The sequence below is a fragment of the Panicum virgatum genome, chromosome 9N, assembly GCF_016808335.1.
Source record: "Panicum virgatum strain AP13 chromosome 9N, P.virgatum_v5, whole genome shotgun sequence".
In the NCBI taxonomy this organism is placed as follows: domain Eukaryota; kingdom Viridiplantae; phylum Streptophyta; class Magnoliopsida; order Poales; family Poaceae; genus Panicum; species Panicum virgatum.
Window position 1 is genome coordinate 53,510,554 of NC_053153.1, and position 116,082 is coordinate 53,626,635.

Genomic DNA, 116,082 nt, shown 5'->3' on the forward strand with positions numbered 1-116,082 from the left:
ACAACTGCGAAGAATTTTTCAGAAAATTTCAGAAACACCTATTCAACTCCCCTCTAGGCATCACAGAGATCCTTTCATACGGGCTAAACTTTTGTAGTGTGTTGTACCGTTATATAGACATGTAGGCCATGGCCCAGTTCAAGTGAAACTCAATTTGCTTGACTACAACTTTTTGTGATCAATTATGGATTTTTTTAGAAAAAATGATTCTCCTCCAATTCCTCCATAGTCATAGGTTCATTTATTACAACAAGAAGTTATACCTTTGGTTCCTCAAAAATCATCCTTTCTATAATAAGCAAACCAACATGAAAAGGGTAGGTGAAAATCTTTCAATTCAAGTCAAAACCCTGCATTTAGCTTGGCAGCGTAATTAATCATAACAAAAGGTTTTGAGATTCTATAGTTAGCATCTATCATGATTGAAACCTAAAAATGTGTTAATAATCTAACAAGTTTCATAGCTATTTAACCATATGGTTCAATATAAATAGATTAGATTGAGAGCTATATATGAGGTAGAAATCAATTAATTGGGAAATAAATTATATTGTAATAATCCAAATTAACACACCTGTCCTACTGTTCCCGCCAATTTATCATAAAAACTAGGTGAATCCCCACACGTTAGGGAATTGAGAAACCAATTTTAGATGAATGTGTGTCGTGGGAAATTGATAGAGAATTTAGTGAATAACAATAATAACTATGCATGCAGTTCCTAATGAAAAGAAAACCCTGCAATATATGACTGCTATGGCAGATATACTATGTTGAAAAGTGAAAAGGGTGTGCAAAGTAATAATGAAGATCTTCTTGCATTTATGCGAAGTAAGTGGCAAGTTTATTACACATGTTATAAACAAAAAAGATGAGTTGGATGAAAGCAAAACATATATCTCATTATTCAAGTACAGAAACATATGTATAGAACGCTTTGTACTTTTTAACAACGTAAGGTTTTGATAAATGATGATAAAACTCAACATTTATCCTTAGTGAATGATTTATGGAATGAAAAGCTAAATCTTAAAGCAAGCTCTTATTCAACCGGGACCTAGATTATTACTCGGGACCTAGATTATTACTGTATGTCTTGCATATCCCTTGTTCAACACAATAATGTTGCACTGGAGCATATCCTTTGTTCAACAAAATAATTTTGCACTGGAACATATCTATTAGTTCTGTGCAATATGCTAGTTGTTGTGGTTTGTCGAACCTGCCTAGCTTTGAATCCTTGGATCAATTTTCGTGCCTTCTTTATCTCTAAAATGGATCATCCATAAGAGGCACAAATTTAATAGTATATATAAGTAATAATTCATAAAAAAGAGGGTTGCCTGCATAGATCATATATACTTGCACTTATACCTCATCCCCTATTTGGTGTTCTCCAAATACAAAACAGCAAGCCATAGCATGAATGCTCTGTACACATTACAGTAGAAAAGAGGAGAGGGAAAATGAATACTACAGTACGTGGTAATTTAGTAGATGCTGGCAAAGTATTTATAATTTAAAGGGGGCATAAAAAGCAACATCCAACTTTTTCCTTTTTTTTTCTTTTTTCAAATCGAGGCCTTACCCCATTTCTATTTCATAACGGGAATACACGAGTTCGGTACAGCCTAGTAGAGCACAGAAAAGGACGAGAGAAGAAAAAGAGGGGGAAAACCTCGACAAACCCCAGCCTAACATGCTTCAAGCTAGACTAAAGGGGGCTGAGCAAGGTCCCCAGAATTCCCAAGAATTAGCCCAGACAGAGTGCAAACACGGACTTGCGTACAGAGTACGAACCAAACACCAACATCTAGATTGTTCATCCTATAGAAGAAAGCCATATCCAACGCTGCAGTAGATGCAATTCACTGCTCAATGCCCTCTTGATCGCTTGGATCTTCCTCATTCGACGGTAGCTGGTGAAGTTGAGCAGGGCATGTCTGTTGTGCCTATACTCCGAACCCACAATCACTTGATTCAGCCACCGACGGTTGAAGCTGACGTAGAGGGGCGGGGCGCACCTGGTGTGCCAGGACACGATGGGCACACGACAGAATGACCTTCACACTGTCGATTAGCGCGCTTTGGAGCTCTGAGGTGTATAGACCTGCCCAAAATTCCATTTCAGCACAAGCATGAATTACAATTTCTGCTAGGTTCTTGATTGGTTTTTTTTTGTAGAAACACGCCTTATTCCGGCTTTTCCAAATTGCCCAGCAAATTGCAGCAAACCCCAAGGTGTGCACAGGAGCACCACCAGGGAGCCACAAACCAATCCAAGTTCTATACTGCTCCAAATTTCTCGGGGTGTTATTATCTCCAAGACAGATGATGATAATGCCCCAAACAACCTTGGCTATATGGCACTGGAAAAAAGTTGATCGATAGTTTCAGGCTATGAACAGAAATATCACAAAGGGTCACCATTCCAGCACCTCTTAATCATGTTATCTTTAGTAAGATGGCTTTTTGTTCCAAAAGCTAGCAGAAGATTTTGACTTTATAAGGAATCTTAGCCTCCCATTTGTGTCTAAAACAATAGCTCTCGCTCATCAGTCAATCTGTCATAAACAGATTTTGATATGAAACCTTTTTTGTCCCATTTCCAATGGATTTCGTCTTGTTTATTTGCAAATGGAAAGGACTAAATAAGATCAATCACCCCCATGAAATGATGTTTGGATGTCGCCTAGAGGGGGGTGAATAGGAGTACTAAAATTTCTGCAAAATACAACACTTAAAACAGAAGCTAGTACACTAACCGGTCAGACAGACCGGTCAGACCGGTCCAAGACTTAGCTGCAAAAGGAAAACAGGCAACCGGTCAGACCGGTTGGATAGACCGGTCCTATGCGGAACCTGCCCAATATTAGAGTTTCTCCCTACTTTGACTCTAGCACAAATACAACTTGGTGTAGCGCCTCTGTAGGTGATACTTAATATATTTGAAGTCCCTGCACGCACAGAAACAACACAACCAAGTGGATCAAAGCAGAAGTACAAAGTAATAGCTAGAGAAATGAGTTGTGAGGCAAACCACAAAGAGACACAAGGATTTGTTTCCGAAGTTCAAATTCACCAAAGTAAATCCTACGTCTCCATTGAGGAACTCGTTGGGCTTGAGTCTCTTGCAACTCGATCCCTTGAGTTGAGTCTTTTTCAACCACTCCTCCTTTCCACTATCTTGATACTTTCCACCAAGGGGGCAAGATCACGCCCGCACAGACTTGCCGCTGCACACCACACCATCGGGAGCTAGCCGGTGACGCCTAGCCGTCTAGGAGGCTCACCTCCAAGAGTAACAAATGCAAATTTGAATCTTTGACAGTACCAAAGAGTGCTCAAGCTATGGTTGCTCTCAGCTACTCGAAATACAGCTCTCACAATGGTCACTTTACTCACACACACTCAATCTCTCAACCCAATCCAAGGATATGCAATGTATTTAGCACAACTCACAAAGAGTGTTGGGGGAGAGCTAGCTGGTCAAGAATTTGCCTCAAGAAGCTCAGAAATAGCCAAGGAACCAGCAACCCTCGCAAGAGAGGGCCAAAGGGTATAAATACCCACCTTTCAAAAACTAGCCGTTAGAGCTGTCAGTGCAGACCGGTCTGGTCTTGAACTAGCCGTTACTCCCCCTGACCGGTCAGACCGGTCTGGTCTTGAACTAGCTGTTACCCCCCCGACCGGTCAGACCGGTCCCCCAAACCGGTCAAACTGGTCAGGGCCAGAGAACCCCAAACCCTTGTTTATTTTCCCTACTTGATCCATCAAGTCAAGACTTTATCATTCAAGTATTTCTAAGTTAGTTCTCAGAGGTTTTCTCTCAGGATCCTCACTTGGGTGATCTATGAGCACCTTTTACCATGTCAAATAATCAATGTTGCATCCCTCTTGATAGTATGGCATATCTATACTCAAGATTAAATATAAACCACAATTCAAACACAAGTCTTGAATCACTTCAGTCTTGCCATACTTTGACTTGTCAATCTTAGGATTTCAACATTGCATACTCTTTTCATGAGCAAATCCATACTTGAGCTAGTGACTTAGGAATTCCAACTCTTAGAAAAATATGTCCATGAATCCAAGTCACTCCATAATATACTTGATGCATTGCATTGCTTCCCCCAACATAGCTTAGGTAAGATACTTCGAAAACCCCACGGATACTAGCAACTTCACCCTAGCAATTCGCACATGGTAAGCCGTCGCTTCACCAAAGCTTGCTTAGTCCCTCGCACTAGTTATCTCGGTTGGCTTTTTCATCACTTACTCTTGCCACATTAAGTTAAGCTTTGCACATCAACAATGAATTCCACTTGAACTTTCTATTTGTTTGCTTGAGCTTGATCTCATATATAATACTCCATATCTCAAGCTTCCTCCAAACATCGATGACTTGAATAAGAAATAATCTCATACATGTGTCTTGCTTTGCAATCATTCTTTCAATCAAATACTTTTCAATTTATGCCAAGCCATATAAAGAAACCACTTAATCTCATTTCATGAACACTTGTTTCTTGTTTCTCTTTACAACATGCTTGTCTTTCAATAATATTTGCCTTTTGTTTGATTTTATATTACATGAGCTAATGTCCATAATTTATTTGCAAATAAATCTCTACTCACGACAACTTCAATAATATCGTTAGTCCTTTAATCATGTTGTCAATCAATTCACCAAAACCCATTAGAGCCTAGATGCACTTAAACCCCAGCCGCTACTCAAATATGAGGGGGGGGGGGGGGGGTAGCCACCTAGAGAAGCGAAGTTGCCCATTCTTAGTCAAGAACTAAAAAATAGTGCATTTTTTCTCTTCACACAAATAAAAAGAACAGGGTAGAGGACACACAGAGGCTGCTGTGTAAGCCAAGTATCTTGCTAAAGTAGAGTTTTATCTCCTTTCAAAGTTCTAACATTCCTCCCCCTCAAATACACATGTCTTACTTGTAAAAGGTCCTTCCAAATGGGAGAATCATCCATCCTCCCCTTAACATTGAAGGGCAAGTCATTGGAAAGATATTTTCTTTGGATTATTTGTTGTCAAAGGCCTTCTTCATTTTCTAGCTTCCACCACCATTTACACAATAGGCTAATGTTCATTTTCTAAATATCTTTAACACCCAGACCTCCCTTTTCTTTTTACTTATGCAAATAGTGCTCCACCTAACCAGGTGATATTTTTTTTCTTCTGACTCCCACCTTGCCGAAAGAAAGATCTCCTTTGGCCATCCAACTTCTTAGTTATTGTTTTAGGTAACATGTATAACAGCATGTGATAAATGAAGGTACTAGAGAGGTTAGCGGTGATCAGGGTTGTTCTACCAGCAATAGACATGGACCCACCCTTCCAAGCTGCCAGTTTTTTACCATTTCTCTCCACCAGAGGATGCCAATCCTTCACATGCAATCTGCGCGGGCTAACTAGAACCCCAAGATATTTGATAGGGAATTTCCCTATTTGACAATTGAAGAGCTCAGCAAATTGCAAATCTAAAATGTCATAACCATGTATAGTGATGATCTCACATTTAGAGAAATTGATCTTCAAGCCAGACATTAACTCATAAAGGTAGAGAGAGTTTCATGTTCCTGGCACTCTCCATATCATTCTTTAAACACACAATAGTGTCATCAACAAATTGTAATAAAATCACACCATTGGGAATCAAATTACTTGCCAAACTAGTTATCATGCCAAAGTCTTGTGCTTTCCTCACCATTCCAGCCATACAGTCTGCCACAAAACTAAAGAGAATCGGGGACAGGGAGTCCCCTGCCTCACTCCTTTGTGGCTAACAAAATAAGGCCCATCTTATCATTCAACTTCACACTGATAGTACCATGGTGACAACATTTTTTTACCCAACCACACCACTTCTCAGAGAAGCCCCAAAGCTTAAGTGCATTGAATAAGAAGTTACAGTTAACCTTATCATATGCCTTTTCAATGTCTAATTTCAGAATCACCCCAACTTCATTCTTTCTCTTAGTTTCATGAAGAAATTCATGCAAGGCCATAATTCCATTCATTATATTACGCCCCTTCATGAAAGTGGGCTAAGAACTCAAGATCAGCTTATTAGCCACTTTTTCCAGTCTCAAAGTAAGAAATTTAGTAATCAGCTTATAAATACAGCTCAACAAATAAATATGTCTGAATTGTTGTATTTTTCAGCCTCTTGCACCTTTGGGAGAAGTGTTATGATCCTGTAATTTTGCCTACTCACGTTTAAAAGATCTTGGTGACATTCAAAGAATAGGTCCATAATATCCCCTTTATTGGCATTCGAGCAGTACTGATAAAATTCAATAGGAATTCGGTCAGGTCCTGTAGCTTTATTCTTTTCCATTTGGAATAAGGCAACTTTCACTTCTTGTTTGGTTAAAGGTTTGGTGAGTTCATCATTCTCCTCCTCACTTAATTTCTCATTGTCATGCCAAAGATCAGGATCAAGAGGGAAAGCATTCCAAGGGGTAGGCCCAAAGAGCATCTTGTAGTAGTCAGTAGCATGTTGTAAAAGGGCATCATCACCTTCAACAATTTCATCAACATTTTTGAGAGATAGAATGGTATCCTTCCTCTTTCTCCATTGGCAATTCTTTGGAAGAATTTTGTATTACTATCACCCTCGTGTAACCATCTCTCATGAGATCTTTTGAACCAATAAAGCTCCTCTTCCTCAAGCATTATGAGCATTTCTCTCTGTAATTGCATTTTTCTTTTGCATCAAATGAGGAGGAAGCAAACCAACCTCTTCCATTTGTTCAATTGAAAGCCATTCCTCATGAATTCCAGTCCTTTTCCTTCTCAAATCCCCTTTTCCATTAAAGTTTCATCCTTTGAAATATTGTTTAAATCTTTTCAACTTGGCCTGGATCCGATCCATGCTGAGGTAGCAAAGCAAGGTTTCTCCCACAACATCTGTACTGTGGATAGAAAATCTGGTTGTTTCCACCAAAAAAGTTCAGACTAGAAAGAGAGGTTATTCAAAGGCTGGTTAGAACCAGTTGTCAAAATCAAGGGATTATGATCAGAAATGTCTCTGGGGTGCTTATAGACCATAACTCTAGGAAAAATATCTTCCAATCCTTGCTCATCCAACTTTTTCATGAAAAAAAAGAGAAAAGAGCGAAGCAGATCGATCGAACTTGCGAAGTTAACACTGACAGATGCTAAGCGGTAGTCACAGACGTAAATATAGTTACAAATTTTTCTCATGTCCTCCGGACTGGAGCGCAGGGTCGACGTGCGCACGGCTGCGAGTCTGCAACACGCTAGTGCTCATTTCACTTGGGGGAACGGGTGTGGACGTGCGGTGAAGGGGGAGAGCTCGAGAGCAGAGAGGCTTGTTTTTTTTTTGATGAACTGAGAGCAGAGAGGCATGGTGTTGACACAGAATTGGTCAACACACAAGCGCTAGAACGCGTGGATCGCAACGATCAGAATCAGACGAAGCACACTGGCGACCAGTCAGACCGGTCGGGCGCAGAGAACTTCGCGAAGACCTAAAACCTCAAGCTCGGGAGGGACCCCATCGGAGCTCGAAGATCTAGGGTTGTCTTGAGGTCGGCAGGCCACCCAAGACGCCCTTGAACGCCATCGAGATGAGCAAAGAACAGCACGAGATTGGAAAAGCTAGGGTTTGGAGAAAAATAGGAAAATTGTAAATTGATTGATTCGATTGGGTAGAAGGACCTCAATCGGTCATGGCCTTTATATTTATAGGCCGGGGAAGACGTAACCCTTCCAAATCGAGTTAAAAAAGGACTCTACAACTCAAATCTAACCTGATTCGGATTGCACAGGACCAGACCGGTCTGACCGGTCGGCCTTCGGCAGTGCCAATTTTGGCTGCCAACATATGCCCCCCTGCTTTTTAGTGAGCTTTGCAAACTAAAAAGCAAGTACCAGAAGCTAGCCTAGTTATATAAATTTGCATAGAAAGTACAAGGCTAAGAATAATGCTAAGGGCGATACTCTATACCGGCCGTCTTCGTCTTCAAGCGTCTTGCCACACGCTGGGATAGTATTTCTTCAAGTATCTTCCATTAAGAGCCCTTGGAAGATGCTCTCTCTGCATCGTCTCCACCATATAAGAATTTCCGAAGATAACCTTGACAATCTTGTATGGCCCTTCCCAACTTGGCGACCACTTGCCGAACTTATTGCTCTTTGTCCCAAGAGGCAATATTGTCTTCCATACCAGCTCACCAACCTAAAAAGATTTGGCTCTTACCTTCTTATTGTAAGCTTTAGCAACCCGAAGCTTGTCCTTCTCAATTTCCTTCAAAGCTTGCAACCGCTTGTCGCTTACTTCCTCAATATTGTCCATCATCAAGTGATAGTAATCAACAGCAGTATGGTCATTTTGTTTAGCCAATCTATAAGCGTCCAGATTCACCTCAACGGGTAAAACGGCCTCTTGACCATACACAAGCTCAAAATGAGTAACTTTAGTAGCACCATGCCTAGATATACGATGAGTCCATAATGCTTCAGATAATACCTCATGCCACCTTCTGGAATTTTCTTCTATCTTCTTCTTGATGAGCTTTATCAAGATCTTATTACTAGACTCGGCCTGACCATAGTATGGAGATGAATTGAGTATTTTAATCTTGTAAGATTCGGCAAAATCACGTATCTCCATTGAAATAAAAGATGAACCTTGATCCGTTGTCAAAGTCTGAGAATACTGTATCTATGAATAATATGCTCTTTAATAAACTCAATTACCTCCCGATGTATCATATTCTTTAAATGCACTGCTTCGGTCCACTTAGTGAAGTAATCCGTAGCAACCAACACGAAACGATGTCCCTTTGAAGAAGGGGGATTAATCTAACCAATGAAATCCAAAACCCACTCTCTGAACGGCCATGGCTTGATAATAGGATGTAACAGTGCAGCAGGCACCAACTGAACATTACCAAATCACTGACATTCTTCACACCCTTTATAATATTTGAAAAAATCTGCTATCATAGTTGGCCAATAGAAACCGGTTCTCCTAAGTAGCCACTTCATTTTAGGAGCCGATTGATGTGTACCACAGATGCCTTCATGAACTTCTCCCATAGCAACACGAGCCTGATCAGAATCTGAGCTCTTGAGAAGTACATCTTCGGCGGTTCGACAATAAAGCTCATCGCCAATCAAAATATATTTAAATGCCAAATGCCGAATATTCCTCTCCGCACCATGACCAAGATCCTTTAAATATATCATAATAGGCACCCTCCAATCAGCAACCTCGACCTTTCCTTTGATCTTGGGAGAATCGGCCGAATTGCTGTTTTCAGCAGTCTGACCGGTCAGACCGGTCTCTGGACCTGTCAGACCGGTCTGGGCGGTCACACCGGTCGAGGCATCTGGTCTGACCGGTTCGTCCAGAACCAGTAACTCGGCTGTTGCTCGCATCGGCTTTCTCATGTTAAAATATTTCTTAGTAACATTGTAGCCAGATGCTTGCTGAGCCAGAGTATTTGCCTTCTTATTACTATCTCTTCAAATATGTCGGATTACAAATTCATCAAAGCAAGAGATAATATCAAGGCATCTATCAAGATATGCATTTAAAGAACCGTTATAACATTGGCATACCTTGGATACTTGCTGCACCACCAGAAGCGAATCACCATAAGCTTCCACATGTTTAATGTCCATTGATTCCAAGAATTCCAAGCCAAATAGAAGTGCTTCATATTCAACTTGATTATTCATGCGCTCTTCTTCCAACCGGTTTGAGAATTCAAAAATAGTACCACTTGGAGAGATTAGAACGGCACCAATTCCTTGACCATCATCACAAGCCGATCCATCAAAGAACAACTTCCATGGTGTGCAAGTAACATAGCCGACTTCCAAATCATGCTTATCATTAATCCGATGTTCAACAATAAAATCCGCTACAATTTGGTCTCTAATAGCTCTTAAAGACTCATAGGCCAAATCATATTCAACAAGTGCATAAGCCCACTTTCCGATTCTACCACTCAAAATCGACTTTTGTAGCATATGCTTAATAACATCGGCTTGACAAGTAACTATGCAATTACTTGATAAAAGATAATGCCTCAACTTGGTACAAGCTTAATATAATGATAAGCACAATTTTTTAATAAATGTATACCTCGTTTCCGTATCAATAAGCCGCCGGCCAACATATGCGATAATATACTCCTTCCCTTCGGTCTCTTGAGTTAAAACAGCACCAATCACCTTTTCTTCTACAGCCACATAAAGCCTAAAAGGAATACCTCTCTTAGGCGCCTTAAGAACTGGTAGTGAAGATAAATACTTCTTGATCTTCTCAAAAGCTTCTTGCAGTTATGCCCCCAAGTAAAATTAGCTTCATCTTTTAACCGAAAAATAGGAGTAAAAGCATCTATCTTTCCGGACAAATTGAATATAAATCTTCTCAAGAAATTCACTTTACCCAAAAACTTTTGCAAGTCCTTCTTGCAAGCAGGAGCCTCCACTTTCTTCATGGCTTCAATTCTCTTTGGATCAATCTCTATGCCTTTCTCATGAATAATGAACCCAAGAACTTTCCAGCCGATACACCAAAAGCACACTTGAGTGGGTTCATCTTCAAACCATAATGACGCATCCTCTCAAGAGCAAGTCTTAAATCAGTCAAATGATGACTCAAGCCGGCCGATTTAATTATAATATCATTAATATAAACTTCCAATATAATGCCAAGTAAATCATGGAAGATCAAATTCATAGCCCTTTGATAAGTAGCACCAGCATTCTTCAATCCAAAAGTCATAACAACCCACTCAAATAAACCAACGAAACCAGGACATCGAAAGGTCATTTTAGACGTATCCTCTTCGGCCATGAATATTTGATTGTAATCCGCGTTACCATCAACAAAACTAATCACACGATGTCCGGAAGCCTCATTGATCAACATATCGGCTATAGGCAAAGGATATTCATCTTTAGGAGTAGCTTTATTAAGATCTCTAAAATCAATGCAAACTCTAATCTTGCCCGAATCTTTCTTCTCAACGGGCACAATATTAGGGATCCACTCCGCATAACGACAAGACCGAATAAATCCAACATCTAATAAATGATTGATCTCTTCTTTTATTCGGTCATACATAACGGGATTAAAACACCAAGAAGGTTGTTTATAAGGTCTAAAACCAGCCTTAATCGGCAGCCGATGCTCAACCAAATCACGACTCAAACCAGGCATCTCAGAATATTCCCATACAAAACAATCAACATATTCTTTTAATAACTTTATTAAATCAGTTTTACAATCATCCGATAAGTTTGCATTTACAAAAGTTGGCCTAGAAATAGAACCATCTCCAATATCTACCTTTTCTAAAGGATCAGCCGATGTAAAACTTTGGCCTTACTTATCTAAGTCACCAAAGTCTTCAATAGCTTCGCACATATCGTTTGCCCTGTCTCGATAGTGCTCAATGCATTGCTACAGCCACTCTACGCTGGATCGGTCTGACCGGTCGGCCGGTCTAACCGGTCAGAAGTAGCGGTCTCACCGGTCGGCTCTGTACTATTGCCCTGCTGCATCACAAAAGTAAATGTAACCAATTCTCCATCAGCGTCAAGATAGCAGACACAAAACCCTCCTTGGTGCAACAGATCAAGTCATAATCGGTTAAGTCCAGGCCCGATAAGCACTTGATGTGATCATGTGCACCAATGAGCTCGGAATCAGCGGCACCAATGAAAGAAGAGGTATCACCATACACGACCTCAACTTCATCGCCGATCCACTGAATAAGAAACTGGTGCAAGGAAGATGGTACCAATTGATTGGCATGAATCCAATCACGTCCAAGTATGAGGTTGAAGTTACCTTGAACCTCGGAGACGAAGAACGCCGTAGCAACCGTCTTGCTCCCAACGGTCAACTCCATCGAAGCAACCCCCTTGGCACCAATGGGATCACCTCCTCCAAAGCCACTGACCGTCATGTTCGTCTTGATTAACTCTTCGTCTGTCCCGCCAAGCTTTTTGTAAAGTGAATAGGGCATCAAGTTCACAATTGCCCCACTGTCCACAAGCATACGAGAAACTGGCTTCCCGTTGATATGCCCCCTTAAGTAAAGAGCCTTCAATTGATTATATGAATCTTTGGGCTTCTGAAAAATAGCTTCGTGTGGCCCAAAGTCCAGATGACTAGCCTCCTCCTCCAGAATCGCCCAGTAATCATCAGAAAAATGCACAACATTGATCTCCATGTTCGTGTGTTCCGGAGAAGCTTCGTAATCCACCAACTCCTCGTCCTCTGCTGTAGAAGAAGCTGTTGGAACCTCTGGTGTGCTAGGAGCCGAAGTAGGAACCATTTCCTCGGCCTTCTGCTCGGGCTCAGGGACGACCGGCCTGACCGGTTGCTCTGAGCGATCAGACAGGTCCGGGACACCAGTCAGACCGGTCGGCTGGAGCGTTCCGACCGGTCCTGTGGGCTGGTTAGCTATCTTGACCTGCCACACCTTGCCTTGAGGGATTCTTGGTCTGTACTTGTCGAACTGCTCATCTCTCAACTTCTCCACCTCTTTTTCCTTCCGTACTTGGCATCGAAGACGCTGCAACCTCCTCTTCTGAGTATGTGTCAATCCCGGTGGGCACCACCTAGGCTGAAAGTACTTCTCCTTGTCTTGGTCCTTGAGGTTGCTGCTGCTGGCCTCATGATCATTGGCCAAGACAAGCTTCTGAGAAACATTGACCGGTTTCTCAATAATCACCGGTCCTTTTGTGCATCTTGAGTCTTGCTCTTGCCATCTTCAATTTGCACAATCTTACCTGGGGCCTTCTCAGAATCAACTTGTATTGGCACTGGTTCGTCCTTCTTCTCTTTAATGCGATATTCTTGGCGCACTGTTCAAACTTGGGCCGGCCTCTGCTGAGACCGGTCTCACTGGTCGGAGTAGACCGATCTGACCGGTCCGGGGTTCTGCCCCTGACCAGATTGGTGCTGTCCCAATAGGTCGTGGACCGGCTGCTTCAACCTATCGAATACAGGTCCTCTGGAGCTTCCTTCCTCTAGAAGTGTGGTGGATACGGCATCGGATAGCATTGCATCCAAAATCCCCCATTCTCCCATGCGGGAAACTGAGAATCCGACGCCGGTGGAGCCCATGGCATTGTCGCATACATCGGCTACATCTGCTGAGGAGGGAACAAGGTAACCACATCACCCCTGCGCTTGCTTGATTCTTCCCTAGGAGATAAAGGCACGCCTTGACGCGGAGGTGACCTCGGTCTCTTTTTTAGAGACCGATCATTTCGAACGGCCTTTGAGTACTTATTCAACAGTTGGCGAAAGGTAGGCTTCTGATTTGCAAGCTTGTCCTGCACCTTTGGCTAATTGGTCTTCCATGTACCCACTTCCGGACATTTAGGCTTGAACGTCCGGGGCTGACCACTAGGGCGGTCGGACCGGCCAACATGACCGGTCTGACCGGTCGGAGAAACCGGTCTGACCGGCCTCGGCTGAGCAGCAGACCGGTCACCTGAAGAAGAATCTCCTTGCCCCCCTGAGTGTGCGAGGTTTAAGTATGATCCTCATATTCTTCTTCCCATCAGGAGTCTTCTCCTGAATCACCTCCCTGGCCAGAATCTTGTTATCAACAGTCAACGGCCTATCATCACCAATGATCACGTTCTTGCCCTTTGCTCCTTCGGCTTGATCCGGCCGAATTAGCACCTTTGCATTGTTGAGATGAATGGTGTGGACTGGGAATGGAGCTTTATCTATCTTCATCTCCGGAAAGGCCAATCGTCCTTCATTTATGGCCGATTGTAGCTGTCGACGAAACACATTACAATCATTAGTAGCGTGAGATGAAGAATTATGAAATTTCCAATAAGCGCGCCGCTTTAGCTCCTCAAGCGGTGGTATAACATGAGTAATCTTTGAATGCCCAAGTCGTAATAATTCATCAAAAATACGATCGCACTTGGACACATCGAAAGTAAATTTCAACTCCTCTTGCCGATTCCTTTGAGTCGGCTTGAGAGATGTACAAGTCGATGGTTTGGCCGAGGCGGGCCAAACAAACTCAGCAGCATATACCTCTTTGTCCCCATCGTCCGATGAATCAGAATCATATTCAACAATATGCGTATTTAAACGATGGGACTTGTAGGTATCATTTTCTTTTCTTAACTTTATTTATTGGCTTAAAGTCCTTGCCTGAAGCTGATTTATAGAATAAAACTCGAACCATCAAGCTTTTCTCTATAGCTAGAACATAAACCCGCAAGATCCAAATCGACCAAATCTTTTTCAAAAAGCGACAAATTAAAGCATCGGTTTTTAATATCTTTAAATCTTTTAAAGTACTCATGGATAGATTCATCTCTACCCTGTCTAACCGATATCAAATCCGTCAACTTAGTTTCGTTATCCCCACTATAAAAGTGATCGTGAAACTTTTACTCTAATTCGTCCCAAGAACGAATCGAGTTAGGGGCTAACGACGAAAACCAAGAGAAAGCCATTCCAGTCAAAGACAAAGAAAACATGCGAACGCGCAAAGACTTGCTAGAACCAACTTCCCCAAGTTGAGCAATATATTGACTAATATGCTCCCAAGTGGATCGGTTATCATCACCGCTAAACTTGACAAAATCAGAAACACGCCAACCAGTGGAGTAATGAATTAAATCGAAAGCATCAACGTACGACCTACGATATAGCCGACTCCTACCCGCAACAAAACCAAGTTTTACTTTAAACTTATCAACCAAATCTTCCTTCATCCTAGCAAGATCGGCCTCATAGTTACCAGTAGATGTTTGGCCGAAACGATGTGTTGCAGGATCAATAGTGGACATCGTTTGTGCGGCATATTGCGGATGGGCCTTAAGCCAATCATCCCAAACATCTTTGGGCAACGGAGGAGGAAAAAGAGGTTCACCGTATGACTTTGTCGTATACGGCGGCACAAAATCCGCCAATTCTTGCTCCATGCTATAATCAGCCGAAGTAGGAAGAGGCATGACTTGTGGCTGTGACGTAGAATCGAGCACCATGGCATCGGTCTAACCGGTATGGGGGACCAGTCTGACCGGTCCGCCCGCCGAGGCACTGGTCTAACCGGTCGGTGTGATCGATCTGACTGGTTCGGCCCTAGTCGGCCTAACTGAGCCTGGCGGGGGTGTCTGTCCCGCGAAGAAATTCGACAGCATACCATACTGATAATTCGCTGTTGGTGCGGCCGAAAGACTGGGATTAGGGGGAAAATTAGAATAATCGTTAACAGTTTTTTTTATCCTTATTTTGTATACTCAAGTCCAGAAGTATATCTTGTGTAAGCTTTTGGGACTGTTCGAATCTACTCAAAAAGACGTCGGCAAACTGCTTAATGGAATCGAAGGTAAAACTTATCTCACTTGGAGTGGAAGCAGATGAAGCAACAGCTGTAGCCGTAATAGATGTGTTCGGCGGTGGCGGCGCGAATGTGGGCATGACGAACCTCTCCTTCTCGAACACGCCTTGCCAAGTCTTCCCAAAACATGCAAGCAGACTCTTCTTGGCCTCCTCTTGTTCCTTCTAGAACGCGGCCTCGAATTGCTTGCGGCTCTCCTCAAGTATGTCTTCATACTTGATGTCGATGGGAGTTGAGTCTACCTTGGGGTCAATCTTCTCACCGGCCATTGCGTCCGATGAACTCAGATCTGTCCCCAGCGGAGTCGCCAAAAAGTATGTTGACGCAGAATTGGTCAACACACAAGCGCTAGAACGCGCGGATCGCAATGATCAGAACCAGACGAAGCACACCGGCGACCGGTCAGACCGGTGGGGCGCAGAGAACTTCGCGAAGACCTAGAACCTCAAGCTCTGGAGGGACCCCGTCGGAGCTCGAAGATCTAGGGTTGTCTTGAGGTCGGTAGGCCACCCAAGACGCCCTTGAACGCCGTTGAAACGAGCAAAGAACAGCACGAGATTGGAAAAGCTTGTGTTTGGAGAAAAATAGAAAAATTGTAAATTGATTGATTCGATTGGGTAGAAGGACCTCAATCGGCCATGGACTTTATATTTATAGGCCGAGGAAGACGTACCCCTTCCAAATCGAGTTATAAACAGACTTTACAACTCAGATCTAACCTGATTCGGATTGCACAGGACCAGACCGGTCCGACCTGTCGGCCCGACCGGTCAGACCGGTCGGCCTTCGGCAGTGCCAATTTTGGCTGCCAACACATGGTTCGCGTGCATGAAGGTAGAGCGCAGGCGGAGACACGAAGACATTGTGCCGTTTGGTGAACTTTGACAAAAGGGGACAACGATTAGTGAGTAATGACAAGTTGGACGTCTAATACAATAGAACGATGCTCCAATTAGAGGTAAAAAATTTAAAAACAAAATAAGTCTCTCTCTCTCTCCACCTCTTACGTTTATTACCTCCGTTCATAAATGAGAGAGGTTTAAGTTTTGCCTTAAGTCAAACATCTTTAACTTCAACTAAAATTTAGAAAAATGCATCAACATATATTATATAAATTTAATCTATTAAAATCTACCATAAACATGCGTGCATTTATTATCTCGTTTTACCAATATAAGTTTTGTATAAACTTAGTCCAAGTAAGAGAAATTTGACTTAAAATAAAAATAAAACCTTTTAAGAAGGTAAGATACAACCACTACACACACGAGTGCCTTCTTAGGGCATTTTCATTAGATGGACTCACGCGCTCAAGAAGAACTGAAAAAGGACTCATATGCTCTACATACAAAGATTTCTTCATTCACATTGGCACGTGTAAGTTGCAACTACCGAACCACTTTAAGACGTATAGACATTCTAAAACAAGCAATGATTTCTTGGTCCGTTAATTGTAATTCTAATTGAAATATAGATAAATCAATTGGAATCCTAATCCGAACCCGAACAAATCAATCGGAATCCTAATAACACCCTAGATGATGAATGTCTCCCACGATCACGGCACGGCTTGTACACGGAGTGAAAGAGTATAAAGTTAGTGGTCTTATATAGTTATATACCCGTAACAACGCACAATCACTATGCTAGTATAGACACATATATAAAACCAACAATAATAATTTTTTTATGAAAAATCTTTTTTCCTATCAAGTAAAACGAATTTATACCGTTACATAGAGTTTTTTTTTGATATCATACCGTTACATAGAGTTGAACCAGTAGAACAATGGATCGATGGATATGATGCATGATTGTGCTTCCATTGATACGGGGATTAGTAGTTAGAGGTAGCTTGATCCACCTGCGCGCGCGCGCGCTCGGTTTTCAGTTGCTTGTGCCCGGCACTTCAGATGTCAATCTAATCGACTGATCTACAGGTGGATCGGAAAGATTTCTGTTAGTTTGCCATACTTAATTTGCAGCCCGATGCGTGCTATAGTCAGGGTCAACTCTGATCCCAGGCAGCACAGCATAGCTACGAGTAGCCGTGTAGGGCCCCCACCCTCACCAACTCGTGGTCCCGTCCACCGTTGGATCCCGGCCCAACGGTTCAGATTCTTCCTGAGAGGAAGTTGGTGCCCCGCGGATTGCTGCGCGAGATCAGTTGGGACTCCCATCGGCAGAATGGCGGGCACCGCACACCGGCGTACGGTAGGAACGCCGAGCGTACGATCCCCCTAAGAGCAAGAGCTATGGATGCGCCGGCATCTGGGCGAAAAGGAAACCAGCTTGGCGTCCATTTAATGCTCCAGCAGCAGCTGCCGCGTGAGGTGCAGCGCAACGGCGAATGGGCAGCCAGCGGCGCAGCGCAGCAGCGAATGAGAGCCTCCTGCTTCTGCATCCGCCCGCTTCCGCCGGCGTCTCACGAAACGTCCGATTCCTTCTTTCTCTTGCTTTATCTCTCATCCAGCTCGGACTCCGCCGACGCCCCGTGGTCCATAATACTGGCTCTAACATGCATCCCGCATGTGGGTAACTGCCAAGAAGCAATTTTATTTGTATATAATGGCAGACTGGCTCGCGGACCAAGCACTCCATTTCCACCATGATTAGCTCGATCGGTACGGTGGCCATGTGACCCTGCACCGCCAAACACGGCACGTCCGATGTGGCGGCGACTACCGGCGCCCAGCTAGCTGCTCCAACTCCTTGCTTTTGCGCAGCCCAGCTGATTAACTGCCCGCCTATAAGAACACCGGCAGCAGCCTCGTTCCTTCCCATCACCGGAGCACAGCACATCCAACAAGTACGTAGTACGGAGTAGTAGCTTAGTTGCAAAGCTGAGATCGATGGCAGCTGCGCTCGTTGTTGGGCTCCTCCTCGCCGTGCTTGTCGCGCATGGCGCCCGCGCGCAGCCGGCGAACCGCACCTCCTCCTCCGCCGTCCGGCAACTCCGCGGCTCCGGCGGCGGCTGGCTCCCGGCCAAGGCCACCTGGTACGGCGCGCCCAACGGCGCCGGCCCCGACGACAACGGTATGTACGCGTTGCTCTCTGTTTCTGTCGTGTTCCGAGCAGCAATGCCGTGCCTGACATTGTCGAGCTTGTGCATCCGGTTCTGCTTCGGCAGGTGGCGCGTGCGGGTTCAAGGGCACCAACCAGTACCCGTTCATGTCCATGACGTCGTGCGGCAACCAGCCCCTGTTCAGGGACGGCCAGGGCTGCGGCGCATGCTACGAGGTAATAATTACGGTTAAATTACCCGTCCACTTGTCCTGATCATTTAATCCTGATCGGTCAAATGTAATAGCATAAACCTACTAGGAGTAGTTAACGACATTGTTGAGTCCTCCCCACTAGGATCGGAGTTGGTGAATTCGTGAGGTCAAACTCAACATGCCTAACGCATCTTTTCACGTTCCGCTGCTTGAACCTCAGATAAAGTGCACCGGGAAGAACAACCCCGCCTGCTCCGGCCAGCCCAAGAGGGTGATGATCACGGACATGAACTACTACCCGGTGGCCAGGTACCACTTCGACCTCAGCGGCACGGCGTTCGGCGCCCTGGCGAGGCCGGGCCTCAACGACAAGCTCCGCCACGCCGGCATCATCGACATCCAGTTCCGGAGGGTGCCCTGCGACAACCGGGGGCTCACCGTCAACTTCCACGTGGAGCAGGGCTCCAACCCCGTCTACCTCGCGGTGCTGGTCGAGTACGCCAACAAGGCGGGCACCGTGCTGCAGATGGACCTCCGCGAGTCCGGCTCGCGCCTCTGGACGCCGATGCGCCGCTCCTGGGGCTCCGTCTGGCGCCTCGACTCCAACCACCCGCTCAGGGCGCCCTTCTCGCTGCGCATCCGCGGCGAGTCCCGCAAGCCGCTGGTGGCCTACAACGTCATCCCGGCCAACTGGAGGCCCAACACCGACTACCGCTCCTATGTCCAGTTCAACTGAGCGCATGAGAATCATCATTCTGCAGGTGTGGTGTTCATTTATTTGGTACCGTGCGCGATTAACTGCAGATTGTTGTGCAATGGGCCTAGTGATTTTCAGTTAATTGTTGTCTTTAATTTGTGTCTGCACTTGGGAAGCGTGGGAAATGGAGGAGGCAAAGTGTTTTATACATATGTGCTCTCCCGCCCGCCGGCCAAAGTGTGTACAAGTAGTAGTGTGTGTGTGTTGGATGAGTAGTGATACGTGTGTAACAAAATCATGAGGTTATGCCTCGTCAATGGATTTATTAATAACTGCTTTGTGGGTCACATGTTTCTGATTATTCTACCGGATGCGGATCCACTTCACAGTTGCAATAATATATGAGCTTTTCAGATCACCGTAGAAACTGCATTGCAGTGTTTATGTTATTAGATGTACCGTGACACATGCTGGTTAGTGGTGTGGGGCATATATTCAAGTATTTGGAATAAACAAAAAGCTGCAATCCTGAAACATAAAATAAAATCAATTGATAAAAAATAAACGATAATTACTTGAGAGTGATGGTTAGAAATTACGTTATCAAATTGATAAGTGATCTTCAGCAGGAGGCTGGGTTAGGTACAAGGCACAATGGTACCCCCTTCATGTCCATCAATGTAACTCATACGTTTCTAAATAAGGTTTGAAATTTATTTTAATTTGCAATGCGTTGTTATTTTCGAGAAGATCGAAATCATCTTAAGATCCTTTGAATATGAATCCAAGTTCTTTCTCAAATCAAAATACACTGCGGAGTTCTATAAAACAAGAGGACAGCTAGAGTGGGCTGAAATCGGCAGCCCAGAAAAATGGGTGGTAACCTTCAGCTTTGTTTTTAGGTTGAGTTGGGCTGTACTTTGGCATGGGCTAAATTTTTTTTACTGTGTTGTACCATTATCAGGGTCGTGCCCTGGTTTATGAATTTGCAATAAGGGGTAGCCACCTATCATTCTAGCTTAGTTTACTTGATCGACACCATTTTGGTGATCGATTATGGATTTTGAAAATTAAAAATTCACGATCCATTTCCTCTATATTCATAGAAGCGTTTATTCAATAAAGAGTTCTCTCTTCGGTTCCTAGAATCATTTATTCCTTTCCAAGCAAATAAACGTGAAGAAAGATAGCTGAAAAGTTTTCAGTTAAAATAAAAAAACTTGTATTTAGATAGATAGAGTAATGTATCATAAGCACATACTATTACTATGAGATTCTACGATTCGCAGAGCTCATTAACTAATACTAGTAGTGCCCATGTGTGGCACGCACATGTTTTAAAATCAAGAGATTTCTAGCATAGGTCCACATGCGACATGTACATATTTTAAAAAATTTAGGAAATAATTACTTTATATTTAAAGCCAAATAAATCTTCAATGCAAAGGAGCACACAATGTCATACATGATTTGCATTTTTCCAGTGAAATCTGTGTTGTGCAACAGATCCCATTAGATCAATTTGTAAGTCCAAGTTTCCTGATGAGACAAATATACAAATCTCTAACACAGATATTTTTTTTTCATTACATAAGTCAAATTCAGACAAAAACCTTCATCTCTGAACCCACATCTTCCTTTAAAAACCAATTCTCTATCACATCTCGACCTGAGGTCTGATCCCACCATGTGCTAGTCTAACCATCAGTGTATCCCATTTGCCATCTTCCAATGTCATCGTCCTCCTTTCGCATGCCTCCTCTCAACATCACATTTCAAACACGAAGATGATGGTTTAGAGCTCCCACTTATACAGACAAAGGAAAATTATAATAGACCGACACTTGGATATATTGGAAAAAGAAGACGAATTATGAGGGACCAACACAGACTACCCCATTTGAAAAGCGAAATCAATGAAACAATGAAACTGAAATAGTGCTGCACAATGTTAAATATGAGACTTAATAATCTCCATCGAAGTTCCTTATATTAGCAATCTGTCATAAAAATTTAACTTATAAATTTTATATCAAAAACTTTTAACTCCTCTAATTTGTTCTAATTAGCAAATCATCATCACAATAAGGAGGAAACAAAATAATACTTGGTACTCCACCAACTCTTTAGCTTGCTCCGTCTACTTATCACTCGATCCCCAGACAGGCTTTCCACCACTGACAAACTCTCGAAGTGCAGGAAACTGCATAGCAGATGGAAGTGAGTTTTGCAAGCTACAAGCAAATATGCAGGTATTTAATATACAATCTCAGGCATGAAGAAGATCAGGAAGTGCAAATGCAATCAAGGAGTGGCACCCTCCAGTAAAACTATTTACTGGGAAATTATCTCACGGGAACATGAAGTGGCCACCGGCGCATGAAACTATCTGCTGACTGAGAAGCCAATAGCAGAAAAGAATTCCATAATAGGAGGCAACCAGCATTGCCCATTATGCTACAACCCCTGCTCCTCACACAGAAGGTGGGTGAAAAAGGATACCCACACTTTCTATTTAGGAAATTTTAAAGTAAATCAGAAAGATAATGAAAAAAATAAAGTGGACACTTTCTATTTTAAAGGATACTTCAAGAGGAACTGGTGTGAAGTGGGCCAAGGCAAAGAAAACAAACCTTGTTCTAAGCAAGAGCAATGGACACGACCCCTCTCATCAGTCCAGCCCACCATATTACGATCTGTTAAAAAACTCAATTAAGATTATCCTATTGAAAAAGTAATTTCAACAGAAAAATATTCTAAATAATTACTCACCTGTTGTCTCCAGGTTATTTTTTTTCCAAAGGAGTCTTTTTTCATTAAGTTGGACAAGAAGGACAGTGGGAAAAAAGCAGCTCTTCCCACCAGAACTAATCCTAGCAAAATTGAGCTTATGCAAATGGATTTCCCAGGGCTGCAAATCGGAAACAACAAAGCTGAGTATTCATAAATAGAAAAGGTATTTATAAGTAAGACGCGCATTTAAATGACCTGTCACTGGCAAACTCCCACTTTCCGATATCAAGCGCATCCATACCAACATACAGGAAAAGAAAAGTCTCCGCAATGAAGGACCAAGTTGCAAAGGCATGCCTAAGTAGAGTGTTAGGAAGGGATGCTTTCCTGCAGCTTGAGTGGTAATGGTATTGCAGGTGCTAAAAAAAGGATTTCTGAGTAAAGTGACCTTCTCCCTAGGCTGCTTGATGCTGATGCCGGCAGTTGAAATTATAAGCTGCATAACTTTAGTGACACCTTAAGCAAGCTGACTTCACAATAAGAAGATGATGCATAAGGTCAGTCACTTACTTTGCCATAGCGTATAGTACCATGGTAACCACAAATTAATCAGTAAATAGCTCTTTGACCAGTGCACAACGCGCCAAACCAACAATGGTCTTGCAGGAATTTATTTATGATATTATTTTTATCATTCACATTGACACTACTTTTAATATGATAATGGCATTGTGGAAGTAAAGCACCAAGCATGATAAATGCGAAGATTACAGTGGCTATAACAAACCTAACAGTTTGATTAAATTTTTTGCTGATATGTGCAAAATGAAAAGGCATACCTAGGTTATAACTCTACACATACAAATACAGACTAACTTTTGAAAATCACACCATAGTGAGTGAGCGACAATATGCACAAATAACATTTGTTCTTGCCTGTAGATTGTCTGAGCCCTCCTCAATGTCCACTGAAGCTGTGATACTGTCGCTAGTCAAAATAATCTTCAAACCAGCCCTTTCCAAAAAAAAACACCCCAAAAGTTGTGATACTGAACATTTGTTTTTTGAAAGACTTTACTAGAACTTATCATCTAGTCCCTAAAATGATATTTTAATCCAAATAAGAATATCTCGTAAGTGGATTGATATCCTCTTGCAAAACTCTCTCCAACCATGGAAATTATAGCCTCTTTTCACCACATAAAATAGACTTATCTTGTCATTTATCTTAGTGAAAATATTTAATTAACATTGTCACCAACCCACCTTGCAGTGTTATTACGAATTCAAGAATTCGATTTTCTCTTAAATGACAACATGCAAAAATCAAACATGTTACTACTCCTTTATGAACCCCATTACGTAAGTAGAGTATGAAAACCAAAAAGTGTACTATTGTTTAAGTGTTTGTAGATTTCCACCAAACTGTGTTAGCAATGATTTGATCAAGCACAGTTCTTTCAATCCGTCTTTTTATCAAGCATATATCACGCATGAATGCATTTGTGAGAGTTGATGAGAGGCGTACCTAATTGCACATCACCATGTCGATCAATAGGAGATTGATTTCACAAAATCGCGTCAGTAGGAGATTGGTTTTAATAACAAAATGAACATTGAAGCAACATCCTTATGTAAAAACATATGTAAAGAAAAAAGAAAATTATGGGAGTTTACAATTTCCTTACCAACACGATATAAAAATTGGCCTAATGCTTCAATGAAAGGCATTGATTCAATGTCTCATGCATCAAGAATGCCACAGTTGTTATGAGGTGAAAATATTTTATCTCCTGCACCGGAATGCTTGCATCTATGGGAACTATTGAGCAAAATAATATGCTACTTTGCAATTGGCTGCAATGATGCAGAATGGCTTTTTACCTATTGTGCCACCAAGTTCTATGACACAGACATCGATCTTCTGTGCCATCAATTGGATTCATTGCGACACATTCAATCCACTCTTGTATTTCATATGTGATGTGTGGCACAACCTGATAAAGAGAATATCAACTTAAAAAATGGCACCTTTCCGTTATTACAGAATGCATTGAATCATATATTCTAATAACCAGATCTCACCTGAACAGTTTTTCCTAGGTAATCTCCTCTTCATTCTTTGTCAATGACATACTGCAGTATACTAAGAAGTTATTACCAGTTATACTAAGAAACCAACAAGTATAGAAGTTATTTTGTATTCTAGGAAAACTATGTTGAATTAGAAGGAAACCAGGACATCTCATACAAAGGTGTATATATATATATAAGCTTATATGCTCCAGTAAACCATCAAGGCGTTTCTACAGGTCATGTACTCATGCTCTCTTGGGCATACTGTGAAATCAAACAAGGCGTAGACCTTCCCTTCAACCAGCTGTCTTTGAGCCGCTTCATGTTGCTGCCAAAATGCACGCGCTTGCATAGTTGCACCCTGAAACCAGTAAAAGAAAAAATAACTTAAAATCAGTGTGCTGAGACTCAAGAAAAAAATGTTAATCAAGCACGAGAAGTGGGCTAGCATGGTTATCATCAGTCAATTGGTATGGAGTATGGACAGTGGAACTACAGTTTGGGGGATGGATTGAATAACCTCTTCGTCGATCAGGAGGCCACCCAAATCCTGGAGATGCGCACCCGGACTCTGATCCCTCCATGATTTCCGAGGGTTAGCCGACACAAAGGGGTAAGCCCACCTTGTGATGAACCGGTTTTGGCATGGGGGCTCAAGCTTGCTTGTCCTCATCCCTAACCCTAACCTTAATTGGGATCTTCGAACCAGGCAAGCACGAACAAGAGCCGATCCACTCCTTTACTCGGATCGAAGTGATGAGACGCCATGGAAGCGGTGAGCTCGCGCACCTGTGTTCCGGAGCGTGGCTTAGCCTCTCCGAGGAGAGCCAGGAGCTGATGAACCCGGCGCCTCCGAGGGGCCGGCGAGCGCGACGAGGCCGAAGATCTCGCCGGCGGTGAGGTACGTGGACACCGAGCCCTTGCACCACTACGCCGGCGGTGGGGGGATTGGGAAGGGAGAGGTGTGGCCGGCCCGAGCTGCTCCTCTTCCCGCAGCCGCCATGGGTGCGGCAGTCTCCTCCGCTACCACCGGCCGGCCCCACTGCCCCGCACCGCAGCTGAACGGGGGCGGCCCCACCACCGTCGCTCCCACGTGCCGGGCCGCGCGCGGGTGCCCACCTGGGCAGGGACAGGTGCAGCGAGCTCCATGGAGAGGCGAGCCGCCAGGGAGGAGGGGCACTCGATCGTGGCCGTGGGGTGGGGGAGGCGGGTGTGACATCTCAGAGTTTTAAAATGCTAATCAAGAAAACTTAAACGTGATTTCATGCTTAATAAACAAGAGAATTTCAAATTATGCATTTCTTTTTGGAAAATAACTTATGTGTGTGCATATGTATGTGTGTATATGTGCATAGGTCAGGAACCTCAAATAACTTTCACACCAAGGCAAATATGCATATGAAAATTGATAGACATGTTCACCATGAAAAGAATGGTAAATGTCCAGTTGAACTCTAGGGGTACAAATGTTGAAAATCACATGAAATGATAAGTTGTTTGATTTGTAGTTTTCGAAAATTTAAAATAACTTTTAAACCTTTGCTCGTTTAAACTTGTTCCTGAAATAAAAGTTGTAGGTTTTTAAGTTCTCTACAACTTTCGTATTCGAAGTTTTCTATGTTTCAAAAGGAAGTTTTGAGAAAATTTTGAATTTTGAATCAATTAAATCTCTCTCTTTTCCTCTCTCTCCCTCCCCTGTCTACGCTGGACGCCGAGGCCGATGGCCACGAGCCGCGCCCTCGCCGTGCCACCAGCCACTCCGTCCCGGTCCCTCCTGAAGCTTCTCATCGCCACGCGGCGCCATCTCATTGCACGCACGCCGAGGACTGCCGTCGGCGTGCCACGGCGACGAACGAGCCGACCAGTGCCGTGCACCATTTTTCCCCAGCCCGCTCGCGCTCTAGCCTGGCTCTCCTCCCTCCCCTTGCTGCGCAAACGGGTCTCCTCCCTCCCCCTCTGCTCCCCTCCCTGCTCCACGCGCCGAGCCGAGCCCTCCGCGGCGTCCAGAGCCGCCGCCGCCTGCCATTTGCGCCGCCCATCCCTAGGCTCCCGCGGAGCTCCCTCCTCCGGCCTTCCTCGCGCCCATCCAACCCCGCAGCTAGCACCCCCACCCTCCGTTGGTGCTCCCCGACCCACTCGCCGACGCCCAAGCCCGCCGGAACGCCGCCGCCGCAAGCCCAGTCCACCACCGGCCGCCCCTCTCCGCGGAGCCGCCGCCTCGGACCTCCTCCCCGCGAACCAAGGACACCCAGAGGTGCGGCTCAGTCCCCTCTCCCTTTTCCCCAACTTTTCCCCCACCGCCGGAGCCTCTCCTCGCCGGAAAACGGCCGCCCGACCCTCCTCTGTTCTCCAATGTCCGCCAGGGACCCACGCTGAGAAGAAACAAACTTCCAGGGGCCTAGATGCAAGTTTGCGTTTTCTTTTTCTTTTGTTTTCAAAACCAGCAAACTTGTAAATTCGAAATAAAATCGTAGAAAAATCAGAAAAATACAAATCCAAATGTTTTGGAATCCTTGCAACAATATCTACAACTTTTGTTACATGCACATATTTATTTTCTGTCTGTATTTTAATCTATGAAAAAGATTAGGTTATATAGGCTATAATTATTCTAGGAGTTCTACTCAATGTCTATAGATGATTTTTGGCTAGTAGATACTTCATGCCATGTTTAGATGTTTGTAAAAATTTGAACACCAGTTGACATTTGTAACTAGATGAAACCATAGTCTTGGCTAAATCTAGTAGAATAATCTACTTTTTATTTCTGGATGTTATTTTATAGATATGTGTATGAAACTTTTTCTGTATACTTACAATACTAAATGAACACCACTGTCCAAGTTTCATTATTTTTAGATTTGTGTAGCTAACTCGGTGAATTAATCCTTAAAAATGGTGCTATTTTTGTGATAAATAGATGTTGCTGCTGGAAAAATCTGAAAATTTTACTGTGGCTTAGTATTCAGAAGATAAGCTAGAATACAAATTTTGAGAGCAAAAAACACTTTGCAACTATCTGTACTAATTAGTCTTGTTATATGTGAGTAGGATTTGTCATTTTTATTACTCCTGATTTACGTCTAGAAAAATTCCGATAAATTTAAAGTGTGTTGAGTATCGTATGTAGACTCCTCTGCAAAAATTTGAGACTTAGAAACTATGTGTAACTGTAGTTTTGGACAAAGCATGATATCGTTATTTTTGTTAAAGAAGGCCACTTTTGTACGTTTTGGTATATAACGAAAACTCCACTTGGAGCTTATGCACTAACTAATATTATTTTCTACTCTATAAAAGATTGCCCAATGGAAGAAAAATGACAGTGTTTATTGCTGTTTTGAGTCTTGTTGGTTTACGCTTTTATGATTCAATAATTCATTAATTACTGCCATCACAACAACTCACCCATGTGCATTTCATATAGATACTACTACTCTCGCTGACGGAACATACGAGCTGGTGCCCGAGTCCGAGAGTGAGCAGCGTGAAGCTCAAGTGAATCTAACTGAAGCTACTAAAGACCCGAACCTGATTTCGGAAGAGCCCAGATCTAGTTGCGCCCAGGAAGGCAAGCCCCGGAGCATGTCCTTCTATTTTAAATTATGCAACTTATTGTTGTTCATATCTACTTGTGCATTTAAGTTACAGGATTTGACTGAAACCTTAGTTGCATGATCCTAGGTACCGATGCTTGAACACTAGTATGTGTAGGTCGCTAGTTAGCTATGCTAATGGTTCGGTAGAAGTCGAGTGATTTCCGGTCACTCGCGAGAAATTATAGGAATTGGTTGTTTACTACTTGCTACCACTATAAGGTCTACGGGCGGGGTCGTGATACTCTGGATGCCCCGTCTGTTTAGTGAAAAGTGATAAGGCCGCAGTGTGTGGTAGTGGTGGTTAAGAGTTTGAACGTACTAATCACATGCCGAGAATATGGTAATCGGTAAGCTTAAGTACTGGATTGAACCGCAGCCGGAATATACTCCCCACCGTCTTGAACTCATTCACATCTAGCTAATGGCGAGTACAGAGTCGTCGTACTGCTGTACTTGAGGGCGGTGGGCCTGTTCCGTGAAGCGGGAATTGAAGGGAAAAGTTGCACGTGTGACTCTGTGAGTATCCACGTGACGTGTGTTTAGGTCTGCCTGGCCAGGTTAACAAATCCGATTCGAATCGTCCGTTTCTCACCGGTTATTGAGACTGCTTAACCCTTCTGCTACATAGAGTAAGAAGTGAAAGATGATGATGATGAATATGGTTGATTGATGAAAAATAATTGTTCCCACCATGTATGCTATTGGATAGATGCTCACCTAGAGTGGTTAATTGAACTAGAACCAGAAAGCTAAAACCTAAGATTAAGGATCTACTCTGTACTGCTTTTCGGCAAAACAAACCCCTCAAGCCAAAAGCCTTGCATGTCTAGTTAAAGGGCTAAGTATACCCTCAGTCGGGTAAGCCTTGCTGAGTATTAGAATACTCAGCCTTGCTTGTGGCTCATTTTGTTTCAGGAAATACTTTTGAGGACATGATTGCCAGCTTGACCTGGCCTTGCACCCTTCCGCCTGGTTGGTCCGTGGAGTGGGATCCGTCCCCGACCAACGATGACAAGAGCGAGTGATGTCATGAATCGGGCTTCATCGTGACACCCCTTTCGTCGTTAGTTCTCGTGTGTACTTTCCGTTAAAATAAAGGACTCTGTTGAACTTCTTATGTGTTGGCTTTGAAAAGTACTTCGTTAAATCTGGAACTTGGTTTGTAATCCTGAAGTCATGTTAAACTCTATGTGTTGTAATATATTGTGAGGTGTTGTATTCTCTGGACTCGCCTTCGTGTGAGTTATGCTGCTTTGTTCGATCCAGGTTTAAGTGGTTTTATCGGGATTTTACCCGACAGCACTGCCGGATTGCTCCGTTTTAAGTGCGTGTTAACCCTGATTGTCGTGTTGATGATGGTTAGCGCACTTAAGCCGGTTTATGTCGGGCGGGGCTGCCACAGCCGGTATCAGAGCCGAACAAAGCGTGCACCAGAGTTAGTGACGAGTTTTTGAAGAATTTTATTAAAGTTTTGATCATAACAATTGCGTTTGCAAAATACGTTGGTTCGTTAAGGATGGTGCCTAGTTCATAAAGCCTAGGGAAATTATGGGAAGTTACTAGGTGGCTATCTAACTTATGTCTTTATATACCTGGCTTCCAGCACTTACTTTCCGTCAGACCTTATTTTTGTGCACAATCAACCCTTAAATTCTGTAACGACGCACCTACGCTATGGTAAGAGGGTAAGGATCCTCAGTCAGCTGAGGGAGTCTGACCTTCCCGTTGGTGATGCGAGCCGAACATTGTCCTCAAGCAATGGCTTACTTGAGGTGCTGCCAATATATCAACTATCAGTTGACTATATTGGGAGTAAAGTATACTCAGTCAGCTGAGGGAGACTGACCTTCCCGTCGGTGATGCGAACCGAACGCTGTGCTCAAGCAGTGGCCTACTTGAGCTGCTACCAATATACCGACCTCGGTCGATTATATTGGGAGTAAAGGAACTTGTGAATACGCCACTGAGTAGCGTATGTTAACGTTGGCCATACGGCGGAAATTGTATGGCTGTCGTTTCTATAGTGAACGGTAATGTATGGGTGAATATGTGGGCAACTGCATATGCGTTACCCATGTGGCGTAGGACACATGGGGGCCGTTCGTGAGTGCTGGCACGAAGGGTCCAGACGTGAATATTTATATATATGTTGTCAATTTCCTGCAGGTATGCTAACCCCGATTGCGATAGGCTAAGAACGAATAGCATTCGGCTAGTTATATATAGTGAGAGACGTAATTGTGCTATGCTACCGGCGCTAACCCCGTAAGTCCAAAGCTATTTGCAGTTGTTTGTTTTGTGAGGACGAATAGGTCGTGCATGCATCATGATCTTAATCTGGAAATCAATAAAAGTACATGTGGTAATAGGGAAATATTGAGGTTTGCACCTGAGCACATGTTATTTTTGTTCACGATTAAGGTCTATCTAGACTCTGTTCTGTCTGCTGTGTCTGGATATAGGAAGTTACCGAACTCAGCAAAGGACTTTATTTGCCGAAGTGCTTGAGTAGAATGTTAAAATACCCCTCTGCTGTCAAGAGTTGATCTTGAAACGAACAACCTTTTGTCCACGATGTTATATAATTCATGCAAGTTTCATTTATCTGCATTACTCTTTTGTATTTTGGGGCATTGTATATTACTTGCTCACAAAAGAGTTTTTGCATGTTCCAGATGGTGGGATCCACGCGTGGCAATCCGGAGGGTTTCGTGAACGCGAGTGGTAGCGGATCGCAGCAGCCGCCACCCCCCACCACCAGGCATTGCGGAAGTCCTGGCCGCCCAGACGGAGTTGCTTCGCCAACTTGTCCAAGGGCAGCAGCGAGGTGGACACCACGCCCATCAACCTCAAGCTGCTGGTTATCAGGATTTCTTTGCAACCCAGCCTCCTCTGTTCAACAGGACAGAAGAACCACTGGACGCAGATGCTTGGATTCGCACAATCGAGTCCAAGTTTGCACTACTTCTGGTGCCATGTTCGGAGGAAAATAAAGTTTGTTTTGCCGCACAACAGCTTCACGGTTCTGCGCGTCTTTGGTGGGACAACTACCATGGCATGCTTCCGGCCGATCACATGGTCACTTGGAATGAATTCAAGGATGCATTTAGGGGTCACCATATTCCAGAGGGTCTTATGGAAAGGAAACTGAATGAGTTCCTGGCTCTTACTCAAGGGACTCGTACGGTTATCCAATATGCCCAAGCTTTTAATGGTCTTTGTCAGTACGCGGGCTATCATGCTGACACAGATGCTAAGAAGCGTGACCGCTTCCGCAGAGGACTCAATACCAAACTCAAAGAACGTCTGAACCCCATTAAAGTCGATACATACAATGAGTTGGTTAATCTGGCAATTACCCAAGAGGATTGCATTGTGGCTCATCGTGCTGAGAAGAAGCGGAAGGCCCCACTTGGACCCTCGAGTGCTCAGTCACCGAGGTATCGTTTCATGCAGAATGTTTCTCCTACAATTCCTCAGAAGGCCCCTCAGCCAGGGCGTTGGGTTTTTAGGCCGCCGCAGCAACAGGGTGTGATGCGACCTCCTGTTCCTCAGCTAACTGGTCCCAGACCATTCACCCCACCACCAGCCCGTTTAGGCGACAAAAATCGTTGCTTCAACTGTGGGAGTTCAACTCATTTTGCCCGAGAGTGTCCGCAGCCTAAGAAACAAAACCAGGGTCAAGGGTCTACTCAAGGCAACCAGAACAAGGGAAGAAGGCAGGCTATTCAGGTCAAGCAAGGTCGGGTCAACTTCACCACTCTTGCAGAACTGCCGGAAGGAGCCCCAGTAATGACGGGTACATTTTCTATCCATCACAAGCCTGCAGTGATATTATTTGATACCGGTGCATCACATAGTTTCATTAGTGCAAAATTTGGTGCAAAAATGGGATTTGATTTCTGTCATACGAAGGGATCATACATGATATCAACACCCGGTGGTAAAGTTGCATCTAATCAAATGATACGCCTTGTGCCAATCAAGCTGGGTAGTAAAATCATCAACAACGATCTTGTCATCTTAGGACTGGAAGGCCTGGATGTTATTTTGGGAATGGATTGGATGACTCGACATGGAGTAACCCTAGACATTCCTTCCCGAGCCGTTGAAATAAACTCTCCAACCCAAGGAGCCACTACTCTTTATTTACCCTCCTCAGAGTGCACCAATTCTTGTGCATATGCCATGAGCGGATCCAGATTAGAAGAAATCCCAGTGGTATGCGAGTTTGCCGATGTTTTTCCGGATGACTTGCCAGGAATGCCACCAGATAGGGACATAGAGTTTGTTATTGAATTGCAGCCAGGCACTGCACCTATTTCAAAGAGGTCCTATAGAATGCCACCTAAGGAATTGGCTGAATTAAAAATTCAACTTCAAGAACTTCTTGACAAAGGTTTCATTCGCCCTAGTGCATCACCTTGGGGTTGTCCGGCCTTATTTGTGAAGAAAAAGGATGATAGTTTGAGGTTATGTGTGGACTACCGGCCTCTCAATGCGGTGACAATCAAAAATAAATATCCCCTTCCCCGCATTGATGTTTTATTTGATCAGTTGGCTGGAGCTAGGGTGTTTTCCAAGTTGGATCTTCGTTCTGGATATCATCAGATCAAAATCCGACCCTGTGATATTCCTAAAACAGCCTTCTCTACAAGATATGGACTATATGAATATTTAGTCATGTCCTTTGGCCTCACAAATGCACCTGCCTATTTCATGTACCTTATGAATTCGGTGTTCATGCCTGATCTTGACAAGTTTGTCGTGGTTTTCATTGACGACATCCTTGCTTATTCCAAGAATGAGGAGGACCATGCCAAACACTTGCGCATCGTTCTTCAACGTCTTAGAGATCATCAGTTATATGCTAAGTTTTCCAAATGTGAATTTTGGTTAGACAGGGTGAAATTTTTGGGTCATACTATATCCAGTGAAGGCATAGCCGTTGATCCTAGTAAGGTGCAAGAAGTGATGGACTGGAAATCTCCTACTTCTGTTCATCAAATTCGCAGTTTTCTTGGTCTAGCTGGATATTATCGTCGATTCATTCCGGACTTCTCAAAAATTGCTAAGCCTATGACCGAACTGTTGAAGAAAGGAATCAAATTTGTCTGGAATGAAAGTTGTGAGAAAGCTTTCCACACTTTAAGGGAATTGCTGACTAAGGCCCCCGTCTTAGCTCAACCTGATAATGCCAAGCCATTTGACGTGTATTGTGACGCGTCGGGTACGGGTCTTGGTTGTGTGCTCATGCAAGACAATAGAGTCATTGCCTATGCTTCACGATCTCTTCATCCACATGAGCAGAACTATCCTACTCATGACCTCGAGTTAGCAGCCGTCATTCATGCTCTAAAGATTTGGAGACACTATCTTATGGGCACTCATTGCAATATCTACACAGATCATAAGAGTCTCAAATATATCTTCACTCAAGCTGATCTAAATATGAGACAAAGAAGATGGTTGGAATTAATCAAAGACTATGATCTTGAGGTGCACTACCATCCGGGCAAGGCCAATGTAGTCGCGGATGCACTAAGCCGCAAAACTCATTGTAATTGCCTAGCTGTGGAATCTTATGACCAGACACTGTGCTCTGAAATGAGAAGACTAAATTTGGAAATGATTCCCCAAGGCACTTTAAACCACATTTCCATTGAACCAACCCTCCACGATCAAATTATCATGGCGCAACTACATGATGAAGGTATTAACATCATCAAGCAGAAGCTCTCCCAAGGGGAAGAAAAATATAAGTGTTTCCGCCAAGATCACCATGGAATTCTATGGTTCGAAAGCCGCATAGTCGTTCCAAAGAATCATGAGCTCCGAAAGCAAATCCTTGATGAGGCACACCTTTCCAAGTTCTCCATTCATCCAGGCAGTAACAAAATGTATCAAGATCTTAAACAAAACTTCTGGTGGACTAGGATGAAAAAGGAAATTGCTAAGTATGTTTCCGAATGTGATACCTGTCGGCGAGTAAAAGCCAGCCATTTGAAAGTAGCCGGCCCTCTTCAACCTTTGTCTATCCCATCATGGAAATGGGAAGACATAAGTATGGATTTCATTGTGGGATTGCCAAACACATCCCAGAAGCACGACTCTATTTGGGTTATCGTGGATAGACTTACAAAGACGGCCCATTTCATCCCAGTGCACACCACCTATAATGCCAAGAGATATGCCGAGATTTATCTCGATCGCATTGTTTGCCTACATGGCGTATCTAAAACGATCATTTCTGATCATGGTACTCAATTCACAGCACGCTTTTGGGAACAATTGCAAGCTTCTCTTGGTACCAAACTAATTCGAAGCTCAGCTTACCATCCACAAACCGATGGACAAACAGAGAGAATAAACCAAATCCTAGAAGACATGTTGAGGGCTTGTGTCATTCACTTTGACAAGAGTTGGGATAAGTGCTTATCGATAGCAGAATTCTCATACAACAATAGCTATCAAGAAAGTCTGAAAATGGCACCCTTTGAGGCCTTGTATGATCGAAGGTGTCGTACTCCTTCGAGCTGGTCGCAAGTCAGAGAACGAGTAGTATTTGGACCTGATCTTGTAACTGAGGCAGAAGAAAAAGTGAGGGTAATCCAAGCAAATCTTAAAGCGGCACAATCTAGGCAAAAGAGCTATTTCGACAAAAGAAGAGATCCCTTGCAATTCGAAGTTGGAAATCATGTATACCTTCGGGTTTCCCCAACCAGGGGTGTACAAAGATTTGGAGTGAAAGGAAAACTAGCTCCCCGGTATGTTGGTCCCTATGAAATCATCGAAGCTTGTGGACCCGTGGCCTACAGATTGAGACTTCCTCCGCAACTATCCGCCATACATGACATCTTCCATGTTTCTCAGCTTAAGAAATGTGTCCGAGTTCCCACGGAGATTGTCGAACAAGAGGATATACGAGTGGAACCGGACCTTTCCTATGTGGAATATCCTATCAAAGTTCTTGATCGAAAAGAAAGGGTAACAAGAAGAAAAGTAGTTAAAATGTACAAAATCCAGTGGAGTCATCACACTGAAGAAGAAGCCACTTGGGAGACCGAAACCTATCTAAATGAACATTACCGTGGTTTTCTAGCTTCTCTCCAAGGTACACACACCTTCCACACTTAGCCTAGTTACTCGAATCTCGGGACGAGATTCTTTTTAAGGGGGGTAGGCTGTGACATCTCAGAGTTTTAAAATGCTAATTAAGAAAACTTAAACGTGATTTCATGCTTAATAAACAAGAGAATTTCAAATTATGCATTTCTTTTTGGAAAATAACTTATGTGTGTGCATATGTATGTGTGTATATGTGCATAAGTCAGGAACCTCAAATAACTTTCACACCAAGGCAAATATGCATATGAAAATTGATAGACATGTTCACCATGAAAAGAATGGTAAATGTCCAGTTGAACTCTAGGGGTACAAGTGTTGAAAATCACATGAAATGATAAGTTGTTTGATTTGTAGTTTTCGAAAATTTAAAATAACTTTTAAACCTTTGCTCGTTTAAACTTGTTCCTGAAATAAAAGTTGTAGGTTTTTAAGTTCTCTACAACTTTCGTATTCGAAGTTTTCTATGTTTCAAAAGGAAATTTTGAGAAAATTTTGAATTTTGAATCAATTAAATCTCTCTCTTTTCCTCTCTCTCCCTCCCCTGTCTGCGCTGGACGCCGAGGCCGATGGCCACGGGCCGCGCCCTCGCCGTGCCACCAGCCACTCCGTCCCGGTCCCTCCTGAAGCTTCTCATCGCCACGCGGCGCCATCTCATTGCACGCACGCCGAGGACTGCCGTCGGCGTGCCACGGCGACGAACGAGCCGACCAGTGCCGTGCACCAATTTTCCCCAGCCCGCTCGCGCTCTAGCCTGGCTCTCCTCCCTCCCCTTGCTGCAGCAAACGGGTCTCCTCCCTCCCCCTCTGCTCCCCTCCCTGCTCCACGCGCCGAGCCGAGCCCTCCGCGGCATCCAGAGCCGCCGCCGCCTGCCATTTGCGCCGCCCATCCCTAGGCTCCCGCGGAGCTCCCTCCTCCGGCCTTCCTCGCGCCCATCCAACCCCACAGCTAGCACCCCCACCCTCCGTTGGTGCTCCCCGACCCACTCACCGACGCCCAAGCCCGCCGGAACGCCGCCGCCGCAAGCCCAGTCCACCACCGGCCGCCCCTCTCCGCGGAGCCGCCGCCTCGGACCTCCTCCCCGCGAACCAAGGACACCCAGAGGTGCGGCTCAGTCCCCTCTCCCTTTTCCCCAACTTTTCCCCCACCGCCGGAGCCTCTCCTCGCCGGAAAACGGCCGCCCGACCCTCCTCTGTTCTCCAATGTCCGCCAGGGACCCACGCTGAGAAGAAACAAACTTCCAGGGGCCTAGATGCAAGTTTGCGTTTTCTTTTTCTTTTGTTTTCAAAACCAGCAAATTTGTAAATTCAAAATAAAATCGTAGAAAAATCAGAAAAATACAAATCTAAATGTTTTGGAATCCTTGCAACAATATCTACAACTTTTGTTACATGCACATATTTATTTTCTGTCTGTATTTTAATCTACGAAAAAGATTAGGTTATATAGGCTATAATTATTCTAGGAGTTCTACTCAATGTCTATAGATGATTTTTGGCTAGTAGATACTTCATGCCATGTTTGGATGTTTGTAAAAATTTGAACACCAGTTGACACTTGTAACTAGATGAAACCATAGTCTTGGCTAAATCTAGTAGAATAATCTACTTTTTATTTCTGGATGTTATTTTATAGATATGTGTATGAAACTTTTTCTTTATACTTACAATACTAAATGAACACCACTGTCCAAGTTCCATTATTTGTAGATTTGTGTAGCTAACTCGGTGAATTAATCCTTAAAAATGGTGCTATTTTGTGATAAATAGATGTTGCTGCTGGAAAAATCTGAAAATTTTACTGTGGCTTAGTATTCAGAAGATAAGCTAGAATACAAATTTTGAGAGCCAAAAACACTTTGCAACTATCTGTACTAATTAGTCTTGTTATATGTGAGTAGGATTTGTCATTTTTATTACTCCTGATTTACGTCTAGAAAAATTCCGATAAATTTAAAGTGTGTTGAGGATCGTATGTAGACTCCTCTGCAAAAATTTGAGACTTAGAAACTATGTGTAACTATAGTTTTGGACAAAGCATGATATCGTTATTTTTGTTAAAGAAGGCCACTTTTGTACGTTTTGGTATATAACGAAAACTCCACTTGGAGCTTATGCACTAACTAATATTATTTTCTACTCTATACACGATTGCCCAATGGAAGAAAAATGACAGTGTTTATTGCTGTTTTGAGTCTTGTTGGTTTACGCTTTTATGATGAAATAATTCATTAATTACTGCCATCACAACAACTCACCCATGTGCATTTCATATAGATACTACTACTCTCGCTGACGGAACATACGAGCTGGTGCCCGAGTCCGAGAGTGGGCAGCGTGAAGCTCAAGTGAATCTAACTGAAGCTACTAAAGACCCGAACCTGATTTCTGAAGAGCCCAGATCTAGTTGCGCCCAGGAAGGCAAGCCCCGGAGCATGTCCTTCTATTTTAAATTATGCAACTTATTATTGTTCCTATCTACTTGTGCATTTAAGTTACAGGATTTGACTGAAACCTTAGTTGCATGATCCTAGGTACCGATGCTTGAACACTAGTATGTGTAGGTCGCTAGTTAGCTATGCTAATGGTTCGGTAGAAGTCGAGTGATTTCCGGTCACTCGCGAGAAATTATAGGAATTGGTTGTTTACTACTTGCTACCACTATAAGGTCTACGGGCGGGGTCGTGATACTCTGGATGCCCCGTCTGTTTAGTGAAAAGTGATAAGGCCGCAGTGTGTGGTAGTGGTGGTTAAGAGTTTGAACGTACTAATCACATGCCGAGAATATGGTAATCGGTAAGCTTAAGTACTGGATTGAACCGCAGCCGGAATATACTCCCCACCGTCTTGAACTCGTTCACATCTAGCTAATGGCGAGTACAGAGTCGTCGTACTGCTGTACTTGAGGGCGGTGGGCCTGTTCCGTGAAGCGGGAATTGAAGGGAAAAGTTGCACGTGTGACTCTGTGAGTATCCACGTGACGTGTGTTTAGGTCTGCCTGGCCAGGTTAACAAATCCGATTCGAATCGTCCGTTTCTCACCGGTTATTGAGACTGCTTAACCCTTCTGCTACATAGAGTAAGAAGTGAAAGATGATGATGATGAATATGGTTGATTGATGAAAAATAATTGTTCCCACCATGTATGCTATTGGATAGATGCTCACCTAGAGTGGTTAATTGAACTAGAACCAGAAAGCTAAAACCTAAGATTAAGGATCTACTCTGTACTGCTTTTCGGCAAAACAAACCCCTCAAGCCAAAAGCCTTGCATGTCTAGTTAAAGGGCTAAGTATACCCTCAGTCGGGTAAGCCTTGCTGAGTATTAGAATACTCAGCCTTGCTTGTGGCTCATTTTGTTTCAGGAAATACTTTTGAGGACATGATTGCCAGCTTGACCTGGCCTTGCACCCTTCCGCCTGGTTGGTCCGTGGAGTGGGATCCGTCCCCGGCCAACGATGACAAGAGCGAGTGATGTCATGAATCGGGCTTCATCGTGACACCCCTTTCGTCGTTAGTTCTCGTGTGTACTTTCCGTTAAAATAAAGGACTCTGTTGAACTTCTTATGTGTTGGCTTTGAAAAGTACTTCGTTAAATCTGGAACTTGGTTTGTAATCCTGAAGTCATGTTAAACTCTATGTGTTGTAATATATTGTGAGGTGTTGTATTCTCTGGACTCGCCTTCGTGTGAGTTATGCTGCTTTGTTCGATCCAGGTTTAAGTGGTTTTATCGGGATTTTACCCGACAGCACTGCCGGATTGCTCCGTTTTAAGTGCGTGTTAACCCTGATTGTCGTTTTGATGATGGTTAGCGCACTTAAGCCGGTTTATGTCGGGCGGGGCTGCCATAGCGGGTGGCGTGCAGGGCTAGGCGCAGGCGGCCGGGGTCGGGTCTCGAGGGGGGGAGGCTCAGCGGGGATGGCCGCGAGTTGGGGCGAAGGGCATTGGGGGGACGAGGTGTCGTGAGGGAGAAGAGGGGGCGTCGGGGGCAGGCGGCGTCGGGGGGCAGGGGCAGGCGGCGTGATTGACGGGCCGATTAGTCCGGGCGGGTCACGATACCGGCCAATAGGATCGCGGGTACCGGGGGTGGGTAGATAATGCCGTGGTGAAAAAAAAATGACGATGGGGGGCGCACCCTCGCGAATGAACGGGAGGACGCTTGGTTTTCGGCTTGCCATCCCCCTGTCAAACATTTGGTGCTTTCAAGTGGGCCAAAAAGTGGGGTTTGTGAGGTGGGTATGGGGACTAAATTTGGTGAGAAATATTTCAATTGTGATGGATCCTTATAGTATAGATTTAAAATGTGGCAATCCAACAATTCTCCTATTATTTCACACTATGCTAAATACAATAATATATTACCTTGAGATGCTATGAGGCTAAAATTAATTTCTAATCCAAATCAAATGAATTAGAAAAAGTCCAATTTACAACCTTCAACTATCACAAAAGTTAGATTTTCAACTTTCAACTACAAAATTGGATAGCGGATGCTATCCAACACATAGAATAAATTAGGCCCATTGGGTGGTTTCAAAGCTGGTTTTTCCATTTTGTGTAAAATAAAAAAACAAATTTAATAGAAATTATGGACAATTCATTTTAAATTATAAAAATATGAAACTAGTACAAACATATTTCTAAAAATGAAGCCTATATATTGGTCCTCTACTTGTCAATTATTTTGATCCAATTTATTCTATTTTAGTTATACCTATTATTTCTAATAAATAATAACCAAATAGAGCACCATAGACAGGTTAACATTATAAAACTTTTGGTACCAATTTTATATTTTTCAAATTATAATGAATTAGTTTCAAATTCTTGAAACAAATCAAAATTTTTATTTTTAAAAAATGAAAATACCTTTGAAACCACCCAAAGAGCTAAATTTTCCTTAATTTAATTAACAGTTAGATGTTCTCTATTATCTAATTTTATAGTTGAGGTTTGAAAACAGGACTATTATGAATTGGATTTTTTTTCCAACAAATTAGTGCACATGTCTTACAGTTGCTACTAGTTTATCATGAAAAAAGCGAGTTGCTAGCTCCTCAACGAGTATTTTTTTCATACGGTAAATCAAGACCTTCAATTCTTGATCTAACGATTTCCGCGTCTTTCCTCCTCCTGTCGGCAAGTCTTCTCCATCCGACTCACTCCTATCCTCCTACTAACTTGATCCTGTTCCCTGCCATAAGCTCGCATTGTCCCTCTTTATCCATTTCATTTTGCTACTCTACCCTCGATGCCTTAATCACACCCACACGTGATACCCCCCCCTTTGTGAAGTACACTAGGTTCAAAGCCCCTCTACTCTGACGGCGTTCATATGGCTGATAGTGAGATTCATTATTTTTTAAAGGAAAATTTGGATCTGTACAGATCCAATTTTTCCTTTTTTAAATTCTTGGAGCACATAAGGTCTGTAAATCAGTACAATATTGATTCACACAACAACAATGTAGAACAACAAACCTGCAACCCTCAAATTCAAGTTACGAAATAGAAAAAACCTAGCTACGCGAGGTTGTCAGTATGAAGAGTCCAACCCTGAGGATCAAACAAAACAACCATCTAGAAAAATGTCATCTAGCGCTAAGACACATATGTTAGTTCTCTTTTTTCATTAAGCTAATGCTAGAGCTTTTGATGAAATTTAGATGGCATTTTCTTTTGCCACTATTCCATCTAAATCCATACACGCCCCTCCATTGGTTAGTTCAATATGACTCCTCCTCGTATTTTATCTAACTACTATTTATTTAGCGATAGAAGAAGTGCACGTCAACTATAAGGTGCTTCCTATCTCATAACACTACCGCGCTTGTGCAGACGTTCGTAGGAGCTGAAATAGTCCGCATGATGTGAGCATCTTCTAAATTGAAAAAAAGAAGTTAGAATCAGCTTATGTTATAAACACTCCGTGATTGTTTTAATCTAATTTACAAAAAGATAGGTGAAATAATGATGAAAAGTCTTTTTTGAGGGCATATAAAAGATGAAAAAGTTGTTCACCAAACAAAAACCCACCCAGAACCCCCTTTTTAATCGAAAAGAAAATTGGGGAAAAAAGAAATCAAAACAGCCCAAACGACTGAGGCCCTGTTTAGTTCCAAAATTTTTCAAGATTCCCCGTCATATCATATTTTTAGACACATGTATAAAACATTAAATGTAGTTTAAAAATAACTAATTGTATAGTTTAGCTGAAAAATGATAAGATGAATCTTTTGAGCCTAATTATTATATAATTAAATATTAATTATCAAATAAAAAATGAAAGTAGTATAGTAGCCAAATTCAAAAAAATTCGCGAAATAAACACGCCGTGACTAGGGGTGTGTTTAGTTCATTTTGCAAAAACTTGTAAAGATGTAAATAGGGCATTTGAAGTATTAAATGAAGTCTATTTGCAAAACTTTTTGCATAGATGGGTTGTAAATCGCGAGACGAATCTAATGATGCTAATTAATCCATGTTTAATTAATAATTAGCGGATGGTTACTGTAGCATCACTGTTGCAAAACATGGATTAAGTAGGCTTATTAGATTCGTCTCGCGATTTACAGTCCATCTATGTAAAAAGTTTTGTAAATAGACTTCATTTAGTAATTCAAATTAGCAAAATTCCGTTTCACTTTAATGCGTTTACGGTTTTTTTGCGTTTATGTAAAGATAAGAGGGCTAGGAGTTCTTCCAGATCGAGCCCTTGGCTCGCCGTACTCCGAACCAGACCAGATCTCAACGTACTCCCTCTCAGATCCCAATTCCCAAATGCCCTCGCAGTCGTAGCTACACCCCGACCGGCCGACCCCGCGCGCTTGCTCGGATCCATGGGCGGGCTCAGAGCAGCGTCGCCGTCGGGCGCGGGTGCCGGAGCCGACGCGGGAGCGGGATCGGGCCCCGGGGCGCCACGCCTGGCGATGGCGTGCGTGCTGGCGTCCGAGGTCGCCACGGTGCTCGCCGTCATGCGCCGCAACGTCCGCTGGGCGGGCGTCCGCTACGGCGGCGGCGGCGGCGGCGCGGGCGACGACGAGCACCTCGACCACCCGCTTGTCGCGGGGCTCAAGGCCCTCCGCCGCCGCGCCGCCGCGTGGGCCCACGGCCGCTGGGCGGGCGTCGAGCCGCTCCTCTACCTCCGCCCCTTCCTCGACGTCGTCCGCTCCGACGAGACCGGAGCGCCTATCACGGGCGCTGCGCTCTCGTCCCTGCACAAGATCCTTACCCTCGACCTCGTCGAGCCCGGCGCGCCCGGCGTCGCCGAGGCCATGGGCGCCGTCGTCGACGCCGTCACGGCCTGCCGCTTCGAGGTCACCGACCCGGCGTCCGAGGAGGCCGTCCTGGCGCGAGTCCTGCAGGTGCTTCTCGCCTGCGTGCGCGGCCGCGCGGCGCCGGCGCTGGCCAACCGCCACGTCTGCGCGATCGTCAGTACCTGCTTCCGCGTTGTGCAGCAGGCTGGAACCAAGGGGGAGCTTCTGCAGCGTGTCTCCCGCCAGACAATGCAGGAGGTTATCCGCTGTGTTTTTGCCCGTCTTCAGGACATTGATGTCACCGTGTTTCCCGACGAGCAGGTATGATTCGAGCATTGTTATATCCATTACTATGTTTGCTATGCCATGAGCATGGAAAAATTTTCAATACCATTCCTCCCTCCGCTTGACAACTTTACTTGATATGCTTATGTGCACTGGTCCTAACTCGGATGTATAAACAAGTGAAATGGTTCTAGGATTATTCTATTTTCATAGTTTAACTAATTGTTTTCATCCTAGCAATATGACCACCTTGCACATACTGACAGTGTGACACAAAGATCCACTCTTACTTGCCTTTGCTAATCACCAGTAACTGTAAGGTATGCGGCATGTTAGTTTGGAAACAAGCTTTGTTAGTATAAACTTGCAAGGCTCATATGTTCCTATACCACATGAAATGTATTAATGTACTGTTAGCATTTCCTCTGCAGGCAAGTGGTTGCAATAACCGAGGTTTGGGAGCTGATGAGACGGAGAATGGGAAGAGTGATTTTGTGTGCTTGAACAGCTCTGGTGACGAGGTGGGGGATGGATCTGGAGTTGTGCAAGACAAAGCCATGATGGAGCCATTTGGAGTTCCTTGTATGGTGGAGATATTGCAATTCTTGTGCTCCCTCTTGAACATAGCAGAAGATATTGATGTGAACCCAAAGATGAATCCAATTGACTTTGATGAGGATGTACCACTCTTTGCTCTGGGGTTGATTAATTCAGCTATTGAGTTGTCGGCTTCGTCTATACACAGACACAAAAATCTGATGGCTTTTGTACAGGATGAATTGTTCCGCAATCTAATGCATTTTGGCTTGTCAATGAGCCCCTTGATCCTGTCGACAGTGTGCAGCATTGTTTTCACTCTCTTTTACCATCTGCGCCATGAACTTAAGTTGCAAATAGAGGCTTTCTTCTCATGTGTGATCCTAAGATTAGCACAGAGTAGATATGGTGCAAGTTATCAGCAGCAAGAAGTTGCCCTGGAGGCTCTAGTGGATTTTTGCCAGCAGAAAGAGTTTATGGCTGAGATGTATGCGAACATGGACTGTGATTTACAGTGCTCAAATATTTTTGAAGAGATAGCTAACCTTCTGTCTAAGAGTGCATTTCCTGTGAACAGTCCTTTGTCGGCCTTAAATGTGCTTGCTTTGGATGGTTTGGTTGCTGTCATTCGGGCAATGGCCGAGCGGAGTGTTAGTGCACCTCAACATCATGAGCAAACAGTGCCAGAAATAAGTGAATATTTTCCTTTCTGGCAGTTGAAGTGTGAGAGCGGTAATTATCCGGATCAGTGGGTTAAATTTGTTCACCAGCAAAAAAGCATCAAGAGAAAGCTAATGGTTGGTGTTGAACATTTCAATAGGGATAAAAAGAAGGGTTTTGAATACCTGCAAGGTGTTCATCTTTTGCCCGAAAAACTTGATCCGCACAATGTTGCTCTATTCTTCCGGTACACGCCTGGGTTGGACAAGAATCTTCTTGGGGACTACCTGGGTAATCATGATGAGTTCTCTATTAGGGTTCTTCATGAATTTGCTAGAACCTTTGACTTCAAGGAGATGAATTTGGATGCTGCCCTAAGGCTATTCTTGGAAACTTTCCGGCTGCCTGGTGAGTCGCAGAAAATACAGAGAATTCTTGAGGCCTTTTCTGAACGATACTATGAACAGTCACCCCAAATGTTTGTCAATAGAGATGCAGCTCTTGTGTTATCATATTCTGTAATCATGCTCAATACCGATCAACATAATGTGAGGGTTAAGAAGAAGATGACGGAGGAAGACTTTATTAGAAACAATCGCCGCATAAATGGAGGGAATGATCTTCCGAGGGAGTTCTTGAAAGAGCTTTATTATTCTATTTGCCGTAATGAAATCAGAACCATTCCTGAGCAAGGAGCTGGTTGTTCTGAGATGTCTTTCAGCCGTTGGGTTGATCTGATGTGGAGGTCTAAGAGAACATCAATGTATATTGCCTGTGATTCCTACCCCTTTCTTGATCATGAAATGTTCTCTGTCATGGCTGGACCGACAGTTGCTGCTATTTCTGTGGTCTTTGACAATGTTGATCATGTGGAAGTTCTTACAGGATGCATTGATGGTTTTCTGTCGGTGGCAAAACTGGCTTCATTCTATCACCATGATGATGTGCTGAATGATCTTGTTGTGGCACTGTGTAAGTTCACCACTTTGTTGAGCAGTTCCTACATTGACGATCCTGTAACAGCTTTTGGGGAGGATACCAAGGCTAGAATGGCAACAGAGGCTGTTTTCACTATAGCAACTACTTATGGTGATCACGTATGCAGTGGGTGGAGGAACATAGTAGATTGCATTTTAAGATTGCATAAGATAGGCCTTCTTCCTGGTCGCCTCACTGGTGATACATCTGATGATCAGGAATCCACTTCAGATTCGTTGCCCAGCAAGCTTGCTTCTTCATCTCCTCCTCAAGTTTTGCCAATTAGCACTCCTCGGAAAAGTTATGGGCTGATGGGGAGGTTCAGCCAACTACTGTACTTAGATGCTGAAGAACCAAGGTCCCAGCCAACTGAGGAGCAACTAGCCGCACAGAGGAATGCTTCAGAGACTGTGAAGAAGTGCCAAATAGGTACCATCTTCACTGAGAGCAAATTCTTGCAAGCTGATTCGCTCTCAAATCTGGCAAGAGCCCTCATTCAGGCTGCAGGCCGACCTCAGAAGATTACCAGCGCACTTGATGATGAAGGTGTAGCTGTTTTCTGCTTAGAGCTTCTAATTACTGTCACATTAAACAACAGAGACAGGATTGTTCTTTTGTGGCAGGATGTTTATGAGCACATAACCCATATCGTCCAGTCCACGGTGATGCCCTGCAATCTAGTAGAGAAGGCTGTTTTTGGTCTCTTGCACATCTGTCAGAGGTTGCTTCCTTATAAGGCAAACCTGGTAGATGATTTACTAAGGTCATTGCAGCTGATTTTGAAACTCGATGCCCGTGTAGCTGATGCCTACTGTGAGAACATTACCTTGGAAGTAACACGTCTTGTCAAGGCAAATGCGACCCATATTAAATCCCAGATGGGCTGGAGAACTATTATTTCCTTGCTCTGCATCACTGCGCGCCATCCTGACGCTTCTGATGCAGGGTTTGAAGCTCTGGTTTTTGTCATGTCAGAGGGAGCACATCTGTCACCTGCCAACTTCATCCTCTCTGTGGAGGCCTCAAGGCAGTTTGCAGAATCTCGGCTCGGATCTGCTGAAAGATCTAACCATGCTTTAAACCTAATGGCAGATTCTGTGAACTGCCTTACGCGGTGGTCACGAGAGGTTAGAGAAGCTGGTGGAGACGCAGACAGGATATTGGAAGGAATTGCAGAGATGTGGCTGCGGCTAGTGCAGGCTCTACGAAAGGTGTGCACGGATCAAAGGGAAGAAGTGAGGAACCATGCGTTGTTATCATTGCACAGATGCTTAGTAGTTGATGGAATATTAGTTTCATCTTCAACATGGTTGATTGCATTTGATATTATTTTCCAGTTGCTTGATGAATTGTTGGAAATTGCTCAGAGTTACTCACCAAAGGATTTCAGAAACATGGAGGTGTCTCTCTTGCATGCTGTAAAACTGTTATGCAAGGTGTTTTTGCAGTCACTTAAAGACCTCTCAGCGCAGGTCAGTTTTGGTAAGCTGTGGTTGGAAGTCCTTGACATGATAGAGAAGTTCATGAAAGTCAAAGTGAGAGGGAGGAGGACTGAGAAGTTACAAGAGGCTATCCCAGAGCTACTCAAGAACATACTGATGGTGATGAAAGCGAGTGGGGTCCTGTCAAAGGCAAGCACAGGTGAAAACAGTTTGTGGGAAGCAACATGGCTGCAAGTTAACAAGATTGCCCCCTCACTACAATCAGAAATTTTTCCTGATAATGAGGTTGACAGCACAACTGGTGAAGAAAACAAATTGGATACTCCAGCGCAATCTGACCAAAGCGCTGATCAATAGGTTATTACACATTCTCCCATACAGTCAAGTTAGTTGAGCTGCAGCTGGATCTTTCAAGGGAGGATTACCTTTCAATTTTTTTGTTCCAAAGTTATACACAAATGCGTGGCAGTGCTGTCAGGGAACATTAGGGAGAGTAAGCTGGTATATTGTAATATTCTTAGTTATATATTATTTTGTTACTGACAAGGTTGTTGGTTTTGGGCTTTATTGTTGCAACTCTGAAGTTGTATGATATGTATATCGTTGCACGATGATATGCGTTAGCCTTGGGGAATCGATGATTTTGGCTGTTCATTGTTATGATCACTCTGCACCTGTGTACTGTGAAAGATTGTTTATAGCAGTAGATCCGAGGGTTTTCCCTTGCTATCATCTGATCTTCTAAAACTTTCAATTGATATGCTTTTTAGCTATTTCATACAAGTAACTATGCTGGTCTATATGAATCTATTCACCTGTGAATGTGAAAAGGTTCCATGGAGATGCCCTTGTTTTCCTTTAGAGGCCAAGTAGGAAGAACAAGCAGCTGAGGGCATGCAAGGCTTCGTTACCCCTACTTTATTCTTTGTTTTTTTATGCGTACCTCCTGCATTCCTTGTTTCATTTCTAATCGTACTCATGTATAATATGCTCAATATAGGCATACTGCATTGTTGTTGAAATATGAAAGCATGCTATTATTTTTTGCCCTTACTGAAATTCTACTTATTTGCAGATTAAAATTTCAGAGTGGTTATTCAGAACAAACAGATCCAGTTTGCAAACTGAAGGATATATCAGACCTTTTTGGATTCAATTACCAGAAACTAGAATAGCCTGTATTGAATTTGTAGAAAGTTTTGCAGATCGGAAATGTGGTTTAATTTATTTAGGATGCAAAAATTCATCCTTTCTTAAGTGAATTAGAAGTATTTTGTTTTGTTTCCTTATGGTTCAGCAGATTCAAGCTTGTTTACATTCTTCGGAATATTAGAATCCTGCCTTGACCCTGGAACATGAAAAGAGAAATGTGTATGATCTAATCGCAAAGCTTTCTTTACATGCTCATCCAAAGGTAACATCTGGCCCAGTTTCATTAAAGCCTGCAGATATATGCATGACACAGCTAACTCCTTTCCTCAAAAAACGAAGAGGAACCAAAGCAGTTCTCTTAAAAAAAGAGAGGAACTACTGTGCTAAATCATTTTGGATTACTTATTTTTTGCAATCTGCTGATATGTGTTATGAATGCATTCTTAGCACTCTGAAGAAATAAGAACTTGAATGACATGTTGGTTTCGACAACCCTATGCCTACAGTTTTTACTATTGATCCTAGAAATGCAGGTGATGGTAAAGTTTTTATTAGTTAAGTATTTGAAGAGTGAAAGTTGTTCTTTGGTTCACTGTGGTTCAGTTGTGGGTGCAATTTTCCATGTCTATGAATTGAATGGCTAGATACCTATTTGTTGCAATCTGATTCATGTCAATCCTTAGGAAAGCGAAGTAAGAAACTTCTGTTGGCCAAGGATGCATCAAGGTACGTATGTTACACAAACATGCAATTGAATTTGACATTCAAGACACATCCAATCATGCCTGCTTTCCTGTCAGGAAACTGAAAGATGCACACACCTCTTTATTCACAAAAGTTATCCAGTGATGAATTAGCTGACAGTGATGCTAATTTTTCAGTTGGGCTAGCATGTCATGCGCCCAGAGATTCTGAAAATGAAATATCAGAACCTGTGGTTAAAATTCATCTTGTCAACCAGATCCTTGCACCATTATATTGATATTTCATTTCACGTGCAAATGTACAAAGGTACATTCCAATTATGAAAATGCAATCATATAGAGACAAGCGCATTAAGTTCAGCCTGACTCTGTAATCTACATCCATGCAATTCTACAAAATTGCCTTGCTTTCTTGATTGCCATTTTAGTTCTTTGTAAGCTGGCTTATTACTAATATTTCTGTAAATCTAGTTTCATGGATTGATGGTCAATTAGGTGTTCCCTTTTAGGTAAAGACAGTCACCAGTCAGTTTATACTTGCATCTATATTATACTGCGCCCATGCTCGAATCAGTATATTAGTTGCTGCCTCAACAGAGACTACAACCGTGTTCCTAACTGCATACTCTTTCTGGTTTGAAGCAGGTGGCTAGCGTTTGTGCTCTACAGGCGCAAGCGACTGGTGCTTGCGTCGACCCTTTGGTTGGGTCACACGCTGAGCTCCCACTCCCTAGTCCCTACAGGTAGGCATGCACCTGGATTTTGTTTGCGTGTTCTGGTTCTACTCCATGTTGGCCCTGTTCTGTTTGCTGGTACCAGGTCTGTCTTATTGGTACCAGGGCAGCAGAGTTTTTTTTTTTTTTGCTGGCGGAGTTGCATGCCGGGCAGTATAGGAGCCTGTGAGGCTGTGATTCTCCCATAGTCGCATTTGTGATTTACCCGCGTGTTCCAACTTCTCAGAACATGATGAGGTAAGAAAGCATCTCTACATTTCCAGAGTTGGCAGCAGCGATTATATCTCAGAAGGTGACACTGCAGAGCCCTACAAGTACAAGGAAATATGTATCCCACAAGGGGAACTGAATCAACGCATTCTCTGTGTAGCACCAATCTGGCATTCGTTCGATCTACATCAAATTTGTCGCTCTCCCTCCCTACCCCGCTGGCAGATTGAAAACCCAGACCAGCTAGGGATGCATTCTGGGTCAGCGACTTTAGTTCATTTCTCCCCCTTAATTATGTGACATGCCGTTTTAGTTCATTTTAGCTATTTTTTTTGAATAAATATTTTAGCTAGTTATATGGGTCGATCCAAGGACCCAAAACAAGTGGAACTTGCACCTCCCTGCTCCCAGCAGAGCAGACATGATGCAACAGAAGTGAAGAGGTGGGTGTGTCTTGGAGTGGAGCACGGCATATGCCCTGTCCTGTTTGGGAATAACTTGGGATGCGGCGCTCAACTTAGGCAATTCAATTCAGACTCGACTTGTACTCCCTCTGTTCTAAATTATAAGTCATCCCAAAAATCTTGGAGAGTCAAAAATTTTCAAGTTTAACTAAATTTATATAACAAGATAATAACATTTACGATACCGATTAAGTATCATTAGATTCTTTGTTAGTTATATTTTCATAGTATATTTATTTGATGTCATAAATTTTTGTGTTTCTCTCTATAATTTTGGTCAAATTTTGAGATGATTTGACTTTCCAAGATTCTTGGAATGACTTACTCTCTCCGTTTCAAATTATAGATCATTTGACTTTTTTGACATCAAGTTTGATCATTCGTCTTATTCAAAAAATTTGTGCAAACATAGTCAAAATTAAGTCACTCTTAAAAAACTTGTATTGATAAAGCAATTCACAACAAAAAAAGTGATATTTTGCATAAATTTTTGAATAAGATGAGTAGTCAAATTTAGGGTTGAAAAAGTCAAACGACCTATAATTTGGAACAGATGGAGTATATTTGTACATATAAAAAGTGCGTGGTGAACTCATGAACCTATGCCCGTGCAGTAAAACTAAGCGCATGTGCTTGAGCTGCTAACACAAAATTGGTGCTGTGCTTACACTAGCTTCCATTCCGGCTTGTCTTGAAGGCGGATGCACTTGGTTATTTCCTTGAATTCCTTCCCCTGAAGCTATTTGCAGTATCAGATACGGAGGTAATATACTCATGTACTACTTCTAAAATATAAGCTCAGAAAGGGAAGGTTAGGAGCCATGTGAGGTTTGCGTAATCACGAGGCTAGTGCCTCATCATTGGATTGACTTTGGGTACGTCCTGCACGGTTGCGCCCAGCCACCCTCCCAACTCTCCGTTGACTCTGGCTGCGTTTGCAGCCGTGCCGGCGTTCCCCGGCCCGGCCTCGCGGTCGCGTGCGGCCGGGTGACTTGGGGGACGTCCCTTCCGTTTCGCTTGCGCACGCACGCGGCGGCACGGGCCGCACGCTTGCTGCGTTACGCTAGCCGCCGCCGCCGCCGCGTACGCCACACGTGAGCGACGCCGGCCGCGCCGCGCCTGCGGACAACGGTGATCCTCCTCCGCGCCGCGGCGCTGGCTGCACGCGACATCATAAGCGGAACAGTTGTCGTTGCCACGGTGTAGGATTGTGTGGGGGTCCGTTTTAGCCGCACATATATACTCCTATAGTATTTGCAAGTAGCCTGGAACATTTTCGTACAATTTGAAAAGTCCGAACAAATGATAAATATGCTACATGCAAATATTTTGCTGAATACATACTGTGGGCACCATTGCACATTATTTTTCTTTTTTTTTCGGCGGGTAAACCATTGCACATTCTTCTTTTATTTATCAGACAAAAAACCATTGCGCATTCTCAATGGCCCCTAGCTTAAGAGAGTCAGGGTCAGATGTCCAAGACGTCGAGGAGAAGCCTAGCCTGGCGCGCGGTCTTGTTTTCCGCGTCTGCAGTTTCACGGCGTCCTCTCTGTAGGAAACGGGTAGGCTACGCTAGCATCACTACCGCATATACCTAAGATACTTGCGAGTAGAAGATCAAAGATCGTTACCACTAGACGCACAGCGCAGCGGAAGAAGTCGCGCGTCGATGTAGAGGAAGTAGTCGATCACGTCCCACGAACCGAGCTCCTCGTACTTGATCCCAGCAGCCGATCAGCGCAGCAGTCGTAGCAGCGCCTCCACGGAGTCCACACGTACGGGGATGAAACGCCGGGCGTCGGTGTGCTAGCACCACACGCACGGCAAGGGCGGCGGCCGAGAGAGAGAGGGAGGGGCGGCGGCTAGGGAGGTGGCGCAGCTCTCAGGGTTTCGCCACCTAGCCCCTCCCTCGTATATATAGGGCGTACTAATGGGCTTCTATCTCATAGGCCCATTAGTAACCCTAATTCCTCTTGGATCAATATCCTTTTGGGCCTTTAAACCGTATTGTGATGATGGGCTCTTGGGCATATCACCAACACTCTCCTCGTTTCACACTACGTACTGCACGCCTCTGTAAGTTAGTCGCACATAACTACCGCATAGTTCGCGTTGTGTGGCTAGCACAACCGTAAAGGAACAAATAATACGGCTATTGTGACACATCCGCCGAGTTAAAACGCTTAATTAAGCGTAACCGTCATCATCCGAACGCATCAGGTGCATTAGCTTAATTAAGTGTAACTTGACAGGCTGCTTTCAACCCACAGGCCGACCGAAACACACCAGAAGTTTCGCACGAAGGCGAGCGCAGAAGGTACCAGCACGATACAATCTTATAAAAATAGCAAAATATATTAAGATTTTTACAAACAGCTTTAAATTTAAAATTTACAAAAGATATGACAGCACGGAAGATAATCTAACTTACAGAGCATTTTTACTAGAGAATAAATAAAACAAACTAAATAAGCCGAGGACTACCGAGACGTGAAGACAAGGCGCCACATCGAGCCCACCGATGGGAAACCTAGTTAGCTCCTATACCTGAAACAGGGTTTAGGGCCAAGGGGAAATGGAGAGCTCGTGAGGTAGAGAGGAAAGGAGAGAAAACGGTGTAATAACATTTGGGAACAGTCACATGACCCAAAACACGTGATATAAAATTTTAGGTCCGGACTATCCGGGTGAAAATCCGGAGTATCCGGATACATCCGGAGTTTCCGGGTCTATACCCGAAGTTGTCCCCGAAATGTTAAAAATCCGGAGTATCCATACCCGGAGTTTTTCCCGGAGTGTCCCAAATTCGGAGTATCCGGGCTTATACCCGGAGTCTCCGGGTCCGACAGCATTTTTTTCTACCAAGAACAGAAATCCTCATGATGGAAAAACTAGCCCACCAAAATTGAAACCCTTTTGAATCCTAGTTCAAGGATGCATAAGGAGATGATTGACCAAAGGAAATCACTTAGAACCTCCTAGAAAGATAGATCGGGCCGGCACAAGTTGGAGTACCTTGAACGAGCTTTTCCCCGCGCAAAGAACTTGAAACCCAGGACTTCCCGGGGAGGAACATGTGGAGAAGAAGGTGATCCTCGCCATCTTGAAGCCTTCTTGGCCTTGAGCTCAAGTTGGAGTGGAGGATTTGGGGTTTAGGGCTCTAGGGAGAGGGAGAGCACTTGAGGGAGAGAGTGAGGGAGGGAGTGGACATGAGAGAGGGAGAGAGTGACGTGAGAGAGTGAGGGTGAGCGTGAGGGAGTGAGGAATAGAGAAGAGCTGATGTTTTAACATTTGGAAACAGTGCAAGAGCTAAGACACGTGATATAGAAACTCCAGGTCCGAACTATCCGGAAACAAATCCGGAGTATCCGGGTAATTCCGGAATATCTGGGTGCAAACCCGGAGTATCCGGGTTTCCCCGGCTCCAGAAAATTGTACTGAACTTGAGTCGATTTTTGGTGACTCGATTTGTACCCGAAAGATTAGGTTTCTAATTAACTAATTAAGCCCGTGATTAGTCTTGATTATAGGTGATTAACACGTGAGGTTTTACAGCTACGATGATTGCTTCCCATGACCCAAAGGTCGGATATAACGTCCAGGTCGTGGCGTCGACCTGCCGCCCGTCCGGTTTTCCCTTGCTTCTGTCCGTTTTGTCCCTTTTCCTAGGCTTCGCAAGAATGGGGTATGTCAGAGAAATGTCGAATTCAGATGCAACAATAATACAGATTTGTCCCTTTTCTGAGAGAAACTGACACTACTGCTAATATATATACAATCGTAGTTCCTTTATTAGATAATAATAAAGAAACGTTCCAAATTGAGCACCATAAAAAAAATTTATCGAATACACAAGAAAGTCATATACCTTTTGATTAAGATAGAAGAAGTTCTACACAACGCGCAAGTCCCCCTCGGCGATGATCAAATTCAAGATTTACATATGTAGCCTTGAGATAGATAGTCAAAACAAAAGATGAAAACCCCCCAAGCAGATTCCTGCTCTGCCGATCATCGGCAGGCCATGGTGGGTGTACGGTCCGAGCGTACTACACATCCGTAGCAAGCCACATAACCGCCAGGGCGTGATCGCATTTTGTAACGGCGAGGTCGCTAGCCGCGCACTCCATTTCGCCCGGTGGCCATGTGACCTTGCACCTCCCACACGGCACGCCCCCGTCGTGCTCGACGAGGCCGCCGGCCGGCGACTGATCGGTCTGCTCACCCAGCCCCCGGCTTTCGGCCCCTCCGCCTATAAATGCACCGGCGATGTCGTCCCTCTCCGATCCATCAACGTAACCGAACACACACACACACACACAACATATATACGATCAAGCTGGGATGATGGCTGACGCTGTGATCGTCTCCTCCTCCAAGGTTGCTGCTGCGGCACTCGCCGTCGCGCTGTACGCCGTGCTTGCCTCGTACGGCGCCGAGGCCGCGAAGCCCGGCGGCGGCTGGCTCCCGGCCAAGGCCACCTGGTACGGCGCGCCCAACGGCGCCGGCCCCGACGACAACGGTATGCACGACACTTGCTTGTTGCTTTTTCGCCGTCCCATTGTGTGAGTGTCCGACGTGTCGTGTCTGCAGGCGGCGCGTGCGGGTTCAAGAACACCAACCAGTACCCCTACATGTCCATGACGTCGTGCGGGAACGAGCCCCTGTTCAAGGACGGCAAGGGCTGCGGCGCTTGCTACCAGGTACTCTCTCCATTTCAAGTATGATAAATATATTTTCATATGCCACAATGATCAAGGAAATCATGTTTGCTTATCAATCTCATAAATGCAATATAGATTTTTTGTTGGTCATCCAATATTTTAACTAGGAACTTCTCGTTTCTAGTGTTATTTATTACCACAATCCATACCAATAGCAAATATATCATTTTTGAACATTTGAAATTTTGAAATATAGCTATCAAAAATGGATGGAGGGAGTACTACTGTCGTCTGTACTCCAGCTAGCGATCCAGAACCATTCAGTCTAACCTGCACAGCAATCATTAACCATTCGATCAATTTGAAACCCAGATACGGTGCCTGAACAGCACCCACGACGCGTGCTCCGGCCGGGCGAAGCGCGTGATCATCACCGACATGAACTACTACCCGGTGGCCAAGTACCACTTCGACCTCAGCGGCACGGCGTTCGGCGCCATGGCCAAGGCGGGGCTCAACGACAAGCTCCGCCATGCCGGCATCATCGACATCCAGTTCCGGCGGGTGCCCTGCAACTACAAGGGCCTGACCGTCAACTTCCGCGTCCAGGTGGGGTCCAACCCCAACTACTTCGCCGTGCTGGTGCAGTACGCCGGCAAGGACGGCGCCGTGGTGCAGGTCGACCTCATGGAGACGGACGGCGCCACGGGGCGGCCGACGGGGGCGTGGACGCCGATGCGCGTGTCGTGGGGCGCCGTGTGGCGGCTGGACACCAACCGCCCCCTGCGGGCGCCCTTCTCGCTGCGCATCCGCAGCGACTCCGGCAAGACGCTGGTGGCCGACAACGTTATCCCGGCCGACTGGAAGCCCATGACCGACTACCCATCCTCCGTCCAGTTCCCCTGAAACCGCAAGCGATCGTCCCAAATTGAAGCATTCATTGTTCGCCCGATACCCGAGCATTGTTTAGTTTTGTTATTGTATTTGTACGTGCGTGCGTGCGTTCGTGCCTTGAGATGCGTGGGAGATTTGGAGGAGGCAACGTGAGTGATCTCCCCGCCCACGATCGCTAGTTTGAACGAAATATACCATGCTGTGTAGTGTATGTAACCATATATATATATGTATATATATATATGTATATACTCCGTACATGTCAAGTAGGGAGTTGAAGAAAATACTACAAAATCAAGTTGGCAAACATGCACGCAAGATCTCTTGTTCACACGTACATCTTTCCTCGTGCATTCTCTGCACCAGGAAAGTGGCCACATCACTCCTAATTTCTCAACCGTCGGATCGGCCAATCCAATGGCTAGGAACAGATTGTGGCGGAACCACCCAAAATAAATTGGGCCCGAGTGCGCTAATCATTGTTGCTAGGTAACTCTGATCTAACTCAAACTTTGACCGTGGTTCCTCGAGTAAAGTCTCGATTAAAGCCACACAATCCGGGATTGAACAAACAACAACTCACATGAAAGCGAGCCCAGAGAGTACAACACAGAACATTTCTTACAACTCAGAGTCGCAGCGGAATTAAATTTATTACAAACCAGTTCAGAATTGTAAAGTACTACAGAGTTTTTAAACTACTACCGTTCATCAGAGTTTCATTATTCAGTGGAAGATTAAAGTACGACAACTAGCGATAGATAAGATGCCACGATGAAGCCCGTACGTAACATCACTCAGCAGGAGGGGTATCAGCGCTCGCTGAGGGACCGTCCCACTCAACTGACCGACCCGGCGGCACAGTAAAGGGCCAAGTCGAACCCGCAATCATTTCTCAAAGTTAGTACCTGAAAAATAGTGTCACAAGTAAGGCTGAGCAACTAATACTTAGCAAGGCTTACCCGTCACCGGATATACATAGTCCGTTATCTAGACATGCAAGGCTTTGTAAAGCTCTAGGTTTATTTTGCTGAAAAACAACAAAGAGTAGGTCCTTAATTTCAAATTTTATCTTTCAGATTCTATGTTGATTAACCATTCTAGATAATCACTTATCTCTAAACATGTATGGTAGTAAAGCATTAATCATACAATAGAATTAATCATCAACATGTTCCACTTGTTACTCTATGTGACCCACTTGTTACTCTATGTGACCGAAATTGTTAAGCAGTCTCAAACCGTGAGAGGCGAACGATTCGAATCGAATTTGTTAACCTAGCCATGTGAACCTAACACACACGTATGAGAAACTATGCCACCCACACGACTTTTCCCCTTTCTTTCCGGTCCGTGGACCCGGGTCATTCCCTCGACTACAGAGTCCGACCACTCTGCAGCCGCATGTCGCGACCATCCTGAACCAACATTCAGAAGAGGATGAATGATCATTCCACTCGCCGGTCCAATCAGATACTTAAGCTTACCGATTACCATATTTCTGGGCATGTGGCTAGTACATTCAAAAACTTAACGAAATGTACCATACACCGCGACCTTAACATCCTTTCACTACACAGACGGGGTTTCACAAGTACCACAACCCCGTCCGTCATCCTTACATTATTGCAGAATGTAAAAGCACGCAACTCCTATAATCTCGCGAGTAGCAAAAAACTACTCAACTTTTATCGGTCCTAATTATAGCCAATCATCTAGTCGAGATAACCCGGATAAACATTGCATAGGAACCTAGAAACATGCATCTAAGGTTACAAACAACGCTTGAAAACTTAAATGCGCAAATAAAATTATTAAAACAATATATATTGAATAAATAGGCTAAAATATTAGAATTAAATGCATCAGGGCTTGCCTTCTTGGGCACTTGTTGACACAAAAATTAACACACTGGAATTCTAGGGCAAGTGTTTGCCAAGCACGGAAAAGTCAACCAAGCGTGCCAGTCAATTTGACCTGAAATTGATAAGGGAGAAAACAAAGTCAAATTCGAGAGCGTATCGGCTGGGATTCCAAATATCTCTCAGATGGGCGTATCGGCAAGTTTTGCCGATACTATAGACGATAAAAGAATATTAAATACAAGCGCGTAGTAAAGAGCGCATCGGCAGAATCAGCCGATACACTAAATGACAAAATTGGCTTCGAATAGCCGATCGTGCATGTATGACAAGATCTAAGCTACGAATGTGTAACTTAGATGATGTGAAGCTAAAAACAGATCTAAACCGGCTCTTGAGATAACAAAAGTGTCACTCCAAAACCTAAAGCCGATCTAGTATGTTTTTAGATGTGATAATGGCCAAAAAGCGTAGGAAACCTACAAATCTAGCCGATATCGATATTTGGTGAATAAATCTAGATGAGACGACAATGATGCGCTCGGAAGTTAAAGCATAGATAAACTCGATAACTTTTGAATAGATTTGAACGAAGCCACAGCGATGCGCCCGGTAGCTAAAGCTCAAATATACTCGGTAAAACAAAAACTCACCAGCAAATCAAGTCGCTCGAATGTGGGGCGTCCTTGATCAACTTGAAAGAACTCGTCGAAAAAAGAAGAGAAAAGACGAAGTCGCCGAATAAGTGCAAAAGAATTGTAAAGTTTGTTGTATTGGATGTGTATCAAGTTTTTCCGGTCCCTTACAACTGATATATATAGCCTAGCGCTATCAAGTCCTAGCCGATTACGGCAAACATTACTTGACTTAAAAGAAAAGACTATCTAAAGATAAACTACTTTAAATACTACAACCGAATCATCAAGATTCTCGTAGAGTCCGGATCCTCTCCTCCTCTCTTGACTTCATCGGCAACTCTCCATCGGACGGATACTAGAGCTAGTGGATCAGCATCTTCAAAGCATATTCTTCTGGCCCATCGGACGGACTCCATCGGCCGATTGCAAAACTGTGCAACTTTTGGTTTCTTCTAAATCGGCCACCTCCTCTTCACAAAAATCACCTTCCTTAACACGTGTCAAAAAACGGTGTCAACAACACTGCTAGCCTTTGGCTCTTCTGGACTTTGGCCCATGTCTTGATTCAAGTCAGTTAAATTCAAAGAGGCACTCTCTGGAGTGGATTTGTTGGCATGAATCAATTCGTAATCTCCGTCGGACAAATGTATGCACTCTATATGCATGCAGAGATGACATTTGTTACAACACGCTATAAATTAATTCTTTCCTTCACTATAAAATTGTAATCAAACAAAATATGTAATTTCAGTGGTAAACTTGTTTATTCAATTTACAGGGCAATAGTTCATGGAATAGTTACTTTGTTTACTTTACTTCATAAAATGCGTTGGGTGGAAGTTATTAATTTTCAGATTAGAAACAAAAGTTGTAGACATAATTTGATGCTGAAAATTTTACACATGACAGAATATATACTTTAAAATTTACAGTAAACATTTCAGGTAATAAGAGCAAGATATCTAATCATGAAAAATTCTTAAATCAAAATATGCTAGAATCAAACTAATTTTGTAAAGAATGATGTGCATGGATTCTGGACCTCAAAATTTTACATGAACATACATGATATTACATGTATTGTAATTTGTCCAGTATTAATCTAAGCATATATCAGGAGATATAAATTCGACAATTTAATAATTAAGCTATCAAGTTTTATTTCTACAGGGAGTTCTACAAAGTTTCTGTGTACTAAACTTTTAACAAAGCTTAACTTAGACCTAGATATACTTCAGTAAAAATATGGAGCATTATAACAAAAATTACAATTAATAGTGGATAAATCTAATTGTAAGCATGCATAATTATTCGAAAAATAAACTATCAAGTAAACCATGAAAAACTTTTTGTATAGCATCTAGATACATAGATTAAGCATGGACACAAATATCATAAGCATTCATGCATGAATTTGACTAGAACAAAAATAATAATTCTAGCTATGGTATAGTCTGCATAAAATGTAACTACAGTTCTGCACAATCAATGGGTCTCAAATTTTACAGGTGTGATGATATGACCAAATGGTAGAACCACAAATATTTTCAAATTTTTCTAAGCACAGGAACTATTTATTACAATAAAGACCTACTTAATATGGATTAAATCAAATATATAGCTACACAGATCCAAAAATTTCCAAACCTGTGCAGTACTAAGATTCTAGTAATATAAACTCATGGAAAACGTTTCAGACACAGTAATTTAATATTTTTACCGAAAATAATACATGAAGTACACTAGTAGATCTGAAAATCTTCAGGTTCTCAACTAGTTACAGATATCCAATTGTGCTCAATTTTTTACCATATGCTAGAAATAGTATGAGACACGTCTCAGCCAAAAATCATCTAGAGTTAATGAGTACAACTCCTAGAACAATTATTCTCTATTTAATCTTGCATTTAACCTAAAGATAAAAATATCCAGAATCTGTCCATGGGTTTGTGTACAAATTTGTAGATCTTGTTACAAGAATTCTAGAACATTTTATTTTGCATTTTTCCCATTTTTCTACAATTTATTAAGAATTTTTAAAGTTCAAAGCATGAGATTCAAAAGTTCATGCTACTTTTTCGTTTTAGCCCCTGGAAACTTACAATTAAGACCCTAATACTATTTGGTTCCTTGCAATGAGGTCCCTGGCCGACGGGAGCTCGGGAAATCCGGCTCGATTTCGGCGAGGCTCGGCGCTGGCGGCGAGGGCTAAGGGGCGGAGGAGGAAGAGGAGTCCCTGGCGAACCTTTTGGTGGCCGGGGTTGGGCTTGGAGTGGTCAGAGGAGGGGGCTTAGCAGTGGACCAGGCGTGGCGGAGGAAGATGCCCTGCTCCGGCGAGCTCGGGCCGGCGTGGGAAAGTCCAGCAGCTCCACTGGAGCTTGAGGAAGGTGGGAGGGTTCTCGGCCGGGGCAATGTAGGGGCGGAGGGGTCTCGTCATTGGCGGGGCAGGGCTCGCCGACGATGGAGGTGATGGCGGAGCGGCGGAGGAGGCGTGTACGCGCGAGGGAAGACCGGGGGCGGTATTTATAGGCTCGGACCCTTAAGGGCGAAGCGAGAGGCGTCTGGGAAAGGTTGATTCAGGCCTGGAGACAGTCGCCCGGCGAGGTGACGGCGCTGGTGGCCTCGGCGACGGCGGGCGGGCAGCATGGCGGCTCCTGAGCTGGCCGGGACACGCCTCCTGCAGGGGAGAAACCCAGGGCGGAGCAGATTTGGCAAACCCAGGGGCGCTGGGGCCACTTGGCCGCCTGCGCGCGCCATGGACGGCGTCTACCGGTGGCGTACGGCGCCGGAGAGAGGGGGAGGTGTGGGGGGAACATAGCAATAAGGGCCTTTCTGTGAATTCCAAAAAATCTAGGGACCGATGTGTAAAATAAAATTATCTCTATCTTACTGGACTCAAATGAAAAACTTTTGAATACCAATTTTGTGTAGTTTTTTAAGATCTACAACTTTTGTTTCAGGAACTTTTTCATTTGAGCTTCAGTTTTTAAACTATTTTATAAATTTCATAATGCATAAAAGAGCCTTAAGTTTCACTCAATTTTTAATTGAATTTGGATGAAAAAACTATTAGGCACATGTTACTAAAGGTACTAAAATCAGCCTACCATTATTTTTGTAACTCATTTGTATCATGATTTGAGTTTAAATAAAGGATGGCCACATGAGTTATTCAAAATTGTGAGTTTGAATTTAAATTAACCTTTACTACTTGATTTAATTCCTTGCACTCTCATTTATATGGTCATTTAATTTGCTTTGCTTAATTTTGCCTTTTAAACACTTAGGGTGTCACACAGATGGAGATGTAAATTTTGCAAAAGAATACCTTAAACTTTAGTGAAATCAATCCACAGTCCATAAATAGCAATTTTGTAAAAGAGCCCCCAAACTTTGTGAATATAAATTATACAAAAGACCCTCTAAATTTTAACGAAACGACACACACTCTATATATGGCAATCTTATGAAAAAAAACCTCCTAGACTTTGGCAAAAACCAATCTGCACTCCAAAAACACCAAATTCACAAATCCCCCAGACATTTGCGAAACCAACCCTCTTAATTTGTATCGGTCACGGGTTGAATCATCTCCCACATTTACACACTGCATATACCACAATATTGACACCTATGATGACTGCCACATACAAGCATTCTCGCTAAGGACACATGGACGACCCATAGACATATTCAACAGTTTAACAACCCAATCAAATTTGATAGAGCCCGCAACAAAACTTTACAAGCGCGTGGGGGCACCAACGGCGCAGCATTTTTCTAGTTCATACCTGTTACTGAGTTACTAGCCCAGGTAAGGTGCGTTATCGGTCGTTTTGCTCCGCCGCTCGGACCAGCAGCGAAGCAAAATGGTCGACGGCGCACCAAGGCCGTACTCCTTCATCTCGTTCTTGTACCGCACCGTATTGAGCATATCAATGTTGGCCCCGAATGGAAGTGTCATCACCGCGGGGTTAAGGTAAACGATATAGACATGTTTCGAAATAAACACTTTTTTTTACTTGTCGACATTTTTAGAAAAACTGAGCCTGAAACAAAGCTGTGAACCTTGATTACATCCCATATGGCGTGGGACGATGCGTTCGCCTCAAACTGAAGAGTGTCAAAACAATTAGAGTTTAAAAACAGGTAGCCGTTTAGTACCAGACAGCTAGACAGACTGACTGGTACTAAGTGCACGTGCACTTAATACCGACCAGATGATACCGGGTGGGGAGCCGGTACTTACATGGGGTTCCTGTCCGGTACTAATAACCTTTTCCTCTAGCAGTGTTTGGATTAAAGCATTGGACCTCGTTCATAAGAATTTGGAGGATTTCTGACAAGGGGTCTCTCACCTCACAGAATAATTTTGCTTGGGTCTATCTGTAATTGTAACCCCCCGGTGTTCCGTATGTTTACCCCGTCGGTTCCTCTGTTTTTGTGTGACCCACAATTCTATTCTTTAATTTGCACTTGCATACCTACTAAAATCCTGCGTTTCTTCAATTTCCATGCTCGGAAGAGGTTCTAATAGGTATTAGTAACCAAGGTCCAAGGACCAGTATCTAAGCAGCATTAAAAGAAAGTCAGCTCAGAGTTTATGCCTCGCATGATCTAAAGCTAGCTTATATATGATGGCTTTTCCGTCACATTTGCAGCAGCTGTATGTTGCAGCTACCACCATATCACACTTCTTAAATGGGCAACCATACGCGAGCGACCATACATGCACCTATAGAATATCCGAACGGAATATTTGTTGTTTTCAAGTTTAGGTCGGTAATTAACTTCGTACGTGGTGGCACATCGTCCTTTTTTTTGGTTTGGAAGACATCGTCTCTGTTAGTTGCACACATGTCGGGTGCGCTAATGAGTAACACGGCGGCACGTCGGGTGCGAGGATGAGTGCAAGATCACGGGTACGCTGAATTTGCCATCCCTTTTGCGACCAAGCTACTTGACTTGCCTATAAATTCTACGGCCATGCCGTCTCCTCGTTCCTAAATCGAGCCAGAAGCAGTAGAGACCAAGCTGGGATCGATCCATGGCCGCCGCGATGGTCTCCTTCAAGGCTATTGCACTGGTTGCAGTTGCAGCACTCGTCTCCGTGCTGGGCGCCCACGCCGAGCCGAGCTACAATAACGACACCTCCGCCCGCAGGGAGCTGTACTACTCCGACGGCTCCACCCCCAGCAGCACCTGGCGGCCTGCCAGGGCCACCTGGTACGGCCGCCCCAACGGCGCCGGCCCTGACAACAATGGTATGTGCCGGAGCTAATGCTGCCGTACGTGTTGTGCGTCTGAGACCACTCTCGTCGCCGGTCGCGATGCTGATCGATCGGCACCATCTGCAGGTGGCGGCTGTGGGTACAGCGACACCAACCTGTACCCGTTCAACTCCATGACGTCGTGCGGCAACCAGCCTCTGTTCCTGGACGGCAAGGGCTGCGGCGCATGCTACCAGGTACGAGCTAGCTAGCAATGGACGGCCTGGATATATAGCAGTGACTAGTGGCACAATGCAGCTCTATCTCCACGTATACGTTCTGATCGCTCCGCCTATGATTCAGATAAAGTGCACCAGCAAGAACAACCCTGCCTGCTCCGGCGAGCCCAAGACGGTGATCATCACCGACGTGAACTACGACACCAAGGTCGCGCCCTACCACTTCGACCTCAGCGGCACGGCGTTCGGCGCCATGGCCAGGCCCGGGTACAACGACAAGCTCCGCAGCGCCGGCATCCTGGACATCCAGTTCCGGCGGGTGCCCTGCAGCTACAGCGGCCTGCCGGTGAGGTTCCACGTGATGGGCGGCTGCAACCCCTTCTACTTCGCGGTCATCGTGTACTACGCCGGCAGCGACGGCGCCGTGGTGCAGGTGGACCTCCAGGAGGCCAACTCCAACACGTGGCGGCCGCTCTACGAGTCCTGGGGCGCCGTCTGGAGGATCGACCCCGGACACCCGCTCAAGCCGCCCCTCTCGCTGCGCGTCCGCAGCGACTCCGGCAAGGTCCTCGTCGCCAACAACGTCATCCCGGTCAACTGGAGGGGCAACGCCGACTACCGCACCATCGCCCAGTTCCGCTGAACGCGATCACACTGAGCTGGCGGCGACAATGGATCGCTCGCTCACAGTCAGCTGCTCGGCTGATTCATTATTTTTGTATGGTCATCTCGATCATTGTGATTGCGAATTTGCAGTGGCTTTTTCTTTACGGTCGATCTTTGCGAGGTTTCTTTTGAGATTATTGTTGCTCCTACTTGCGATTTGGAGAATTATTCTAGATTACCCTTGCCGTTGTGCGTCTTCGGATGCATATATATATATATATATATATATATATATATATATATATATATATATATATATATATATATATATATATATGTAGGAGGCAAAGTGTGTTGTTATATATCCATGTGCACCGCTATCACAAGTGTTTACAAACTACATTCCCATTAGATTACGGGCCTCATCAATGTTTGACTTCTGAATCGGGTGTTTCAGATTATTCTAGTCTTGTACTTCGTAGATGCAAATATGAAGCTGTAACTTGCACTTCACTATCGCTTTTTAGAGCACTGCTCTGCGCTTAAACTGCAGTATGTAGCTCCCTCTCATGTTGCTCAACGTGGAAAACCACAAAGGTTGAATATACCAAGTTCTTTCTTAAAAAAAATCAATATACATCAACGTCAAAATTGTACATCAAAGTAGAATGATACAGTACATATTGGTTGAGCTAAACTGTAACGGTAAAGAGAGTAATCAAATATCAAATGTATCAACGCATGAATTTTTGAAAGTAAAGTGTATGACCTGTCTTTAATACTTCACATGTTTTGTTTAGATCCACAAATTCCTAAAATGCAGATTGAAATTATTTAGGTCCATCTTTAGAGGTCCAAATAAACGGCCCGATCTACTCCAGCTTTCTAGTGGAACCACCACATCAGACATAGGTGGGCTTGGATGGTTGTGGGCTCAACATATATATGCAAATCCACCATCTTTTTCTTATTGCCTTGCATCGAGGCAGGAGTTATTGGGCCAAAGTTGACCAACTTTGATCGGCAAAGATCTAAGAGAAAGGCAACAGAGAACATGAGAGGGATTGGCAGAGAGAAGAGGTAGCCTAGTCCTGGTGATTGAATATCGTGATTGGTTCTGCCTTTGTGATTTCAGCCAAAGGAATCACATGTGCCCTCTATATGGTGCCTTGGTGCATGTTGATCATATTTTAGGTGCAAAGTTTTGGTTTTTGGATCTTAGATCATGTGGCCCTTTGTAACTCTAACCCATCTGGTCTTTTCTTCTATTAATTCAGACACATGAAGTTTTTGTGTTCGCAGAAAAGGAAATGAATACTCTTATAATTCCGAACTTCTTGAAGTTTCATTGGAACAATTTGGCATGCGACCGGTTGAATATGGTTAATAGTCATCCAAGGTGTACTTCTCTTGTCGACGTGGTGGCTTTCTTGCTTTCTATGTGCCTCTAGCTGTACCTCATTATCTAATGACCTGGAAACACTGTGACATATCTGCGTAAATCATTCAGTGATTTAACTGTGATATCTTGTTTAAATCCATAATGTACAATCAATAACATCAGGATTGATTATTATCTGTATATCAAATACAGTTGCAGTAGCTACCTTGATTTCTTTTGTTGGTAAAAAATATATGTGAAATGGCATCTGCAGAAGGATGTATTATTATGCCTCTTTGCTGACATATAGAAAGTACTCCATCTGATGTATTATTAAGTATTTGTTTAGTTCATATCAAGAGCATTCTCAAATTCTAAATTGAATAATATTCAAGTGCCTTTTGGCATCTTACTTCACCTTCCAATCTTCCATGTTGACCTATGTTTTTTCCAAACTATACCAAGTGTTTGTTCTTGCCATAATTTTATTCTCTTGCATGGAATATATTTTCAGACTGGTATCAGGAGACCTTATTACTAAGGATGACAAAAATCATCCAGCCAAATGCAACTAGATAAGAAGAAGGAATCAAAACATAAAGACAGGTGCTGGAGCTAACAAACTGAACAGAAGTTACAGTTGTTTGCTTCACCACTTTGTCTGAACAAGATCGACTTATGTTTTTCGGACCTTTGGAAAATGCAGATTTCGGACTATGAGGACAACAGAGATGAAGAGACCGATGAAGATTGTGCATTCTAACTTTGTAACCTTTTTTCTTATTCTCTTAATGAAATAAGTGGTAAGGCATGGTCCAACAAACAACAACAACAACATAGCTTTTTTTCCCAAGCAAGTTGGGGTAGGCTAGAGATGAAACCCGAAAGAAATAAGTTCAAGGTTCAGGCACATTGATAGCTAGTCTCCAAGCGCTCCTATCCAAAGCTATCTCTTTAGAGATATTCCAATCCTTAAGGTCTCTTTTAACCAACTCATCCCACGTCAGTTTAGGTCTACCTCTACCCCTCTTTACATTATCGACCCGCTCAAGAACCCCATTACGCACCGGCGCCTCAGGAGGCCTTCGTTGGACATGTCCAAACCATCTCAGCCGATGCTGAGTAAGTTTCTCCTCAATCGGTGCCACCCCGACCCTATCCCGAATAACTTCGTTCCGGACTCTATCTCTCCTTGTGTGCCCGCAAAACCACCGCAACATCCGCATCTCTGCTACACTCAGTTGCTGCACATGTCGCCTTTTTGTAGGCCAACATTCAGCACCGTATAACATCGCCGGACGAATTGCTGTCCTATAGAATTTGGCTTTTAGCTTTTGTGGCACCCTCTTGTCACAAAGGATGCCAGAAGCTTGCCGCCATTTCAACCAACCAGCTGAAATTCTATGCCTAACATCTTCATCAATGTCGGCATCCTTTTGTAGCACCGATCCTAAATACCGAAAAGTATCCTTCTGGACCACCACTTGCCCATCTAGACTAACGTCTCCCCCCTCATGCCTAGTCGCGCTGAAATCGCACATCTATAGGTAAGGCATGGTCCAAGAAAAAAAAGATTGTGTGTTGAACTGTCACTGCTACAAAAACAATTTGTAGGAACACCCTAAATTTATTGGGGGCGGGTCAAAATTTGACATATTACTACAAATGGAGCGAAGTTACCGTACGGATGGAACACCCCCTCCCCCGCTACTAAAAATGGGTCTATTTTTAGGAGCGGCTGAGGGGGTGACCCGCTCCTAAAAATACCATTTGTAGGGGCGGGTCACACCCTCACCCGCCCCTACAAATGATTTTTAATTTATCTCCAGAAATTTATTTACTTCAAATAAAATAGCACCGCAGACAACATAGCGGATGGTCCAGCAGAAGGGAGCGGACTGTCCACGGGTTGTCCGAACTTCACTGTAGAAGATTCGGATGTCCGAACACGCGGAGGATCCAGCCAGGTGGGGCGGACGGTCTGTAAGCCACTACAAATAATTTTCAAATTTATTTCAGAAATCTATTTAATTTAAAAAAAATAGGAAAACACATGAATAAAGTGAAACTTGTACCATATGCCTATTTTGATCTATAGAACAATCAAAAAATATCAAAAGCATATTTCAATGTATATAATGATTATGATTGTAAAAGCATAAAGTAAATCTTGAATTGTATGAGAGAATAGAGTGAGTTATATATTATAGTTTCACACTCTTAATCATTACATACATTAAAATATGGATTTGATATTTTTTTAATTTTCTACACATCACAATAGGCCTACGGTGTGGCGGGCCCGCGGAGTAATGGCTGCGCCGGAGCGGAGTTTGACAGTGGTGCAGAAGCGATCCGTGGCCGCGGAGCTCGACGGCGGTGCACGGAGCGGCGGCGCGCACTGCAGCAGCCCGTGGCTGCAAGGCTCGATGGTGGCGGCGCACGGAGCAGCGCCCGTCGGTGCGGGCCCCGACAGTGATACGTGCCCGCAGCGGCAGCGCGCGGAGCAGGGGCTGCGCATGGAGCAGCGGCACCAGACTGCATGGATCAGCAGTGGCCCGGAGCAACGGCAGTGATGCGGGCAGCGGCCGCACGGGGCAGACGACCTGCAGCAGATCTGCTCTGCTAGGGGCCTCCGGCAGTGGCAGCGGCGTGGGACCTCTCGCTGGACAAGGCAGTGCGTGCCCACATCATCCTCGCCGGTGCGCTCTCTGCCCTATTGCTGCTAGAATGCCATGGCGCGGAGGAGCAGCGGCGGCCCTGGGAACAGCAGTGCACGACCGTAGAAGCGTGTGACAGCGTGGCTCCGGCCACGTCGATTTATTTTAATATTTTACTCGATATGTAGGGGCAGGTGGTGGCGTGATCTACCCCTGAAAATCTGTTTGAAGAGGGCGGGTTATGTGCCCACCCGCCCCTACAAATCGATTTCTAGAGACAGGTTAGGACATGACCCGCCCTTACAATGGATTTCCAAGGATGGGTGAGGGCATGACCTGCCCTTAAAAATAGATTTTTAGGAGCGGGTTTGTTACCCGCTCCTGCAAATGTTATTTTGAGCTGCAAAAAGCAGCAATGGGTCTAACGCCTGTTTCTAAAAATCTCGTTTTGACCGCCCCTACAAATACTTTGTGTAGTAGTGTGTGTTCCTAGCAAAATTTTACTAATGAAGATTCGTTTGGTAAAAAGAAATGAAAAGGTTACCAAGGGCCTGTACACAGGATATAGTTATTTATCAAGAAAAAAACTATCATATGATTGAACCTTCGAGGCATTAAGTGGATGATAAGATACTGCGATAAGATTCCCTTCAAGCTCACAATCGAAGTGACATGATATGTTCAGTACAACTATGACCGTGCTATGGGCAAACAACATTTGTCGAATCATAGTCTAAGTATGGTTTCATAGCCTCGCAAAAAAAGGTATGGTTCATAGGTTGTTTATTTGTGATTGGACCGGAGTGGCTGACGGTTAATTTTGACACACATTTTTCTACTAAGGTGTCTTTCGCTACACTTTTTTGCCAAGGAGTGCAACATTAAAAACATCTGAATTTTGTATGTATAGCATTGACGTTTTAGAGCATCACGAATAGAATCTGCAAGTGCACTGATATCATTGGAGCTTCCACCTAAGACTATTACAGGGTATCGTATCCACTGATGAATGTGAGTATATTATCTAAGGCTCGAATTCGTCCAAAGACACCACACTACCAAAGAGGTAAGGGGTAGAGAGGATTTCCATGGCTAAGAATCAAAGGTAAGATAAAACTAACTAGTTGTTTACTTCGAGCTATCAGCTTTGCCTGGATAACATCAGAAGTTCTGATAATAAAGCTACTGTCGTACACCCGAACATGGAGGATTATGATCGCACAAAATAGGGTTGTCACCACCTACAGACTACTTTTACAAACCGTGGGGTGTAACAACAACCGAAGGCTAGAGTCTAGTCTAGACACCACGTCTACATTGTCTTCTACTAACTCTAGAGTCGATCAGGATTATCCATCTTTATTAGAAGTTATACTCTAGAGACATCCACTAATACTAGTGAATAATCAATCTTGTAAACAACTAGAGAACTATCAATACTTAGCTAAGAAACTAAAACACAAAAAGATCACAAACTTATACTATGATTGATAAGCAGCGTTGAGCACTGGAAAACACAGCGCCTCCTCGACTTCCCCTTACTCTCTCCCTAATTTCCTAGCACTACCTAGGCAGCACTAAAACTGTAAGGCAAGCCCCTAACTTTAAAAGTAAGAGAGGAGTGAATGTGAGTTGTGTGCATCATTTGGACCACCCCCCTCCCCCTACTATTTATAAAAGGGAGCCAGGGGTCTTCTGCCGTGAGTTGAGCCTCCTATCATCTGGAACTGCCATTATCATCCACTTAGGAGACAACACATGGAAGGGGAAGGTTGGTGGCGCCAAGACCCAAGACTAGGTCGCCCCAACATTGTGGTCGACCGACCGCCACGTGGCACCAACCGCCTTCAAATTTCTCCGGGAGGCTGCCATGTGGGTCCATAAGTCGGTTACGGGTGATAGCTTGTCTTAAGGCGGTTTACCCCCTCAGGTGGGCCCATAGATCCTCGTGCTCGCGCCTGATTGATCGAGAAGGTATTGTCTTCGATTGATGACGCATTCATGCACATGGGATGTGTTTCCTTCTCATGTGAGGTTGTCAAGTGGGTCCTTTTGATCCTTATATGGTTGGGCATTTCTACCTTGGACCATACTTGCTAGTTTCTTGCATTTTTTTTTATCAAAAATCACCTTCGCACATTTTCAGACCAGCATTTGTGGAATTGTCAATAAATCATCCTATGCTAACATATATTCCATTTGATACTCATATTTTGCGTGATATTTGATAGTCAAAATGGGTCAAAATAGACCGTCAGCATATTGCCAATGTCATGAACTCTCTGTCTCGCCCACCTCCATCTTTCTTCGTCGTGTCAACTACTATCGACGTGTTATGCTGGTTCCAATTAGTAAAACACTGAATCCACCGCTGAACATGAATTTAGCGATGGAGATCCTCTTTCCAGATAACCATGTCATAGAACTTATAAGAAGATGGAGACACGAAAAGCACATGTTTAATCGTAAAAATTGGACTTTTTTCAAATAGAATGCAACAGCAATGAAGTGTCACACCAATTATTAAGTACTTCAGCTGCGAAAATCTTTTTTTTTGCACAAAACTTTGATGAAGGTGCTACGTCTGGACATTGGATAGAAAATGAGGACTCACACCATTACCGATGTAATTTAGCGCTTGAGATCCTTATTTCAGTTGTTTTGTCCTCCAAAATCTGATGGAACATGCAAATGGAATTTGAAATGAGGAGTCACTTAAATAAAGAGGAGCCACAGAGATCCCCGAATTCAGCGCATGTGATCATCCTTTCAGTTGCTTTATTCTCCAAAGTAAAAAGGAAAATACTACTCCCTCCATACCAAAATATTTGTTGTTGTTGACTACTTTTACCAACTTTGACCATTCATCTTATATAAAAAGTTAAAAATATCATTTATTTTGATTGTGACTTACTTTATTATCAAAGGTATTTTGAGCATGGCTTGTGTTTTCATGTATTTGCAATAACATTATAAGATGAATGGTCAAAATTTACGTAAAAAGTCAACAACGACAAATATTTCGATATGGAGGGAGTACTAATAATTAAAAAAGAGCAGAAGAGGACAAGAGTTCACGCCACTTTGACACCTTCACCTATCCGTCGCCTGCTGCTCTCCTCAGTCCCCAAAGAAGTCACAATGCACACACAACCAACTCGAGCAGAAGAGCAAACACGGAGGTGCACGCCCCGCGTCCACCGGCGGCCGCCACCGCCGCTGATCACCGGAGGTATCCCCCTCCCCTTCCTCCTCCTCCTCCCTTCCCTCACATGCATCCTCGTAGCAGTCTTGGTGGTCCTTAATTTCCCTTTGTTGGTAAGGCTGAAAACCCCCGTACGTTGCCCAACTCGTCGAAGCGGCCGAGGGAGGGGATCACTGCGGAATGCGGATTCTCTCGTCGTCCGGTGTGGCGATCAAGCGGCGCGCGGCACGGCGGGGTTTTCGCTTCTGAATTTTGGCTTCTTCCCTGATCTCGTGGGGTTCGTTTCGGTAGCCATGCTTGGGGAGTGGTCCCGTAGGACAGAAATTTGTAGCACAATAAAACTCTAAAAAAATTGTAGCCCAATACAGGCGCGGTGGGGTATTTTATTCTGGGGAGAGCCAAAATGGCTTTTTGTCCCCGTCGATTGCTTTGCGAAGTCGTAAGGTCTACTAGACTTGTGTATTAATTTTTTCCGTATGGTCCTGTTTCCTAATGATTGATGCGTGTATGTGCTTCCATATGATCGAATCTGGTGCATATGCCAAGTCTATCTAGGTGGATGGGTGGCTAGCACTTTGGATTCTATTCACCGTGAAAACTATGCTTTTAACTTCATCATGAATTTGGCAGTCATGGCTCTTCCTATTGTGTTTTGATTATTCCGGTGGTCTGAATTCTGGTGTATCTGACGGGAAAATTGTTTGTGCTGCAATATTCATGGCATCGTTAGGCTGCAACGGTTGGAAACCATCATTGTTCTGGTGGATGCAATTTAGATACTTATGTTTGCAATTCACACCTTTTTCTTCTCCATGGGGTTAGTATTCCATATAATAATTCGTGAATGAACGCATATGTGTGCGTTGCTTTGGCATTACCTTTCAAAATAACCCTATTTTTATTTGCCATATTTCCAAGCTCACTGGTTTCTCTTTTTTTTTGTCAGTGGTACTTCGATTTGGTACAGATTTTGTTGCATAAGATTATCTGCTAATTAAACCATTTTCAAGTGCAAATGGATTAATGTACATCCAGTTTTTAAAAACTTACTGATGTTATGGCAGACCTGCTCCATTAATTTTGATTGCTTACAAAAGTATTGCTGCTCCTAATGCATGGTGTAATGCCTAGCATCTAATCAAGTTATGCTTTTTTCCATTTAAATGTAAATACAATATAACTTTACCGATCTCTTTTTTTTGTCTTTTCACATCTTTTTTATACTAATCTTGTGTGTGCATCACCTCTAGTACATACTCACCTAACTACATCACAGCATGCCGCTATGACCTTGCCCACATATTTTCTTGATTCATGGCACACACTTTTAGCAATATAGATCATCTCCATGAGCTATTAAAGTTCAAGCCTGAGTTGCTTGAAGTTGTCATTTTTTGTTTTTTGTAAACATATATTGTATGAGATTGTTGTGATTCTTGGCATTCCTTTTCGAATAGCAGTTCTTTAACTGATCCAAACTAATTTTATTTAGGAACTTTGGACATGAAGACATGCATCCCTAGAGCTGCTACCCAGGCTACGAAATTTGTGATGGTTGTGTCCAACAGTAAGTTCGATGATGATTACTCCTCTGGTTTTGTTGCTGTGAAGGCTAGTGTTGACGGCCATAATTTCACATTCTAATCCGTCAACTTCTCGGAAATAACATGAGCTTTACACTATGTTCCATTCATACTCTATTTATTTCTGACGAGTTCCACAAGTTTTGGATGAGTTATGATTGCAGGAACAGGTGTACCAAAAATGAGCATAAAAGGGCAAAATCTCAGGCCGACCGGCCTCTCCTAGGCCGGCCGGCCGGCCTGGCACCTCCAAAGACACGACCCCGGCTTCGAACCAGTGGCAATGTGATACATTCATGGGGCTCTGTGTCGAGGGTTGGGCCTTGGTTCAATTAGATACACTGAAAGGCTTCAATATCCATCCAAAGATCCACAAGGCAGCCCAAGGTCACAAATATCTCAAGAACCCACTTCCCTGGAGAATGCACAAGAGCAGAGTGAAGTCTCGGCAAAACCAGAGGCCGAGATGGGCCAGAGGAAGGCCGGCCGGCCTGGCAACTGCAATAACGGCGCAAACCCAACTGTCAACTGACTCCAGGAAGTGATCAGAGCCGTTGTCCAAAAGGCGGTGGCCACGTGGCGGCAACCCCAGGCCGGCCAGCCTAGGGGAGGCCGGACGGCCCCACTTTGCAGTGTCTCAAGCCCCGGCTTCGCGTGGAAGACAAGCACACCGACCTTACCTGCTTGCAACTAACGCTATGGAGGATAACTGCCAGTTACCGACCTTGGGAGGGCTATAAATAGAAGCATCATCCATCACTCAAGACACACACCATTGGAGCTCTTCTCTTCCACTTGTACTTTCTAGAGTAGGTTAGTAGCTTGGGAGTTAGAGTTGAGTCGAGCTTGCTCGGGATTCCGGAGTCATCGGAAGTCTGGTATAGTTCTTGTATCTTTCTTTTGACTTTATTAATATAAGTTATATTCTTTACTTTTCTAAGTCAGCTTTACTTTCTGTAGTCTTTTATTTACTCAAGTCTGAGGTTCAGCTTGAGCACGGAAGTTTTCCTTTAGCTTAGACTAAGTTATCTTTCTTACTGATCGGGAACTTATCTTATGGATTTTCTCGCCCGGACTAGAGTATCTCAAGCTAGTGCTCTAGGTTGAGGAGGATTTCTCTCGAAGGCCTCGAGAGAAATCCTAACACCGAGTGCAGACGTGGTGTCTGACCTTAGTGTTAGCTAGAAAGTGTGTTCCACCCCAAGGAACCGTTGTGGTAGTCGGTAGGTGGTGACAGCCCTATCCGTCCTTTGTAGTCCACCACGTTCGGGTGTTTTTATAGCAGTAGTGCAGGTTGCCGTTGGACTCCCCACTCATCTTTTTCTGAAGTCCTTCCTCTTCCAGCCGCCGAAGTAAGCTCTGCTTTCCCAAGAACTAGTTAGGTGTTTAGTCTGATCTAGAGAGGCTAGCTCGATAGTTCAAAAGTGTATCAGGTGTCTTATCTTGCTCGTTGTCCTCCCAGCTCTACCCCTCTAAGGTTTAGAATCTCCGTGTGTCACTCGGTCATTGCCTGGCCATTTATCTTACCTACCTATCTGGCTTACCCCCATCTAGTCAGTCGGTCGATAAAGCTAGTACAGTTATCATTCGGTTTATGATACTCTTTACCATAGTGCTTCCCTGAGAAAAAATATGATACCCTAGAATACTCTAAGGTGAAGTGCTACAGTCCTTTACCTCTATACTCTTACGAAATATGGTGGTTACCTCCATACCCCTTAAAAGATCGCTCGCACCTATATAGCCTCACGCTAACTTTCATTTACCTATGTGCCCTTCTTAATGGATTTGGAGCTAACGGTGTCAATCTATCAAGTGGGGCCAAACTGTAAGTGACTAACGGTAAGTGAGTGCAGTTCATGCGTGCCACACCTGCCGACCATCTAGAGCGCCGGCATTGGCGCCGGGGTGCGCCGCGGCACTGGCGACGGTGTCGAGCCAATGGTCCACGGGAGGCATGAGTGCCGCCGCGGACCCCCTTCCCACCGCCACTGGTGTTGCTGCCAGGCGGCGCAGACGAGACGGTGAGCTCGCGGGTGTTGTCCTAGATGAGGAGGCAGTGCACGTCCTCACAGAGCGGCGCACGCCATAGCCGTCCTGGAGGAAGGCTCGCAGAGCATGTCCACGTGGCCAAGCGATGCTGCGCGCGGCGCCCGCGCGAAGTTCGCGGTCGTCCTTGCTACCGCCGCTGCCGTTCAACCGGATCACGGCCAGCAAGTAGAGCGCCTCGTGGTGCCCACCCACCGCCACCGCCGCCGCCGCCATCAGCGCCTCGCTGGACCCGTGGCTCCTCAGGCAGTAGAATCGGATCTGCAGACTGCAGACTGCAGCACGCACAAGCAAGCGGAAAAAGCGGGCTTCCAGGTTGCCGGCGTCCGCGTAGCACTGTAGGAAAGCGATGCGTGTGTCCAACTAGGCTGTGGCACGTACGGCGAGGCACCATGGCGACGCCCGCGCGAGCACCACCTTGCTCTGCCCGAGCTCCCTAAACCTCTTGCACCTCCACACTAAAACAGCTATCCCCACCATAAGAGCTCCAGCAGCCAATCCAACGATTCCTCGATTCACGAGACTCTAGCCAGCCGATAGGGCACGTATGAGAGCATGGCACCGGCGAGGTCGGCTGGCGAGCTGGCGGACGCCGCGATGTCGCGCAGTATCGACACGATGAGATGGTCAGGCACATCCTCGAACATGTCTCCCAGGCTGCTGCCACCCACTTACAAGTGGGGCTAGGCCCACATGTCAGGATGCTTAACGGTGAGGATGGATGGAAGGTGGATGGAAGGATACAAAGGTAAAAGAAAGTTTGCGCAAGGACATACAAGTGTGAGTGAACTTTTTAAGGGTATGAAGGTAACCACCAACTTTCGTAAGGGTATACAGGTAACGGACTCTTTCTGGTATCATGTGATTACTTTGAGAAGATATCGAGTGGATTATGCAGACTGACAGGAGGACCTGTGTTTACTATGGACAACAGGAAGACAAAAGGTTAGCAGTACCTTTAACCCACTTCAAGGAGATCATGAAGAAGCTTGATACTGCAGCACCACCACCACCAAGGGGAGGGAGGTAGAAGAAGAAGAGCAAGAGGAAGAGGAAGATGAAGAGAGAAGCAGCTCCATAGTTTTTATGTTAATTAGCATTGGACTCTAATCTTGTGACTATGTTTGTGTGACAGACGGCTATGATTGTTCCTACTCATATGTCTATGTGATAGATTGCTACGAACTCTTGTTCCAATTTTTACTAGAAGATGTGTGGGTGGGCCTAATACTACTAAGCTGAGGACCTACACCTATGATACACCAACTCACTCTAGAGTCAGTCAGCCTCTCAAATTTATAGTTACTTAGTATTTTGGTTCCTTTTGACAGTAAAGCCGTCTTTTTCACTTTTGGGTGGCAAAGCCTACCAACAGATGAAGCTGATTTCCTAGTGCCAGAGCCAACCTACGATAAAGGGCAGACCCTTTGTGATCCCAAATGATAGAGCCAACCTTCGATGGATCGCAACTTATACACTAAGTAACTGTATATGGCTTAACCGAGAGACCAACACTTACAAGAACAACACTTTATTGCAACACAACAATACTATACAAGAGCATACAACACTCTCTTCTTTAGTTGCTAGCCTAGCACTCACCCTTCTCTCTTGCTCTTTACTAGCACTACCACCTTTTTTCTTCCATGCTCATGGATGAATGTCATGGCAAGGGACGGAGTCTCTATTTATAGGACAAGAGGGACCATGGTACAAAGGCAAGTGTCCCATTTCTAGAACATTCCTAAATATCCAAGCATTTCCTTATTTTAATTATTACTAATTTTAGAGTGTTCCATGAAAAATATCTCCTTGCAAGGTGAAGAATAGTCTAGAAGATTGCCTTGCTCTTTTTTAACAAGATGAAATGTGCTTTGGTGTCCACCTGCTATGTGGCATTATATTGGATGCATATTGCTAATTCGTGGTGTTACTGACCACTGCACTGTTGTGAATGTGAGATCATGCATACAAATTAAAACTTTTAGATACCATGCGGAGCTAAAACGCATTATTAAAAGACCTACAACATAGTAGACAAGTACAACTCCATTCGCTGGTGAATTATAATGCCGATGGTATTTCAATTTGTTTTAGAAAGGCATGCTTTCTACTCATCAAGTATACGAAAGTCTCAGAACGCACAGTTAATATGTGATTAATCAGAATACAAAAACGAGTAAAAATTTTCTGCTTCTTGCAGCAGCAACCTCATTCATGACTCGTGACTTTCATCCAATTCCAGACCAGTGGATTCAAAAGAAATAATCAAAGATGAAATAAATAATAAGGTCACGTATCTCCATCGACTCATCCTCTTCTTTGGTCAGTATCTTCTTTTACAAGCCTCGTAGCACGTAACTAAATCCCAGCAGCAAGAACCAACTTCATGCAACTCAACCCCAACCCTCTGTAAATGCACCCAACCCTCCACCCCTCCCCCCCTTCATCCTCAAGAATGCTCAGGAGAGCATGGAGCATGTTCTTTTGAATCTTCCTACCACTCAAGAAAAGAAAATAAATTACCAACGACGGCCTAGATCCCACACGCGCTCTGTCTCTTCCCTCAACCACCAGTAGGTCCCAGCCGCCAGTCTCTTTCCTCTCCCTTTTCTTGTTCCCTACGCCCCTTTCTAGCTCGGTGTCAGCGTCATCCACCAGGCCCTGCGCGACCACCTTTCCACCTCAGTGCGCCACCTCCGCTCAGCGACAAGACATGCCATGCCCTTGCATTAGCCGCCAAGAACCCCTAGGCCATAGTGCCCTAGGCCACCGCGTCACCTCATATTGAGCCACGGGATGCGCACTGCATGTCCCTACGATCGCGCTAGAGCATCTGGACGCCGGTGTCGCGAACCACTTTTCCCTGCTACGCGCTACACCTCTATTCTACCCGCCTTGCCCTTCACCACCAACCACTACACCTGCACGAGGGTAAGGAAGGGAAGGAGGAGAAGGAGAAGGGAAGAAAGGGAGAAGGAGGAGGAGCAACTGCCCGCGCCTGGAAGTGGCGCCGCTGCCCTGCTTCGTCTTCGCCAAGCTGCCGCCATACCGCAAGTCTTCCCTGTGCCTACGTCCCTATTCTTCTCCGCCTCAACATGAGCATGCACAACCCCTCTTTTCCCTTACCTCCTTGCTCCCTATGTTGGGCCGCGCCTCCGTGCTGGCCAGAGCGCCTTCGTGGTGCTCTGCTACGGCTGACAGTGATGCGAGATGAGCAAGAGGAGGGCCTCGGCCTCCCCTAGCTCCAAAACCCTTGTCTATGTTAAAGTGTAGTGATGTTCAATGCTCGCTAATCTTTCTTCTAGCACCAATAGTAACTAGTACTAATGATTAGTGCTGAGATTACTAGTTAAGTGGCATAGGCATTCATTCGGATTAAGCCCCTTGCATCTCGTGTACGGGTCGTCTCTGTGGGTCGCACGTCATGTGCATTGGGCCATATCTGTGGGCCTCGTTTCTCGTTCATTGCTGGACCACCTATTCTCACAATTTCCTTGGTTCCTTTTACATACAACAAGGGGCCAATGGAGGGCGAGATGAAGACCAATCCCAACCAGCTTGTGTACTCCAAGGTCATGGACATGAGGAGAGCGCAGCATTGTCGAAGTGATTGTGAGGCGGAAATCTGCAGCAAGCATTTCCATTTCCAAAGGCAATGGCTTAGACATCACACGCTGGGAGTGATATTGCTTGTCCTCATGTGTGAACACGTGGTGAGAGTAAATCCTGGCGAGACTGGTGTGGCCATGCGTAATAGGATGGCGACACCTTCAACGACATTGCCCTCCTCTCCATTCCAGGGCTCAAGGGTGAGTCGAGGCGACCGCATCTTGGACGGGTGGGGCTAGCCATCACTTCAGGTGATGCTTCGTGGAATCATCACCTGAAGCCACCATCCCACGAGCGGCTCACACCCCTTCATCCTCACTTTTTCTTCTACCACCTTCTTCCCGAGCATCTCCGCCGTCGTCCGCCGTCCGCTAGCTCCCGCTCAAGCTGTCCCCCACCCCACTGGCGTGAGCGGGCTAGGGTCCGTCGGATCCCCGTGACGGCCCACGGGACCCTAACCCGCTCGCGCCGGCCGCCTCCTACCACCACCACCACAGCATCCCACTGCCGTCGCCGCCTCCATCCACCACCGTCTTCGTGTCAACTCCCCCGCCTCGGCGCCGGCCCCCACCGCCCACCCTCCCCCCCCATTGCGCCTCATCACCCCCGTGCTTGCCTCCTCCGATTGTCCATCCTGCCACTTCCGGCCCTCCCTCTATGGCTGGCAGTGAGCAGCAGCCCCACAGTAACCCCAAACCCGAACCCCGAAGACGATTCAGACAACTCTGGGACTTTTATCAGTGAAAAAGCAGTGCAACGACTGGAATTAAATAGTTCCAGCATCTCACCTATGAAGGTTAATGTGGCTGATGGTGGACAATTAATCCCAGACACAATAGTGGAGGCAATTCCATGGGTCACACAAGGGCATTCCTTTACAATTGCAGCTCGAGTATTACCATTGCCATATTTTGACCTCATTTTGGGCATGGATTGGCTGGATCAATACAGCCCAATGTGGGTTCATTGAAAAAGAAAAAAATGAGGTTTACCCACCATAATAAGAGAATTACGTTGACAGGCATCAAAAAGTGCACCTCTAAGTGCCTACCTCTTAAAGCAATTAAATTCAGAGGTTTGGTGATGAAAGGAGGAATAGCTCAGTTGGTCCAACTAACTCTAGTCAGCCCATCAGTATCAGCTGCAGCCTTGCCAGAAGATATACAAGAATTGATTCAACAACATGAGAATCTAGTTCAAGAGCCCAAAACTTTGCCACCACATTGACAGGGGGATCACTCTATACCATTGTTGGAGGGGTCCAACCTGTCAACATCAAACCATATAGATACAATCCAATGCAAAAGGATGAGATTGAAAGATAGGTAAAAGAGATGCTTGCCAATGGTGTAATACAACAAAGTACCAGCCCCTTCGCGTCTCCTATCCTTTTAGCGAAGAAAAAAAGATGGAACATGGCGCTTCTGCATAGATTATAGGCAGTTGAATGCTATAACAATTAAGGACAAATACCCTCTCCCAAACGTGGATGAGATGCTAGATGAATTGCATGGAGCTAAGTGGTTTGCTAAATTGGATATGCACTCGGGATATCATTAGATTCGGTTGAAGCCTGAGGATGAGTACAAGATGGCCTTTAAAACACATAGTGGGCACTAGGAGTTTAAAGTGATGCCTTTCGGGCTCACTAACGCACTAGCAACATTCCAAGCAGCAATGAACACTATATTTGAACCACTACTGCAAAAATGTGTCCTCATTTTCATGGATGACATCTTAGTCTACAACCCGACACTAGATGATCACAAGACCCACCCGCAGGCTGTGTTTCAGTTGTTACAAGACAACAATTTGTTTCTGAAGTGATCCAAGTGCTCTTTTGCTCAAATCAAGTTTGAATACCTTGATCGCATAATTAGTGACAAAGGGGTGGCAACTCACCCTTCAAAGATTCAAGCAATCCAAAACTGAGAACACTGTAGGATGCAAAGCAGCTGAGATAGTTCTTGGGATTGGCATGTTACTATAGGAAATTCATCAAGAATTATGGCCTTATCAGCAGACCTTTGACTGACCCACTTAAGAAGCATTCTACCTTTGTGTGGACACCACTATTACAACGGAGTTTTGACTCCTTGAAGAAATCTCTAACCACTACCCCGGTATTGAGTTTGCCAAATTTTGCAAAAGAGTTCACAATTGAGACTGATGCAAGTGATAAAGGGATTGGCGCAGTTTTGATGCAACAAGGCCATCCTATAGCATACTTAAGCAAAACACTCAACAATAAATCTCAAGCACTATCTACATATGAGAAGGAATGTCTAGCCATATTCTAGCTGTGGATAAGTGGAAACCTTACTTACAACATCAACCATTCACAATTGCAACAGACCAGCGTAGTCTAATTCACTTGGGGGAGCAAAATTTATCTGATGGCCTGTAGCACAATGCTTTTGTGAAATTATTGGGCCTTCGGTACAAATTAATATATAAGAAAGGTATGGAAAATGAGGCTGCAGATGCACTGTCCAGGAAATCTGTACATGAGGAAGTACATGCTCTCTCAATGAGCAAACCAAGGTGGCTGGAAATCATTATGGAGGGGTATCAAAAGGATGAGGCCACCAAGTAACTACTCAATAAATTAAGTGTTTCAGGTGAGAACAGTAAGTGATTCTCTTTGGTGGAGGGCCTGATCAGATATAAAGGTCGTGTGTGGCTTGGATCTCACAAAGCAGCTCATCAAGCTGTGTTTTCTGCAATGCATGATCAATGTTAGCCTAAACGTTAAACGGTGAACGGTCGGTCACCCACCGTGTAGCAAATATTCGGAATACACGGCCGTTTAAACGGTCTTATAAACGGTAAAAATGGTTTTATACGGCTTTACACAGCTAATCGGCCTACACGGCTACCCATCGAGTAGCGTTTACACGGCGTGTAAATGGTGTAAACTGCCATGTAGGCGAATAGTGTGCATGATAGTGAGGACATAGTGGGATATTTGGTACATACAACAAGATAAGGGCATTGTTTGCTTGGCCAAGAACGAAGCAAGATGTGACTGAGTATGTCTCCCATTGTCAAGTCTTCTAGCAACCCAAACATGAGCATTCCAAAATGTCAAGGTTATTACAGCCACTACTAGTGCCACAACAAGCTTGGCAAATAGTCAGTCTTGACATTATAGAAGGGCTTCTCAAATTCAAAGGCCTTAAGTTTTCAAAAAAAAGGCTTTGATGCTATTCTGATGGTGATTGATAAGTTTACTAAGTATGGTCATTCCCTCCCTTTATCTCATCCTTATACAACCATGTCAGTAGCTCAATTATACCTCAATCAAGTCTACAAGCTACATGATTTGCCTCAGATGTTGATATCAAGCAGAGATAGTGTGTTTACTAGTGCTATGTGGTAGGAACTATTCCAGCTACCTGATACTACACCGAATATGAGTTTGTCATACCACCCCCAAACCGATGACACAGAACGGTTAAATCAGTGCCCTTTTTGAGACATATCTCAGATGCATGGTGCAGTCTTGTCCTAAGAAATGGTCTCATGGCTTGACTTAGCAGGATTTTGGTATAACACAACTCCCCATACTGCTCATGGTAAGACTCCATTTGAGGTCATGTATAGGCACTCACCAAGACATTTTTGGATCACATCAACATCCCGGTGCACAATCCCTAACGTGGATCAGTGGCTAGCTAGCTAAGAGAGCTTAGATGAAACATAATCTTGATCGGGCACAACAAAGGATGAAGCACTAGGCCGACAAGAATAGACAAGAACGACACTTTGAAGTTGGTGATTAGGTATATCTGAAGCTACAGCCTTACTCTCAGCAATCAGTGGAAAAGAGGCTGCATCCGAAGTTAAGAAGTATTTTTTTCCATATTTGATTCTACAAAAAGTTGGTTCAGTAGCTTATAAGCTTCAATTACCAGCCACAAGTCAAATACATCCAGTGGTGCCGTCTCTCCTGAAGAAAGCTCTTCCACCTAATACCTCTGTAAGTGCTGATCATGATCTCAATTGTATTTCTTGTTAGAGTTTCTTGAGTAAAGTCCATTTTTAGCCATCCAACTCTTGCCTCGGTTTGGTTTTGGCCATCGAACTCCAAAACCGGGTATCTTCGACCACTCAACTATCAAAACCGGTCACATTTGGCCATCCGGCTGTTTTGGTGGCCAGTTTCGCTGACGTGGACGCCGCATGGCAGTGGGGCCCACTTGTCAGCCATCCTCTTTCCTCTCTCCTCTTTCTTTTCTCCCTCTCTCCTCTCTCCTCTCTCTCCCAGTTCCTCTGCTCGGCGGTCATGGCGGCTCCGTGGTCCGCGGCGGTCCTCCGCGCCCTTCCTCCTCCTTGCCCACGGCCGCAGGCGTGGTCCGCGGCGGCGTGCAGGCGAACCAGCGGTGGTGCTCGTCCTCGAACAGACCAAACCCGCCGCCGTGACCCGTTCCCCACCATGCGAGCTCGGAGCATCCGCCGGCGCCGCCAGCGTACGGGCCTCCGCCGAGCAACCGTGCGCAGGCCTCCGCCACGCCGCCGCGTGAGGAGCCGTGGGGGCGGGCCGGGTGGCAGAGGAGCCGGGGAGGGAAGGAAGAGCAGGGGAAGGAGCCGCGGCCGAGTCCGCCCGCGGCGCCGGCAGGGGACCGCGACCGAGCTCCGCTCGCGGCGCTGCCGAGCTCCGCCCGCGCTGCGCGCGAGGGGCCGCGGTCGAGTCCGCCCACGGCACTGCCAGGGGACCGCGGCCGAACTCCGCTCGGAGCAGGGGAGGAGCCGTGGGCGAGGAGGAGGAAGGGTGCGGAGGACCGCCGCTCCCCGCCCTCCTGCGAGCGCCACCGCCTCGCCGCCCAGCCCGCGGCCGTGGGAGGGGCGCACGGTGGTTTGAGCATGGAGCCGAGCTCCCTATCGTTCCCTGCAACGGAGAGGAGGCCTGGGCAACAAGGTCAGCGCCGCGGACGACGAGCTCCGCGCCATCGACCGCGACACGGGTGGCGCAGGTGGAGCGCCCGCGGCGCCGGCGCCCAATGGCGGAGACCGCGCCACCAAGCTTGTCGGGCATCCGGACGCGTTCGAGACCGACGAGGTGGAGCGCGCGACTGCGGAGGCCACGGCGTCGAGGAAGGAGGGCCCCGTGGACGGGCCGGGGAGCGCGGACGGGCAGCCCTGGGCACCGCCGCCGCATCCTCCTTCCTCCCCACGCCGCCGCACCCCCTGCCCCGGCGGCCGACCATGCCATCGAGGACGGGGTCGTTGCGCTGCTCAGGGGAGGGAGGGAGGGCGCCGGTGGAGGCCGCACCGGCGAGCAGGAAGGAGAGAGGAGGAAGGAGATGAGATAGGAGAGAGAAAGAGGGAGATAGAGAGAAGAGAGAGGGGTCGTAATGCTGACAAGTGGGCCCCACTGCCATGCGGCGTCCCCATCAGCGAAACTGGCCACCAAAACAGCCGGATGGCCAAATGTGACCGGTTTTGATCGTTGAGTGGTCGAAGATACCCAGTTTTGGAGTTCGATGGCCAAAACCAAACCGAGGCAAGAGTTGGATGGCTAAAAATGGACTTTACCCTTTTTGTTATACTGGATATGTTCCTGCATAGATACTACAGCGGCGACTACAAAAGTTTAGTGCCAAGTATGTGTTGTTTGCTCTGATTCATTGGAAGGATCTTCCGAGAACATGGACTACATGGGAGTGGTTGAACACATTACACCATCAGTTTCCAGTTATGACAGTGCTTCATTCTATACCATCCAGTGGCTAAGGTGTGGCAACTCAAGGACAAGTTTGCTGCTAAGGGGGAGGAATGTCATGAGCTACTTATGGGCTTGAGGCCATGTATTAGCGTATTGGGCATGTGAGCCGTCTTGGGCTTCCAGCCTGTGTAAGAACCCCTTAATTGTCTCTGGTGATGGACTAAGGAGGGGAATTGAAGTATCGAACAACTAAAAAACTACAAACCTTCTTCCTCACTTCCAACTGCTGGAGGCAGCGTCGCCATTCTTCCAACTGCTGAACGTGGCGCCGGCCACCCTTCCACTTACCAGGACCATGACATGGAGGTGGTATTCAGGAATCATAACTCACAGCCCCTAAGGCATTGCAGAACAGGAGTAAGGCAAGGAGATCCTCTTTCACCTCTTCTTTATGTGCTAGCATCTGATCTCCTGCAAAGTATGGTAAATAAGGCTAGATCTGACAACCTGCTTCATCTGCCAATTCCTTTGCAACATAGTCATTATTTCCTAATATTACAGTATGCTGATGACACATTGGTAATCATGGAGTCCTGTCCTACTCAAATGTTAGCACTAAAGAATGTTCTGTAGGAGTTTTCTACTTCCACAGGTATTAAAGTGAATTACTCTAAATCCCTAATGGAACCTATTAATGTTGTGGACAGTCGAACAGCTTCATTGGCCTAGCTCTTTGTCTGTGAATTGGGATCCCTACCATTTACATATCTGGGTCTTCCACTTGGGCTCACTAAACCCAAAGTGATTGATTTCTTGCCTCTAGTAACAAAACATGAGAGAAGAATGTCTTACACCTCTGCATTTCTGTCATAAGCTGGCAGATTAGAAGTTACAAATTCCATTTTCACATCTTTCCCTATGTTCTTCATGAGCACTTTCAGACTGCATAAAACTGTGGTTAAGCAAGTGGACAATTACAGAAAACACAGTCTTTGGAGAGGGGCAGACATAAATAACAGAACACCATCCAAAGCTGCATGGGATTTAGTTTGTTTACCAAAATCAGAAGGAGTGCTTGGAGTCCTCAATCTGCAGACACAAAATGAGGCCTTGCTTCTTAAAAATCTTCACAAATTCTATAATAGACATGGCATCCCATGGGTGAATTTAATTTGGGAGAGACATCATCCCATGGGTGAATTTAATTTGGGAGAGACATGATGGAAGGATATCCTAAAGCTTTTAGATTCTTCCAAAGGACTTGCCATGGTCAATGTTTCTGATGGAAAAACATGTCTTTCCTGGGATGATCTATATGGTTAAATAAAGTTCCTCGTATCCACTACCCACGGTTGTTCTCCTTTGCCAAAAACACGGGCATATCACTCCACCTGTCTTTAAATACAGAAGATCTAGAGGATTTTTTGCACCTCCCATTATCTCCATTGGTAGTAACCCAATTGTTGCAAGTTGCAGAGAATTTGGTTACCCTTCCAGCAATTGAAGAAAAAGATACCTGGACTTATATTTTGGGTACTCCCTTCTTCTCAACCTCTAGAGCTTATAAGCACCTAACTAGACACATGCCCGTTCATTCATTTTTTAGAAAACTCTGGAAATCTTCATGTCAGAACAAGCACAAATTCTTCTTCTGGCTCCTCCTTCGAGACCGACTCAGTACCAGAGAGCTACTCAGAAGAAGGAATATGATTTTGCCCTCATATGACTGTGTCTGCTGTAATTTGGGGATTGATGAATCACTCACCCATCTCTTTTTCTCATGTCCTTTTGCTCAAGCATGTTGGATCAGATTAAACATTGTTCTTGTGGAATTAGATCCAGTTCTGGCAATGGAGGAAATCAGAGATCAGATCAACCTCCCATTCTTTATGGACATCATGATTGTCTTCTATTGGAGCCTGTGGATGCAAAGAAATGATCTCATTTTCAGGGGAATTCATCCTTCACCGGTTAGATGCCTTGACAATTTCAAGAAAAAAATTGCTCTAGTTATCTTGAGAGAAAAAGTAAGATACAAAGAGTCTGTGTCACAATGGTTAGAAGGCTTTGTGTAATTGCTATGATCTTCTTTTTAACTTTTTTTGTATCTTGAACCTTTGGAGACTTTGATGTACTTATTTTTTTTAATATAATATAATCAGTAGGGGATTATCCCCTCCTGTTTCATAAAAAAAAAACCTAAGGCTTAGAGGTTGTGAGTCTAAGCTATGAACCCTTTTGCACATAATAATATAATCCATATCATGAAATTAGGAAAAAATGATGGAATACTCTACTCCCCATTCCCCGTACGTGTAGTTTATTCATGCTTGTATGGAGATTTTGTGAAATGAAGATAAGGACATTGATGGTGTTTTCTTGATTCCTTCCTCAATCCTCATATAGCCTATACTATAGAAAAGCATGATTTCGCTATGTCCTCAGGCCAATTTCTAAGAACTGGTGTCCTATAGGCAAAGCCATGTTCTTTCCGTGTACTTGACATAAATATGCCCAAATCAAACTACAATTTGAAACATGGACCCTATAAGTGCACGCGTGTGTATCATTGGTGTAAATATATGCGTGCACATAACTCCCCAATATATTCTTGTGCATCTCATATTTGATTTTCTCTGAAAATTTGCACTAGTTAAATTCACAAAATCAACATGTGGCTTGTGCTGTAGTGCGCAGATACCTTCCCTTTGAGACTTGCAGCATGCACAGCTAAACTGACTACGGTCTCACAGCTGAATTGAGTACGGCATAGCTTAAAGAAGCTCAGTTTAATTTTCTTGGCATCCTACAGTCGTGCTTCTCAAGTCCTAGAATATTTATGATTGAAGTGAGTGTTGACTTCCTCATCGTATTCACTTTAGAAGCTACTTACTGCCCAGTAAGCTGTAACTATCATATAGAGTACTATACTAATTCCAGTGTGTGGACTAGCCGTAGCAGAGTCCCACTGTTCCTCCCCTTCAGAAATGGGAACGAGGGAGGTCAGACTGGCTGGTGGCAGGCTGACTGGCCGCATCATCATCTCTTTCGTCTAAAAACTAGCTGGTGGATGCACATCCCTGTCAGCTGCATAAACACTGCATCGGACCGACAAATTCAGTTTAAAAATAACGCTCTGATGCACAAAACAGCTCTGGAACTGGAATTGTGCGAAGGATCTAGTCTGTACTGGCTCCCGTCCGGTTGCGCCATATCCGATCATTCCTTGCAATCGAACCTCTCCACTCCAGCCTCACCCCATCCAATGCAACTTCAAAAGAGCTGGACGCATAGCGCATTTCGACCTGAACTAGATAATCTGCGCGAATTATTTGCAGGTAACATGCCCATAACTGCCAAGATGCGACAGGTTGCGATTGTATAATGGTCTGCGCCCGCGAACCGACACCTTCCCTTCCTCCATGATTCGCGCGGTGGCCATGTGACGCGACGGACCTCGCGATGAGCCAGCCTCAGGCCTATAGCTCCAACGCGGGCCAGGCGCACGTCGGGTGCAGCGACCATCGACGACGCCGCTGCCGGCCGGCCGATTGGTAGTTCCATCGCCACCACTTTCCTGTCCTGTCCCGCCTATAAATACCCCCCACCCCCCCCCCCCCCCCCCCCCCCCCCCCCCCCCCCCCCCGGCAATGTCCTCCGCCTCACACCATCCCAGCACAAACCAGACAGCAGCAGGTGGTGCCAAGCAGCAGCTAGAGCTGCTCATACAGCCTGAAGCTCCTCCTTCTGGCTACTGCAAGCATGGCCGCCGCGCTCTTCTCCTTCAGGGCCGTGGCGCTCGCCGCGCTCCTCCTCGCCGTGATCGCCGCCTGCGGCGCCCGCGCCCAGCTGCAGCCCACCAACGCCTCCGCCGACTCCCAGGAGAGATCCTTGCTGTCCTACAGCGGCGGCTGGATCCCGGCCAAGGCCACCTGGTACGGCGCGCCCACCGGCGCCGGCCCCGACGACAACGGTAAGATGCCTCTCCCGTTTGTCCTAGCCCATCGATCAGCGGCTCTTGCCCTGTGCAAATCGCAATGCGGCTCACCCCCATGCCATTGTCATGCCTTGGTTCTGAAATCTGAATCTTTTGCCAGGCGGCGCGTGCGGCTTCAAGCACACCAACCAGTACCCCTTCTCCTCCATGACGTCGTGCGGCAACGAGCCCATCTTCAAGGACGGCAAGGGCTGCGGCTCCTGCTACCAGGTACTGCGTACTGACCACCATGGCGCCCACCGACCATGCCAGATTAGCACAGTTGGTGCTGGCGCCCGGTCATTTTATTTTGGTTGGCCAAATTAAAGATGCCAGCATGTGGCGTCCGTAGCTAGCGAGCGCCCCGCAGATTGCTCATCTTGATGATGGGCAGCTAGGAGGAGGAACGTGCATCCGTTGACCCTATCGCGCCTGGCTTTTCCAGATTCGGTGCCTGAAGAGCAACCACCCTGCCTGCTCCGGCGTGCCGCAGACGGTGGTCATCACCGACATGAACTATTACCCGGTGGCCAAGTACCACTTCGACCTCAGCGGCACGGCGTTCGGCTCCATGGCCACCTACGGCCTCAACGACAAGCTCCGCCACGCCGGGATCATCGACATGCAGTTCAGGAGGTAATCCGCTTGCGGTTGCAGCACCACCACCATACCTGACGCATTTCACTCTTCGGTCTCTCGTTTTCTGAAAATGTAATTAACCCGCGCGCCCGCGCCGATCTCTCTCGGCCCTTGTCACCGCTGCTGCAGGGTGCCGTGCAACTTCCCCGGCCTGACGATCAACTTCGTCGTCCAGCACGACTCCAACCCCATGTACCTGGCGGTGCTCGTTGAGTTCGAGGACAAGGACGGCGACGTGGTGCAGGTGGACATCATGCAGCACAACTCCGGCTACTGGGAGCCGATGCACGAGTCCTGGGGATCCATCTGGAGGATCGACCCCAACCGCCCGCTCAAGGGCCCCTACTCGCTGCGCATCACCAACGAGTCCGGAAAGCAGCTGGTGGCCAAGAACATCATCCCGGACAACTACATCCCCAACACCAACTACCGCTCCTACGTCCAGTACTAACAACTGCTCGCCGTCGATCGATCAGCAAGCTAGCCGCATGAGTGAGCTCCAGCACCGGCTCAAGGGCTCCCTCGCTCATTATAGTGGCCGCCGTTGGCAATTGCGCTGAGGGTTTTTCACCTCGGTTCCATTGTTGGTGTGTCCTGAAGGTGCGTGGGAAATTAGAGGAGGCAAGCATCAACGTGTGTTCTCCCGCCCACTGTCACTCTACCATTATTACCAGTGTGTAACCAGAAAATTATGGTTATAAATTATGCAGTACGTGTGCTGCTATATTAATTTAACTAGCATGCTGTCTGAAAACTGGACTCTCTCTCACACACACACTCTTCTCGGGAGTAATTACTGGTTTCACTTCGCTTAAGGTCTGTTTGGGAGCACTATGCTTCACAAAATCCAGCTCTGTGTATCCATCTCCATCTACGATAAAAACCTGAACTATATATGAGAACCCCAATGTAGTATTATGTTCTCACGAATTACGATATCAGGGCATCCATGGCGCATAAATCGATTGACTTCATTTCCAATTAGTAGATGATTCTGGTCAGTACTTTTCTTCATAGTACAGCCACCCACCAGCAGAGATTCAGAGGACTGTTAACGATAAGCCTTTTTTCTCTCTCCGATATTGTTGCAGCAGATTTGGCGGTTGGGAAAAGCTCATTAAAGTCGATCGTCACTCCGATCCTGATGACAAAGGAAACAACACTAGTACTCTCCATACTCCTATATACAGTGACAAAGTTCGTTGGTGTTGGAAAGCAAATGATTCTGCAGATCTCCCAGCAAGAGTCCCTTTCCCGCCAAAGCTTTTTCCACAACCGATTCCATAACCGCCAGTCCCGTAATCATGTGGGACCCTCAAGAATTTCGTCCCCAAAAAAAACAACTAGATCGTACGGCCCCACTGGATTCGCGCCGTGATTACAGGCGCTAAGCCCCAGGTTAACATGGCTGACTTGCAATTAATAGAAGCTTCGACGGCGAGCAGGCGACGACTCCGGCTGCGTCAGTAGTAAATGGTGCCGTAAACACGATCACGTGGTGGAGTATGCTCAAGAAAAAAAAATGGCGATCGAGCTCCTCAAGTGTGGACAGGGTCGTAGCGATGATCGATCGAGGATGGATCTGTGATTCAGGGGAAAATTTGGGGACACGTCGTCGCGCCGGCCGCTTTCATGAGCCATGATTCTCGCAGAATACACATGGATGAGCAGCGGAGCACGCTACCACCCTCAGTGCTTTTTGGACACTCGTTTCTATCTCTAATAAAAGAAACTGACAGCAATGTCTACTGTAATCCATTTTTATGTTAACGGAAGCATAATATTGCAAAATAAATTATCATGTGGTGGAATGCAGCCATATTGTTGTATAAAGATATAGTTGTTCAAAAAGCATATACTAGAGAAATCTCAAATAGTTTAACTATTGGACCTTGACGCTTAATTTTTATCTGAAGGAATACAGTTTTTAGTGATGGAAGCATTGGGATATACTCCCTCCATCCCTAATTATTATTTAGTCGTTTTGGCTTCTCTATATGTATAGTTTTTTCTATATATCTACCTCTAGATATATATTATATCTAGGTGCATATCAAAATTTATGTATTTAGAAAAGTCAAAACGATTAATAATTTGGAACACCCCTTGAACTCCTCGATGAGGTCCTACTTTTATTGAATGCTTCTCCATCACCTGGCTGATGTTTTTCCAGAAACAAATGGCAAAAACAACTGAAGCATACCGCAAAAAAAAAAGCAATCCACCAATCAAACTGCGCTCTATATTCGCCAATTTTCATCCTCATTTCCCTGAACGGATAAACTTGAGATACTCGTATCTCGCGTACCAGCCATATATCCAGCATCCCCACCACTCCACCAGGCCGCCATTTTATTGCTTCTTGTCGGAGGAGCAGCGATAGGTAGGAAGGAGGAGGAAGCCCCGGAACGCGACGCGACGACGACGAGGGGCAGGTGCAGCCACGCGGGGTCGCATGTGCGGGGGACGAAAAGGCTGGACGCCGACGGCGCCCGCGCCGCGCGCATGTGAGGTGCGGGCCACCGCGAGAGCGACCGCTATCTATCTATCCGGCCACCGGCACGGGAGAACGAAACCCGTACCCCGGCACGCAAAGACGACGCCGCGCGCTCTCGCCGCGGATCTTCGGGACCCGCCCTGCGCCGCGACGCGCACGCTGCCTGTGACGGCCCCGCCGCGCGAACTGAGCTCTCGGCCCTCTTGTCTGATTCTGATCGCCGGCCCGGCGGCGTCGCCTGCCACGTCCCGGCAAATTGTTTCCCCGGCCGGGGTGTGCCGCAAGTTACTCGGGGGCCGGGAGACTAGCTGCGGTCCTGTGCATACGTCGTGGTGCGTGGCTCGACGCCTTATCCAGAGGGTGCGGCGCCGCTGCACGCAAGATTCTTGGGCACGCGTACGGCTGTACGAGCGGCAAGCATGAATGTGCAATGTGCTTTGGCCATGCATGGCCGTAATTGACTACTAAAAAGTTGCAGTGACGAAACTTGTATGGCACTCCATGATATCATGTCGGATGATGGTGGTGGTGGCGATACTAGTAGCAGATATGATCAAGTTGCTGCGCTCAATGATAGCACCCGGAGACCCAGAATCGGGGCCTGTTTTCAGGTGTCCGTCCGTGCGTGCCACCAATTCAAGCTAGCTTCCTCCGTTCGCTGCTGCTACTCACTTGGCAGACGGAATGTTTGAACAGCGTCCTGTCCGGAGATAAAACAAACAAATCCATGCAGGCCGGTCGGCACGGCAGCACCACTACTGCATCAGGATCGATCAAAATAACCGAGACCAGCGTGCGCCCAAATAAACGGGATATGATTTCAGTCGGTGACCGGCATTCCTTGCGTCCACGCACGGAGCAACTAGAAACAGAAAACAAGGGCGTGGATGCCCGAATTGGCGCCATGATACATGCGCCACGTCGTCCATGCTAACTCTAGCTCCGAGTTGCATGCCCGCCCCCGCCCATCACGGCATCACATGCATGCGCGGTAGAGCAGGGAGCGCACGCAGGCAGTGAGGAGGATCGGAGCTAGCCAGGCCCACGCCCACCAGCCGAGTTCAGACAATGCCCATCGCTTGCAAGCTCAAGCAAGCAAGCAAGCGGGCGCACAAGCTCACGTGGCAGGTTCCTTCGGACTCGTGGTCACCCAGGAAAGACGAAGCACACAACCCAACCCTGGGGGGCCGGGGCCGTGGGTGGACGGCGGCGGCGGCGGCGAGCGCTGTGGCGTGCTCGGTAATCACGGAGGCCCCCCGATTATTAGGGGGTGGCGATACGATGTGATGTGTGGTGGCGCGCGCGCGCGTTGATCGTGGCCGGTCCGGAAACTTGCTCCCAGCTCACATGCGTGGGTCTGCTAGGTAGCTGCATGCTGCTGAAGAAGGATCGAGACGCCGCCATTACCGCGGTGTGTGCCACTCACCTAAACCGCTACCCGAAGTCGGGTTAATTAGTTGCAGCTGGGGGCCGGGCGGCTCGTGCGTGTTCAATGACCCCGTGCGGAAGCCGAACGCTTTCTGGTCAGGTCTGGGCGCCGAGCTGATCGAGGGGCCGGGACGCCGCCGAACGTGCCCGCGGCCAAACTACTCAACCAACAAGGCAACAACGTCGTTGCAACTTGCAAGTTGCAGCAACTAATTAGCGGAGCCTGCTGGAAGCTCGATCGGACGACCGACCCTGACAGGAACGCCTGCGCGGAACGGCACGGGGGACCAGCATGCAGTACACTGCAACAGCGGCTACCTGACGATACGCCGATACGGTACCCTGCTAGACTCCGGTACCAGTATACGAGTATCAGATTTGAACCCGTTCCCGGCACCATTTAATGAGCTTTTGGCGGCACCACTCAACCGTCAGCAGGAGAAGGAGGCCGCGCGCGCATTCAAGTGGGTGAAAGCGGCCACGGCCCACGGAGCGGCCGGGCCGGCTCCCCATGTGCGCATCCAACCGGCCGGCGGCCATCGGCGTCGCTTTCGCGTTCGTCGTTGCCGCGCGCGCGGCGCGCCGGCTGGCTGGCCGGCCGCAGCGGGTGGGGCATCCAGTCCGAGCTCGGTGGGCGGGTGGGGCGGGAACGGGACCGACCGACCGAGACCAGACGGCGGGCGCGGCGAGGCCATGCTGCTGGTGCGTGCGGCCCTCGTTTTTGTCCACGACGAGCCGAGCCGCACGGGGCGGGGCCGTGCCGCGCCCGCACGATTGCACGAACAGCAGGCTCGAGCGGGGTGGGGGCCACTAACTACGGGTTTCTATATAACTTCTGGAAGATATATAAGCTATCTATCTATAAAGACTATTATGCCCAAATTAATTTCAACATTTTGAAAAATAGTTCAACATTTGAAAATAATAGATTCAATATTTTTTACAGACCATTTCAACATCTCAAAAAAATAAATTCAACAAATCAAAATCTAGATCAATATTTTTTTTTCAATTCACCTTCTCCGGCGCTGGCGGGGAGCGGGGAGCGGAGGCGGTGGCGTGCGGCGCAGCAGCCGCAGCGCAGCAAAGCAGCAGCAGCACGCGGGAGCAGCAACAGCGTGCAGCCCCTGCAGCAGCAACGCGCGGCGGCGGTGTGCGGCCCGCCACCGCGCGTGACGACGGGGTGGCGGCGCATGGTAAGAAAGAGGTAGGAAGAGGAAGAAGATAGGTTGAGAAGATCCAACGAATGAGATGATTTGCACGAATTTCAAACACTGAAAATTGTAGAAAAAATTCTTCCAAAAAATATATAATATTTCCGACTAACTACCGCCCCGACCGGGCAGCCCGGCGGCCGTTGATGCGTGGCGTCTGGCGTGGTTGGTCCGGGATTATAGCGACCGGCTAACGGTCGGGGAGCCCGCCGGGCCTTGATTGGTTCTTGTCGGTGCTTGCTTCCGGCCCGGCCCGCTGGCTCCGCGTGCTCCCTCTTAATGATGTTGACTTGTCCCGCGCCATGTGAGCGAGCGAACCGATCGATCGACTGACGCATCGACCGGTACGTGGTGTGTCGCTACCGTCGGCAGGGTGGACGTGCATCACATACACCCGTGCTTGGTTCTCCGAGGACAGCTAGCTTCGCCCATGAACCCCATTGCCATCACGCCGCAGCCATACAGGTGGACAGGACAGCCATGCATGCCGCATGGGCCCGGCTCATCTTCGATCCAGATGCTCGGATGTGTGACATGGCTGGAAATCTGGTCGAGCCAGTTCTGCCAAATAAGCTCTAGGTACAGCTGCGCACAGCAGCTGTAACATCCGTCATGTTCGTCGCAATTTCGGTGAATAAATAATGCACGGCTCGGTGCCTCATCCTCGAGCTCGGAACATGGTTCCCGTAACCGTCGGTAACCGGTCAAACCGGTCCGGACCGGTTCCGGTTTGATCCGGTATAAATCGGTCCAAATTCAAAATTTAAATTTGAATTCAAAAAAAATGAAAAATTCTCAAAAAATTTCTAAAAATACTTCAAGATGCGACAAATTTAATGGTGTCAAATTTTCTCAAAAATTCGTTCATTTAGTATAGTTTGCGGGGATTTAAAGTTAAACAAAAAAACGTGCATACAAAAGTATACAAATACAATGTAAAAGTAGTACAAAAGAGGGTTGGAGGGTTCATTTAGACTAAAATATGTTATACAAACATTTATTTAGTATAATTTGCGGGCATTTGAATTTAAACCAAAAAAGAAAAAAAATTGAATTTGACTGGTTACCAGTCAAACCGGCCGGTTACCAGTCAAACCGGCCGGTAAACCGGTCTAACCGGCCGGTATACCGGTACGAACCGGTTGAACGGGGAAGTTTGAATTTAAATTTGAATTTGTCCGGTTCCGACCGGTATACCGGAACCGGAGGCCGGCGGTTACCGGTTAGCGGTCGGTAAGTTGAACCCTGGCTCGGAAGCGTTCATAGGGATGGATGTCCTGTCCTTTGAGCGGTATTAATGAGTCTACGTGTTACTTCGTTGGAGTATAAAATAGGAAGCTCCTATCTATCTTACTATTACTAATTGAAGGCTCTTTTTGAAGTCTCACGTGAAGCCACATAGAATCTTAAGTGGATACTCTACAAAACAGAGAATTTTTCACAAAAATCAGAAATATCTGGCCATCAATCCAACAACTCTAATTATAACAGCCATTGGATCTGTTATTTTTCATAATAAATTAGCCACCTCCACTATTATGAAAATAGACTAAAATAACCCCTAAACATGTATCTAAATTACCCACCTCAGCCATTATAAAAAATTAAAATAACCTCCAAATCTTCGTGTAAATTAACCACCTATGCCATTTTAAAAATAATACAAATAACCTTCTAATTTGTATATAAATTATCCAAATATATCATTATTAAAAGTTAAAGTAATACCTAAATCTAAATCTAAATCATATAACTATAAAAAATATTAAAGTACACCAATATAAAATTCTAATTACTATTTGTATCATTATTAATATATTATTTGTGTTATTGTCTATATAAAGATACTACCACAATATGTATCACCATGTATTCATATATGATGAAAAAGATAAAAATATCAATTCACAAATAAATAGTTAATATACCAAACAAACATGAAGGTGTGATCCAAAATTAAATCTATTACAGCTAGATAATGATACATATGTATTTTAGAGTATGTGCTAGAATGCTTAATAAATAAAAGATGACGTGAGATAGATAATTATAATTATAATTATTAGCTATAAGCCTTATTTTATATTGATTTTAATTAGTCCGTGCAGAGCACGGGTTGATAGACTAGTCTATAAAATAGGAAGCTCCTATCTATTTTGTGGAAGATACATAAGACATTCATCTTTAAAGCTTGTTTTAGTCCAATATCTACTGCAAACATGTTCACTATTTTCCTTAAACAGGTACAATATTTGTTCAAAATGTTGAAACTATAATGTTGAAATTAGAATCATAAATTTTGAAAACATTAAAATTGAAATGTTGAACAAGGCCTTCTTCTTTGTCGAGCTGGGCACAGAGCAGCGCAAAGTAGGCGCCGGCACACCGGGTTGCGGAGCGCGCGATGCAGGGAGGCGGCGGATGGGGAGGTGGCAGGCGGGGCTCAGCGGCGGCAGGAGTAGTGGCAACAAACTAGGTGTTCTGTTTCTGCATCAGAATAGTATGATAAGATGTTCTCTGCGGAACTTGTGATTTCAGAGATAGAGGGTGTGTTTGGTTGGGCTTTTGGCTGTGGCTTTTGCCTCCAAAAGCCAACAATCCAACCAAAGAAGTTGGTTGTCATCCAAAGCCATAGTTAAAAGCAGCTTTTGTGTAGTACAAATTAGAAAGCACCTGGACCCCCTGCTTTCACTGGCTTTTGGGTCAAAAATTACCCACCTGCCACTGGTTACACACATACCGATTCGAGTTCTATTTTTCCGTCGCTCTCTCTCCTCCGGTCCTTCCATCGCTGCTCGCCTCCCCTCTAATGCCCTGGTGCAATCCGCCGTGAGGGCGAGCCGTGGCCGGCGCAAGCTCTGCCCCAAGCCGCCGCCAGCGAGCTCCGCCCCGAGCCACCGCCGGCGCGAGCCCCGCCCCGAGGGCGAGCAATGCCGTGGGCTAGCGGCCGGCGTGAGCTCCGCCATTGAGGGCTCGTGCTCAGGAGCCATGGACGTGCGGGAGGAGAGGGGATCCGCGGGAGCTCGTGCGCGGGCGCCGTAGCGAGCTCCGCCATGGGGCACAGGGGCGACGAGCGAGGCGTTGGGCGGCGGCGCGGGCGGCGAGTGGGGCGGCAAGGGAGGCGGCGGGCGGCGCAGTGGGCGGCGAGGCCGGGGGCGGCGAGCGAGGCGGCGGGTGGGGCCGCGGTGGGCGGGGCAGCGGCCGGCGGTGGATGGCGGCGGTTGCTCTTGGAGAAAGAAGGAAGAAGATGACGAGTGGACCCAACTCGTCAGTGAGAGATGGAAAGGACTGAGTGGTATGTACTGTGAATGACATGTGGGGTCTGTTTGTAATTTTTTCAAAAATCGCAGTTATTCCGCCAAACAGTCTTCTGCTTTTTCTACAGCCACTTATGCTCAACTGCTGCACAGCTGCTTTTTCTACGGCCATAGCCCACATCAGTTTTTCCAGAAGCTATAGCCCAACCAAACGCACCCTTAGGGTCAAAGAAGTGACCGATAATTCTATTCTGAGTGACATTGAATGTGTTGTGACTCTGTTCAGAGCTTAAACTATTCTGTAGAAAAACTGTTGTTTTTCTGTTAGTGTCTTATCAATGCAGTGATGAATGCGCTGGGTTGTATAGGGCTGTGATGAAAATGGGCTTTTATGTGTATATGGTCTTGGGCCACGCAAGATTTAAGGCTCGCATTCGTGGAAAACATAACATGTTTTAATGGGGGCTGAAATTTAAAACAAAGATTGGCTTTCAATTTAGAGGCTTGGGCTTTGTTGGGCCAATTAATATTTTCTGACAAACAAAACCGTCATAATAGTACTGACACGTCACATCCTAGTCATTGCCACCTTATTTGGATATACAAGTTTTCATAACGTTCTTTTAATCTAATAATGATGAAAACAAATGTCATAAATCTATGACGAAAAAACTTGTTTTCGTAATAGAATATCTTTTATTACGGGGATAGGCGACGAATGTATTTTTGTCACGCTAGCGTCACAAATTATGAAAAATGACAAAAAAAAAACTAGTTTTTGTGACATAAATAAAACGTAATAGAAGGCTACTTGTGTTGTAGTGAGAGAGAGGAAGCTAAGGTTTGGTTGTTGATCCAACGGCCGTGATTGTTTGCGCGAATCTCAAGCATTGGAAGAAGTTGATTAAAAAAGCCCCGAAAGATATATATATAGAAACGGCGTATAAAATCGGACTTGGGGTTGGGCCAAGATCATTGAAAATGGAAGTGCATTGGCGTCATTAATCTGGTCACTTTTGGATGAATGCACTGGCATCTCTCGTCCGTACAATTGATTGGGCCTTGCGGAAATTAATAGTTATAGTGAGCCTTATGAAGATAATGTGATAGTTCTTTTGTAATCTCTTTGGTGATAAGTTGTGAAATCGTCGTCTTCAGCGATACATACCCCGAAAATGTTGCCCATCATCTAATTAACAACTTAGATGAAGCTGGGCCTGAATTAGCCTGCGTATCTGCTTCGGCCCGAGTCTGATGTTTAAAATAGGCCCAATTAAACGGGCCGCCAATGTAGGAAATCCTATATATCTTCCGGAAGATTTTTTTTAATCTACCTTCCACTGTTTTGAGATGCGTGCAAACCATCTCATCCATTGAATCTCCTCATCCCTAATCTTCTTCCTTCTTCTTCCTCACCCTGCACCGCCCCCCCCGATCCGCCCGCTGCGCGCGCCGCCCCGCCCGCTGCTGCCGCTCCCGCGCGCTGTGCGCGTGCTGCTGCTGCGCAGGTTGCTGCGCGCGCTGCGGCTGCTGCTCCTGCTGCGCGCCTGTTGTCGCGCGCCGTTGCGCTTGTTGCTGCTGCGCGCGTGCTGCTGCTGCTGGCCTGCTGCTGCTGCTCGCCTGCTGCCGCGTGCTGCGGCTGCTGCTCCTGCCGTTGCGCGGCGCTGCCGCGCACGCTGCCGCCGGAGAAAAAATGGCAAGCTCGCCGGAGAAGAAATCTGTTCAACATTTTTATTTTAATATTGTCAACATTTTATGTTTCCAATTTCAACATTTTGTCTTTACAATTTCAACATTTTAAAAGGAAATGTTGAATATGTTTAACGAAATATTGAGTTAATTTTATTGAAATGTTGAATATATTTGTAACAGATAATTGGGTTAAAGTGGGCTTTAAAGATGAATAGTTTATTTATCTTCCAGAAGATAGATAGGAACGCCGCCAACGTTGCCCGTCGTCATCATCATCCATTCATCCTATTAGAAGCATGAAGTCGTGAATCTGAATTGAAAGTTTAAAATAAGGGCCAATAAAATGAGCCGCCAACGTTGCCCCCGTAAAATTCGCAAGGGGCGGTCTCGGTCCAAGCTGACAGGGGGCCAAGAAGCATGCCGGGCCAGCTTTAGGCATATAGCGGGCTCAAATGTTAACACTTCCATTGGCAGGACCTTGCAGAAGGTGCATGTTCCCCAGAGGAGCCCATGAATAAAATTGGGCTGAGGCTCGACCGAAGTGGATGAAAGAAAGGTACTTAGTGCACTTTTGTAGAAGCATCTCATATGTCGTAAAGTAATGGAGCCCATGAATAAAATTGCGCTGAGGCTCGACCGACCTGGGCCTTTATCAGTGTTGTATTGGGCCTTTAGTTAGTATGTTAGGGTATAGGCCTAGGATTTATTTTAATAGTACTTTCGAGTTTTAATTGAGATTTTTTCCATTCTTTGATTTATCCTTACTTTCTCAAACCGAATGTATCGACACTAGGGCATGCCGCACGCTGTTGTTGGCTTGTTGCCGTTTCTCCGTCCCGGACGTGACATCGTCACCAGTCAGTAACTCACTGCAGTATATATACTTTTAACGAAACACTGCCGCTTCGCAATAACTGCTCCTCCAGTCGCATTTCACATTGCAATAGGGGAAATTTGTCCACAGGACACTGCAAAAGCATGATTTTGTATAGAACACATCACCAAAATTGATTTTGTTTCCAGCACACCACGAAAGCACCGTTTACTCTACCACACATTGCATCCAATAAATTATTCATTTTCAGCTACCGCATAAAAGATTTCTAGAATAGTATTTTTAGGGGTGGACATCGCATCCGCCCCTACTTTCCGCAGCTAAAAATAGCTGTTTGCAGAGGCAGGTACGTTATCCATCCCAAAATATTGATTTTTAGGGGCGGGTCACCCCATCACCCGTCTCTAGAAATTGAGACGGATGACCTATCACCCGTCTCTAGTAATCAATTAAAAAATAAAAAAAACTGCCGCTGTGCGTGCGCGTCCGCGCCGCCGCCGCCGCGCGTCCGCGTCCGCATCGCCGCCGGAGGTCGGCGCATTGCCCTCCGCGCCAGGACCTGGATCAAGTGTAGTTGCTATAGCGACTACAACTTTAGCTGTCGCTCCATCCCGAGCGTCACCAGCGAATCGAAGGGCCACAACATACAGGCAGGGGCTCTGCACTCATTGGAGGGAAAAGGGCGCGCCGGTGGGAGGGAATGCACCAGCACTTTGGCGCCATTTTCTTCTTTAGACCAGCAGCATGCGCATATTGTTCAGGCAAGCTGAATATTTCTTGAACACTAGACTTTTCAGCATCAATAGTAGGAGTTCCTTTGATTTTTTTTCATTCACGTGCTTATTCTATTAGATTTAATACGGGTATGACCCATATTTTATTGAAACAAATAAATTCTAAGGTCATATTAAATGTAATATGCAATAAAATGGTAGACTAAATGTAGTTGATGGACAAACTTGTAACGGTCATAGTTATGGCTGAGATTACTAGTAACTCTCATGGTTATAGTTGTAGTTACTAGTAACCCCCATGTTTATGGCAGAGGTTACAGAGGTTACAGTGACTCTTGGTGTTCATCTTCCATTTTCCGCGAGAACTCTCCTTCAGTTGCATTTTTCTCTCTGTTGAGTTGTTCCTAAGCTTCTCCGTTCCGGTCCTCCGCGCGCACGGAGGATTGGAAGAGCATGCCTCCGAAACCACGTCCGCGTCTGTGTCACCTGCTCGGGTGTGCCGGGCGATCAGGTTTTTGGGGAGCGTCTAACGCGACTGCTCGTTCATCCACATCATCTACTTCGTCTTCCACTACTTCCTGGTGGAGAATCAATGGACTCCACTGCATCGGTCTGAACGACTATATCAACAAACGCTATGTCTACTAGCATCAACTCAGAGTATGCAACTGTTGCATCCCTTCTACTAATTTTATCGATGTCGATTAGTATTGTCTACATGATGTTCATGCCTGGATCACACACGATGCACATATCTATTGTCACAAATTTATTATTTTTCTAGATTAAATTAGTACTGAAATTGCCTAATTTTTTTTAACATACTCACAGTATGAAGGGCATCTGCAATCATGGGAGCCATCTTGCTCATTTACGGTAGTACTTCAGCTACACGGAAATTAGTAATCTAGAGCACAAAGCAATTCCTCGAGCAGCTGCTGGACGTCATCCATGGGTCGTCATCCATGGACCCATGGAGCCATCTGCCTCAACTGCTTCGGTACTTTCCAACACGTTTGGCGCTACAAGAGATTGCACAAGGGGGCAGGGCAGCTGTGCAACTCCGGCAACAGATGAAGGCGACGAACCCAGAGGAGGTTCCATGGCACGCCGGCCGCTCGCATGGTGGCCACCCTTCACCCGCGGCAAAGAAGAAAATGGCGCCAAAATGCTGGTGCTTTCCCTCCCACCAGCGCCAAGTCTCTCCTTTTTCCCTCCAACGAGTGCAAAGCCCCTTGTGGCCCTTCGATTCGCTGGTGACGCTCAGGATGGAGCGACAGCTAAAGTTGCAGTTGCTATAGCGACTGCACCTGATCCAGGTCCGCCGCCAGGATGAGCCGCGCCCGCCCCACCGTGTGCAGCCGCGGCCCTACGCCGCTGCCGTGCCGTGGAAGCCGTCCACGCAGCTGTCGACGCTCCGTGCTCCACGGCCGGCCGTGCAGCGGAAGCAGCCCGCGCCGCCAGCCCTCACGTCTGCCACAGCACACCCGCCTTGGCCACACGCCGCCATGCGTGCAACCCTGCGCAGCCGTTGCTCTATTGCTCCCGCACCCGAAGTTGACTGCGCCGCTGCTCCTGCTCATGGTGAACGTCTTCATGCTGCTGCACAACAAGAACCTGCAGTGGACAAACTTCAAACAAAAAATACTTCCTCAAAACACAACGGAGCAAGATGAAATTTGAACCACAGATGTGAAAACACTAGGCCTAACAGATCCACGAAGAAGATTGCGAAACGATCAAGAATCTCTATAACACGAAAGCGCCTCCGCGCCCGGGCGATTCCCTGGCACCAGAATGTGCCACATCACTCGAAAAAAAAACGACCATCGGATCGGGCCATCGAATGGCCACCATGCATCGCTGGGCCGCCGCGCCTCCCGTCGGCCACCATGCGCCGGCCGCAGCCGCCGCCGCAACGTCCCATGTGCGGGGCGCCGCCGCCCGCGCGCCGTGAGGCCCCGCCCGCCGCCGGCCCGAGCTCCAACTCGCTGGCACTGGATCCACTGCAGAGAGAGTGCGCAGGAACCAAGGGAGGGGAGGGTCGCATGGCAGCTCGGCGCTGTGCGCAGCCCTCGCCCGCGCCGGCCGGCCTACGCGCGTGGAGAGGCCCGGTCCTCGCGTAGCAGTCCTGCCGCGAACCGCTGCTCGCCGCCGCGCCCCTCCGCCGCCGGCCTCGCGCGCCGACGGCCATCCTCGGCTCCGCCGACGGGAGGGCCCAGGGGAGTGGGGGCGCCGGGAGGGAACAGGGAGGAGGCGCCTGACCCATTGAGGACGCGGGGCGCCAGAGACGGATCCCGGCGTGTCACCCGCGAGGGGTGCGGAGCGGAGGGGACGGATCCCAGCGTTCTCCCGTACAGGGCGAGCCGGCGGCGGCAGTGGGTGAGAGATGTGGATGGGAGGGGGAGAGAGAGAGAGAGAGAGAGAGAGAGAGAGATAAGAATGAGGGTGGGGAGCGGCAGGCAGAGGATCAGGGAGGGAGGGTGCCCACGGATGCGAGGCAGCTGAATTCGATTGCAAAAAAATTTCGAATCCGGACTTGGGTTGCTACGGTGACGGGGCTCAACAATTCGAGTCACAAACTAGAAAAGCGACGCAGCTGTAGCGAAAATGGCCTCTCATGCCATATTTCAATATAATGTTTTGGCGATTGATGACACACGCAACACTTGAACTAATGTGTTTGCTTAGATGATATACTCAGGCTTTTAGGTTCAAGTGATGACAAAGAGAAGAGAGGCGAAGCTAGGCCCGAAGGGCCGCCCCTACGGGGGTTCCGCTACCCGGTTAGCGGACGGGGGTCGAGGGGGAGCCGCCCCTCGCGGGTCTCAGGGCAGCGCCCTGAAACCTAAAAGAAATCAAGTCACCGGTTGAACCGACGCCAAGCAAATTACACACGTCGGTGCATTGACTTGAGCACGTCTGGGAGTTTTAGTATCACCGGTTAAACCGACGTAAGGCAAAATGTACTCATCGGTGCAATGACAGAGATGGCCTGCGGGCTAGGGTTTGGCACCGGATGAACCGACGATAGGAAGTTTGAATACGTCGGTGCAATGACAGAAGCAGACCAAGAAAAATGCATACATCGGATGAACCGATGATGCACCGGTTAATGGCGTCGGTGCAGTTGTCCAGAGAGTTTGTTTTTCAAGGATCAGAGGACAGTTGCACTCACCGGTTAAACCGACGCTAATATTACATACACCGGTCGATTGCGTCGGTTGATTGCCCATACACGTAACGGCTAGTTTTCAGTGGGCAGTTTAGTATCACCGGTTAAACCGACGATGGCGATTTGGGGAGCATCGGATTAACCGGTGTTAAGCACATTTCTGGCAGCTTTTCTCCAACGGCTATATTTGCTTGTGCTGCCTATATATACCCCCAAGGCCGCACCATTTGAGTGTGCTGGAGTTCAAAGAAGTATACTAGAGCTAAAGATCATCTCCAACCACCATAGAGCTTCATTGTACATCATATAGGCTTAAGCACACTTGTTAGAGTGCTTAGTGCTTGATTAGGGATTAGTTCTTGCGAGAGCTCCCTTGAGAGAAGTCTTGCTGCGGCAAGCAAACACTTGTACTCGTCGTGTGACCCTCCGACTTGGTGTGGAGTGGCAACGACACTTTGTGCGGGGAAGGAGGCCCCTACTTGGTGTTAAAGCTCCAAGATAGTGAAGACGGTGCCGTGGTGACGCTTCGAGATAGACGGTGGCGGTGACCTCGTCTTTGTGACTTGGTGTCACTTAGCCTTTGCTTGTCGGGAGCCTTGGAGGCGTGGCAAGACGGTGATCAAGCGAAGAGACTCGGTATCACACTTGTTCTTTGTGAGCAAGTGGCCGTGGACGTAGGGAGGGACTTTGGTGTCCTAACCGAACCACGTTAAATCGTGTGTCTTGGTGTCTTCACGGGAGTTTGCATATCCTCTCCCTTACCGCTTTACTTACCGCATTACGTTTCCGCATTTACTCTTTCTTGCTTACCTTTACTTTCCTAGTTAGTTTGATTAGGATTGACTATAGGTTGCAAGTCTTTTGGGGTAAGTAGAGGGTAGCATAGATAAACCTTAGTCATAACTAGCATGTGTAGGACGTGTTAGGTTTATCTTATGCAATTAGATTGAGCCCTAGGATAGAAAAGCGATTAGCGACCCTATTCACCCCCTCCCCCTCTAGGGTCGGACACCCCGGTGATCCTTACAGCGGCATTTGCCGCATCAGGCGTTTGCTTGGCCAATTTCAATTTGATGTAGGCCGTTGTGACTTCGCGAGGCTAATTGCAGTGGCAGAGTGTGTGACTTGGGCCAAATGCTGTGTAACTTCTTAAATAAATAGTAGCATCACAACCCTCTCTATCCGTTACTTCTACGCGAGCAACATTATACTTAAAATTTAAATATCAAAACACGTAGAAATAAAAAAATGATCAAAATATAATTTCATCAAGATTTCAAAAACTACAACTTTATTATAGAGCCATAAGAAGGTATGACAAAACACACACCCTGCCGCATTGCGCACAGATGTCCAGGTCCCTGCGTGACCCCGATAGCCAAAAGAGTGACCAGCCTGCGGCAAAAATCCTATGCACGGATAACATAAAAATACACCATTACATGCCCCACTATACAGGTTATTCTAACTGCTACCAGTGAGTGCATCAATAACCTGCGAAAAAAGAAGATATTAAATTGACCAGTTCGCCTTGCATACGACGCAAGCTTAAAAAAAATTTGTACCAACTTAATTACGTTCTTTTTCATGTATCAAATAAAATTTCATATAATACAATTAAAGGGTAAAAATCAGATCTCATGCACGCCTTTCTAGTCTATCACGAATCTAAGAGTAAAACCAAACGCCCTATCAAAAACTCATATTTGGGGAAAACTCAAAATCCAAGCCAGTTTGCGAGAGATTAGGAGGGGGATTGAAGCAATATTGCTCAAAAAGATCCTAGCAACAGAACCCCTAAAGAAATTTCATGAATTTGGAGCGAAATCGCGATGAACAAAAATTACTTGAAAATCACCGGAAAATCGCAAAAGAAAAGAGATGTAACTCTTGGAGAGGCCCTGAACGCGTCTACCAAGGCTAAAATGGGGCTCCGTGGGGGAGGAAGTAGAGGCGGAGGGGCATGGCCAGACTCAGATCCTGGCACGCGCTGGTGAAATAGGAGGGGAGAGGATTGGACTGAGAGAGGATTGGAGAGGGAGAGAGAAGGAACAGGTACAGAGACACGCGATTGGAGAGGCGGAGGGGTAATGTAGTGGCCACGACGACACGCGATTGGTGGAGCGCTGGAGGCGCAGATCGATGACGTCCTCAATCTGCGATCTGGATGGAATTGATTTTTAGAGGCGGGTGCTGCCAACACCCGCCCCTAAAAATGGATTTGTAGGGGCGGGTGATGCTACAGTAACCACACTCTATTTGTAGTAACGGGTGAAATTTTGGTTCGCCCTTAAAAAAATCGAGGCGTTCCTACAAATTATTTTTGTAGTAGTGAGATACTCCCTCCATTCCAAAATAAATACAATTTTAAAACCGGACACGCAAATCAATGTATGGTGTGAAATTATTAAAATACCTCTTTTTTGTGAGAACAATCCGAACACTATATTGTCTTTTTTTAAGAAAACTCCGGATACTCTTGCCTTTTATGGTACTTGAGTCAAACTAGCAATTTTTTGTGGGATAAATTTCAAACTCTAGATGTGTAATTATTTTGGGACGGAGGGAGTAAACATTAAATATAATGGCTGGGGGATGAGAAGATACACAAGAGAGAAGATAAGGGGAGCTGCAGCAAAGGGTAAATTTGTCTTTTTATCGATCTCCTTATTAGATATAGTTATTTTATTTGATGTTGTGTGTTACTCCCTCCGTTCCAAATTATAAGTCATTCCAAGAATTTTGAAGAGTCAAACCATTTCAAAGTTTGACAAAATTTATAGAGAAAAACACAAAGATTTATAACATCAAATAGATATACGGTGAAAATATAGCTAACAAAGAATCTAATGATACTTAATTGGTATCATAAATGTTATTACCTTGTTATAGTAGCGTTTTCACAAAATGCTGAAAACAAAATTGACTTTGGCGATGTGTTCTGCACAAGACCGTGCTTTCGCAGCGTGCTGTGGATAAATTTCTCTTGCAATATTGATTCAGTGACAGTTTTGCGGAATTCTGCAAGAACAGCAACGAATAGAGTGAGCACATCTTGGGTTGAGGTCGAACTTTTGTTTAACGTTTTCGTAGAATGAAAATTTCCTGGGAAAATAAAGCTATAGCCTATCGGAAATCTGAGAAGGAGAAAGAAAAAGAAGCAAAAACGCAAAATTATTGACGAGAGTGGGATTTGAACCCACGCCCTTTCGGACCAGAACCTTAATCTGGCGCCTTAGACCAACTCGGCCATCTCGTCTTTGTGGCTAGCGTGGAGATTAAACTTATATCATTTGCACAATAGATAAGAATGTAAACCACTAAACATAAGAAACCGATTCTCTTCCACTAAACGAAATTAACCGAATTGACTACAGTAGTATATTTTAGCTTTACGGACAAACCACCAATCATAGTTCTGTCTTCTGTTCGCCAACTTATGTACAAGATGACGAACGGATCTTGTACGGTTGTAACTTGCAAGGTTTGGAGTGGAACTTGTGGGGCGGTGTGGAGTGGAACTGAACATCTGATGATTCAGTGACAGAAGAACGGAGGAGCGCACAGTGTTCTTCACTTCTTCCTCCTGTTCACCTTTTTCTTGTTGAGGGGATCCTCCTGATACGCCCCCTCACTGAATGCTAGATATGAACAGAACAGAAGGCCCAACGTTCTGACAATATATGGCCCAAATATATTCCATGGGCCTGGACCATTAGCGAGCCTAAACTTAAGGATCCCGCATGGGTTTCTCACCCGGATCTTTTTTTTAAAAAAAAATATTCATTATTGCTGCTCTCACCGTAGTGCTAGTGCGCCCGGGATAAAATACATAAATAAATAAATAAAAATCGCAGTGAACGCTACTGTTTCGGAGCTGCAATCAGTTGTTGGACGCTCGTTTACTACAAGCAGATGGGTAGGAGCTGCATTCGCATGCGCAGTGTTGAGCCATTGGCAGCACATCCGAATGAGGTGAAGTGTACACTGATCGCCACCTGGTCTACTGCATAGTCACAGGATTCGGGGTCGATGCCTCGTCCCTCGACCCGGGAACGTCGTTCCGATTCGAGGGTCGGGGTCGAAGAGGGTCAGTGTCCCATTCAAGGTTGGATCGTGTCCTGGTTTGAAAGGGGTCGCAGCCCCATTGCTAGCAGATTTAATTGTGATAAGGAGGTTAAAACAGTGGATTGGTGTGATTTTTGTTAGACAATGAGCTGAGTACGTGTAGCATGGTCTAAATGTACTCTTTTATATGTTTCTTATATGCTTGTGCAGATTAGTTTCTTCATTAGTAGCATATATATAGTTTTTGTCTTTATCGACCCGAAGATATGGACCCCGATGAATCAGGGTCGCGTCTCACATAATAATTTATCGTTACATAGATGTATACCCCCTTCGTACCATAATTTTATAAAGTGACGACCCTCGACCCTCGACCCCGTTCTTCGACCTGGTCGACCCAGGAACTTTGTGACTATGGTCTACTGTTACTGCGTCCCAAGAATAATAGGGACGATTTTCCTATGGGAAGTACTAATACCTAGTCTGATCACAGCTAGCTAGCTTGACAGGCAAGAGTTACAGCAATTGCATGCATGGGCGATCCTATTCATGCCTGCCAACTAATAAATCCCGGATGCTGAGGTTGAGACTGACGGCCAGCTAGCTGGTGGCTGACGCCTCGCGCTGCTCTTTCTGGTGCGGCTCGATACAACCAAAAGGAAAGTAGCACTGGCAGTAGTGGCATCGAAGCAAGACAAACAGCCGCATCATTTCTTGTTCGTCCAGGCTTGGACCCATCAGCCGATCCTCGTCCGTGGCTGGAGCTAGCTAGCTACCTTGCTTGCTTGCTCGCTCATTATCTACTAGGAAGAAAGGCGCGCTACGCCGCGCCGGGACGTCGGCCCTGCTCGCCGCCGGTCCTCCCTGTCGCGGAGCTCCGAGCAGGGAGCGGAGCTCGAGCAGGGGAGGCGGATCTCGAGGAGGGGGCTCGAGCAAGGAAAGAGAGAGAAAATGGGGCCTGCTCGGCCGGCCGTCGCCGCTGCCCGCCGCGTCGGGTCGAACGCCGCCGCCACCGTGCGCCGGGTCGAACGCGCCGCGCCGAGGAGAGCTCCAGCAGGCCGCCGCGCCGTCGCACACAGGTCGCGGCGGACATGGCTGGAGCCGCGCCGGTCGCGCCGTGCGCATGCCGCACCGCACGCAGGGGCCGGGCGGCCGCCGCAAGAGGCCCCGCTGCGCCCACGCCCGGCTGCCGGCGGCGGAGATCTGCGGGGGAGAGGGCGGCCGGCTCAGGTGCGCGCGGTTCGATCCGCCGCCGCCGTGTCGCGTTCCCGCCAGCGAGGGAGGGGGAGTGGAGGAAGGCGCGGCGGAGAGGGGGAGAGGCGCCGAGGAGCAGTGGGGTGGCGGCCACGGACGGCGACCGGTGGTAGGGGAGGAGGGCGAGGGACGGAGGGCGGTGACCACCGGCGGGGGCGGAGGGCAGCGGGGCGGACGACGAGTGACGTTAGGGTTAGGGGAGAGGGAGGCGGAGGAGGGGGCGCAGTGGGGCTCGGGCGGATGGTGGGAGGGTAGGCGGCGGGGGTTTTTTGCAAAAAGATATAGACGTCGGGTTTGATTAGAAACAAACTGAAGGGTCTATTCGCAAAAAATCTAACGAGTGGCCTGGATCGATCTCCTGCGCCGGATCGGACGGTCCGCGTCGGGCGTCCCTCCAGCGGCGCCACGCGTCGCTCCCGGGTGAAGGGAGCGCGGAGAGAGCTACCTACTGAAGTGCCCCGACCCGAAGATCAAGACTAAACCATGTATTAATTACCGAATAAGGTCTCCGGCATAATACATGTTACATCAAGTGGAGTCCAGAGTCATACAGAGTTTTATTTAATACGTACATGAGGAGTAAAGTGACAACACAAAGCTACACAGAACAACCATAGGATAACAACTAGCATAACGACATGCAGGACTAGCTCTTCATCCATCACGGCTCCACTCGAAAAGCTTGGGTGCGGACACGATCTACTCGTAGTCTTCTGGCACAAAGTCAGGTTCCTCTGGACAAAAATCAACAGGGGTGAGTACAAAAGTACTCAGTAAGCTCCACCTCGCCCTACGGGAGGGGAATGACATGCACGACGCACATTAAGCACAATGCATTAGCAATGCAACTAATGGTATGCAACTCTTCCCGACACAACCCCCAGTAGGTAGCTCACTAGTTGTCAGGACCACACCGTAGCCTGTCCATACCGTGTACACGGACCATTCGAATGGATTATACACTCTGTAGAGGTTGTACGCTTTACCCACACGCACTTCACCGTCCAGAGATGGCTCCGTCATAGCCGACACCCAGCCGTGGCTCAACCCCGACTAGTCGCCCCCAAACCCTCGGGTCTGGACCAATCCAGGTCCCACCCCAAAACATATCCATCTCGGACGACTACCAGGTTAGCCAGTGGGATTAGGCTAAGGTTTGCCCATACAAACTCATGTGGTCGTACTGAAAGTAAGCTAGGTGAGATATCAAAACAACTCGGTCCTTATGGTTCACCAGGGCAGCAACCATCTCTCAACATGTCAACTCGAGCCTACCACCACGGCAGCACTCACCTGCCAGTCTACCACCACGGTAGCGCCGGCTCCAGCATACCCAGCTGCCCTGGTCTCAGCCAGATCCCTTCGTATCCTATTCTCAGCTCTGGATATGCATGACTACTCAGATGCATGCATGAGCACACTCAATCACTCAAGTACTGGTATATGTAATCGATCCTAGACACAGGCTATAGCTAATCGTCCTCACATGGATACAACCGCTCACGTAGGGGTCGATGAAACTTGCCTTCGCTTACGTACGCGGCAGCGGCGGCGGCTTCCTGCTCGTGGTACGGGTCTTCTGGCTCCTTGGCGGGCTCCTCCTCGGTCACTCCGTGATCTACGGGCGAAAATGGCACAACCGGCAAACAACACAAGCAAGCAATAAGCTCTAATGGAGATGAAAATAGGAGGAATAGATAGTATATGATTTGAGGAGAGTTTAGGAAAAAGAGTTGATATGAAGGAGATATTGAGTTTACAGTATTGATTGATAGAATGATTTGGATTAAGTGCTCACAGCCTGGTGGGTGTTTTAGGCCTTTGTTGTGGAGTTAATGGTCAGGAGAGCTGCCTGCCATCTCACTTTGGCGCGGAACAGCTCGAGGAAGAGGATCAATTGTTGGAGCTTCGTCTCGTGAGTGAGCTGGGCTCGGGAGGAGTGGTTCAGCTGGCGGAGCGAAGCGGCTCGGTGTGCTTGGCTAGTGATGGGGCTCGTCACGGCCTTGCTCCTTTTATAGGCGAGGAAAGCAGTAGCGGCGTCGCGCAGGGACGGCGATGGCGTGGGCTGTGGTAGCTCGTCGTCAACGCAAATAGTGGCAGCACTGAAGGCGTGAGCGCCGAGGCGGCAAAGCCGGCGAGGGCGCTGCAGTGGCGTGGGCGAGGTGGGGACGTGGGGGTGGGCGGCACGGCGTGGTGCCGGCGGCAGTGCACAGTCCCGTCGTTGGGTCGGCGTGTTGCGCGTGCGCGCGCGAGAGCGAGCGGGTGAGGCGGTTCGGCGGAAAAAATCTCGGCCAGCACTATGCATGGCGACCCCGATTTATAGCGAGGTGGGTGCTGCCATGACGGGTCATTTCAAGGTCATTGTTGTGGGTACTCCGTGGCTTCCAGGGAATGATGAAGTTATGGCAAAGGAGGTAGGCGCTGCCATGATTGTCTGGGAATTATGGCATGGTACGGTGACTCGAGAGGCTTTTGTGGAGACGAGATGATTTTTGTCGTAGGTGTAAGCATGCGTATGCTGATTACTGGAGGGAACGAATGTACTAATGCATGGCAAGATTATAAAATAGTTTACCTAGTAGTTTTGTAATACCTCATATAACGTTAGTATTATTTTACGTTACTAGTTTAATTACAATATAAGTTTTATTTTAGTGATTGTTGGAAATTGAGGTGGCCCTACTAAGTTGAGGATCTACACCAACCCACCTCAGAGTCGGTCAGTTTCTAGTTACTTAGTGTTCCGGGTCCTTTTGACGGCAGAGCCTCCTTTTGCTTCCGGGAGGCAGAGCCTACCAACAGATGAAGCTGGCTTCCGGGTGGCAGAGCCAACCTTCGATGAAGCCCAGACCCTTTTGTGATCCCGGGTGGCAGAGCCAACCTTCGATGGATCACGACTTATACACTAAGTGCTAAGCTTAACCGGGAAACTAACACTTATAAAGACGCTTACCTTATTGGAGCAACAAAGGAACACACACCTAGCACACTCGACCTATGCTCACTTCTACCATGCCCTTGGATGTGTGTGGGATAGAGTGGAGTAGTATGGCATGGCAAGGGGTGGCACCCTCCTTATATAGGCACCCATACCCCCTTGGATGAGTGACACATGTCACACTCTAGGAGGTTCCCTACAAATATCTAAGTTTCCTACAAATATCTATTTCTAGAAAATTCTAAATTTTACCATGACAAGAAAATATCCAAGCTTCATGTCTTCTTATGAGTCTTGTGGAACATTCTAGAACATTGTCATGGTGAACAAAATTATACCATGGTTTATCCTTATTTTTATAGAACCTTCTAGAAGTTTGCATTATATATTTCAACACTCCCCCTTAATCGTGATGAAAACTGGGATGTTACAAACCTACCCCACTTAGGTTGAATCTCGTCCCCGAGATTCAGCTTCACCAATAAAGAGACTGGGAAACTCGGCTCGGAGCGCGTCTTCTCTCTCCCAGGTTGCTTCCGCTTCCGAATGCCTGCTCCACTGAACTCGGCAAATCCTGACTTCTGAGTTGCGGGTCCTTCGCGTCACAGTGTCCAGAATTTTTATTGGTACCTCTTGTTATCTGAGATCATCCTGCAGGTCGATTGTCTCTGGGGCCACTTGTTCTTCTGGTACTCGCAGGCACTTTCTGAGTTGGGACACATGGAATACATCGTGTACATCTGACATCTCTGTTGGCAACTGAAGCTTATAGGCCACCGCTCCCACTTTCTTGATAATTGGGAAAGGTTCAATGTAACGTGGAGCCAACTTTCCTCGTACCTGGAATCTGCGTGTGCCGCGAATAGGGGAAACTTTAAGGTACACATAGTCTCCAACTTCGAAGCTGACAGTACGCCTTCTTTTATCGGCATAACTTTTCTGGCGGGATTGAGCTGTCTTTAGATTCTCTCTGATTTCTGCTATCTTGTCTTCTGCTTCTTTAATAAAATCTGGGCCCTCAATAATGCGGTCACCGACTTCAGTCCACATGAGAGGTGTGCGACACTTCCTCCCGTAGAGGGCTTCAAACGGCGACATCTTTAAACTGGACTGGTAGCTGTTATTGTAAGAGAACTCCACATATGGCAAACTGTCTTCCCAATTTTTGCCATAAGTAAGAACACAGGCTCTTAGCATGTCTTCAAGGATCTGATTAACTCTTTCGGTCTGGCCATCCGTCTGAGGATGATAGGCTGAACTGAAGTCCAACTTTGTACCAAGTGCTTCATGTAACCTGTTCTAGAATCTCGAAGTGAACTGGGTGCCTCTATCTGACACAATCCTCTTAGGTACTCCATACAACTTCACAATACGCTCAATATATAATTTGGCTAATCTATCACCTCCATAAGTGGTACGCACTGGGATGAAGTGTGCTACTTTAGTGAGTCGGTCAACAATCACCCAAACTGAGTCATGACCGCTCTGGGTTCTTGGTAGACCGGTGATAAAATCCATGCTAACTTCATCCCACTTCCATACTGGGATCGGCAACGGCTGGAGTAATCCACTGGGCTTCTGATGCTCTGCCTTAACCCTTTTGCACACATCACAATGAGCGACGAATCGAGCGATATCCCCCTTCATACCATTCCACCAATACTTCTCCTTAAGGTCCAGGTACATTTTCGTAGTGCCGGGGTGAATGGAATAAGCTGAGTTATGGGTTTCATCCAAGATGGTCCTGCGCAAATGACCTTGCTTAGGCACACATAATCTCTTCTTGAACAACAAGACTCCATCTTTATCTACTCTGAAATCTGGGGCTTTGCCTTCACTGTTGCGACCTTTAATCCATACCAATCTTTTATCCTCCATCTGAGCTTCCTTGATCTAGTCGTCCAGGACGGGATGAACACTAAGGTTGTAGTTGCAAGAGCGGCGTACAACCCTTAGGTTCAACGTTCTCATTTCTTCACTCAGCTCTGGGGCTTGTGTAACTAAGTGATGGCAATACGCTTTACGACTGAGCGCATCAGCCACCACATTAGCCTTTCCAGGGTGGTAATGAATTTCCAAATCATAGTCTTTGATCAACTCCAACCATCTTCTCTGTCTAAGGTTGAGGTCTGACTGGGTGAAAATGTACTTCAGGCTCTTGTGATCCGTGTAGATTTCACACTTGTTCCCGATCAGATAATGTCTCCAAATTTTGAGGGCATGCACCACTGCAGCTAACTCCAAGTCATGGGTGGGGTAGTTCTGCTCATGTGCTCTCAACTGTATTGAGGCATAAGCTACAACTCTTCCTTCTTGCATAAGCACACAACCCAATCCTTGTCGGGATGCGTTGCAATAAATGAAAAAGCTCTTCTGATTATCTGGCAAAACTAGCACTGGGGCAGAAGTTAGTCGCCTCTTCAACTCTTGAAAACTTCTCTCGCAAGCTTCAGACCAGACAAACTTCGTGTCCTTCCGGAGCAACTCAGTCATAGGCCGGGCTATCTTAGAGAAACCTTCGATGAATCTCCGGTAATAGCCGGCTAATCCCAAGAAACTCCTGATCTCCGAGGCTGAGGTCGGTTGCTTCCATTCTGATACAGCCTTGACCTTTTCTGGGTCCACTTCAACACCTTCAGCTGTTAATACATGACCCAGAAAACTGACTCTCTGCAACCAGAATTCACACTTACTAAACTTGGCATACAACTGGTGTTTTCTGAGCTTTCCCAGCACAATTCTGAGATGTTGTCCATGCTCCTCAGCACTCTTAGAGTAGACCAGTATGTCGTCTATGAATACCACGACAAATCGATCTAACTCCTCCATAAACACCTTATTCATGAGGGTCATGAAAAAGGCAGGGGCATTAGTCAGACCAAAAGGCATCACTGTGAACTCATACTGGCCATAACGGGTCCTGAAGGCTGTCTTGGAGATGTCCTCTTGTCGCACTCTGAGCTGATGATAACCTGACCTTAGATCTATCTTGGAGAAGAACTTAGCTCCCTTCAGCTGATCAAATAGGTCATCAATCCGAGGCAAAGGGTACTTGTTCTTGATGGTGACTGCATTCAGATCACGATAGTCCACACAAAGTCTCATGCTTCCATCTTTCTTCTTCACAAAGAGCACTGGGGCTCCCCACAGAGAAGCATCAAGTCTAATAAATCCCTTTTGTTGAAGCTCTTCAAGCTGCTTCTTCAACTCGGCAAGCTCTGGGGCTGCTAACCGATAGGCATTCTTTGATATAGGCTTGGTTCCAGGGACTAAGTCAATAGTGAACTCTACATCTCTTTCTGGAGGCATACCGGGTAATTCATCTGGAAATACATCTGCGAATTCCCGAACTACTGGCACATCTTCGGGGGATTCTACTTGGATGTGGTTCACCATGGAGTCTGACAGGCTAGGCTAGATTTGGCATGTGACTGTTAACCCTTGGCGGTTGGTGACTGTCACTATGGCTGGGCAAAATACCCGAAACCCGAAGCCCGAATCCGAAAAACCCGAGCCCGAACCCGAAAAATCCGAACCCGAAAAACCCGAACCCCAATTCGGGTTCTAACCCACGGTACCCGAAATTATTACGGGTAGTTCGGGTATTGGGCCATGGTACCCGAATTACCCGAACTACCCGAAATCAGCCCACTCAAGTCTATTTGTTTATTTTTGGCCCAGCGGCCCAGCCCACCGCTCCACCAGGCCACCGCTACCACCACCCAGCGCCCCACCGGCGCCCCACCGCTTCCACCCCCCCAGTACGCCCGCGCCGCTGCCGCCGCCCCCAGGCCTCCAGTACGCCGCACCGCCGCCGCCACTCCGTGAGCGCGAGCTTCAGGGTCCGTCTTTCCCGCTCGCCCACCCCGCCTCCATCCACCGGCCCCGCCTCCGTCGAGCTCCGTCGGCCCCGCGCCCCCGCCGGCGACCTCGTCTGTTGGCTCCGCCTTGCCCCCGTCGCGCTCCCCTACTTGCGGACCGCGAGCTCCGCCGACCCCGAGCCTCGCCGGCGACCTCACCCGTCGGCTCCTCCTCAGCCCCGCCGCGCTCCCTTGCCCACTGATTGCGAGCTCCGCTGGCCCCGCGCCCCCACCGGCGACCTCGTCCGCTGGCTCCGCCTCGCCCCCGCCGCGTTCTCCTGCTCGCGGACCGCGAGCTCCGCCAGTCCCGCGCCCCGCCGTGTTCCCCTGCTCGCGGACCTCGAGCTTCGCCGGACTTGCGCCCCGCCGGTGATCTCGTCCGCCGGCTCCGCCTCGCCCCTGCCGCGAGCTTCATCTTCAGCAATACAGGGTGGGTGGAGGTGGCCAATGCGCCTCCCTGCTCCCTGCTCGCCAGCCAAGAGGCAGGCGGCGGCGGCGGCGGTGGAGATGGCCGCCGCTCCTCCCTGTTCCCTGCTCGCTGGTCAAGAGGCGGGACGGCAGCGGCGGCGCGGGGGGAGGTGGCCGCGCGCCTCCCTGCTCGGGCTGCCGGAGGGAGATGGGTGGGGGAGGGCCCAGTGGTCAGCGGGAGGACCTCGGGTATATCGGGTATACCCGAACCCGAACCCGAAATTGCGGGTACCCGAATTGTCGGGTAGTGATTTTTCAGAGTTAAAATCGGGTAGCATTTTCTACTACCCGAATTTTGTATTACCCGAATTACCCGACCCGAAAAATTCGGGTAACCCGAATGCCCAGTCATAACTGTCACTGCTCTCTCAGCACAGGCTATGTTCCCGTGGTGCTTGGTGAGCCAGTCCATACCGAGTATGACATCTATCCCTTTGGAAGTAAGGACTACTAGGTCGGCAAGGAATACTACCCCACTTAGGTTTATAGGGATATCTAAGA

At 46.2% G+C, this 116,082-nt stretch overlaps 6 protein-coding genes, 1 long non-coding RNA gene and 1 other non-coding gene across 8 annotated transcripts; 5 read left to right on the plus strand and 3 right to left on the minus strand.

Moving 5' to 3' along the window:
- The first annotated feature begins 18,190 nt into the window (after window positions 1-18,190).
- On the plus strand, window positions 18,191-19,665 carry LOC120687309 (expansin-B2-like). The gene is made up of 3 exons (XM_039969290.1): window positions 18,191-18,439; window positions 18,534-18,643; window positions 18,842-19,665. The coding sequence occupies exons 1-3, from the start codon at window positions 18,256-18,258 to the stop codon at window positions 19,355-19,357; spliced, it is 810 nt and encodes a 269-aa protein (XP_039825224.1). The 5' UTR covers window positions 18,191-18,255; the 3' UTR covers window positions 19,358-19,665.
- A 1,122-nt stretch (window positions 19,666-20,787) lies between these two features.
- Window positions 20,788-22,844, minus strand: LOC120687278. Its single transcript, XR_005680685.1, has 4 exons — window positions 22,307-22,844; window positions 22,091-22,229; window positions 21,952-22,014; window positions 20,788-21,521 (listed from the first exon to the last, which is right to left on the minus strand). It is a non-coding gene; the product is annotated as an uncharacterized LOC120687278 (long non-coding RNA).
- Window positions 22,845-41,565: 18,721 nt separating this feature from the next.
- LOC120692122 (ARF guanine-nucleotide exchange factor GNOM-like) lies at window positions 41,566-46,737 on the plus strand. Its single transcript, XM_039975353.1, has 2 exons — window positions 41,566-42,427; window positions 42,823-46,737. Exons 1-2 carry the CDS (start codon window positions 41,690-41,692, stop codon window positions 46,363-46,365), a joined length of 4,281 nt encoding a protein of 1,426 aa, XP_039831287.1. The 5' UTR covers window positions 41,566-41,689; the 3' UTR covers window positions 46,366-46,737.
- Window positions 46,738-53,559: 6,822 nt separating this feature from the next.
- On the plus strand, window positions 53,560-55,140 carry LOC120692123 (expansin-B6-like). The gene is made up of 3 exons (XM_039975354.1): window positions 53,560-53,797; window positions 53,869-53,978; window positions 54,312-55,140. Exons 1-3 carry the CDS (start codon window positions 53,620-53,622, stop codon window positions 54,843-54,845), a joined length of 822 nt encoding a protein of 273 aa, XP_039831288.1. The 5' UTR covers window positions 53,560-53,619; the 3' UTR covers window positions 54,846-55,140.
- Window positions 55,141-62,362: 7,222 nt separating this feature from the next.
- Window positions 62,363-63,601, plus strand: LOC120691771 (expansin-B2-like). The gene is made up of 3 exons (XM_039974962.1): window positions 62,363-62,597; window positions 62,691-62,800; window positions 62,907-63,601. The coding sequence occupies exons 1-3, from the start codon at window positions 62,381-62,383 to the stop codon at window positions 63,423-63,425; spliced, it is 846 nt and encodes a 281-aa protein (XP_039830896.1). The 5' UTR covers window positions 62,363-62,380; the 3' UTR covers window positions 63,426-63,601.
- Window positions 63,602-82,164: 18,563 nt separating this feature from the next.
- On the minus strand, window positions 82,165-82,746 carry LOC120689113 (alanine and glycine-rich protein-like). Its single transcript, XM_039971448.1, has one exon. It carries the CDS (start codon window positions 82,744-82,746, stop codon window positions 82,165-82,167), a length of 582 nt encoding a protein of 193 aa, XP_039827382.1.
- Window positions 82,747-87,193: 4,447 nt separating this feature from the next.
- Window positions 87,194-88,899, plus strand: LOC120692067 (expansin-B3-like). The gene is made up of 4 exons (XM_039975280.1): window positions 87,194-87,519; window positions 87,644-87,753; window positions 87,968-88,158; window positions 88,291-88,899. Exons 1-4 carry the CDS (start codon window positions 87,309-87,311, stop codon window positions 88,610-88,612), a joined length of 834 nt encoding a protein of 277 aa, XP_039831214.1. The 5' UTR covers window positions 87,194-87,308; the 3' UTR covers window positions 88,613-88,899.
- Window positions 88,900-106,171: 17,272 nt separating this feature from the next.
- Window positions 106,172-106,252, minus strand: TRNAL-AAG. Its single transcript has one exon. It is a non-coding gene; the product is annotated as a tRNA-Leu (tRNA).
- Between the last annotated feature and the right edge of the window lie 9,830 nt (window positions 106,253-116,082).

Coding starts and splice junctions, on each gene's coding strand:
- LOC120687309 (XM_039969290.1), top strand. CDS start 18,256: ATGGCAGCTGCGCTCGTTGTTGGGCTCCTCCTCGCCGTGCTTGTCGCG. Junction 18,440..18,533: donor CGCCGGCCCCGACGACAACG/GTATGTACGCGT, acceptor CTGCTTCGGCAG/GTGGCGCGTGCGGGTTCAAG. Junction 18,644..18,841: donor GCTGCGGCGCATGCTACGAG/GTAATAATTACG, acceptor CTTGAACCTCAG/ATAAAGTGCACCGGGAAGAA.
- LOC120692122 (XM_039975353.1), top strand. CDS start 41,690: ATGGGCGGGCTCAGAGCAGCGTCGCCGTCGGGCGCGGGTGCCGGAGCC. Junction 42,428..42,822: donor CCGTGTTTCCCGACGAGCAG/GTATGATTCGAG, acceptor TTTCCTCTGCAG/GCAAGTGGTTGCAATAACCG.
- LOC120692123 (XM_039975354.1), top strand. CDS start 53,620: ATGATGGCTGACGCTGTGATCGTCTCCTCCTCCAAGGTTGCTGCTGCG. Junction 53,798..53,868: donor CGCCGGCCCCGACGACAACG/GTATGCACGACA, acceptor TCGTGTCTGCAG/GCGGCGCGTGCGGGTTCAAG. Junction 53,979..54,311: donor GCTGCGGCGCTTGCTACCAG/GTACTCTCTCCA, acceptor TTTGAAACCCAG/ATACGGTGCCTGAACAGCAC.
- LOC120691771 (XM_039974962.1), top strand. CDS start 62,381: ATGGCCGCCGCGATGGTCTCCTTCAAGGCTATTGCACTGGTTGCAGTT. Junction 62,598..62,690: donor CGCCGGCCCTGACAACAATG/GTATGTGCCGGA, acceptor CACCATCTGCAG/GTGGCGGCTGTGGGTACAGC. Junction 62,801..62,906: donor GCTGCGGCGCATGCTACCAG/GTACGAGCTAGC, acceptor CCTATGATTCAG/ATAAAGTGCACCAGCAAGAA.
- LOC120689113 (XM_039971448.1), bottom strand. CDS start 82,746: ATGCTCAAACCACCGTGCGCCCCTCCCACGGCCGCGGGCTGGGCGGCG.
- LOC120692067 (XM_039975280.1), top strand. CDS start 87,309: ATGGCCGCCGCGCTCTTCTCCTTCAGGGCCGTGGCGCTCGCCGCGCTC. Junction 87,520..87,643: donor CGCCGGCCCCGACGACAACG/GTAAGATGCCTC, acceptor ATCTTTTGCCAG/GCGGCGCGTGCGGCTTCAAG. Junction 88,159..88,290: donor ATCGACATGCAGTTCAGGAG/GTAATCCGCTTG, acceptor CCGCTGCTGCAG/GGTGCCGTGCAACTTCCCCG.